Source organism: Lissotriton helveticus, chromosome 1_1 (assembly GCF_964261635.1).
Source record: "Lissotriton helveticus chromosome 1_1, aLisHel1.1, whole genome shotgun sequence".
NCBI classification, from domain to species: Eukaryota; Metazoa; Chordata; class Amphibia; order Caudata; family Salamandridae; genus Lissotriton; species Lissotriton helveticus.
In genome coordinates, this window is record NC_136057.1 from 1,972,886,226 (window position 1) to 1,973,030,404 (window position 144,179).

Here is a 144,179-nt window from a genome sequence, read left to right on the forward strand (position 1 = left end):
ACTGGGGACTCTTCCCCCCTCTCACCCCTCAGTCTGGACCTCTGTACCCTCCCAACTAGAGCGTCACTGCCAGACACCAGAACTGATGGAGGCCTGATTACAGACACTCCCAGCTCACCAGATACTAGGGGATCCCCCTTAACGGGCGGCCCATCAGGACAGCCTAGGCTCCCCGCCTGGTGTTCCCTTAAAGAACCATCCAGGCTCTGAGACTGTGTGTTGGGCACCTGAGGACACACATCCCCACACTCACTCCTTCTCCACTGAGACAGGAGGTGAGCCCCTACACCCCTCCCACTACACTGGGACCTAGCTGGGCTACGCTGAACCACTTCCACCACTCTGGGTTGGAAGATACCTGAGCCACTCCTCTTAGAATCACCCCCACATGCCTCTCCAGACCCTACAGAATCAACCAAAAGGTCTGCCTCCAATTTGAGGTCCCTGGGGTCAGAGATCTCACTCTCCAACAGGTGTTGCCATAGCTCTGGAAAACAGGGACTTACAATATGCTCTCCCACAATTGGAACACACAGTCCCCCACAGGGGTTAACCAAACTATCCTTCACCCTACCATCCAATGCCTCACACACGTACTCCACACCATTCTCCTGAGATTGGTAAGACAGTAGCTGACTGTCTCTGTCACACAACCCACACTCTTCTGGGCAGTCTTCACACTCACATACCAGGACTTCAACTTTAGGGGAACCCCTCTCCCTGCACCTCTCATCTAGAGTCAGTAGAGTGTCCCTCCCACCACTAGGATCATGAACCCCAGTACCAGTTACCCTATTCCTCTCAGGGGCATTACGCACTACTGGAGCTACCTCATGTCCTTGAACCTCCTGGTGTATGTTAACCCCCTCCAAGTCAGATGCCTCATCTCTGGGTGTGTATACTACTCCCTCAGCACTAGAAAATTCAATTTTGCTGCCATTATCTGAGCTGGACTCCACCTCCAACTCAGCAAAGCTCAATCTTTGAGCTACACACATTTCTTGTTGCTGGGCTGAGATGAGACACTCATGGCCTCAAGTCTCTCGAGCTCCAAATCAAGCTTCCTCATGATCAAGTCATGCTCAAAGTGCATTTTTTTTTCTTCCAGGGCTAATTTCCTAGTTTCTAGCTCCAGTTGTCCACTCAACTCGAGCTTGGCCAGCTCCATTTGATGCATCCTGTTTTCTTTCCTGTCTGCCAACTCTTCTGGGGACAGACCTCGGGCAGGAACACGACTACCCACTGGGGAGGGTGCACCCCTCTTCTCAGGACCCAGTGGTCCACCAAGCTGTTGCTCTGCATCCTCATATTCAATCAAATTTCCAGGTGTATTCCTTGCCTTGACCCAGGCCCTCAGCGCCTTTTGGAACTGCTCCCTTCTGGAGAGTCCGGTCACTGAAATTTTAAACTCTTTGCAGAAGCTCCTGAGATGTTTGTTGATGTAGCTTTCTAGTTTCTCTTCCTCCCAATCACAGTCAACGGATGCAATGGAGGCTGCCTTTTCCATTCTGACTGAACCAGGCATTACTTTGCAAAAATGGAGATCCCTGGCAAAAACAAGTATCAGAAGTACGTGGTTGCATTATGGTTTGCACTCACTACGTAGTGCTCACCAATTACTGTACATGTTTCACAAATGCAAATCCAGAATCCCTTCCGCTGACCACCAATGTTAGAATTGGGGGTCTCTAGTTGACAGTGGTAGGTACTTGTGACAAATAGGGACCCTCTCCTCTAGTCAGAATAAGGGGATTACACTCCTAAAATAACCCCTGCTCACCCCCTTGGTAGTTTGGCAGGAGCAGCAAGGCTTTATCTCAGAGGCGTTGTAAGTTAAGCATTTGTGACCACATACAGTAACCCAGTGACAACACTACAAATGGACACCACACAAGGTTTTATATAAAAAATAAGTATATTTTATATAGAGTTGCCACAAGACCAATAAACGACAAAAAGAGTCCACAGTACTATTAGATTTCAAGAGTTCTGGTTAAAAGGCTTAATTCAAGGTTCTGTGCGAGTTGGTAGCCCGGTCTGGCTACAGCATTGTTGAAATAACAGAGAGTCTAGCAAATCCAGCGGACCGCGTCGGTACGGGCCCACTCAAATGTCAACAGACTCAGTCACAGTACCTTTTATATGAGATGGCCGGCACGGATGTGCGAGCTGGTTCCGGTGTTTGTCGCGATGCAGAAAAGAAAGCATTGCAGGATGTGTTGTCCCTCGATGCGGTGCACGCAGTGGCCCGTTGACAGAGTCGGAAGATCCAAAGCGTGCGTTGCAGGGTGAGACGGTGCTTCAATGCTGTGCTTGCAGCTTGCAGTGCGGCGACAGGAGCTGGCATCGATCAGTCCGGACAGCGGTGTGAGCCCAACTCCGATGCGTTCACAGGACTTGAAGTCAGCAGCAGTGACCTCGTCGGTCAGACCAGTACGAGTCGGTGTAGCGAGGCGTTGCACGTCGCGGTGTCCACCAGTCACGGTGCAGCAACGGCTCGGTGACATCATCAGGACGGAGTCAGTGAGCTCAGAGCTTGGTTGTTCGATGCAGACGCTGCTTGATGCGGTGCCCACAGGTCACCGGGCCGGTTGTGAGAGTCGGTCACAGCTCCCTGCCCTGTAGCCACTGAAACAGCATTTCCAGCAGCAATTCACAAAGGCTGGTGAAGTCCACTGGTCCTGGGACTTCGGTCAGGGGGCAAGCTCTCTTCCAAGCCCTTGGAGATCCTTTCACAAGTTGAAAGTAAAGTCCACAAAGTTCTTTCTCCTCTCTTTGGCAGTCAGGCAACCACTGCAGGCCGATCCCCCAAGCAGCACTTCAGCTTGGGAATAGTCTCTCCTCAGTTTCTTCAGGTTCCTCTCCTCAGCAGAGTTTTTGTTTTGTAAGTCCAGAAGTGATCTAATTTCTTGGGATCAGGGTCCCAATACTTATACCCCAACATCCTTTGTTCTCTGAGGGGAGAGAGGCCTGTGCCCAGTCAAAACCAGTTCTGAAGCACTCCGTTTACCAGACTTCTCTTTTCCTTTCACAGCGCAGGGTAGGATCATCAGATGCCCCACAGGAGGTGGAGCCAGCATTGTGGAAGGCAAGTACAGCCCTGGAGCACTTTGTTGATAGTCTTCCTTCTCTTCTTTCAGTGTGCAGGGCAGGGCCATCAGAAGCACCACAGGGGGTGGAGCCAGCACTGTGGGAGGGCGGGCACAATCCTATTCAGGTCCCAGGTGCTACTCCTCCCTATCATCTAGATGCAGATCTCTCTATTCACCACTGGGCTGACTCTGTCTCCTGGAATCCCCCAGCACTGTCACTCAAACTCCAGACAAAGGAATACACAACCTCGCAGAGACAGGCTTGAAAGGTTAGGCAAGCAAATACCTACTTTCTAAAAGGGGTATTTGCAAACACAGAATGTTAAAACCCACTTTACTAAAAGATGTATTTTATCATTCAGAGTCCAGGCATACTAAACTCGAATTTCTACCATGTTCTCTGAGTTAGTTAGGATTATAAAATGTAATAATTCTAACAGCCCATTCTGGCCTATGCAGAACAGGTAGCCTTGCAATAGTGAAACACGAAAATGGCTGTAATTCACTATTAGGACATGCCACACACATCAGGGCTTGTTCTACCTTATACTTACAATGCACCCTGCCCTTGGGGCTACCATAGGGGTGTCTGATATGAAGAAAAGGGAAGGTTCAGGGACTGGCAAGTGGGTGCACTTGCCCAGCCAGCATGACAGTACCAGACTGCATGCAGGCTCTGCAATGGCAGACCTTAGACACATTTTATTAGGCTGCCTCTGTGGGTGGCACAACCAGTGCTGCAAGCCCACTAGCAGCATTTGGATTTACACGCTCTGGGCACTAGGGTCTGAAAAGTAAACCAAATAGTCAATCATGGAATCACCAATTCATACATCAATTTACAATCGGGAGAGCATATGCACTTAAGCACTCAATAGCAGTGGTAAAGTGCCCAGAGTCATAAAATTGCCAACAACAGGTCAGAAAAAATATAGGAGGGAGGCAAAAGGCTCAGGGATGACCCTGCAAAAAGGGCCAAGTCCAACAAATCGCCCTTGCGTCATGCAAGCGAGTGCAAGGGCAACGCAACATTAAAGTCAGATTTATCAAGCCATGCAAGGCCACCTTGAGCGCCCCTGCATAGCTTGAGGAATTTGGAAGAAAACACCGCAAGGCAAATCACTGTCTTGCATTACTCTGCCCAAGAGAGGCAATCCATGGGTTCCTAGGATTACCAGTATTGGTAGACCTGGAAATGCATCAAAAGGCTGCGCCTCCTAAGGGGATGGTGTAACGGGGAGAAATATCTTTATTTCTCCTTGTGTTTTCTTCTTTCTACGTGTGCTGAATTCTGCAGCACTCGTAAAAAGAGAAAAATGCCTCTCAGGATTGCTTTTGTGCAGGAAGGTATACCTTTGTGCACAAAATCAATTGTGCTTACAATGCAGGAAGCCAAAAGAACATCTTTCCAAGGAAAGGATAGGAATGCGTGACACGATGTTAAATACTGTGCATTTCTGCCATTTCTCTTTCATGCAGTACAGTGCAGCACAGTGGCTTGTTGTACTACGCTGCATGAAAGTATGATAAAGATGTTCCTGATGTCGCCACAAACTCCGAATGGCCTCAAACATTAGATGAGAGCTGTGCACTGCTTCACATGTGCAATATCTTGATTGTTTGAGAGGTAAATACATTTCCACTTGTCTTCCTTGCTTCCAGTAAGTATTAGTGTTAGATATGTCATCCTTAGGGTTGTCTTCCCCAAACCCTTTGCCTGCTTACCTCCATTTTTTGCCATATCTCTTTGCTGGCCTTAGGACTCTGAACAATTTACCATTGCTAACCAGTGCTAAAGTGCATGTGCTTTTTACATGGTAATGTTCGTGTATACACAATTGGCATATTTAGTTTACTTGTAAGTTCATTGTAGAGAAGTATAACATATACCCGAGGCTTGTAATCTAAATGCTAAAAGCTAGAATCCAGCTCCTGGTTGTTGTCGATGCCTCCTGGTCCTCATGGTTATAGAGTCAAGCTTCACCTCTTCACACCTGAATCACCCGACATCGGTGGGCATTCGCCTATTATGTCCCTGGTCACTGGCAAGTGACCCAGACTCTGTCCCCTCTGGTTTCAGGTTCTTTCACGGAACACTCGTGGAGTGTAGGCCAACAATCTTCAGTGAAAATGCTGCTCGGGGTCTGGGCTACAAGTAATCCAAAGCACAGCCTCAAGGATTGCCAAGAAGCATATATACTTGCAAATGTGCACGGTGTCCAGGGGTTCCATTTCCACAGTACTTACAAGGGCTGCGGGTCTCAGCCTTGCTGGGGACTCAGGTCAACCTCGGAGAAGTCTGGAAATCTACCTTGTGGGCTGCAATTACTTTGGAGTCCATCGGGAGCTTTGGAGATGCAGACCGGTCAGATGCGTTGTTGGTGCCTGCCAAGGGGGAGTAACTCCTTTACTCCAAGGGAGTTTATTCAGTCATCCAGTGTAGGGCAGATCGTCAAAGTTCCAGGATTCAGTATAAGAGTTTCGTCCAGGTGTAATCTAAAGTCCTGTAGTCAGGGGTTCATTTCTTATACCCAAGGAAGAGGTTGGACATACTCTGGGGACCCACCTATGGGAGGGTCTGGAAAGAGGGGTGACTACACCCATTTCCATTGTCCAGTTTCACGCCAGAGCAGGGGCTGCCCCTGCAACCGGTTTGAACTTGACCATGCACAGGGACACCAAATGTGCCCCCGGTGCAGACTTCAAAGAACTCACATAGTGCACCCACCCAGCCTCAATACACTAAAGCCTGTCTGGAAGGTGGTGACACCTCCCTGTGACAGGGAACCTATTGTCCAGGCCTCCCCTGCCAGGGTTTCATCCAGCAGCAGGAGACCAGACTTGTGTCTGCAGCATCCATTTTGTGATGCCAGGGCTCTTTTAAACTTGTACCTGGTATACCGGTTTGGACATGTCTCTCCCTCTAGAAGGGTGGAATTCTACCTGCACCACCAGAACTGGTGGGGGGTAGTATTACATAGTGTTCGACACCAAACACAACATGTTTCCTACGTTAGCATTTACTGCGAGGTTATAATGCACTTAAGAGTATTTGGTCTGGCTGTATCACTGAACTGAAGGCTGCAGAGGGGGCCCTGCTCATGCATGGGCACCCTCTCACACAAAACCCAGCACCCTGCCTTCAGGATTGATACGGTCTGCCATCGGGGTGACTGATAGGTTTATATGTGTAGTGATATAAGGTAGATATAGGGGACCTATATCTAAGTAAGGGGTGCTTACACCACTTACACAGGCTGCAGTAGCAGACCTGTGGTGTTATTTTGGAAGTTTTCCAGGGGTGGCATAATACATGCTTCAGCTCCTGGTAGGCCTCTGGGGTACCTATGCCCTTGGCACCTAAGGTACCATATACTACGGACTCATAAGGGTACCCCAGTAACCAAACTGGAGTGCACCTAGAGTACTTGGAATCATTTTAGAGAGGAAGCAGATAGTCTGGAGACCATCAAAACACCAGGAAAAAAGTGGGGGCAACCACATAGTCAGATTCCACCTTCCTACAGTAAAGTCGGATTAAAAATTACTATTTTAGAAATGGCACTTTTAGAAGGTGGGCATTTCTCTGCTCTCACTGCTCTCGGTGCCTGCAGCCTACCACCAATACACAGCTGAGGTAGGTAACAGCTACATGTTGTGCATTACCTCTAGACAGTCACAAACACAGGAAGGGTGGGAGTGACAGAGAACTCATCTGCATTAATCTACATTCTGATAGCTCTTCCTCCACAGTAAGAGAGAGGGGGAGCTGACACTCACACCTGATTAGGCAGTGTCTTGCTTCCCATACAAAGTGCTGATTACCCCCTACTGATAGTTTGGAGCCAGGGTTGGAAAGAAAGTATCTGTGTGCACTTCTAAGACCCGTGTTTGAAGTTACCTCCACTTCAAAGGCTCAACTGGGCATAAGTACTGAGGCTCTGACCCTACCAAGATAGTACAGTACTAGACCTGTGAAGAACTTTACCAGGAGTATCGACTGCTGTGCTACAAGCTTTGCCACTCTGCTTGACAGCTGCACTAGAAGAACTGATTTTCTGCATTGTTGTGCTGCTTTGCTGCCTGCTGATGCCTACCCTGCTGAGGATAAGAGGTGCACCCTTCTCACTTGAACCCAGAGTGACTCCTAGGGCTTGCTGGCCTGCCCCTGGTCTAAAGTCTTAGGGCCCTGAAAACATCCCTCACCCTGCAACAGCACGTGGACTCTGCCATCTGTGAGTGCTGCCTTGCCAAATGGTGCCACTCCAGTCCTTTAAAGTGAGCTTCTTTTGTGCAGAACTATCAAAATCAACTCGCTGATGACTGCGCCGATTGGAACCGACACAATGGTCTTCGATGCAGATGCAAGAGCTGATCTAGGACATCACTTCGATTGACTGAGCGGCTCGAGGATGATGGACAGTGTGGCTCAACGATGATGCACTCCCTGCGTCAAGTGGGTTGGTCGATGGAGTCTTCATCACCTACGTAGATATGAACCAACGCATCCAGCCCTCTGCGTCAAAATTTCCTCCATCTAACGTACTTTTTCATCTGTACCAATCTGTCCTCCATCACAGTTGGCCTGAACACCGGTCTAGGGTGATCTCAAGTAACCCCTAAGCGCTACTTGCTTCTAAGGACTGCATTTTGATGTATTCTTTAAAAATTCATAATTCCGGTTCTACTTATTGGATTTTTGTCATTTTGATTATGTTTTACACATAAAAATATAATCTATTTTTCTAACCCTGTGTGTAGTATTTTGGTGGTGTTTTAATTGTGTTACTATGTGTGTGTTGCACAAATACTTTACACATTGCCTCTTTAGACAAGCCTGACTGCTCTGTGGCAAGCTACCAGAGGGTGAGCACAGGTTATTTTTTAGTGTGTATCTAGCTGACTAGAGTGATGGTTCCTGCTTGTACAGGGTGCATACTCTTACAACCAGAACCCCCATTTCTAACAGTTCTTTTTTTATGCTAAGCCTGGTATCGCAATCGTAGTAGCTAAACTGAGCAGCGCAAAACCATTTAATTAGAAAAGGGCACTTTTCCAGTGAAAAACAACCTGAGTGCTGGATTGTAAATAACATGCAGCCCTTTAAATGCTATGTGGGAGGCTAGGCCTTGCAGCCCATCAATGCTTCGCTGATCTGAAGGCCATATGCTTCAGGATTGGTTGCTCATGGAGGGTGGAATGCATGGTGTGGTTCGGTACCAAGCCTTTGGTTCACCCCGGTGTGTATAACACCTCCAAAGATGAAAGAGCTGTTTAGCTGAGGTGGCCTTTTCTCCTGTCAACTTTTAAGGGACTGTGGATCCTGTGTTAGATATGTGAAACCACAACAATCTGATTATCTGGATGCAAAAATTGGGTAAATCTTGCAGCTGTCATTATACAACATGGGGACTTGGTTGCCCTATCTTAACGGGAAATCTGAAAAAGCATATAGGTATAGAGGGTGCACATATACTGATGGCTCAGACTAAGCCTGGGCAGAGTTTACAGAGTTCTGCTACGCATGACTCCGCTAGCGGCGGAGTGTGTTGGATAAATGCTGTTTGTGGTGATTTTCTGTGCCAGGTGGTTATCTGCATTGTGCACTCATCGCAAACAGCACCATGCACATCGCAAGCGGGTGCTGCTTCCTTTCTGGCACTCAGGTAGATTTTTACTCAAGCTTTCTCAACGCAAACATACAATTTCTCAACGCGAGCGGTCGCGAGCATACGCAACCACATGCAATGAGAAATCTGACCGCCTGCGTTGAGAAATTTCGCTGGGAGATAGATTTTCCATACCCGTACTCGCCAACTTGATGTGGACGATCGCGAACGAGGAAAAATCTTGCTGGGAGGTGGATTTTCCTCACTCGCAAACTTGACATTGACAAACACGAGCAAATGAAACTCAATGACCTCAGTGGTATTCAAAGTGCAGAAATCTCCTCAAACTCCGCAAGCGGAGCGGAGTTCACTGCCCAGACATAGCTCAGATCAATGTGTGGGAATCCCTTCCATAGTTAAATTTTAAAATATGACAACTTTGCAGTAGGGTTTGCTGATCCTTTACAGTTCTCAATGCAACCAGCCCCGAGTTCCACAGCTCCCGGCTGGGGCTCACCGATCGCTAACCTTAAATATATTCTTACAACCCCAGTGTGCAATAAACCACTTTTAAGTGGGGCACCGCTGTATTGTACATTATTTAACAAGCTGTAATGCCTCAAAATCCTCAGTTAAGATCTGAAATTAAACATCCATGCCCTATAAAGGAGCTTATGACATACATTTTTCTGTAGCACTGTATTAAACTATAACATGGGCACATGCAGAGGTATCCACTGGTGTATAATCTATTGCCAATAGAAGCTTCATTCTTTCTCACAGAGTTTTTGCAACACGCTTTGGAAATATGGCACAACCTACTTTGAAACATGCCTCTGCAATTCACATCAGGTGTGCTCAGCCTTTACCTTGTTTAACATGGAGTAATACTTGCATCCCAAACTTACTGATTTGTAAATATTGTACCCTATAACTTTCAATATACACAACCACACTTGCTATAAGGGCTAGTAGAATTTTCATGCTATGCATACAAATGTGTACACACAGTGACTCTATGCAGTATATGACTATGGTGTTATCAGTGATGTCATCAATGCTATCCTTTAACATGTCATGAGTTATTGAGTGGGACATATGGACAATTTAACGGATTGCCAAGCTATTACTTGTCAGCAATAGTCTGCCAACGATACACTATCCCTTGTATATGGCAAACATACAATGTGATCTCTGTGTAATGTCGCAAATAAAGACAAGTAAAAACAATTACCTCATGAGTGATGTAATATGCAATGTGAGAAGCAGTGCATGGTGGGGGTGGAAGTTATTGTTAGCTCAGTAAACAAAAACTTGTAAATTTCCCTTTAGAACTAAATACGTTCACTCTCACCACCTGGGTCAATATCTATGTTACACCCTTGACTTGGTTCTTACTCTTACGCCTCACATCAATTAGGTGGCAAAAGAAGGAAACTATCACTTCATATCACTTGAAGAAACCAAGTCACCGTCCATGTATTGGTTACCATCAGACTAAACTTTGCAAATGCCATCATAGCTGGTTTCTCCAAAACAACCATCAATCTTCCAAAAGCTGTGCTCCACCCTGTGACCAGAATCATTTAGTTTGCTAATAAATGTGACCATATCACAACTATACAGCCTTCTCATGCTTCCCATCATGTAGCCTTAACTTTAAGGCAATCCATGAAATATTGATTCAAGAGTTCTCAGAAGCTGTGATACCCATCTTCTTGAACTAAACAGATTCTGAAGTTCCAACATCAACAAACAATAATTCTCCGGAGATTAAACCTTATTCTGAAACTCATTTCCCCTAAAACCAACATTGCTTAGCAGTTTTAGGAAACACCTGATGACCGATCTCTTCAGGCAATTTTTAAACTAAATGATTTGCCCTACGGGCCCCTGCGTAAATATTATCTAAGTACTCAAACTCATTCTTTTGCCCCTTCTATCCAAACTGCTTTAATTCCCCTCACCTTATACAATGAGGCCCCTCTATCGAATAGCACAATCTATGTAAAATGCCCTATGGCCTAGCTAGTCATGTGTACTTTATTCCTTTTTAGTGTAAAATATACAGCTTCACTTGCAAAATCTATGTTCTTACTTTCTTGTACTAGTTGGACATTGGATAAAGTCCCATGCATATAGATTCCTTTTATTTTGCCAGTGACAGTACTTTCTTTCTTGACCATAAGCACAATCCTTCTATTATCCAATATAATTTATCTACCACTTCATATGTTAGTTAAATCCATTTCCTCCAATTGTTTTTATGTAAAATAATCAACTTTTATTTCATTAAAAATTAACATATTTAGTGTATAAAGAACATTATCAAGCTGCATTTTCAAGAAACGGATAAAGTACAAACTTTACTCCTCAGTCTACATCAGGCCGTTTGTATTGAGAACGTTTATGCAGTTTGAGAAATTTAGAAAGGGGTACTGTAGTAACTCTGTTCACCGAAGCAAATTGTATTCCTTTACTGAAATGAAATGAAATGAAATGAAAAGAGATTTTGTAGAGCTCAAACTGCCACTCCTGACGAAGTCTCCTGGCGTTATATGCAACAACAGATCAAGTGGATGACATAAGCCTAAATTAGCTTTTGGCAGCAAGCATCTGATAGACCAAATATCCACGTCTTTAACAGTTTTCTGAACTGCCCCTCGTGTTCCATAGCTCTAAGCTCCTTGGGCATACGGTTCCAGGCTTTTTCTCCCAAGACAGTTGCTGATCTTCCACCTCTATTGGCTAACCTGAATGCTGGAACACTGAGCAGATTAGCAGTGGTTGACCTTAGTGTCCTTACGGTGGTGTGAGGCCTAAATCTTGCTGAGAGATATCCTGGTCCTAGGTGACCATGGGCTCTAAAAGTTGTCAATAGGAGTTTGAACAAGACCCTCTTACAAACCGGAAGCCAGTGAAGGGTCATTAGTGCAGCTGAAGCCAACGCCCTGCGTGGTAGTCCTAATACCAGTCTTGCCACTGCATTCTGGACCACCTGCAGTCTCCTCAGGATACTTTTATTAGTTCCTGCAAGGAGGCTATTGCAGTAGTCCAGTCTCGATAATATGAGGGCTACTGCTACTGTCTTTTTAGGCGCCAGGGGAATAAAATTAAAAAACTTTCTCAAAGTTTTTATGAACCCAAAACAGGTTCCGGTCAATTTCAAAACATGGGGCTTGAAAGAAAGGGCAGAGTCAAACCAGACACCAATGTTTTTGGCCACTTCCACTGTTGATGGCGGTGCTGTGGTGTCGTCTGGCCACCAATCCTTTGGATGGAAGGGATTATCTTTACCAATTGGTAAGATTTCTGTCTTGTTGGTGTTGCAACAAAGATGGTTTTCCCTCATCCATTGCAACACAGTAGTCAGACAGATTTTAAAATTTCCCTCTGCATTAGTAGTGGTCTTGTCCAGGGAAAGGATCAATTGGGTGTTGTCAGCGTATGACGTAATCTCGATCCCATAATTAGAGATCAAAGAGACAAGAGGGGCCATATCTATATTAAACAGCAGAGGACTTAAGGAAGCCCCCTGCGGCACCCCTGTAGTAATGACTTGTTCTGATGACATAAATGGTCCCAGCGAGATCGATTGTGTTCTATTGGTCAAGAAAGATGTAATCCATGCCAAGGCCTGATCTGATATGCCACACGATCTTAATCTGGTAAGCAGGATTTTATGTGAAATAGAATAAAACACTGCTGGCAAGTCTAGAAGGATCAAGACTGCCCTCTTGCCCTCGTCCAAAATAAATTTGATGATAGCTGATATCTCAAGTAACGCCGATTCAGTAGAGTATTTTGGTCGGAAACCAGATTGGCGGGGATGAAGAGCCTGTATTGCCTCTAGGTAATTAGAAAGCTCCTTGTACACAATTTTCTCTGTAATTTTACCTAAAATGGGTAACAGAGATATGGGTCTATAGTTTACAAGATCTGAGGAGTCGACGTTTGGCTTCTTCTTCAAGGGGTTTTACTATGGCGAATTTCCATTCGACTGGGACTGTCCCCGTAGCTAGTGAGGAATTCACAATCTCATTAATCACCGGGTTAACGATGTCAATTATGTGATGTAGAAAGCGTCTGTGGACAGGGGATCCTGATGTACAGGCCAAGATTGCTTCCTTAGTCTGGGAGAGGGTGGCCTGTTCGAAAGCTTGGAGGCCTGCACTACCATCCCTGTTCGAGGTCCCCTGTATCTCAAAATACTCCAAATGGTCTTGGGTCACAAAGTTCTTTTGAATGGCCTTAATCTTTTCGTCGAAATAAATTGCGATGTCTTCACATAGCTTTTGGGAGGGAGGAATTTCAGCATGTACCCGCTTAGGGTCAGTAAATGATTTTACAATTGTAAAAATCTCTTTTTGGTGGTGTTTTGATTATAAAAGTAAGACTTTTGTGCTGACTTGATGGCTGCATGGTATCTTTTCCTGAAGTTTTTAAAAGTCAGGCAATTAGATTCCTCATAGCCCTTTCTCCATCTGCGTTCCAAGTGCTTGGATTGCAGATGAAGTTCTTCTAGTTCTGTCGAGAACCAGGGGTCCCTATGTGGTTTCCTTTTACTTAGTCCAGCTGGACGACCAGGTGGGAGCAATTCCTCCCCTATCGACGACATCCAGTCATGGAACCTTCTGGTATCCTCACCAGGAGCCCCAGTGAGAGTAGGAACCTTATCGTGTGCCACTATTTGCAGCAAGTTGTTTGTGAGCAGGCGCTACCACTCTTTCCTAGGGGGCCCTGCCACTAACTTTCCTTCTCTACGCCCCTTTCCCGGAATCGGAATATGTAGTGGAATAAAACTGTGGTCGGACCAAATCTGTGGGGATGGCTTTCCAATCTGGAGTGTATTTAAGTTAGTGCAGACTACATGCCCTGCCCTATGGGTTGTCCCCTGAACCATTTGCTCCATGCCCAATAGCTGAATCATCTCCACAAAGGGTGAAACCCCTGGGCTGTCACTGATTTCCAAGTGAAAATTAACGTCACAGAGGAGCGTGAAGTTGCCATACCTAAGCATGGCCTCAATGAGCACATCACCAAGGGAGTCCAAGAAGGCCTTGTTGTTCCCTGGAGGGCGATACACCAGTACCCATGAGACGGAGAAAGTGTGAATAATGGTGCAGCAGAAACCCATATGTTCAGCCCCGCTAATACCTGGGAGCGAGAAAACTTTCCAGGGTAAGGTCTTCTTATGTAAAATAGCTACCCCTCCCCCTCTCCCACTTTTTCTGTCCACTCTGCATATTGTAAAGTCTGGTGGTAGAGCAGGTGCAATATCCGGATTTGAGTCCTCTTTTAACCAGGATTCAGTTATACCCGAGTCGATTCGATTCAAATAACTTTATTTCGGTTCCACAAAGGAATCATAAAAGTATACATCAAAAAATATTAAAAAACCACAATACATTTTACATACTTCTGGTTTTCAATACATTAGAATCTTGGCATAAGGAACTGAATCAAATTTATCATAAAACCAACATAAATGCATGTTATCGGATTTTCAACCAGCAACATATTTTAGTATCGATTTCTAATAACAAGAGCTGATCTAATGAAATTAAGTACGGCATTACAGATGTTAGGGTTTGACAAAGATAGTAAATATTCATAACTCTCTTTATAATAACGTGATCCGAAGGATAATAGTAATGGTCTAATAAAAATGTTTCTTGGGACCTTATATAAAGCACAAAAAAGAATAAGGTGCAGGGTATTTTGCGAAACTTTATCATTACAGGGGCAAAATGGTAGTTTCTCGCACCACCCCCCTTGCTTTGGAAATGCAAAAAGGAAGTGTAGAGTGCTAATGCGAAACCTTGTCAAATAAAAAAAAAAAGAAAAAGTTATACCCAGGAAATCCAGGTCGTTATCCATAATCAGATCTCTGACCTCTAGGGCATGTAGGCCTAATGAACATGCGTTTATCAAACCTCCCTTGATAAACCTCTGATGGCCCTCTCCCTTAACTTCCTCAACTCTCTTCTCCTTAGCCCAAAAGAAAATCTGGGTCTTACATTTATAACATGACAATGGGCCCATGATTCTGTCCACATCCAGGAAATGTTCGCACTCATTTTAAAGAATCTAATAGGTGCCTAGCTGACTACCTCCTACCTGGTTCTAAACGGGCAGGGTGGCTGGCACTGAACGCGTCGCCCGCGTGGACGGGCGCAGACGGGCTTGCCTTTGGCCTTCGGCGCGCACACGTCCACTGCGCTTCCACGTCCATCCCTCCATTTATGACGAGTGGAGGTAGAGACTAGACCGTCTCTTACTCAAAGATGGCAGCTGAGACTGTCCCACCGGAAGTGGGTGAAGTATAGCGTCACGCTCCCTCCACTCAATCAGCAAACGCTGTGGTGGACCGGGGAGCATACGCTGGAGGCCCTAAGACGCTCGGTGAAGACCCGATAATACTGGTCTCCAATTGCCACCCTTGTGCCTAACGAAAGAAAGCAGGTACGGCACAGAGTACAATAATAAGTTATAAACCCCCCAAATCAGCCCCAAACAATTTTAAAGTTCAGCCACAGTGCAAAGGATAAAATAAAGCAAACAAGTACGTTTTAAAAGAGTTAAAAAGCGGTTATCTTGTGCTGGTAGCTGACTTTGTTGCTAAACGCGCGTCTGCTCAGACTCCGCCTTTATTTCAGAGACCAGGCCGTCTCTTATTCAAAGATGGCGGCCAAGACTGTCCCACCGGAAGTGGGTGAAATATAGCATCGCGCTCCCTCCACTCAATCAGCAAACGCTGTGGTGGACCGGGGAGCATACCCTGGAGGCCCTAAGACGCTCGGTGAAGACCCGAAAATACTGGTCTCCAATTGCCACCCTTGTGCCTAACAAAAGAAAGCAGGTACGGCACAGAGTACAATAGTAAGTAATAAACCCCCCAAATCAGCCCCAAACAATTTTAAAGTTCAGCCACAGTGCAAAGGATAAAATAAAGCAAACGAGTATGTTTTAAAAGCATTAAAAGCGGTTAGCTTGTGCTGGTAGCTGACCTTGTTGCTTGAAATAGACCCGTACATACAAGGATGTTCATAGCCTCAAGTACAAATTTCTGCTGATGGACATTCCATGACACATTATAAATACACATTCCTATTTTACCTCATACAATTCTACTCTCTAAATTCTCTTACATTACTACAATGAAAAGCCAATTACTACACATCCCACTTTCTACAAGAGACAAGACAACAAAAATAAACTTCACTAAAAGATAGGCTAAACCCACTTTACCTTCCATTGAATTTAGAATGCGAACAACCAAAAATGAAAGGAATAACTTATTTGCACACAAAATCATCCAGACCTTTAGATTTTCTGATAACTCTTCCACACTTACTGGTTTTGGTAATGGCGTCAACAGTGGCACCAACGTTAAGACCCATCGTCTTCCATCTCACACAATCCTTTGCCACCACTCACCACTTGTGTATTCAATTCACTTACTTCTTCAACCCCCCCATCACCAGCAAACTCCGCACTAACACATTTTTGAGCTAGTGACACCCAGATGTCGGGTTCCAGTGCTTGTAGCGGTTCTGGTGTTTGAGATACTTGAATATCTGGTTCCTGTTCTATTGATGCCATTAACCACCAATATTTACACAAACCCTTACCATTCTCATCCACACCATCTTCCTTCTTCAGACTATATTTGATTCTTCCTTGATTGGCAACAAAAAAAACAACTCCTGAAGAATGCTCCTATATTTTAACTCTACAGTATTTTTCATAACCCTTGCCACCTCCTTTGGTTCACTGAATTTACTGCTCCCCTTGACGACTTTCTTGTAAGACTTCACTCTGACCATCACACTTCTTCCAATTAGACATGCCTTGTGTTATGTTTTGCATCAAAATTACTTTTATTTTTTCTCTGTGATGTCAAGAAGCACTTCCTAAAATCATTCACATCATATTCAAATTTCTTCCTTCTCATCCATCCAGGGTTAACTCCAGAATGAGTTACTCAACCTTGCATTACACCAAAAGGACTTCCATCTACAATATCATGAGGAGTCACTATGTATGACCACATCATGTTTTTTCACTCAACTTCCCAGTTTATTTCTATATTACTTGCTATTTGTATAATCTCTTTGATTACTCTGTTCACTCTCTCCACTACCTCGTTACCCCAGGGACGATACAACACAGTGAATTTTTGTTCAACACATTCTGACTTTACAAAATACCTCATCCCCTCTGACTGCACACCATTGTCTGATAAAATAGACATCAGGAAGCCTTCTCTAATAAAAACTTCCTCCAGAAACCTAATGACAGTGCTAGTATCTACTTTACTGACAATTTCCAATTCCAGCCACCTTGAAAACATGTCTACTAAAACTAGTATGTGCTTGAATTTCCCATCATGAAATACTACAGGTCCCATAATGTCCATTGCAATTTCTTCCCATGGTAACCTAGACACCCTAATGAGTATAATAGGGGACTCAATGTCTTTTGAGATTTATCAGCATTGTCACAGTCCACGCACGCTCTAACAAACCTCTAAATATCTAAGTCTAGTCGGGCCACCAGTACAGTGCTATTATATTCCATGTTGTGTGATCAATCCCAGGGTGCCCCCCAATTAAAATGACTTTTTCATGAATACTTTTGTGTGGAATAATTTTTTCTCCCCTGCAAACAAAATTGACACCCACACGTAGTTCATCTCGTACTTTCCAAAACGCATGTAACTCCCCATCCGCATCTCATTCTCAGTTCACATAAGGGAGTATTTGCAGCTCCAGGAGAACCAGCAATTTTATGGAATGACTGGAAGGAGTATTTTCTCAATTATATTGCTAATGTGGAAGAGATTTGAGATGTTTTGACTGCTGATAGAACAAAAAGAATTCGCATGTACTGTCTAGGACCTGAAGGTATATGCATATACAATGAATTTAAAAAAAACTGACAGATCAGGTGGTGATCTCGATGTATTAAAAACTGCAATATTGGATCTTGATGATAATTTTTCACCTTCAGTGTGCATTGCTGTTACTAGACATCTTCTTTTCAAAGAAAACAAGAAAAACAGGCAAGCATCGAAGAATATGTGTCAGCCTTAATAAAAACAAGCAATTACATGCAAGTTTGGTTACCCGAATGAATAATTAGTGTGTGGCCCAATCGTCATGTACACCAAGAATAGGATTATTCAGGAAAAATTATCGGTTGAAAGGGAAGGCAGTCCTAAAAACATCATCGCTATGGTACGGAAAGCGGAACAATCAGAACGTTGTGCCAAGGCCACATTGTCAGAAGAAAAAAAAGAAAGCAAGCTATTAGGAATGATTTTTGATAGTTAATGTGGAATTGGACAGCAAAGTGGACGTTACAGCGATTACAAAGGAGATAAAAAAAGGGAGAAAACAGCAAAATTAGGAAAAATAGTGATATTGTGTGTTATCTTTGTGGTAGTGTTACGCATTCTGGTAAAGTATGACAGATGCCCAGCTATGCTTACAAAATATTTAGAATGTGGTACAATTGGGCATTACAGAAATATGTTTGTCAGGTGCAGAAAACCACTCCCTGGTTGCCAGTCACACTTAACTTTAACTTTTTTTTTTATCAGTATTCTTCGATGTATTTCAAATAATTACGAGTTTGTAATCACATAACACCAATTTATTTATTAGCTGTAATGTTCAATATTATTCTGTATCCTTCAAGTTTTATGATATTCAGCAGTTTACACTGTAATCAATCTGAGAATTCTGGCCAATCCATTTTGGGTCCTCTATGGCCCTTCGTCAGGGGCCTTCAGATTACAGAATCTCTTAAATAAGCAGCTGATATCGGTGTTTCCTCTCCAAATTGAATGAGCGATTGGGCATTACGCCAGAGAATGCAAAAAGAAGTTTAAGAAAGAAACACTACCAAGGCTGCATGTGTAAGAGATAGCAAGGAGGAAGACTCCTCAAATTCAAGTGAAAAGGACACAAATGTGAAGTGCAGTCCTAAAAAATTGGTCCTGAACATCACAGGAGAAGGTGCCAGTAAACATCTATGTTGGGTGTCATAGGAGGAATTGCATTACAGTGTGTGGAGGACTTAGGTTCTCTGCATACTATTATTGCCAAAACTATATGGAAAAAACATTTTATCAAGAAGATTGGGAATGAATTGGAGCCACCAGATATATCACCCGAAAATACCACGGGTGAAAGAATAAATTTCCTAGGGTTCAGACAATTGGTACTTAGATTCAAGAATAGACATGCTGTTTATATATAAGCCAAGGATGGGCCTTCTGTTCTTGGATAGAGGGACCAGAAAAGTCTAATACTGGATCCCAACAGCATAGAACAAGTACTAGCAGCATTTGAGTGTGAGGACACTAAGAAATGGGTTTTACAGGAGTTTCCTACAGTATTCACAGAAAAGCTTGGAAAGCTTATAGGGGTTACACACCAAATACAGCTCAAAGAGGATGCCACACCAAAAGAGCACAAAGCTAAAAATATACCCTTCATTATCAGAGATGAGGTAAAAAAAAGAATTGGACAAATTGTTAACATCATTGAACTCATAGGAGCTTCTGAATGGGTTTCTCAGTTGGTCATAGCCCAAAAATCCAATGGCAATGTGAGACTGTGTGTGGATTTGAGATGCTTGAACAATAATATTGTGGTAGATCAATTTCCTCTTCTCAGAATTGCCGAAATACTATCTCTGACAAGACAGGCTAAGTGGTTTTCTACATTGGACTTGTCCCAGGCATACCATTAGCTGGTTTTAGAACGCAGAAGTAGACATCTCACTACATTCTGCTCAACCTTTGGTTGCTACCAATAAAAAAACATGCTGCTTGCATTGGCATCAGCTGCTGCAGTGTTTCACAGGCTATGATATGATATCATACGATATGATAGGCATTTATATAGCGCGCTGTCACTCCAAGGAGCATCTTGGCGCTTAGATTCATATGCTAAAAGATGGTAGAATTTGTTGTTCTCCGTCATCAGGTAGAAATTTAAACAAGTGTTTTACAGACTGAGTCCGCCAGGCTATAAATCCATGTTTTAAGGGATTTCCTAAACTCCTGTTCAGAAGTGGTTGCACGAAGTTGATGGGGTAGTTTGTTCCACGCCCTAACCCCCATTACTGCCAAGGATTTTCCTCCTTTTGTTGCCAATCTGAATTTTTGGACAGTCATCAGATTGGCTGTTGTGGATCTAAGTGCTTGAGTAAGAAGGTATTGGTTGAAATTTTTATACAGGTACCGCGGGCCATGCTTGTGGAAGGCCCTAAAGGTGAACGTTAGGACCTTGAACAGGATGCGTTTCTGAATAGGAAGCCAATGGAGCGCATCCAACGCAGCAGAGGCCGAAGATTTTCTTGACCATCTGAGTACCAGTCTTGCTGCCGGGTGCTGGACCATCTGCAGTCTATGCAGGGCAGATTTATTTGCACCTGCATATAAGCTATTGCAATAATCCAGTCTGGATATGATCAGCGCCACTGCGACAGTGCGTCTGGCTGATAAGGGCAGGAGATCAAAAAATTTCCTAAGGCCCTTAATGACGTTAAAACATAAGCCAGCAACTTCCCTTGCCTGCTGCTTAAAAGAGAGGGTCCCATCAAATTTAATTCCTAGATTTCGCGCTGCCACAATGGTATTAGGGGGGGCTTCTGCCTCTTTTGGCCAACACGTACGAGGAGAAAAGAGATTGTTTTGACCAAACGGCAAGATTTCCGTGTTGGCAGTATTGCATTTAAGATGGTTGTTATTCATCCAGGCAAAGGCCGCCGTCAGACACTCTTTTAGATCCTGTTCAGCTTGGCACATGGCACATTTATGCTGTCATATTCCTGAGGTCACAGTTTTCCAGGATGACATTTTGATACTGGGAAAAGACAAAAAGCATCATGATTTCATCCTTAAACAAGTACTTGATATCCTCAGAGACAAAGGATTGTCTATGGACTATAGTAAATGCAAGTTTGCAGAAAAGGTTGTTACCTATTTAGGATATGAGTTTAGTCATAAAGGGAGAAGCCAAAAAAGAAACCGATAGAAGCAATTGTGAATGCTCTGGCTCCTAAGTCCAGGGATGTACTCAGATCATTCTCGGTTTAGTTGAGTTTATTCTATGTTTGTTGGACATTTTTCACAGACGAACTATGAAATGCAACTTCTGATAAAAAAATAAGATACATTTCTTTGGAATTAAACATGTCAAAATGCACATGTAAAATCCACATTTGCCAATACAAATAGGAAGCCTTAGAAAATGAATAATCCTTAAAGGGTTGCTCACAGCTCCATTGCCCAGCCTTTGTGTTAGGAAGAAGATTCTCCCTCTGTGTCCATCCATCCAAGTGCACAACTCCTGCAAAGCTCCTAGTAATCGCCAAAATGGTGTACACCAAGGCATGTTGTATTTCTTTATTGGAAATAGATCCATACCAACAAATATGTCCACAGCCTCAATTGCATCACAACTCACCAGATGCAATCCTACACTGTCTTCCTCTTGAAACTTCCTGCTCCTTTACAGACTTCCATCTAACAAGGCGACAGTCCCAGACACTCTTCTATACACAGTTTCAAACCTGATAACAATACACTCCAACCTATGAATTCTGGGTGACCTCAGCATTTGGTTTGACAAACCAAAAATGACCCAATGAAAAACAATAATCACTGGCCTAGATGCACTGAACCTGCATCAGATTGTCCACAAACCCACGCACATCGCTGGACATATCCTAGATGTCATTTTTGCTAATGCCAAACTAGTTATCTTTCAAACTATAACTCCAGTCACATGGTCAGACCACCAATTGCTTGCTTTCTAACATAAAACAACACTAAGCGACTCACCTAAAACCACCTTACATGCATCCAACTATTGGCCATTGAACACACTCAATTTGGAACACTTAGAAACACAACTAACATCCAGTGCGGATATGTAACCAATGAATTCTGTTCAAAAACTATGAGTGGCTACAGGAAACTTTGGTATCCTGATGCCACTCAAAACCACAGAACAAAAGAAAACAATCACCTTGGAGAAATACAGAGATAAAAGACATACAACTACAAATTAGAAAGCTGCAACATGCCTGACTCAAAACAAAAAACAAACAAGTCAAACTTCACCTACAGAAAATTAACATATTATACAAGTCAGCAAAGAAAATTTACTATTCGGGCAGAATTCAAAATGCTAAATTTGCAAATAAAGAACTCTATAAAATTTTGTAAATCAAATTGCCTGGAAGGAACTCATCCCATTACTCAAGATTTCACAAACAAACTGGCAAATCATTACACGGACGAAGCAAATGCGTTGGACTCATAGTGACAAAGCACCAGCACTAACCCTTTTAAAAAACACCAATTCAAGAATACTCTAACTCAGCCTCTCCATTCCTTCCAACACATTTCACACAATGAATTTATGGACCTGGTCAAAGCAAGCAGGCCAGCTGGCAGCCCTTCTGACATGTGTCCACTGCAAACATTCAAGACAATTTTTCTGACCCTCTGATGCCACTCCAGTAAGAAGAATCATCAAGGATTCCTTAAATACCGGAATATTTCCAGAAGAATTCAAAAAGTCATACATACGCCCTATACTGAAGAAAACAAACTTGGACCTGCTGAACCCTGACAACTACAGACCCATTAAAAATGGACCTTACCTGGGCAAACTGATAGAAAGAGCAAAGTTCACCCAGATGTCTCAATTCATTGAAGACAATGCCATTCTTTCAGGTTTTCAAACAGGAATCCGTCTGGGAAGAGGCCCAGAATCTGCCCTCCTTGCCATCTGGGATGACCGGAAGAACACAGTTGACCGCAACAGGGTTGCTTCGCTACTCCTCTTGGACCTCTCGGCTGCCTTTGACATGTTTGACCATGACACTGCGATACAAAGACTCTGCAAAGCCAGCCGAGGGGGGACTGTTTTAGAGTGGATCACATGCTACATTCGAACAGACCTAATGTCATCCATACCCCACCTTTCTCGTCCAAATCGTACTCCATAAAAGCTGGGGTCCCTCAAGGCTCTATCATCTCGCCCATGCTTTTCAACATCTACATGGAGTCATTACCAATCTGATCAATCAATTTCACCTCATTTTTTATAACTATGCAGATAACACACAAATACTCCTTCAACTGGAATGCCCCAAAGACATTGGAAACTCTCCACTTTTCAATTGTCTCAGAGCCATGGATTGATGTATGACTTGGAGCCATCTCAAATTGAATGCTTCCGACATGGAAATACTCACATGTGGCGTTTGAAAACATTATGACCCGCTTGCCACCTGGCCTGATGAACTGGGATCACCACCTAAAGTATCGGAGAAAGTAAGAAACCTTGGAATGACCATGGACTCTAAGCCATCAATCAATGCCCAAGTGGACAAACTAGCAAGAACAGGCTTTGTGACTATAAAAACTCTGCGATTAATCTTCCCCCATTTGGGATTTCCACACAAGGTCCAAGCTACCATCTCCCTTGTTCTGTCCAAGCTTGATTACGCCATTAGCCTCTATAACGGATTACCTTTAACGACTATAAAAAGATTACAATGGATTCAGAACTCAGCTGCCAGACTACTCTTGTATATCAAACCGCCAGACCACATCTCCCATGCCTTGAAAGCTCTGCATTGGTTACTGGTTGCCAGAAGATCCACTTTCAAGCTGCTTTGTATCACCCACAAAGCGATACATGGAATGGGATCGCTCTTCATCAGGAATAAAATCAGCAAACACATTCAACATAGGAAACTCCGCTCTAGAGTGGCACCTCACCTCAAAATCCCATGATACAAGAAAAAACCCATGGGTGGTACATCCTTCTCTGATCAAGCATCCACAATATGGAACTCTTTACCCCAACATAAGATCCACTGAAAACCACCTTATCTTCAGAGAACTGCTCAAGAATTGGCTCTTCTCCACATAAGCACCATACGTAAACAGAAATATACAGCATATCCCTCTGCATATAAGCATTTATTTGTAAAATAGATATGTACCTATATCTCTGTGTTGCTTTGTATAAACATGTAGAATAATTATGTTTTTTTAAATAAATAAAATACATTTTTAAGTACAATACTTAAAAAACAGAGTTTATCGAATGCTTCTTTAATCTACACATTCTTACTTCCCTTATGCATCTATATACCTTCCATGTTCTTAGGATCTATATATATATATATTACTTTGCTCCCCCCCCAAAAAAAGCATATTCAATGCACTACCCTATTTCTCACCCTATACCTCTATCAATATCTTTAATCTACATATACTTACTTCCTTTAAGCATCTATAAACTTTTCATGTACTTATTGATCTATATATTTATATGTATTACTTTATTCTAATTTAGCATATTCAATGCATTATCCTATTTCTCACCCTCTACCTCTCTCAAAATATCTTCTACCTCAACTCTCTGACTCATCTCAAATTTATTTCCACTACTCTTACTAATGCACTACCCTGTTTCTCACTCTATACCTCTATCACAATATCCTCTACATCCGCCTACTTTGGGCCCCCGACCAAAGCGCGGAGCGGCCGTGTGTGGGCTCCCCGCGTCGCATACCCTTACCCGGGGGTTACGGGTGAGACCGGGACCCCCACCGAGGCCCTAGAAAGCGGCAGGAGCTTAAAGTGCCCCATAATGCCTTGCAAGGTATGAGGAATGGATTGTTTTTGGCGTTTTGGTGGCCCCCAGAGGAGAGGGGTCACCCTTGAGTGTGAAAAGGTGCTGGGGGGGAGCTGCTGGAGCAGCACAGTCTCGCCCCCAGCACAAAGCTAAGTCCCACCCTAAGTTTCTTGAGGATTTAAAAAGAATAACCCCTCAACTCTCAGCGAAGATTGCATCACTGAACTATTTTGTCTGATGCCCGATGGAGCTACTTGGTTTAGCTATAGGGGAGATGGGCCTTGGATTTCCTCCTTGGTCGTCACCTACCCAGTCGGTCTTTAGGCAGACTTCTTTTCGTCTCTCCTTATTTGTCTCTTCCCTAGCCACTATCCTCTCTCCCCTGAATCTCTCCCCTTGCCTGCTACTCTGCCTACCCCCTGTCCATTGTGCCCTTTGACTAAGCACTCCTTCTCCCCTTGTTGGGGTAAGATCCAATATTTATACTCTGGAGTCTCAGCGAACCCGCTGAGTGAGTCCACTGTGCAAAGGGAGCCACTCACACTTGAGGTATGGTATGGCACCCCTTGCCAAAGCACTCCCTCTCCCCTTGTTGGGGAAGGATCCAGTTTGTAGGCCTTGGAGTCTGAGACCTCTCAGAGAGTCCACTGCGTAAAGGGAGCCTCTCGCAATAGAGATAGTGAAGGGATACCACTTCCCTTGGGATCACAGCTTACTGGAGTTTGGACGTTGCCTTGACTCGTCTACCGGTTTGTGTCCCCATCACCCTTCCCCTCTACTCCCCAGGCTATGTCTCTCACCCTCCCCTCCCCTCCTCTTTCCCACCTTCTTTATCTGTCTACTTCCCCTACTCCAACCCCCCCCTGAATCTCTCACCTTGCCTTCTTTTCCCCTTACGTATTTTGTGCTTATTGTTTTTCTCGACCTTACAAGTAACTATGTTGCCATGCTCTTAGAACTGTGTAACCTTTGTAACGATGTAACCTGTAACAATGATCTGATGCTCATGTAAAGCGCTCTGATACCTCCGGGTCTAGCCAGCGCTATATAAAACTTTTAAATAAATAAATGAAATAATAAATAAATAAATAAATACATCCACTCTCTCATTCATCTCAAACCCGTACCACTACTCTGATCCCTAAAATAGCCCTTTCTAGACACTCCCTTGCTCTACCCCTCTTTGCATCATCTGACACCTCTTTTACTATACTGATCCCAAAAACAAGCCTTTCTAAACTCTTCCCTCTGACTCTTCCCCTGCACATCCTTTTTTACTCATCCCAAGCCTCCTATTACTGCTATGACCTCCCCCCCAAAAATCTAAATCCTTCATTCTTCTATCCTTCCACTATCTTTTTCAATCAAAATAACAGACTAACATGGTCACTTCTCAAATTTCATATTTCACTATACTAATTCACCACTAATCCTTTATGGGTTCCAGAGTTGCGTTCTACTTGCCCAAAAAAGTGCTTCTACCCCTCATCAGGGGTAGCAAGCACAATATAAATTCAAACTTTTTTTCCTTCTTCCATCCCTCTGCTATCCTTCTCAATCCAAATAACTGACTAATATCCACCACTCAAATTACTTTCATATTTCACTATACTAATTCACCACTAATCCTTTATTGGTTCCGGAGTAGAGTGCTACTCGCCGAAAAAAGCGCTTCAACACCTCATCAGGGGTAACAAGCGCTATATAAATGCAAACCTTTTGTCCCTCTTCTATGCCTCCGCTATCCTTCTGAATTCAAATACCTGACTAACCTATCCACGACTCAAATTACTATCATATTTCACTATACTAATTTAACACTAATCCTTTATGAGTTCCAGAGTAGGGTGCTACTTGCGGAAAAGGCACTTCAACGCTTCGTATGGGGTAGTAAGCGCTATATAAATGCAATTACAATGCAATACAACACATTTCCAGGACACACTAAATAGTTAACACATTCCTATTTTACCTCGTACAATTCTACACTCTAAATTCCCGTACAGTGTAATCAGAAGTTATTGGGCCTCATTTGAATTAACTGGGTTGTTTCATCTAAAGAGCCGTCTGGCCTCTATACGATGTACTCTCAAAATTGAGACCAAGAACTTGTTTTAAAATCTAATTCCCAAAGTAGGGAGGCAGAGCAGTCCAAGTCTGACACAGGAAGATGTTGTGGGATATGCTTTCAGGACACAGAAATGCACAAAATAATACTCAATAAATCACTGTTTAGTAAGTACTTTTTTTAAAAAAAAGGAAAAGTGCTTTGATACCCACATAGCAAAATGCTACATACAAAATTACAAATATGAACAAGATTAGGGGCCCGATGTAGGTAAATCTCATTTACCGACTCTAGAATACCGAATTTTACAGATTCGGTATTCTAGATTCGGTAAATGAGATTTAGGTAAAAATTCGGTAATTTTTACCGAATCGGTATGATTCGGTAAATAATGCCAATTACCGAATCGGTAAATACAGATTCAGTAAAATTACCGAATTGTCAAGGGGGACAGAGTGTCACTTTGACACCCTGTTGTACCCCTGATTCTGGCTTGTGTGCCATGTGACACACAGACATGCCCTTAGGGCATGTCTGTGTGCCACATGGCACAGGTATGTGCATGTACACAGGAATTCGTTATTTACCACGAAATAGTATTTCATGGTAAATAACAAATTCTTAAGGGCCTGTGGCACTGTTTTCACTCCCACCTACTTCTAGATTTACCGATTCAGTAAATATACCGATTCGGTATTTTACTGAATCGGTAAATTTACCGAATCAGTAAATATTGGGCCCCCTACATATCGAAAACCAAATACCGGTCGGTAACGGCCGAAATTGGCCGTTACCGACCGGTATTTGGTGTCCTACATCGGGCCCTAGATGTGTAATCACAGATTTGAACCTCTCTTAAAAGGGGCTTAATTACCAATTTACCATCTCTAAAGAAAGGATACAGATGGCAAATAATAAACTGCATTTCTGCATCTGAAACATTGAAACAGTTTGTGTGACAACAGGTCCTAAATATCAAACCACAGTTCCCCTATATACACCTACAGCAAAATGTGTTATCATTTAACATTAAAAAATACACTAACAAGCTTTGTGAAGGCATTCCACAATCGAGAAAATCAGACCTTCAACAATGCATGATTCATACGAAAACCTTAAACTTATTGACTTTGTCTTCACTTTTGAACCATTTGTGTTTCAATCTATCTAAGCCAAACATATTGGCTGCGATATAAGTTTTTCACCTTTAAAACAGAAAGCCTATAACCATAACATAAACATTTGTATTTCTTCAGCAGTTGTCCATCAACCACTCTTGGGCAAACAACACAACCGATAAGCTTCCTAAAGACCTTCCAAACAGCCCCAGAGACTTACGGGTAAATGCCATACACTTTGTGAACACACGCTGATGTCTCCTAGTGCATTTAGGATATCAAAATATCTCCTTGCCCAGGAGGTTGGCAATTGTGTGCTGTGGCTGCAAGTGTCCCTCAATACATTTTTAAGGTACTTTATGTGTCCCTGTGTTCTCGGATGAGGTCAGAGAACATGTATGTTCCTGTTGGAAGCATGCCCTGACTCCAGTGGCTTGTTGTTCTTTGTTTCAGCCTGCAGGGCTTTTCTTTAATATGGACCACAGTAGCCAATCACTACAGAAGGCAATAACTACAGAAGACCATTTGCCAACCAACAACATAGAGGGGGTTGTTTTTTAGGCAACCAACAGTTCACACCGAGGATCAGGTTCAGATACCAGGGGAGGGGTCAATACCAACCGACGGACGAATATCATTACTCAGAGAACTACCCTCAATATCAGAACAGAAGGGGAAACCAATATCGGAGATATTGAGAATGAACAATAAAGCAGATCAAGACTCTGTTAATATGGGAGAATCAGAACAACAGGACGTGATTCTGATATTTAATTTATCTAAGGTTCCATTTGACAATTCCACCGTACGTCTTCTTTCTAAAGGGCTCTCTTTTGTCCTCAGTACTGGAATAGATAGTTTTGAGCTTAATCGTGATCTACAATCTTTCTTTCGAAAGATAAGACTTAAAAAATTCTTTGAAAATCACGATTCATAATCTATCAGGTTTAAGACCGGATTCTCTGTTTACACCCTCCCTAGATGAAGTTGGCCCCAAGGTGAGGGTCTTTGAGAAGCTGGTGTGCTCTAAAATCCATAACATGACCAAATTTGTTCCCAAAGTAACGTACAATCTTGAATATGAGGAATATATGGCCCTCAAGTCCCTGTCACAGAATAAAGAGATTACCTTTAAACCCTGTGACAAGGGAGGAGGGATAGTGGCTCTTAAAACACAGGACTATGTTTCACAAATTGAAGCCATGTTGAGTATTCCAGAACATTACCAACATGTGGCAACCTACCCCGAAAGGAGAATCAGAAGTGATATATTATGCTTCACTCAGAATGCCCTCAATAGAGGTACCATCTGCAAACAAGAGTTTGAATACTTAAATCCTCCATATACCAGTATTACTGTGTTATATGGGTTACCCAAAACCCATAAAAGCATTCTGTCGCCCCCATATAGGCCAATTGTCTCGACAATTGGTTCAATTACTGAACCTTTGTCGAAGTATGTGGACAAATTTTTGAAACCTCTTGTCCTGAGCTTGCCAGCCTATATTAGGGACACTGGCCATTTCATCAGTGTCATAGAAGGATTGACATTTAACCCTCAGTCGGACATACTCGTTACAATGGATATTGAGGCGCTTTATACCTTAGTCCCTCAAAGAGGTGTACTCGAAGCAGTTAAAACTGCTTTAGAGAGGACAAATAGTCACTCGGATCATCTATTTGTTTTGGAATGTTTGAGCACAGTGCTTCAAGAGAATTACTTTGAATTTAACAGATCCATCTATAAACAGGCGCAAGGAGTAAGTATGGGCGCAGCTTGCGCCCCGAATGTGGCCAATATATATATATGGGTGAGTTCGAGAACTATTTCATTTATAACAAAATCGCTCCCTTTTTTTAAAACATTTTTCATTGGCATCGCTATATTGACGATGTCTTTTTTATTTGGAGTGGACCTGAAGAGCAATTGGATGAATTCACTCTGTGGCTCTATCTATGTAATCTTTACCTTAAGTTTAGAACCAACAAAGGTAAGACCAAGATTGAATTCTTAGACATCTGGATTATGGCATCGGAGGGTCTAATTGAAGTGTCACTGTATGTTAAGCCCACGGCACGCAATACTCTCCTTAGATACAAGAGTTTTCACCCTCGATGCCAGAAAGATGGGATACCATTTAGTCAATTCCTGAGGCTGAGACGCAATTGTACGACCATGCGTAATTTTGAATTACATGCTGAAGAATTAAGAACGAAACTGCTTAAACGAGGATATCCACCTAGACTATTAAAAAACTCATATAAAAGGGCAAAATACTACAATAGGGATGCACTCTTGAATAACGAGACAAAGACGACTGAGCCCAAACTTGTCTGCGTGACACGCCATTCCAACTTCAATAACCAGATCCGACAAATTGTCTGTTCCCAGTGGCATATACTTAATTCGGGATCAGAGGGAATGGCTATTCCTAAACCTATTTTTGCATTTCGCAAAAATAAAAATCTAAGGAATCATTTAGTCCATTCCAAACTTACATCTGGGGCCCAAGCTCTTCAGAAATCTATCACAGGGTCTAACCCCGTACTTGGCACCCACAAATGTGGCCACTGCCACGCATGTGAGTCAGCAATTGTCTCTTCAGAGCTGATATGGGGTAAAAACAAATTCACTGCCAAAGAAATTACAAACTGTAGATCATCTAACGTGATCTATCTCATCTAATGCCCCTGCCACTTGGGGTATGTGGGCAAAACTAGTCGAGAATTTAGATTCCGACTTAGTGAGCATAGGTCGGCCATCAAAAACAGCAAGAGTGGAGCACCATTGGTAGCCCATTGGCAGGAAAAACAACATCTCCTCAGTGACCTTAGATGGAGAATTGTGGAAAAGGTACACAAACCCATTGACAATAATATCAATGGGTATAGGGCCAAAAGAGAGGTGTTTTGGATCTATACTTTACGAACGGCAGAATTAGGACTCAATGAATCCATTCCCTGGCATAATGCCTTGATATGAGGTTTTCTATATAAGTTAGGATCTGGATTTAGGTCCTTCTTTTACATTTAGCTGGAATTTTGCTCTGTTTGAAACCAGGTTATGGGAGTATGCTTTGACCCCCGGCCTTTCAGGCTCTATATGTATTCATATTTTTTCATTTCTTATATTCTTCTGTTTATTTTCGGCCTCCGTTTGTTGTTTATTTTATTGCTTATTCCTTTGTGCGTATTCTTTTGTTTTCTTGTAGAATTATAGATATTGATCTAAGGGTATGGTTTCCTCCCTTTAGACATTATTATCAGCCTCGACCCATTACGAGGCATTGTGCCGAGTACTTCTTCTATCTCTATCAAACCGATTCGCTTTTGACTTTGTTGTACGTCCTGAGGCCCTGCGCTTAGTCCGCTTTTTATCTCCAGGGTCACGCATGCCCAGTATGGTTGAATCGACACACCTCCAGGTGCAAACTATCGCTATCAGGCGGGCTAATTGATTATATAAGAGAACTTTTCTCTGTTTTGTTCTTAGCCTGCTTCAGTTCCATCGTTGGACCCACGCTGCGACATATTCGAAGGGAGGCGCTCTACCCCTATGCGGTAAGATTCCACTCTGTGAGTTAATTGTATCTCCCACGCTGCCAGGGCTCGCCTATCCAGCACCCCGGTTCCTTTTTTCCCCCCTCCCACCCTCCCGCTTTTGACAGTAGTCCGTTCACAACTCTTTGTTAGGTGTCTCTTGTTTAACCATCTACCCTTGTTTTTTATTTTTTTAGCTACGGGATTCTAACCGTCGGGGATTGCATAGGACTCTGGGCCCCCCGCCTATCACCGTTGGCTGAAGTATCGCCTCTATTCTGTTACTTTCTGCGGGATATATATTTTCTCGGTAGGTAGCTGAGTACGTTTAAATAGACTTTGAAGCACATCTTGAGGCGGGTAGTGTTTTTCTAATCGATAATCCCGTTTTTATTTAGATTCTGGATTTTTTCGGCCTGGAGACACATTAGGAGTTTGGGCATTAACACGAATATCGTAGGTCGAACCATCGCTTTGATCACTTCACATTGTTTAGGATCTATTTATTTACGGTAGGTCCTATATTACGATTGAGCCTGTTATTAGTGACAATATGAGAGATTTTGTTTATCTCTCTGGTGGAGGTCAATAGAAAGTGTAGCTAGGACATATAGAGGGAGCCCATCCTGATTGAAATGTGGGTGCTACGAATATGTGGGGATACTGGCAGTATTTCCCACTTTAAGAAATGTTAATTATCAAGCCTTGCTTTCTATGACTTATGAGGTAGAGACATTAGGCTGTTCAGTCGGTGTTCGTTTTGACTTAACCCCTCCTTTGTGTTTTCTAGAGTTTAATCCAATTCTCCTGTGAATAACATTTTCAGTACGTGTACTGCCAATTTCTTTCCCTGTTTGAAGATAGGGGTATGTGCTCCTTTGATAATTGGTCTTTTTCATCAGATGCATGGAAGTATGGTGCACGAGCTGAGGGTATTTTGTTACATGGTGACGGCTTTAAGTCTATCTTCACGTATCCTCTGTACTTTGTCGGTACTTATCTGGCTTTGTGGTTATTTAGCGATACCCTTTGGTACCTCTCTTGTCTTCTTTTCTCTTTGACACTTTTCTTTATCTTTTAATTTATTCTTTGGCAATATTTTTATTTAGGTGCATCTACTTCTTGGGTGGTAGTTTTCCAGCAGCATATATTATGTGTATTAGTTTTATCGATAGTTTGTCTAATTGTCCCCACATATACTCCTTAAAGATTCAATATAAAGATGTGAAGCTTCAGGCCTGATTTCAATTCATCACGCAATTTTATTTAATCAAAATTATTCTTCGAATCTGAACTCTCTGGTATACTTCTGATGTCTTGAGAAGATACTGAAGAAACTGTATATATTCATTTGCGCCCTGACGAAGGATTGGTGGATATCCGTCCTGTTCCGAAACGCGCGTCGGCGCTTTTTTCCTTTTTCCTTGTTTGTTTGGTCTTTTGTATATATATGAATGTCAATCATTTGTAATTATTCTGTGTTTTTTTGTATATATTGTCTAGTGGTATGATTGATGATGGTCTGGATGGGTGTGATTGGTGGATGTATTGAAGTTATGAGAGGGCGTTTTTCACATATGTTTTGAAATGTAAATAGAGTGTATATATATTGATGACTTTACTGCTTTTGGATTTATGAATGAACACTTCAGAAAATGAACATTTCAGAAAAAATAATAAATAGACATATGTTTTTCAAAAAAATACTCTCAGTGTGGGACAATGATGATGTTTTGAAAAAGATTCGAGTGATTACCTGATTATATATTTTGTCCTAGGGGAGGCACAGCGACACACTTCTTCTCGTTGAGTTGCGCTTCCAGCTCCTTGCGACACGCAGTTTCTCAGAAGGCCCAAAACAGCAGCAGGCACTTTCAAAGAACTCTGGGGAGGTGGGGGTTGAAGTCTGTTGTCCCTGAGACTTCAGCAGGAGGCAAGCTCTTTTCCAAGCCCTTGGAGATCCTTCACAAGTTGAGAGCAAGGTAAACACAGTTCCTTTCTCCTTCTTTTGGCAGTAAGGCAAACACTGCAAGCCAATTCCCCAAGCAGCACTTCAGCTTGGGAATAGTCTCTCCTCAGTTTCTTCAGGTTCCTCTCCTCAGTAAAGGTTTCTTCGTGTATTCCAAATCTAATTTCATGGGATCAGGGTCCCAATATTTATACCCCAAAATCCTTTGTTCTCTGATGGGAGAGGGGCCTTTTCCCAGTCTAAACCAGTTCTGAAGCACTCTGTTTATCAGACTTCTCCTTTCCTTTCACAGTGCAGGGCAGGCACATCAGACGGGAGGTGGAGCCAGCATTGTGGAAGGCAAGTACAGTCCTGGATTACTTTGTTTATAGGACTCCTTCTTTCAGTGTGCAGGGCAGAGACATCAGCCACTCCCCAGGAGGTGGAGCCTGCATTGTGGGAGGCAGGCACAGCCCTATTCAAGGTTCAGGTGCAACTCCTCCCTCCCATCTAGATGCAGATCTCTCTATTCACCACTGTGTGACTCAGCCTGTCTCTTGGAATAACCCAGCCCTTTCACTCACAAAACCAGACAAAGGAATACACAACCGAGCAGAGGCAGGTCTTAATGGTTAGACAAGCAAATACCTACTTTTTAAAAGTGGTGTTTGAAAACACAGAATGTTAAAACCAAGTTCACTAAAAGATGTATTTTATCATTCTGAGCTCAGGCATACTAAAATCGAATTTCTACCATGTTCTCTTAGACAGTTAGGATTATAAACATGTAATAATCTAACAGCCCATTCTGGCCTATGGAGAACAGGTAGCCTTACAATAGTGAAAAACGAAAATGGCTGTAATTCACTATTAGGACATGCCACACACATCAGGGCTCGTCCTACCTTATACTTACAATGCACCCTGCCCTTGGGCCTACCATAGGGGTGACTGATATGAAGAAAAGGGAAGGTTTCCGGACTGGCAAGTGGGTGCACTTGCCCAGTCAGCATGAAAGTACCAGACTGCACGCAGGCTCTGCAATGGCAGACCTTAGACACAGTTTACAAGGCTGCTTCCGTGGGTGGCACAACCAGTGCTGCAAGCCCACCAGCAGCATTTGGATTTACACGCCCTGGGCACACTCAGTGCACTAGACTAGGGTCTGACAAGTAAACCAAATAGCCAAACATGGAGCCACTGATTAATGCATCAACTTACAATAGGGAGCACTTGCACTGTGGCACTGGATAGCAGTGGCAAAGTGCCCAAAGCATCTAATACCAGCAAAAACACATGAGGCAACAGCAAAAATGGAAGGGAGACCCACGCCAATGGTGCCAGGTCTAACAGTGGTACATCATAGCTCGGGTGCTATGGTGTTTGTGGCTCTGTGGAAGCTGTGTGGTGGACAGTGGTCCGTGGGGGCTCCTGAGTGAATGCTCTACATAGTCGTGGCGGTGTCTTCGGTGGTTACTGGGGTCCAGGCGCAGAAGGTAGGCTGTCTGGCATTGCTGGGGTGGGCATAGGTTCGGCGTCAGGTGTCTGTTCATTGAAGTTGTTTTAGAGGGACTTTATCTTGAGATGGAAGTAGGATCCACGTTTGTTGCAGAGGTCCTGGGAATGTGTGACATCTGAGGCTTCACTTGCAGGTTTGGTGAATTCCTGAATGATGCTGAAGAGTTCCTTCGAGTTGCTGTAGTTGGCAAGGATTTTGTCCTGGGTGAAGGTCTTTTTGGTGGATCTGATGGGTTGGTTTTATTATCTCATGGCGTTCCTGTAGGTGGTCCGAGCTGGTCTCCAATGCAGACCATACCATGGTCTGCAGGGAGTATCCAGCACTGAAGACTCCTCTTTTTGGAAGCCAACAATTGTGCTGGGGATTTTCTTGAGACTGAGGGTGCCCCTGGCTCTGCAGCAAATGCGGCAGATTCTTTTTTCAAAGTCAGCAAGCTCACTTTTTATTATCTTGTGGCCTGATGGACCAATTCCTTTGGTGTTTTAGCATTTGGCACCTAGTAATGTCAGAATAGACACCACCAGGGCCTTCTGACCCTTTGGTCTTAGGCTGTTTGCTCCTCTTTCTCAGCGGTCTGGATGATGTAGTTTGAACTTGCCATCATGTACAGCCCTGGTGGTCTGCTGATCTACTGTTTTCCAGGCAGAGCACTGTGCTTGCTTGTATTCACCAGTCACACAGGCCTTTCACCACTTGAAGGGTTTCTTTCACAATAACAAGAGACTGTATTGTCATTCATAGTGCATTTGCCACAGGATCAGTGCAAAAGAAGTTCAGAGAACCCCTGCTTCAGGTTCTTCAACAAGCCACTCTCTACCAGTCTTGAGTGGGAGATAGAGAGCAAATGTGAACAACCCTTGAGAGAGCCCACAGTCCATGGTACAAACCATAAGTCTTCTGCCAGACTGGTCCCACATTGGTTCTTGTAGGCTCCATCTCAGCTTTGTAAACATCTGCAGAGACTTAAAAAGGGTGATGAAGATTACTATGATTGGTGAGGCACCCACCCACACCGGTGCTGCCACACCATCTTTCGATCACTTTGTGTCACTAGCAGGAATCAACCCACTTACCATCCCAACTCTGTCTTCTGCTTCGGGAAAGATACAAAATTACAACTCTCTCCAAAATGATGCCACATTCCCTCAGGGATTTCCCATTAGCCAGCTTTGGGATCACTACAGCCGTAGTGCTTAGCAAGCAATTGTAGGATGATTGCTATCTATCAATCAATCAATCAATCCTTTGTAAAGCACACTACATACCCGCGAGGGTCTCAAGGTGCTGGGGGGGGGGCACTACTGATTGAACAGCCAGGTCTTGAGTATCCTCCTGAAGGTCGGAAGGTCTTGGGTCTGTCGTAGGCTCAGTGGGAGGGTGCTCCATGTCTTGGCACGAGGTGGGAGAAGGATGTCCTGCCCGTGGTTGTTCTTTGAATCCGCGGGACGGTGGCAAGTGAGAGGTCGGCGGAGCGTAGCTGGCGGTTGGGGATGTAGAAGGAGAGCCGTCTGTTGAGGTAGGCTGGGCCAGTCTTGTGGAGTGCCTTGTGTGCGTGCGTGAGAAGCTTGAAGGATATCCTCCTGTTGACGGGGAGCCAGTGCAGGTTTCTTGGGTGGGGGGGATGTGGCTGTGGCGTGGTACGTCGAGGATCAGTCGTGCCAAGGTGTTTTGGATGCTTTGTAGTCGTTTGATGAGCTTGGTCAGGGCTCCCACGTAGAGGGCGTTTCCGTAGTCGAGTCTGCTGCTGACGAGGGCCTGGGTGACTGTCTTTCTTGTATCTGTCGGGAAACATCTTTAGATCTTGCGAAACATGCGAAGGGTGTTGAAGCAGGAGGAGGAGACGGCGTTGACTTGCGTGGTCATTGAGAGCGTTGAGTCGAGGATGATTCCCAGGTTGCGTCCGTGGTCGGTGGGTATTGGGCTGCCCCCAGTGCCATTGGCCACCAGGAGTCGTCCCAGGCTGAAGGGTTGGGGCCGAAGATGAGGACCTCCGTCTTGTCCAAGTTCAGCTTCAGATGGCTGGTCTTCATCCAGTTGGCGACAGCCTTCATTCCTTCATGAAGGTTGTCTTTGGCGGTGATGGGGTCCTTGGTGAAGGAGAGGATCAGCTGAGTGTCGTCTGCGTAGGAGATTATGTTGAGGTCGTGCTGTCGGGCTACGTGTGCGAGCGGGGCCATGTAAATGTTGAACAGCGTCGGGCTGAGGGAGGATCACTGAGGGCTATTTAGAGTCCACTCTCCCTCACTTCCTCCAAAAGGAGATGCTCAATTCTCTTGCTCTTTTTATTGTCAGTGGTCTTTGATCTGCCAGTTGGTGCAGCCGAGGTATCCAATCTCACAGCAAGGCTTATCAGAGCACAAATGTCATCAAGGGCTGGCTCACAGAAATATGTAAAATCATGACGTTTTCGTAGGAATCCAGATATTTCAAAACTGATGTCATAAATGGATTCTGGGACCAGCAATTTATAAGTAATGGAATAGTTCTGATAACATGCGAAACTGAAACTACATACAACAAAACATGACTTTATATGCAGGGCACTGTGAAAATATGTTGCACAATACCCAAATGTGTATGGTTCTTTTCCTTTTGGTCTTCAATTAAATCATACTGATCTTAGTCTGGGCCCCATCTGCCACAGTGCTATTTGTGCTCTGATGCCTGACTGGGTCAGACAATAATCTTCCTTGCTCAGTATGCATATGTGCAGATTAACAGATCGCATGCAACCTTCTCAAGCCTTTTACTACATCTGCATTGCAGATTAAATTAAAAGGTGGGCAGTTGATTTTTTTTTCACTCCACTGATCACACAACAACTTTGTTCTGACCTCGTCTCTCTCTCACAAGGGATCATTGTCTCCGCACTGATACTCTTAGGTTTTCTAAGGGTCAAGCCTGTCAAAAGTTTTGTTACCCATCCCTACTCTAGAAAATGCACCGAACGAGTATCTATATACCTCCGTTAAGAAGGCAACAGTATTCATAGAGATTACTTAGGGTTTTCCAGACTCAGGTCAGATCTAGTATGCTCACTAATCACTGCAAAGGGTATCTCACTTCTCTGTATGGCTCAATTACACTCAGGCATGGACACAAACTGTACTAGGCTCCGAAACTATCAAGTAGTCAGATGGAAAAGGATATGTTTATTTTTCACAGTCTAAAGGTGAGAGGTTTACAATGCTCTTCAACTCACTGTCAATGTCACTAAACCTAAAAGGGGCAGGTGCAGTAGCCATTCAGGACCTCAAATTCTTTCATTCAGCAGACAACTCTGGTTTGCTGTTGCCATCACCCTTTCAGGATACGTGGATTCCTTAGCTAAAAGAACAGTCCATTCAAACTCTTGCCTGCCTACACTGCTGAGGGTCATCCCTGGGTCCTGGCACCTGGTTTCTGTCTAGGAGACAAACATTTAAAATCCCTCTTTCAGCCATCAGGTTAAAGTTAACCACCATGCTACTGATGACAAGAGGGATACCTTTCTTCGGAATGATATTATGTACACTGCCGTGAGAAACTTCCTCTCAGAAAACTTCTTTGTTGGGAGGCTGGGCAGCAAAATGATCAGGGCCCAAAGGTCCAGCTGTCCCCTGCGAGAACAAAGTCAAGGCTCCGTGTGGGGTACGGGTAAGAACCACTGAGTCATCTGGGAATATCTCTGGGGACTTCTGGCACACTGCAATGTCCAGCAGCATGCCTGCCTGTCAATGTCCTGCCTCTACGCAGTTAAGCTGCAGCACATGTAAGGACCCTAATGATCCGACAGATCATCCTATAGGCACACAGTGTCTCGTTCCACTACTCTTGGCTCGGTGTCTAGCTGATCACATAGGATCAACATAAGTGGTTAGCTGACTAGGCATCACCTCAGCCTTTACCTTGGGGCCTGATAACTCAGTGTAAATGGTGCCCTTCTTCACAGTTCTCAAGCAGTTACCCATCCAACCCTGTGTCTCAGAGTCTACTACCAAACTATCACAATCATCTATGGATTCAGCCAACTATTATGTGAATTCCATAGGGTCAGTCTCTAGCCTATCCAAGGGAAACTATGGAACATACTGCCCTTTCTCATGCTTTGTAAAAGGTTACCACAATGCTTACCACTACTTCAGGGGCCATCTGTTTCCTATAGCCTCCACTGACACAACCCTCCCCTACAGTGCTTCTATCCCGAGGAGCCATCATTTAAGGAGCCAAGCACATGATAATTTAACACATGCTCTTAATCTGGGTCTACTTTGCCTTTCTAGTGAAAGTCGTCGGGGTCCCAACTGGATCTACTGACCTTCACTTGCCTCACTGAGCCACCTGAACTCATCGATCTGGCATCAGGCAAGGGTCAGAGTCTCTGTAAAAATACTCCTCAGTATCAGATGCCTTTATTTTCAAACTTGCACTGCTTTATTTCATACTTGCATGGACCTTTGCATGTTTGAATGCTTCACAGTCTACCAATACTGTTCCTCCCACCATCCAGTACAGTGCAGACCTTCCTCAGTCTCTGATGGAATTTTTCCTAATCTCTAAACCTATTTAGAGGATCCATCTTCATTGAACCCAAGCACCACACACAGTGTGTGTAGTGTTTGGGTTCTAAAAACAATGTAGCCACTGGCAACTAAAATGGAAATAACATGTGGTTAATTCCCCCCTCCTCGACTCATTTTACTGAAACCACTTACATGGTATGGACAGGTAACTATATCCCCGTCAAGGACATACAGTTCAGGATGCTCACTATAGTCTCCTTATGTGTGGGTTTCTGTGCCATATAGTGAACGCATTACTTGCTATTAGTGAGCCCTGAAGAACAGTGATCCTACAACGCGGTCTTCACACCAATAGCCACATCACCATAATAACTTGATTCAGATTAGGTTTTCAGAGAGGTTGGGTCTTTTAAGCGGTAAACATCACTTACAACGAAACTTTTACAACGCACTACCATTACAACGCGGTCATTACAACGCAAACTATTACAACGCATTGCGCTGGGGGGCGCTCTAGGATAGGGAATAGGTTAATTTACTATCCAATAACCTTCCCTAGTGTCCACGGGGACTGGAGTTGGAATAGTAAATTAAACTATTCACTATCCAACACCCAAAAGCGCTATGCGTTGTAATGGTATGCGATGTAAAAACCGCATTGTAAAGGCAGGCGTTGTAATAGGGTGCATTGTAACGTCATACATCCCTTTTAAACAGATGGTGTAAATTATTGGATAGTATTATATTGTGTTTTAGTAACGTTGGTGGCCGGACATTGCTTCTCACGGTTTGCTTTTGTGCATTCCTTATAATATCTTTGTTAAATAGATTGGAGCATGGTGAGGTTTCTCACTTCTACCCAATGCCTATATGCGAGTCACGTTAGGTGTGTTATTTGGGAGACTTTGGTGTGGTGTACTCTTAACTAGGATTATATTAAGTTAGCATGTACTTACACATGGGTTTTTCGTTTTCAATAGGTACAATAATTGTATCTTCACCTTTGGAAGTTAGTGACTAACATACGTCACTTGGGTAAGATACTTCGAGGCAGATTTACAAGGCCCTTGCACCACTTTTGCGTCACTTTTAACATTGGAAAAGTGAGACAAAAGTGGCGCAAGGGGCTTGTAAATCTGCCCCTTCGTGTGTACTGGCAACAGAGGCTAGTGATACTCTAAGACATCAGTGACAGACATTGTCTTTTCTTATAGATTTTATTTGAAGGTTAGTCTCTAAGGACCACCGGCCATTATTGAACTAGGGGTAAGAGATTGAATGAGCTACACAATTATTGTGGTCTACTTGGTATCTGCATGTAATCACCTCGGATTAGCATGAGCTAGTCTGTACACCGTAACCAATAAGGGGAATGTTTTCACTGAGACATCACACACTCGATGTGAGCATGTTGTCGGGAATCCGATACCCAATAAATTGTCTATATTTTAAACCCTTCTGTTCCTTATTTAGGGGCATATTATCAAGAACGGCGTTAAAATTATTGCAGCTGTAGCGGCAGGAAACTGCCGATAAAACGCCGATATGGGGCTTGATAATATGCCGTTGTGAATTCCCATAGAAGCCCAGGTTCACACCAGAACATGGGCTTCTGTGGGAATTCATAAGGGCATATTATCAAGCCCATTATCGCCACTTTAGCGACAGTTTCCTGCCGCTAAAGCGGCAATAATTTTAACACCGTTCTTGATAATATGCCCCTTAGTGTGCTGTCACATTACACAATGGCTTGCTAGCATAATGTTGTGTAATTTCACTCCGATTTTACTGCGATATCTGGGGTGCACACCACATTTGAATATTCTGATTCTTGACCCTTTCTTTTAATTGGGCTGAGAATTTGTTATGCTCACTTGGGGATTAATAATTGTTTTGCACCCTGACTATGACTCGAATTTGTGATATGTGGCATGTGTTTTCTGTTTGTAGCCCTGGAAAAGTCAGTGGTAAATATTAACCACAACAAAACATGTGCTGGTTATTTTTACGAACTGCTATTTCCATGTTTGCATCTGCCAAGACTGAATAAAAAGAAGAGTAAAGTACTGAATACTGCGGACGACTATTATATTTAACTTTTACCTGATTTATCAGTGCACAAATGTTTATGAGTTTAAACACCCTTCCTCCCTGTGCTTCAAACAACTTTAAAAGGAGACAGACAGCAGAAAGCAAAATAGAGCGTAGTTCGCATTTGTAAAAGTGTAGGCTTTTTACCAAAGTGGCAATTTTGCGAATGTGTAGCGACTTGCAAAATCGCTATATCCTGGGGGCTCAGCCTATTGAGTTTAATATAAATTTCTCACATGCGGAACAAGGTGACAGCCTCTGGGGTATACATTTATTCTGTTTTCACTGGGTGCCCAACATCCATTATTTACCCCACACCAGAGGGCTCCAAAGGATTTTCTTCCCCAAAGCCATACCAACAAGTCTCAGAGACCTCAGTGTGGGTATCCTACCCTTCCTGGGCATCCACTGATTGCTCCTAGGCTTACGGTATCACAATTTATCTATGTGCAGGCAGACTGGTGGGTCTATCCTCAACTCTAGGCAGCCCCCAAGAAAGCATCAAGGCTGCGTGAGTGCCCCTGCCCCAGAGGGGCACCCACAGAAAAGAAACACATTTTCCTCATGTGCCATAGTTCCCAGGGCTGTCCCAAGCAAAGTTCTTTGGTTTGCCCTGTGGCGGTTTCTTTAACAAGCTTGCTGTAGCCAATAATAACTAAGGGTGGGCAGTGGACTCCGCTCAGCCAGTAGAGTTTACAGAGGTTTGCCCACTCCGCTCTTCGTGTAGAGCGCGGAGTTCTGAAAAACTCCACAGAGTAGAGTTTTCCCTCACACGCGGTCTGCCAATGTTGGGTTGGCAAGCGTGAATGAGGAAAAAAATACGCTAGACCACCTCCCAGCAAGATTTCTCAATGCGGGCGGTCACGGCAGGCCGCTACTGCTCATGTTAACAAACGTGCTGATTGTGTTGAAGAAATTGCCACTTGAGTAGAACATCTACTCGAGCAGCAGAGTGAAGCTGCACCCTCTTGCACTGCTTGTGGTACTGATTCTACAGCACAGGACAGACTCCCAGTGCTAGAATCAGCATGAGCAGCACGAATTTCCACACTCCGCTGCTTGTGGAACTCCACGGAGCGTGGCAGAGTTTATCAGCATTTCGCAGAGTTTGTATAGAGGGACTCTGTAAATTGCACCCCAGCCTAATATTAACTAAACTGCAGGTACCCTTCCCCCTCCTGGGACAGCGTCACTGAAGGGCTAGAGCAGCAGTATCAGTGGCCACATGGTCGAGTGATCCCCCCACACCTTGGCACACTGCCTACTGATGCCAATAGAAGGATGATCTGGAACTCCACACTCCGTTACTCTTGTGAATGGGTTGCAGAAGCAAATTATATCTTTGGCCCAAGTAGCCTCACTTGTCACAGTGCCATTCCACAATCCCGGGGAACCCGGGGGAAGCCATTATCCTTTTAGACTCCCCTCCGGTCTCAAGGGCATTTGCCCAGTTCCCCCAACCTCTAAATGGTAAAGCGTTGAAATAATGCAGGCTTGCATCCATGGTCCTTCTGTGGGACCAGGCACAAAAGTCCTCCCAGGTGGAAACCAACTATCATGGTGGGGATTTTTATGAGGCTCTGGATGCCACAGATGAGCTTTTCATTTTATTCAGCCTTGTTGGTGTCCTGAATTTGGTTCTTCCTAGTATCAGGCTCGGAAATCCTCTATAGCAGACCACTGGAGTTATTTGCACTCCTGAGCCACCAAGGCCTTTTGTCATTTTAAGCATGAGGATTTACAACAAGACTCTACAATGTCTTATACAAAGTCCATGGCAACCCATTCTTCAGAATCCTTTGCAATTTGACCCGTCACTGGCCCTAAGCAGAAGTCAGGGTTATTGTGTCGAGGGAGAAAAAAAGTTAATTGTACTTGCCGAGAGTCTCCAGCCTCTTGGCAAGGGTTGAACAGCCAGGCCGGTCCTGCTTACCTTCATGAAGCTTCTACAGGGGCTTCAAAAGAGAAATGTACTTTGTTAAGACTTGTGAGAAGCTCAACCAAGATTGTGGTGTCACATAATCCCACCAAAGGTTTTGTGTCACTAGCGAAAATCAGCCCTCTGTCTGTCCCATCAAAGTGAGAATATTAGAGAAAGATAGCAGCCCTCCCTCCTAGCCATGGTTCATTCTTTTGGTCTGCGCTTCCCTCCCAAGCACTTGAAAGAGACCGGTGCCGGAAAGCATAGACTGAAGTCTGGACATTCCCATTGTTGAACCCAGGGCCGGACTAGTACTTTCGGGCACCGGCCAATCCCCCAGTAGGTTGGATGGGGTGGGAGACAGTTTTCCGACAGGGGGCCGGTTTTGTGGCTGGGGGGCCGATTTTCAGTCCAACCGTGAGTAACATGAGTAGAGTCACTTCAGAGAGAAGTCACTGTCTGACTGATTGTCTCTCCGAGTCTGACAGACTGACAGTCTGCGTGTCAGACTCAGACAGACAGAAAGTCAGACTTCCAATACTACTACTCCGACCGAGTCCACTTTCTGCAGCTGCAGGGAAGACACAGCCTTATTGACCTGTGCGGTGTGCAACCGAACTTCTCAGGAGGAGGCTCCTGTGCGCAGCGCGCAGCGTGCAGAATGATGCACCGTCTCCTCCTCCGCTGCGTCTGCGTGCATCTCTAAGGTGTGGCTGACATTACGAATGACAGCAGTCTGAGGCACTGTGAGCGCACTTGACCGGAGCTAAATTGCGGGCGGCCATAAGTTAATTATTCCTAGGCTAGCCCACCGACGTAGCCCCTCCTGTCTGCCACCAACAGCAGGTGAGTTTTTCCGGCACCAATTAATGGTGGCACACTCTGGGACAGTTGGCAGGCGTCGCGCCTTGAGTCGCGCCTCGGACAGTGGTGGTCTGGATTCAATTTCATTGATAGCTGCCTGTGTTGTTGTGAGTGACTTGTGAGGAGGGCGGAGGCAGTGCGGAGCGAGGTGGCATCTTCTAAGAGCTGTAGGGGAAGGATGAATACATTTCTGGAGACTATTGCCCACATGCATCATTGAGAATTGCATTCGCAAACGGTGCGAATCGCAATTTTTGGCCGTTTGCGAACGCAATTCTCAAGTTTTGGATGCATCATGCTTTTCGCAATTTTAGGAATCGCAACCATGTTGCGATTTCTAAAATTGTGTTTGCATTTAACAAATCAAAATTTGAGATTTCTTAAATGCAATGCATGATAATTTTTAAATTGCAAATTCGCAAATTGGAAGGGGTAAATTAGCATGAAGTTGAACTTCATGCTAATTTACCGAAAACTTTCAAACATGCCCAAGTTACATATTTGAAAGTTTTAATTTACACACACACATGTCCTTGGGGCATGTGTGTGTGTAAATTGCATTTAAAGTTAAATTTCAGGGGTGCAGGGAGGGGTTCTTTGAACCCCCCATGCACCCTTGAAATTGCATTCACATTTTGCGAATTCGCAAATTGAAAATCGCAAAATGTGAACGCTTTCCCATTCATTCCTATGGGCCTTTTGGCCCATAGGAATCAATGGGAAGGTTTTCCTTAATTGCGATTCGCAAATTGTGAATCGCAATTAAGGAAAAATAAGGAATCGCAAAAAAAGTTGCGATTTTTTCATGCATTGCCGTTTGCGATTTCTAAATTGCGATTCCTTAATTTTCGCAATTTAGGAATCGCAAACGGCAACAATGATGCATGTGGCCGTATAAGACGTGACTAACACCAGTGGACAATTACAGATAAAAATGGCATTGCTGAGAAAAATTCTGGTCCCCTCATCCAGCTATGTTTCTCTTCACTAAACATGCAAAATGTAGACCATGAACGTGACCTACGTATGATACCTGCATTACATATCTATGGTAAAAGCCAACATGAGTACAATTCGGATTGTGGAAATTAAGCGTAATTAAAATGACCGTCACCTATGCAGCTATTTGTCTGCTATTTACTTCGATAGGCTACGCTCGGATTTATATTCGACAATGAAATGTTCCCAAATATTTGAGGGCTTTAATTCTGTAAGTATGGAAACCAAGAGGAGCCCTATGTCTGTGCGGTCTCTGTATGCAGTGCAGTGTACCATGTTAAAACAGATGAGGCTAGGACAGGGAAGGGGTGCACCTGGGACAGTTCAGTAATTGCGCTATTCAGGGGGACCTTGGCCAAGGGGCCATCAGACTGAGGCCTAATCTGATGGTACATGCAAAAAAAAACCCAGAGCAAACAGTATTTGGGGCATGTGGAATCATTGTAAATGATTCCAAGGAAAAAAGTGATATAGCTTGAATGTATGTAAGGGTGAGGCAGGGTCTTTGTGTTACTTAACTGCATAATTGGTTGAAAGAGGACAGACAGCAGCTTCTGTGCGCATGCATTAAAGAGTTTAGGCAAGATCTGCTTTGTTTTGCATCGTAACACACCCATAACAACTTTCTCTGCAGCTGATGGTGTAATTGGAAACTGTGGCACACAGGCAAACGGAACATTTACGTTTCTCCCAGGGTAGTATCAAGTCAAGGAAGTGAGAAGTTCACAGCAGGGACCATAATTTAGTGAAAGAAACCCTGGCTGCTCTCATCATTCCTTGTGCCTGCACTGTACAGGATTGAACCCAGACAGAGCTGCATCAGCTCGCCACACTCAAGATGTCAATATATCGTGTTGCTGGATAGTGGGAACACCACACCAGTACAAAGCACCATACCTATGATGTTATCATTTCCAATAAACTTGTACACTAAGCAGCTGGGTCTTCGAAAACTGCACTACCAGAACTAGTCACAATATTAATGCAGTATATTGCCCACCTCAAGTGGTCTGCTGCCCGTAGACCACGGAAAAAACTGAAGAACTAGGTAGATGAGAGGCAACATAAAAGTACAAAACAACATGTAAACATTCAATGAGACAACATATTTTTTAGTGCCGTTATTGGTCTTTTGGCCCCAGATACGCTGGCTGTAGAACGCGTTCCGGACACGGCTCCACCGCTACGTCGCATCGCATACATCTGTTGTGTACTTTTTGAGAATCCTTCTCCAACACGAGAGCTTCTCACCGTTCTAAAAATTGCTTATGAAGAATTTTTCTATCACTACATACGTCTCTTGCCCTGAAGAAGCCCATGTTTGGGTTAAATGCGTCGGCTTGTCTCATTGTTTGCATACTTTGCACAACTGGAAATAAAAGACCAATATCGGCACTAAAAAATATGTTGTCTCATTGAATGTTTACATGTTGTTTTGTACTTATATGTTGCCTTTCATATACGTAGTTCTTGAATTCCAATAAACTGTTGACTAGAAGGTAGCCCACTGTACGACCTGATTAATGAGTCGTTATCACACTGTTGTTAACAGGCACAGGGCTCTCTGTCTGCAAAGGCACGGCTGGGTGCTCACTGTCAACACAGATTTGGGTGGTAGTAAATATGTCAGAAGCCTAAGCAAGCCCAGGACAAGCATTGGCATAGCCAATAGGTTTTGCCTTTGGGGCCTTCTAAGGGGCAGATTTATGTTAACTGGCGCATCCCCAGGGATGCGCCAGTTAACATGTGCCACAGTGCGACACTGCTCCCCCACCCATGGTGCGCCGCATTTATGATGCGGCGCACCATGGTGCAAGGCAGTGAGGATGCGTGACGCATCTCTCGGCGTACGGGCGGCGCATTGCAGGAGTCATGTCGCAAGTGCGACATGACTCCTGCAATGCACAGGAGCGTCCTATTCAATGCATGTTGCGTCACCCTTACCCCTGCTTCAAGCAGGCGTAAGGAATTGACGTAGAAAGTGACTGAGTGAAATCTCATAGATATCACTCAGCCACTTTTAGGAGGCGTTCCTGCGCAGGAACGCCCCCCCCCTGCGCAAGAACGCCTCCTTATGGCACAGGGCTTTCCAACGTGACGCATCTCTTAGATGCGTCACGTTGTAAATAGGGCGCATTGTTTGCGCCGCCGTTGCATCACATTTAGTGACGCAATTGCGGCGCAAGGAGGCGCAAGGGCATCATAAATCTGCCCCAATGTGTTTGGCTAGAGCTATTGGCTTTGCCAATGTGTTTGATGTTGTAGAGCAACTAGTTGGAGCCAAAGACACAGAAAACTGATAGGGTATACAAATATAAGCTGGCTTTAACTAAATTGTACTTTAAATGTTGCCTTTTGAAACAAAAATAGGACAAAAAGCTAAAATAAACAATGGAAAAGAAACGAGAGACAAGCAAGAACTAAACTCTGAGCAATAACCACTGGGTTGCAGAATAAAACCACCTAGAGGAAAGCCTACTTCCAAATATTGTATGAACGTCTGGACTCCATCTGGTAGTATGTGGCGAAAGAGTAGATACTGCAGCTCTCGCAGAGCAGCATCCTCGGTGAGGATACAGTTATTTTCGGTGCTGGAAAATGAAAGGATTTCAGACTTGTGCTGCAATGTGAACAATGAAAATAGGCATTTGTGTCTGAAAGAAAGGTGCATCTGGGTTACTTGAGGGCACTGGGAAATAATAATGACATAATTAAACAAAAAAACAACATCAACTGCTGCAACCAGAAGCTGGCTGAATAAAACGTGCACACATAGGCTAAATTGCATGCCTCGGTTTTTAACCCTTACTGTCTGCAGGTTATTTGTATGCACCAAAAACCTGTGTCACTGCCAGCAGGCTTGTTATCAGTTGGCAATTGTCTCTCGATTTTAGTGTCGGGTAGGCAATGACAGAGTGGGGCCTTTCATTGCTTTAAATCACAGTCAGTGGGATGGGCGCAGCTTATTCAGTCACCATAGCAATAAAAGGACAAAGACCCATAAGAGCAGTGCAGGGGCCATTACGAGGACCTTCTTCAAGTAGAAACAGTGCTGTGAGGAAATACTTGTGGCATGCAGCGCTTTATAAAAAAATTAAGAGACCCGTAATCCACCAGTTTTGCAAGCCCCACTCTTTCAAGCATGTTGTGGTGGGGGGGTGTGATGGAGCGAGATAGAAAACAAAATTTTGTTTAAACTCGCAAAGTCACATTTCCATAACATGAATAAAATTATTAATGATTTGTGATATGTCGTGCTAATACAACCTAGATTAAACTTTACACGTGGGGGGACTAACATGTGTGCTCATAAACGTGCATAAATGTTGCATCTTTTTGTTCGTGCAAAATAATAAAATAATTTATTGTTTTCGTTTTTGTCATTACTAACTGCTGCATATTTAAAATAAGCATGTGCTTGTTTTGCTTTTTCTCGTCTGTGTGATGTCATTTCTACTATTCTAGGTGCATATGGGTCTCATAGAAAAACGGTGACTGGTAAATATAAACGCTGCTTTATTTGTTTGCAATGGCTAGGTAACATTTTGATTAATCGGGTGGGTTAATTATTTAGTAAACCATGGGGTGGATACAGAATATACTTTATTTCTTACATTAATACTTTTCTTGTGTTTGTTTTATACTAGAAATCATAAGTTGCCTGCTTTTGAGGCCTAGCTATTTGAGCCGCAAAATAAAAGCTGATCTATAATTCTGCAGAAAGTCACGAGACGCCCATTCTGAATTAAAACGTTTATTGAAGCTGCATTCACAAAGCAAAAACTGATGAGCTGACATCATTCTGTCGGACATGGCCAAGGTCGAAAGTGAACTTTTTGTCAGTCCTTAACTTGGCATCCGCGGAAGTTGCTCTGAAAAGCTATGGAAGCTGTGAGGTTGACTTAAAACAAAGTTGCAATCGCAGGAAGCCTCTGGCTTCACGTGGAAGAGACAATGGTCTTTGTAAGACATGATTTTGTGGAACTTTTTAAGAATCGGGTGACATGTCACTTGTCACTCTCAGCCAATGGGACGTCGAGTATTTCTGAAAACTTTCCTTTGCTAGTTTAGTTAGCGTAGAAAGGTATAAAAAGTCATGCCCTTAGGGTTGGGCTGGCTGCTGCTTTCTGACTTTCCGATGAGGGTGATGTGCTGCTGGACTTTGCGTGGAGCACGTAAGAATCCTCAAAGAACTTTACTTTAATTTCTATCTATTTAGCTCAGTTAGGGAAATAGGTTTTAGAAATGCTAAACTTTATATAATTTCTTTAAATTTGATTAAATTGCTTAAATTGTATTTTTCCATATTTCTTACTATCATGCTTGCTTTATTGCAAATAAAATTTCATTTATAAACCTTACAACTTATATACCATAATCTAGAAAATAAAATCTTACTTTTGACAAACAAGCTGGTCTTGGTTATTCAGAAGTGTAGGTTACCTTTAGCTAGATCACGTCGCCTATGGTGGTCGTTTAAATGGTTGGGTTTTATTCTAATGACAATATTCTTTCTGCAAATGTATAAATATGTTTATAGTTTGTAAATAATGTGTATATAGATTTATTTGACCACCTGATTCAGTAGGCCCAAAAATATATCAGGTTCATAAATGGGTCCATGTATAGTTTAGAATTTTGTTTATAGGTTATGAAATTGGGTAGCGTAGTTTATGATATATTTTCTATAGCCCGCTGGATCAATTATCTGGTAGCAGAAATTGATGGTTGCTAAGCGGTAACCAAGGTAACATGTTGGTTGCTAAGGATTGCGTCATGGTATGAAAATAGGATCAATGTTTTAACACTCGTTAAGTTCGTTTTTCGTGCCTATCTGTAAGCTATACCGGTATAGATTGTGTGGCGAGAAATTAGTCACGCAAGCCATCTGTTCGTTTGTAGTGATATCGCCGAGTATCACAAGAGGTATCGCCGTGTACCATAGTGTTGTCGCCGAGCAGCACAGTTTTAGGGCTAGGTCTGAATCTTGTATAGTGAGGATTTTCTAAGAAATCAAAGCAGCATGAGAATAGGGACAAAGCGCCTTCCATAAAACTCACTGTGATGAGAGTATTAGTTATATCCAAGCTTGAGTGAAGGGTAAAATTAGCGTCGGTGCATGATTATCTATAAACAGGTTAGAGTCCTGTACGGGTACATGTTTCATATCTATAAACAGGTGAGAGCCCTGTACGGATAACGTCGTTATTTTGCTAACGGTGCATGATTTCTATAAACAGGTGAGAGTCCTGTACGGATTTCGTGTGTGTTTGAAATTAGGGGAATTTTCCGTGTAAAAGTGCGAGTTTGAGTTGTATTTTATGTTCAAGTGGAACTCTTAGAACTTTCACTTCGCGGTGGGTTCAGAGCAAAGCGAGTTCATAATTATACTTGCTTGAAGGGTGGGGTAAGGTTACTCTACTGACAATTGAATATTATCCTTAGTGTGAATAGCGCCGTCTATTCCGAAGTGTGGATACTTGAATGTATGTAAACTATCCTAATTAGTGAAACGAACAGATGTTGTCTTTATAAGTCATTGTTAAGAATTAATTTACACTGAAAAGTGTTCTTAAAATGGCGCTGTGAAAAGATTTTGTGAAGGAGGGGTAAGCGCCAGAAGTGAGAAGCGAAAAAACCGCAGCTGCTGTGTACGTCACAGAGCCGCGCTGGGATTGGGTGACCTACGTCACAAGCTGTATTCTGATTGGCTCCTGAGTCTCTGACGGCCTGTGAGCTGATTGGTCCTTAGGAAAATCTCCAAAATTATTGGTCGAGCTGAAAAGTGACGCAGCTCAACTGCCATTGGCTTGTTGGTGTGTTTCGCGCACGGATTGGTTGTTTTGCGAAACATCCCGGAAATATTTTACGAACGATTTTGTGAATTAAATTTTACTTTTGAAAATGAGTTATCATTTTAAACATGTTGAGAAAAAGACAACATTATTTCAGAAATTTAAGAATTTATTTTCACCTGACAAGAAAATCGAAACGCGAGGTGGTAAACTACTTCATAAGTATAAAACACCTGCAGCGTACATGGAAGGTGAATACGGATATCATACTGTCTTATGGTTCGACAGTTGGAAACGTTATACTAAAAACGATGGTGTTTTGGCTTGGCCTGATGATGGTTCATTTAATGTAAGAGTTTTAAGAAACTTACGAGAGAAAATGAATGCTCTTGTTCCAAAACCGAGACCAACTCAATTTGAAGCTTTAGTTGAGTGGGAAGATGAGATGTATCAGTTACAAAGAGAAGCTAGTGGAATTAAAAGACCTTCTAAAAATCCATCATGGAAAAGAGAAACTCATGAAGATAGATTACGAATGTGGAGACAGGGAAACATGAGTGAAGGATTGTATTTAATTCATGAAATGGTAATGGGTTCTCCTACAGGAAAATCTATGGAAAGTGAATCTGAGGATGCAATTATGGAAGAAATATATACAACTGCTAAAAATAAACAGCCTAATCAGCCTTTGAGACCTCCTAGATCATGGTCTACTCCGGTGGTTTCTACTGAAACTTCACCGAGTGCACCTCCAATTAATGAAGCTCCTAAACTTTATCCAAATAATTGTGAAATCACTGAAACTCCTAGAAGATCAGAATTTGAGAATGCTCGAAATGAAGGTAGACATTTTTCAATGACTCCAAGAGCAAGGGAACCTCCAAAAGATTATGCAAGAGAGACAAGAAATGTTGATGAGGTCGATTATAATGAATACTTAAGGTCTAAAGAAGAATTAATCAAAAGAATGACAAAAGGCATGGAAGCTGTCACAGTTCCAGTAACAATAGGTCCTGTTCAGCCTGTATTTGAACAAAGAAATACAAACAAAACTGGATTAACTATTCCTTTAAATACAGAAATTCAAAAGCCTGCTGAAAAATTTTATTCAGATTTGACAGAATTAAACACTTCTAGATCGAGAATGCCTGATTTAACTTTTAATGAGGATTTATCTCCAAAAACACCAATGGGTGCTATGTCAGATGTAGGAAGTCCTGAAGTCAGGGTAACTACACCAAAGCTTGATGTGGCCAAATTAAAAGCAAATATTGAAGAATTAATAATTGGAACAATTGGCCCAGATAGTTTAAATTACTATCGGGATGATGAACTACTATTCATTTGCAAAAGTATTCAGTGGAAAACGAAAAATAAATATGATCAATTAGAGGATCTAGCTGCAGAACTTGAAATTGATGTGAGTAAACAAAAGAATTTTGCAAAACATTACAGATTAGATTTCTCAGAAAGCGACATTGAGAGTTTGAACTCAATGGGAAGAATAGTTCACATTAAAGATTTAATTGTCTATATCAAAAAGCTAGGAGAACTGAACAAATGGAGAGTGAAATGGACTAAAAGGAAGGAAGATGAAAGATTAGAAAGAATGTCAAAACAATTTCCAATGAGAGAAGTTGCAGGTGGAGGATATGTTCATGTCCCATGGTCGAGACAAGACATTCTGTTATTCACAAATGACTTTCCGAAATTAAGAGAGAAACCTGTTGAGTGGTACAGGCAAGTCGATAGATTTATCAAAGTGTCAAAAGTTCTGTGGATTGATTTGGATGGATTTTTTGACATTGTTGTTCCATCTGATCTTTGGACAGAATGTAAAATATCTATTAGTTGGCCAAAAACAGAACCTGAGCGAATTAAAGAAACAGGTGCCCCAAATCCACTTGTAATGGATTTTTATGAGAAAGTAATTGTTTGGATGAAAAACAAAATTCCACCCAAAGAAGTTGATTGGGTTAAAATAGAAAGAACAGAGCAGGAAACAAAAGAATCAGTTCATTCTTTTTATGAAAGACTACTGTTAATCTTTAAACAATACAGTGGTTATGAAAAATTAGATGAGAAAGACATGAGTCATTTTATCTATAGATTTGTTTATGGACTAAAACCTGAAATTGGAGAAATGATCAGAACTAGTATTGTCGGATGGCAAGCACTATCTATTGATGATATTCTGAGAAAAGCAAAATATTGTAGCGATGAATTAGAAGTAAAACAGAAGAAGCTGAAGGAGAAAGCCATGTGGGCACAGGTAAAAGTGGCTGAGCAACAGATTGCCAGCATGGGAAATAAGAACACTAATTTTGTTCAAACTGGAAATACGAACCAGATACAAGGAAAGTTTAAAGGTAATAATTTCCAAAAGAAATTTAGCCCAAAGATAGAAGAGCTGAAACAAAGATTACCTTGTTTTAATTGTGGCGAAATTGGACATTGGAGGGACGAGTGTCCTCATCCTCCTAGAAACTTAAAGAATCCCTTATTGAATCCACAGATGCAGAATGGTGTTAACGTGCAGCAACAGCTACAGATGCAACAGGGGTTAAATGAATTTAATATTCAGCGACAGTTACAACAACAGCAACAACAACAGGTGAATAATCGTCAGGACCAGTTGCCACAACCACCTTTTCCGAATTGTGGGGGAGTTCAAAAATATAATCCAAACGTGGGATTTCAGGGATGTGAACAGGTAATAAAACCACAAAAACAGCAAAAGCAGCAAAGGGTTCAAATGCAAAATGCTTCACAACAATTTTTATTAACAGAAAGCCAAGACAGTGATTCTGATGATTATTGCTGACGGTGCCCGAGAGAGGAGGAAGAGTGTGTTGTTGGAGCCACTCTTGAGGTTGACCAGTCTGGTCCTTATGTAAACGGGAAAGTTAATGATGTAGACATCACTTTTCTAGTGGACACTGGTGCTACCCGTTCTACTGTTAGATCAGTGGAAATTGAAAACCTACCTCTCTCTGGGGATACCATCCAAGTTGTCGGAGTAAGTAATCAGCAAATTAAAACAGACTTAACTGATCCAGTACCAGTTGAAATTGGAAATTACAGAGACAAACACAGATTTGTGGTTTGTAATAATAGTCCAGTAAATCTATTAGGTAGAGACATCCTATGTAAAATGAATTGCAGAATATATTGTTCTCCTGAAGGAGTTGAATTACAAACAATGGAGGAAGATGGTTTGTACAGAATGACAATGATGATGATGGAAGCAGAAGAAACAAAATTGTTTCCTGCATTTGAAGAAAAAGATTTACCTGAAGAGCTAAAAGAAACAGTGAAATCTGAAATATGGGATTTTACTGGGAATGAGATGGGTCTGATGAAAAACGTAGATCCTGTTAAAATTGCATTGAAACAGGGAATAGAATTTCCAAACACTCCACAGTATAAAATGAAAACAGAGACAATTGAAGGTATTACACCTGTAATTGAAAAATTAATCAAGCAAGGTGTATTGAAAGAAATGAAGAGTAGCTCTTGTAATTCACCAATTATGGGAGTTAAAAAGGCTAACGGAACATTTAGGATCGTACAAGATCTGAGAAAGGTTAATCAAATTGTTATTCCATGTTGTCCTGTGGTTCCAAATCCAGCAGTAATTCTATTTCAGATTCCATATGATGCTGAATGGTACACAGTCATTGACCTTTGCAATGCATTCTTTACTGTTCCTCTACACCCAGACAGTTATGAAATCTTTGCTTTCAGATTCCAAGGTAAGACCCTTGGATGGACAAGAATCCCTCAGGGCTATACAGAAAGTCCTTCAATCTTTAACGAACTGTTAAAAAGATCATTAGAAGATTTAGACTTACCAGGTAGGTCTACGTTGGTGCAGTATATTGATGATTTGTTAATTGCTGCAAAGACAAGAGAAAATTGTGTAACAGACACAATAATTCTGTTAAATCGCCTTGCAGAAGAAGGACATAAAGTGTCCCCAGCAAAACTACAGTTTTGCAAACAAGAAGTAAAATATCTTGGTCACAGAATTGCAAAAGGAAAAAGACAAGTAACAATAGAGAGAATAAAAATGATTCAAGCAATGTTACCACCAAGAACACAAAGACAGGTCAGAATGTTCCTGGGAATGGTAGGTTACTGTCGACAATGGATAAGTGGATTTTCAGTAATTGCGAAACCACTACAAAGACTGACCAAATCAGATGTAAAAGATCCAATTATTCTCAATGATGTTGAAATGGAATCTTTTGAAAACTTGAAAAAGAGCTTATGCCAAGCTCCTGCTTTGGGTATGCCAAATTATGAGAAAGATTTTGAACTGTATTGCAGTGAGAGAGAAGGATGTGCATTATCTGTGTTAATTCAGAGACATGGAAACCTAAAGAAACCTATTGCATATTTCTCTGCAGTTCTTGATCCAATTGCAAAAGCATTACCAGGTTGTTTAAAAGCAGTTGCAGCTACAAGTATCAGTCTTGAACAAAGTGAAGGAATCATTATGGGATTTCCTGTGAAAGTTTTTGTGCCTCATTCAGTTGAAATATTACTGACAAGAGGTAAGACTCAACATTTAACAAGTAGCAGATTGACAAAGTATGAGAAAATCATACTAGGAGCAGATAATGTTTCAATTTCAAGATGTTTGAATCTGAATCCTTCTACATTACTGCCTGATTCTGAAATTGTTGATGACATCGAGACAGAACATGAATGTTTAGATGTCATGGAATTCTGCACAAAACCAAGAAAGGACATCAAAGACAGACCTTTGCCTGAATCGGATTTTGTCTACTTTGTAGATGGCTCATGCTTAAGATCCGAAGGTGGTGTCTTGAAAGCTTCATACTCAGTTTGTACAGTCGAAGATGTTGAAGAGGCATCATGTCTTGAAGGAGTTCGTTCAGCACAAGTGGCTGAATTGATTGCTTTAATTCGTGCATGTGAAATATCAAAAGATATAAGAGTTACCATCATTACTGATAGTCAGTATGGATACGGAGTTGTGCATGATTATGGACAACTCTGGTCACAGAGAGGATACATGACATCAACAGGATCACCAATTAAAAATGCAGTTTTCATTAGAAGATTAATTGAAGCAATACAATTGCCAAAAGAAATTGCCATAGTCAAGTGTGCAGCACACACTAGAGGGACTGATTATATTTCCAAAGGAAATGCCTTCGCAGATGAAACAGCAAAGTACTGCGCAAGGAAAAATTATTCTTACAATCGGAATAGAAGTACAGAAACTGATTCAAATTCATTAATGCTAACAACTATTGTAGAAACATGGAATGAGATTAGAGATTTACAAAACGAAGCAGATGATGAAGAAAAAGACCAGTGGTTAAGATCAGATTGTAGACAACGTGATGAAGATGGAGTGTGGGTTTACAAAGATGGCAGAGTAGTTTTACCAAATTGCATGATTTCTGACATGGCCAGATTATATCATGGTCCTGCACATTTAGGAAGAGATTCTATGGTCAGACTGTTTAAAGAAACATGGTTCAATACCAAATTTAGAACCATTGCAGAATCTTTTTGTCAAAGGTGTTTGTCATGCCAACAAATGAATCCAAATAGAAAATCAGTGGTGGGGACAGGAATAATTGGTCGAGAGGGTGGTCCCTTTACCAGGTTGCAAATAGATTTCATTGAAATGCCCTTACACAACTGTTTGAAATATGTACTTGTAATTGTATGCTTGTTCTCAAGGTGGGTAGAGGCTTTTCCTACAAGACATTGTGATTCAATTACAGTAGCAAAACTAATGCTCAGAGAAATCATCCCAAGGTACGGTTTTCCAGTTACTATTGAGAGTGATGGAGGAAGTCATTTTGATAACAAACTATTGAAGTTAATTTGCGAAGCTATGAGCATTGAGCAGAAAATACACTGTGCATACAGACCAGAGGCATCAGGTGTAGTTGAACAAATAAATGGAACTATCAAAAACAGAATTGGGAAAATGTGTCTAGAGACAGGAGTGAAGTGGACTGATGCTCTTCCACTTGTTTTGATGTCAATAAGAAGTACACCAGATAAAAAGACAGGTTTGAGTCCTCATGAAATTTTGATGGGAAGAGTTATGAGGCAAGCTTTTGTACCTGTAGGTAAACTGTTGAGCATAAATGACAGTGCAATTTTGGATTACTGTAAAAGGTTATCTGATATGGTAACTTCTGTGTCTAATCAGGTGGGAACTGAAGCACAATCAAATGACAAAGTTTTGACACATGATCTGAGACCTGGAGACTGGGTCAGAACGAAAGTACATCGGAGGAGGAATTGTCTATCTCCTAGATGGCAGAAACCTAGGCAGGTAATCTTGATCACTACTAATGCTGTAAAGTGCAGAGGATTGAAGCGTTGGATTCATCCAAGTCATACTATTCCAATACCAACTCCTGAGAATTCTGATGTTGAAAGTGATACCACAGATGACTCTGATTCTGAAGCAGAAGACAGAACAGAAGGTGGAGTAATTCCAGATTCTGAAGATCGACAAGAAAGTCGACATCTGGAAACTGTGCCAGTGAATGGAAATCTGACAAGAAAAGACTTAGAAATAATTGAAATAGATTCTGAAGGTGAAGAGAATCTGTTAAAAGGAAAGATAACTGAGGATTCGGTTGTCTATATTGAAGACAAAGAAGCTGAACCAAAAGAAGTTTCAGACCAGGAGAGTATCGAAAGGCAGAGAACAAGCTCTGAAGTAAGGAACAAAAATCCGAAATCTGGGAAGCTAGAGGTAATTGAGGAAGAGGAGGAGAACGAATTACCGAGTACCAGTGATGGAAGACAAAGTGAAGTTCCTGAAGGAGTGAAATTGCCGTATAGAGAAGTTCCTGAGTCAATTGAAATTTCAGACTACGAAACTGAGGAAAGTGACGTGGAAGGTGGAAGTGAAAGCAGAAAGAAAAGGACTTGGAAATCTGAATCGAATAATTCTGAACCAAAGAAAAAGTACGTGAGAAAAGCAGACTACTGGCCTGGTGGAAGATTGAGAGTCAGATTGATTAAAAAGCCAATAGAACAAGTTGAAGAAATCAGTAGTCAAAAGAGTCCTGGAAAAGAGGTTGGAGTTGGAAGGAAAATAGAAGTGATATCAAGAAAAGGGAAGAGAATAATTAGACCAAACCAGAAATACAAGTCTCCTGAGTGGACTTACTTAGTAATTCCACCTGTTATAGACATATATGATAGTAGTGAAGAAGAAAACGAAATCCAAGAAATTAGTGACAATGATTGAAGTACAAATTTATTAAATTGGCATAAGGCTGAAGAAATCCTGTTAGTTGACACAAAGTCGAAGAAAACTGTCTAATAGGAGAAAACTTATGTATGACATAAGGTCGAAGAAATGTTGTTAGGGTTATAAAAAGAAAAACATTTTAAAAGGGGGGTGTATATAAATTTTAAAATTTATTTTTATTTTTAATTTTATTTTTGAGGCTAAAACTAACCTAAAAATGCCTTACATTAAGGAGAGCACTTCAAAATGCTCTGTTTTTAAAAGATGCTGTAAGATGACTCTGGTGTGTCTGCTCATTTTAGTTCTGCTCTGGTTGGTACTAGCTGTGATTATACCTTTAGAAATGAATAGAGAATTACACAAAGTTAACTTAACAAGCAAAGCTCTGGTTAGCCAAACTAAACATAGTGCATCTGCAAAAGTAATTGATCATCAGCCTAACATTCATCAAGATAAATCAATAGGTGATTTTTCAAGCAATACTTTCACAAAGCTTTTGAGTGAATATGTAAAGGTAATGGATGCAAAGGATTGTTATGTGTGCGTTAAGTTACCCGCTTCTGTTTCTGAGGGAGTAACATATAATATGCTTCCTCTCACTTATGCTGTTACATGTAGTGTATTAATTAGTTTATTTTATCAAACTGGTCGTTTAGAATATTACTATTCAAATTATGATGAGATTTTTGCTAATGTTAAAATTGATAATGCTTTAAATAAGCATAAGAAAGCTAAACAATTAAGAGAATATTTCCTTGTTACTAACGAACTCACTTATGAGTATGCTTACAAGAATAATCTAACATGTAAATTAAGTGCTGAAGGGAAGAAATTTCTGAATATGGTTGAGGAGAGAAGAGCAATTTATAAGAGAAATGAATTAGTCAAGCAGACTAAGTCATCATTCTGGCAAAAAGAGGATGAGAAACTAAATGGCAAAATGCTTGAAAATATTGCAATTCACATAGACAAACCTGTTAGTGGAAAGCTTTGCATTAGAAGAGATAACACACTTTTTGATAATTATTTTGTAGGTGCAAGCAACTGTGAAGATACTTATCAGATTATGGGAGGTTGGGGATTTAAAGGTGGAAAAGATCCTATCTTTCCTGGAATTTATTTTGTTTGTGGTGACAAAGCCTACTACAACCTTCCAGACCATTGGTATGGAACTTGTTATGTGGGAATTGTTTTTCCTAAAGTGTTTCATGTTGACAGAGATTCAGAAGGATTATTTAAAATTCATAATTATGTAAATAGAGCTAAAAGAGAAACTTTTACTGAAGTTCTGGGAGATATTTTTCAAGCTGTAATACCTTTTGTTGGTATAACCCTAAATGCAGGGAGAATCAGAAAATTGTCCACTATAGTTGATAGATTATCAACTGACACTGCTGATGGGTTTCAATTAGTGAATGTTGAAGTTATTGCAATTAGATCCATGGTAATTCAAGACCGTCTTGCTTTAGACATACTCTTAGCAAAAGAGGGAGGAGTCTGTGGCATTTTACATGTCCAACATTGCTGTACATATATACCGGATGAAAGTAAAAATATTGAAATGTATATTAAGAATATTACACAAATGCATTCTGAAATAATTCCTTTGGAAGAAGAAGATTTTACTGGGAAACTTTCAAATAGGTTTCAAGCAATTAAAAACTGGTTTCATAATATCGGAAGTTCAATTCTTGGCAAGATTCTGGCACCTTTGATTATAATTATATTTATTTTTATTTTGACTAAAGTAGGTTGTCTGTTGCATAAAAGAAAGAAGCATTTAAGAGAAAAGAAGAGAATTTATAAACTCAGAAAAGAAGAGGAAAGGGAGATTGAGTTGCAGGAGTTACATAGAGAGCGTCATGTTAATTGCAAGGATTATGCTGAAACAGACTTTTAGGTTTACTAATACAATGAATTTGAATCGATTTCTTATAAATTAAATTTACCAAAATTTTGAGTGGTGGTGTGGTGATTTGTTAATCACCAGATGAGGGAGTTGATGGAGCGAGATAGAAAACAAAATTTTGTTTAAACTCGCAAAGTCACATTTCCATAACATGAATAAAATTATTAATGATTTGTGATATGTCGTGCTAATACAACCTAGATTAAACTTTACACGTGGGGGGACTAACATGTGTGCTCATAAACGTGCATAAATGTTGCATCTTTTTGTTCGTGCAAAATAATAAAATAATTTATTGTTTTCGTTTTTGTCATTACTAACTGCTGCATATTTAAAATAAGCATGTGCTTGTTTTGCTTTTTCTCGTCTGTGTGATGTCATTTCTACTATTCTAGGTGCATATGGGTCTCATAGAAAAACGGTGACTGGTAAATATAAACGCTGCTTTATTTGTTTGCAATGGCTAGGTAACATTTTGATTAATCGGGTGGGTTAATTATTTAGTAAACCATGGGGTGGATACAGAATATACTTTATTTCTTACATTAATACTTTTCTTGTGTTTGTTTTATACTAGAAATCATAAGTTGCCTGCTTTTGAGGCCTAGCTATTTGAGCCGCAAAATAAAAGCTGATCTATAATTCTGCAGAAAGTCACGAGACGCCCATTCTGAATTAAAACGTTTATTGAAGCTGCATTCACAAAGCAAAAACTGATGAGCTGACATCATTCTGTCGGACATGGCCAAGGTCGAAAGTGAACTTTTTGTCAGTCCTTAACTTGGCATCCGCGGAAGTTGCTCTGAAAAGCTATGGAAGCTGTGAGGTTGACTTAAAACAAAGTTGCAATCGCAGGAAGCCTCTGGCTTCACGTGGAAGAGACAATGGTCTTTGTAAGACATGATTTTGTGGAACTTTTTAAGAATCGGGTGACATGTCACTTGTCACTCTCAGCCAATGGGACGTCGAGTATTTCTGAAAACTTTCCTTTGCTAGTTTAGTTAGCGTAGAAAGGTATAAAAAGTCATGCCCTTAGGGTTGGGCTGGCTGCTGCTTTCTGACTTTCCGATGAGGGTGATGTGCTGCTGGACTTTGCGTGGAGCACGTAAGAATCCTCAAAGAACTTTACTTTAATTTCTATCTATTTAGCTCAGTTAGGGAAATAGGTTTTAGAAATGCTAAACTTTATATAATTTCTTTAAATTTGATTAAATTGCTTAAATTGTATTTTTCCATATTTCTTACTATCATGCTTGCTTTATTGCAAATAAAATTTCATTTATAAACCTTACAACTTATATACCATAATCTAGAAAATAAAATCTTACTTTTGACAAACAAGCTGGTCTTGGTTATTCAGAAGTGTAGGTTACCTTTAGCTAGATCACGTCGCCTATGGTGGTCGTTTAAATGGTTGGGTTTTATTCTAATGACAATATTCTTTCTGCAAATGTATAAATATGTTTATAGTTTGTAAATAATGTGTATATAGATTTATTTGACCACCTGATTCAGTAGGCCCAAAAATATATCAGGTTCATAAATGGGTCCATGTATAGTTTAGAATTTTGTTTATAGGTTATGAAATTGGGTAGCGTAGTTTATGATATATTTTCTATAGCCCGCTGGATCAGGTGTAAGGAAACGGCAACACAATCTCTGTGTACTAAAAGCACGCTGTACAAAGAGTCCTTAAAAGACACCCAGATGAGCAGAGCAAGTGCTTCGCTGCCCTCTAGATAGGCAACACTATCACTTAGGCTAGGCTAGTATTACAAATGGTCTGTGTCAAATTGATACCTATATTGCGCTCCTTAATGCCTATCCCAAATATGGTCACACATCTTACTTTCAGTACACAAATACTACACTAGGACCTCTGGATGTGGCTGAAGAAACAAAACAGCAAGACCCTCACTGGTATGAAGTATGAAGAGAAACCGTATTGCTGCGGCTGCCATTGAAAATCCATTATCCATGAAAATAAGACATTAAGTAAGTAAAGGAAAAGACAGAGAGAGCAGTGTTGGGGGGCGCATTCCGACGAGAGAGCGGAAGAGAAGGCTAGAAAAGAAAGAGTGTAAGAATAGGTGCGCGAGAGAGGTGAGAAAGTATAAAGAGTAGGGGAATGAGTGAAGGAGGTGCAGAGAAGGGAAGAGAGGGAGGGTGAGAGAAAGAGGATAAGAGAGAAATGTGAATGCGGGACAGGGCACAAGAGAAAATACAAAGAAGTGGATCGAGCGGGAAGGGTTATGAAAGAAAAGACAGAGAAATAAGCAGTTAGAATATCGATAAATGGGTCAGAGGGAGAAACCAGAAAAAGGCAAGGACAAAAGGGTCAGAGACAAAGAGAAGGGACAGAGAGTGAAACAAAAAGCGAAAATCAAGGTGGAAGAGAGATGAAAGGAAGAAGAAAAGACAAATGCAGACAGAAAAGGGAACAGTGTGAGAGCAGAAAAAGAAAGGCAACAAAGTTAGACTGCCTTGGCGGCCTGTACAAATTTCGAGCCAGGTGTTTGCCAAGGTCGCCACTGGAGTGGACAAAATTTGAGTGTAAAAACCTCGCCCTGCAGCGGCAGAGAGAGGCGGAGGGGTGCACCCGCGAGTGGTGCACCCGCGCTGGAGAGAGCAGTCTGCTCTTTTTCCAAGCACATACTCATGCTTGGGGCGCACCACTGTGCAGCCGCGCAAGGCGTATGCGGCCACAGGCACGAGTATGTGCTTGGAAAAAGAGGTGCACAACGGCTAAAGGTCTCCTAAGCATAGGCGAGACCTAAAAAAAGGAGCGCAGAGTAGGATGCTCGCACATCGGGAAACCATGGAGTCTGCAGCCTGGCATCTAATCGAGCCCAGTTTTCTGCTGAGCTCGGCTGCCCAGCTATCCCTCAGTGCCAGGGATCCAGGAGCTATATTCGGTACAAAGATGGCTACATTCGTAAGTACAGTCAAGGGGAAATTCTGTACTACATTAATGGGCATATACTGCCGTACCATAATGACATGTTGTTCACTACGTTGATACCCATTTTGTTATAATACAATAAGTTCTATATTATCTAGTTCAACTATTCCCTTATTCTGTAGTGAAAGAATATTGCATTATGTGAAACAACGATGGCGCTTTGGTGTAGTGAGGGTAAAATTATAAGTAAATTAGTGGTATGTTCTGTAGTGAAATGATGGGAATCTCTCTCTCTCTCTTTCTCTCCTTCTCACTCTCCTTCTCTCTCTCTCTCCTTCTCTCTCCTTCTCTCTTTCCTTCTCTCTTTCCTTCTCTCTCTCATCCTCTCTCTCCTTCTCTCTCTCTCTCCTTCTCTCCCTCATTCTCTCTCTCTCTCTCTCGCTCTCTCTCTCCTCTCTCTCTCTCTCCTTCTCTCTCTCTTCTCTCTCTTTCTCTCCTTCTCTCTCGCTCCTTCTCTCTCTCTTCTTCTCTCTCTCTCCTCTCACTCTAACTCTCTCCTTCTCTTTTTCCCTCTCTCCTCCATCTCTCCTCTCTCCCTCTCTCTCCTTCATCTCTCCCTTTTCTCTTTCTCTATCCCTCTCTCACTCTCCCACTTTCTCTCTCTGTCTCTTTCTCTCTCGCGCCACCTCTCTTTTGCCATCCTTCCCCCTCCCTCCCACTCTTTCTTTCTCTCACCCCCTCTCTCTCCCTTTCTCTCTCTCCCTCTCTTGCTCCCTCCCTCCCCCTCTCTCTCTATATTTCTCTATCCCTCTCTCTCTCTCGCTCCCTTACACGCTCTCTATTTATCCCTCTCAATCTCTCTCTCTACACCTATCTCTCTCTTGCTCTCTCACTCTCTCCCCCGCTCTCTCCCTCCCTCTATCCCCCCTCCCTCTCTTTCCCCATATAGAGGAGTTGGCCTAACGGCTAGGGAGCTCGACCTCGGACCTGGGGATCTGGGTTCGAGTCTCGGTAACGACGCCAAAACCTCCTGTGATTCTGGGCAAATCACTTAATCTCCCCGTGCCTAAAATGAGTGTGTGTCCGTCCTCACGTAACGTAACTGGTGCTATGTAAAGCGCTCTGATACCTGATTCGGTTCGGGTCTAGTTTGCGCTATATAAAATTCTGCAAAAAAAAAATATATATATATCTCTTGGTTCCTCTCTCACTCTCTATCCCTTTCTCTCTATCGTTTTCTCTCTCTCTCTCTCCCTCTCTCTATCCCTCCCTCTCTCTTTTCTATCCCTGTATTTCTCTTCCCCTCTCTCTCGCTCACTCTCCCTCTCACCCCCACTCTCTCTCTCTCGCCCCTCTTTCGCTCTCTCCCCCTCCCTCTCTCTCCCCCCTCTCTCACCCCCTTTCTCTCTATATTTCCTCTCTCTCTCTCTCTCTGCCTCTATCTCCCCTTCCCTCTCGCTCTCTCTTGTCCTGCTCTCTTTCACTCCCTCTCTCTCTTTCCATCCCTCTCCCCATCTTTCTCTCATTCCTCTCCTTCCTCTATCTCTCATTCTCTTCCTCTTTTTCTCCCTCTTCTTCTCCCTTTCTCTTCTTCTGTCTCCCTCTCTCTCTCCTTCTTCCTTCCCCCTCTCTCTCCTCCCCACGTAAAATCATATCCAGACCTATTGCTGCAGTCAGTGTTTGTTCATGCTCCCAGCGTTTCTATACAATATTTTTTGTCATTGAATGTATTATGCAGACGTCTTGATTTGTTTTTTATGAGTGTTCAGACCTCTTGGCGGATCCGCCTGGGGGTTGGGGTAGAGGGGGCAGGGAGCCTCATCACTATTCAGAGCACGTGTACCTGGAACAACTGATCTTGGACAAACTGCTTAAATTCAGAGGAATAATTGTCATCATTATTAAGAGTTACACTGCATGGGTGTGATGTTTCCATAATTTCTGGCCTCTGTGCCCTAGGTGCTAGTTATCAGATGCTTATGTGTGACATTTCCACAGTTTCTGCCCTCAGTGCCTAGGTGCTTATGAGTGACATTTCCCCGGTTTCGGGCCTTGGCGGTCTGTGTGACATCACATCTCAGTGCTTAATATGTGTCAACGTGAGTGACAATTTATTAAAAATACAACAAAGAATATCAGAATGTAGTTTTTATGCTGTACAGTTATGACTTTGAAACAGTATTAACAAAAAAAGCCTAAAACACATAGCATTTTTTGTTGAAAAGACAAGAGTGCTCTCTGAAAGAATGTCTATGGGTATATATGACAGGGTGGGTAACCTGATGTTCTTTAAGGTAATCATCTACTATTTACTGTGCTTTGAAAGTTGACACAATTTGAATATGTAATAAAAAATATACTGTAAAATTCACCATTTTGGTCTATAGTTTTTCAAAAATTTCTTGGGGGGAGAACCCCCCCAAAGACCCCTAGTAGCTGTCAGGCTCACTCTCTGCGCTCGCTCGCTACGTGCGGAACGGGGACTGGTCTGGCAAAATTTGCCAGGGCTGCTTTCAGTTCCCAGTCCGGCCCTAGTTGAACCTTGGCAGTTTCCAACACCTATCTCAACAATTCTGGACAGGGTGATGGCTTGCAAGATTCCAACACACTTCCCTTCCTCTGGCAGGAGATGCTTAATCCTCCTGGAATGGTCTTTCTGTTCTCAGGGTTCTTTGAACTGCAATCTGGTTCAGCATAATAATGAAGGTACATAGCAAACCAGCTCAAAAACAAATCTCATTAATGGCTGACTCACAGAAATATGCTGCATTATGAAGTGTGTGACGGAATCCAGATATATAAAAAATTTGCTTCAGCATCAGATTCCAGGCCCAACGATTTGTGGGCAAGGCAGCAACACAGACTTTTGTGTCATATTCGAATCTGGAGCTATGTTAAGAAAGCAAATGTACATATATACTGCTGAGGGATAAAATCCGATTTCCTCTATGTCAGTGGTATTGGACATATATATATATATATGTTGTGTTAGCATGATGTATCTACATACTCTTTCATATGAGTATGCATTAAGTCTAACTTATATCTGTTTTAGCTAGTAGGTAGGGGTATATGCTGCTCGTGTGTTCTGTTTACTTCGAGTAGGCAGAGAACCATACAGACGCAATCTTCCTCTGTAATGTTAGACACGAGCAGCAATCACGTGTTACCTTCCAGTGGTTGTCAGGCCCGGGCCCAGTTGAGTTACTGAAAGCTGCTGAATGCACGCTATTCTTTCCCTGCCCTGGGACCCAAGGTCACATCTGGCTTTGGGTGCGATAAGCGCTTGCCTAAAGGCACCGTGCCTGTACTCCCGGGCACCGAGACGAAAGGGAGTCACCACTCCTGACCTCCCCAAAAATAACTAAGCAGAGCTTTGAACTAATCATGTGTGGCATATATGGTCCTTCCTCGAGGACCAAGAGCCAAGTAGTGTTTTTCCATTTATGATGACTTCACGTACCTTACTGAAAGGATGAGAGAAGCTCCTCTATAGAGTATTATTGCATAATAAACAATTGAACTTTCTTCACTGCCAACTGACTTGTTATTTGGTAATTGGTATCGGGGCTATTGGTAAGTATAGCTCCTTATGTTATTTTTCTATTACGTCACTGCACAGTGAAATCATTCACATTACACCTGTTACACTGGGATCACGCAGTACATTGTGGCCTTCAATTAGACCATATATGTTCTAATCTTGGTCTCAACTGCCATAGTGTTACCCATGCACAGATGTCAGGCTTAGTCAGACACAGAGGTCCTTGCATAACTTACACATGTGCAGCTGTAAATGGCCATGTGTTGATATGCAAATGGCTTAGACCCTCTTACCTCAGTTCACCTAAGTTTATAAAAGATGGGTACTTAAGATTACAACTCAAAATCATTTTGCATGGAGCATTAGTATGGGGGACTCCATTTAGGGTCTGAAACGACACTGCAGAGTTCCAAAAACTAGTGGTCCAAAATCAAAAACAAAAAAAAATGGGGATTTTAACATTTAAAGAACATGACTCCCTGCTTGCAATTTTAGGAAGTTCAATAATTTTAGAGGAGATTCATCATGTAGCCCTAGTTTCACCATCCCAGTGGCCTTGATTGACGATTTGCTTCTGTTGCAATGATGTCTCTAGACTTTTAGTGGGTTAAGGGCAATTCTTTTGCTGTAATCTCAAATTAGAGTACTGCACATAGAAAGTGTAGTGTATATTCTATTAATAGGAGTACATCTGAGAGTTTTCCAGAAATACTACTTTACCTGTGTAACAACGTTATTGTTGAACTGACTTTGCTGACTCAGCGTTCCATGTATATACTCCACAACAGTGTAATTAAAAATACAAATGCAATGTCCTTGAAAGTGGGAATACTCTCAATTTAACCACTGCTTTGTCACTATCATTTTATTTCTGAATCTTTAGATGCTTGTTGTGGCTTTGTTCGATAGTAGCTTGATTCTACTTCATTATCTACTTTAAACATTTTAAAGATTGCTTTCACCCATAGAAGGTGTCTACCAAAAAGGCGCTCCATCACATTATATCCAGCCATGTTTTAAACTTAGAACTTTAATTTGACTGACAAGCTTCCAGAAACTCGAGAAAATGTAATACTGAACAATTGTAGCATTATGGTGACTGAGAGAATGTATTTATTGCACTAGAAAAAAAATACCGCTGAAATCCATTCCTGTAAAAAACCAAATCACGCGGTTTTATCCCAAAAGCATTCCACAAAGAGCAAGTGCTTGGAGATTCACGTTGATGGTTAGAGAACCCGACTTTTGACGCCAATTCCTCCAATCAGATCCGTGGAACTAGCGCTAGCTTCTCATACTAATCTCCAGTGGAAAGGAACATCTGAATAAAGTCTGAATATTTCCATGAATTAATTATTACAGATCTACAATAAAGTAAATACCATTACAAGCCAGATGACAGAAATGCACAACACGGTGTCTATGTTGTCATCGGTGACCTTTAAAAACGATTAAATAGAAAAGAAGTCATTAATTCCGTAAGACTGCCTGTTCAACGATGAAATATTTTCCTTTAAATGTTAAAGTGTCAATACAAAGACAATCACGTGAAACATGTTTCTTGCCACAGAGACAAAAAAATAGTTTACAGATGAGTACATGATTGGCTATGAAGAACTGCGTTCCTGCCCATGAAATATTCAAGACAACCTCAATTAACACTGAGTGGGCGTAAATCCTAAAGTGCGAAATGCTCGTGGCTGTTGAGGTGTAAAGCTATTCAGATTTATGAAAGAACGAGCAATGCATAGCAAAGTTGCTGGCACCATCTAAAGAAAAATATGGTATGCCAATTCAAATTGAGGAAAACCCATTCAGCTCCTCATTTAAATTTAATTGGCACAATTCTTTTTTGAAAGAAAAAGCAATCAAATCTCTGGTAAAAGCAAGTAAAATTTAGGAACAGGGAGCAACTGTGTGATCTATGCAATAAGGCGACTCCGCAGGTTAAACACTCAGGGGCAAATGTACAAGCCCCTTGAGCCACGTTTGCGAAACTTTTAAAATGGGAAAAATGACGCAAAAGTGGCGCTCGGGGCTTGTAAATCTGACCCTCAGGGGCTTATTTACATGCTCCTTGCACCGCCGGTGCGTCACTTTTAATATGGGAAAAAGTGACGCACAGGCGGCGCAAGGGGCTTGAAAATAATCCCCTCACTGCTGTGAAATTTGATCCCCTGCAGGGACAGAGGTTATGATCTTGGCAGGAAGACTCACTCTCTGGTTCTCTTGCCATTAAAACCATTTATCACAAATTAGATGGATAATATGAAATATGACTTGTATGATCATGTACCGTTTGTTGAGATCCCATTCATTTCTCTCCTCATATTTTGTGAGTGAGTGCAATGTTTGCAGTATTGGGACCGAAAGCTGTCTTACTTCTGGCATAATGATTAGAATGTTAAACTGTATGTACATAGGGATAAGGCATGCTATCTACCAAATTACTCCACATACAATATGAGTGTGTTTTCATGTCTCTTTTTATGGACATTCTGTTCAGTACAGCAGATGCCCCTCTTTCCTCGGTCAACAGCATTTCCCTTTTCCCTTGTTTGCATGTCATAGTGGGTGAGTCGATGTCACTCCATGAGTTTGTCAGTCACAATGAGTTCGCAATGCGCCAGTGTGCATCCCGCCATGTTGCATGTTTATGGGGCTTGAAGCCCTTTTTCACCAGCCTACCCCCTTTCATTATTATGCGTTATGTATGACTTTGCTCTTGTGGTAAGGTTTGCAGCTCCTCCACTTTACAGATGCTTGCAAAAGTAAGAGGGTGGGCCGGTACTACTCCCCACCAGCCAGCATATAGACAAAATATGAGAATTGACTCTATTGTCTGACCCTTAGTCTTCCTTCGCCACCCTGCACCACTTAGGCAGATAATCTAGAGGTAAACGGGGAAACTCTTTCAAGGCGCTCCACGCTTCCTAGCATGCAACATTTAGCCAGACAATGTAGGGGTACTTGACCTTCATCCCCCTCCTTTCAGCATGTTGCCAAAGAATGTAGGAATGCTGGGGGTGAACACCCATGGGTTGAGCTCCATTTTTCAAAATCTATCTCAGAGCCCATTACCAATTAATGTATGATATGCAGGAGTGAGAGCCCTATTCATTGGTTGAGAAGAAGTACATAGGTTTCTCCAGCCCAAGATCAGAGCTTCATTTAATAAAATCAAATGAAATCAATGTTTCAGCAAACAACGGGTACAAGAAGAGAGCATGTTTCCAATTATCTTCATATAAAAGACTATGTGATGCTTCACATGCAGAGGTCCAATCTAAATGCATATATGTAAGTCAGTTCTTGTGCTAATAGGCCAAGTGCTTAAATAAAGCAACTAGTGTAACACAATGAGTTAATGGCCTGTCATCTCTGAAATGTATTATTTCATATTTGAAATGAAGCACTGGATATGTCAGTCGCGGGTGCTGTAACACACTCTCATGGAAATCAATGGAGGCAAAACATAATAGTACCTCTCATAAAGAATAAAGAAAAACATTTTTTTTTTACATTATTTTGTATTGTTAAGATTACAAACAACAAAATAAACTTTGCGACAAATAATAGATAACATGTATTACAAAAGGCTTCCATAACATTCAAAGCACTTGCTACTGCAAAGTGGGAAAAAATGAAGAGTCAAGACAGCCACACGCATGTAGGTGAAACCCACTAAAACATCGACCAATAACAAACAAGGCACGGGCCAATATAAAAAAATCAACTTATATGTGAATATTTTTGTTCTTTTGGCCCTCATTTTGAAGAGGGATTATTTGAAAAGAGTGCCAAGCGCAGATCTTCTAGGCGCGTGAAGGTATGGAGAAAAGGTCTCTTATTCTCATGGGTAACTAAGATGCCAGATTAGCAGGAGATCTAGCAGTGCTCCAGAAAATAATTCAGCAAGGACAGAAAAATGGAGACCAGAAGTAAACTCCCTACAGTCAGGCCAAGGAGCATTCGAAGAGCAAGAAGAAAGAACTGAAACTGAAGATTGCAAAAGTCCACGAGGTCCAGTGAGTGAGCCATGGAGCAGAAGCCATTGCGACTCAACTGTACCAACGCTGGATGCTCTTTTTTTATAGTAAAAAACAAGAAGTGACATAATACGTGGTAAGGTTCAGTTATCTAGGTTTGGGGTGCAGAAGTAAACTTAGGGCCAGATGTATCAAAGGGTTTTACCCATTCTCTGTCTATGGGAAAATGTGTTCATACATATGGCCCATAATTTATGATTTAATTAAAAACAAGCAAAATAAACACGTTCGGATATTTCAATTAAAATGCATGAGTAGCAAAATGCATAACTGCGTATCCCTATCCAAGATACTGCCCATTGAGAATACTATTGTTTTTTTTTTTGTATAAGAAATTTTTATTAAGTTTTAACAAAAGTACAAAGGGAATCATACAGTAATGTAAGTGAAAATGAGAAGTTAAAACATGAGGCAATAGAATAAATGAAAAATCCAAAAGAACAAAGAAGGGGAAGAAGGAAAAGAAAAGAAAAAAAGAAGAGAAGAGAGAAAGAGAAAGAGAAAGAGAAGAGAGAGGAGAAGGGAAGAGGAAAAGAGACAGAGAGTAAAGATGAAAGGGGAGAAAGAGAAGCTAAGAGTAAAGAGGGAACATACAGGTAGAGAGTAAGTCAGGAACTCACGTGGGATGAGAAGAAGAGAGATAAGTAACAAAGGGGAGCCATAAGGGATCAGATTTAATTTTTAAAGGGACAGAAGAAGAAGAGGCAGCAGAAATCCTATGCTCGTCACAAACGGAATTCCACCAAGTTATAACAGAAAGTTTGGAGTTATATTTCCAACAGGATAAAATTACTTTGAATGCAATAGCTATGAACAGATCAAGTAATCTAGCATTAGATGAGACCAAATCTATATCATCTGACAAGGAACCTAGAAATACATTTGTTAACGTGAATGAAGTAGAACATTGAAACACACGCATGCAGATAACCCAAATAGATTTCCAAAATGAAAGGACAGATGAGCATTCAAACAGTTGATGTTTGAGTGTACCTGTTTCGGAAGAACAGGACCAGCATAAAGATGACGAGGAGGGTGAAAACTTGGAAATACTTACAGGTGTAAAAACAACTCTATGACAAATAAAAAAAAGGGATTGAGTAATGCGTGCAGCAATAGAAACTTTAAACAATTTGGACCATGAACAATCCCAAACATCAATTGATATCGAGATATTTAAATCAGCTTCCCAAGCAATCTCAACAAAGGACTTGGGGCGGGCAGAAACAGTAGGTACTAATAATTTATATACAAGGGCCCCTTTTGGTTGGTGTAGAGAGAACAAAGGGTAGAGTGGGGACAAAGGGGAGAAGGAGGGAAGAACATCGGGGGGTGAAAGGAGTGCTAAGTGAGAGTGAATAGCATTAGTTATAATGGTTTATTCCTGTATACATGAAATGGACAGTTGGTAAGTAATCTGTAACTCATGAAAAGGAAGAATGGAGTTATTGGAAAAAAAATTATGCACAAAAGAAATCCCCTTTTCTTTCCAGTATTTGTAATAGAAAGACTTGCCCTTATATTTGAGAAACTTATTATACCACACAATGGACGATAAGAAACATTGAAGAGGAGAGATGTCTTTGGAGAATGTGTCATGCAACAGCGACTGAGAATATTTCAGTACCGGGTGTTTGGACAAAAAGGAGCAATTGGACATAAAGACAATATGCTGAAATGAAAAGTCTTTCAACAAGGAGCGTTCAAACACCACCCATCTAGGTATTGGAGACAGCAAATAATCATATGCTAAAGAGAAGGATTGTTTTATCAGAAAGGCAGAGTGATATAATTTAAAGTTTGGGAAACGGACACCTCCTTCATTTTTAGGGCAGATGAGTGTTTGCAAAGCAATGCGGGGGTGCTTATTATTCCACAAAAATTTAGAACATATAGAGTTTAAACGAGCTAAATAAGAGTAAGGGATTTTTATGGGGAGCATGGATACAGTATACAAAATATGTGGTGTAACCATCATTTTAATAGTGTCCAGTCTACCCCACCAGGACAAAAATAAGGGAGACCAGCTTTGAAGAAGGGATTTGAGTTTCTGGACAAGGGAATCAAAAGTGAACTTAAGTGTGTCGGCAAGAGAAGTGGAAACCCAAATACCAAGGTATTTTGTTTTGGAGGGGCACCAAGCAAAGTCTGTGGAGTCAAACATGTATTGGTAACACAAGGAATTTAGGGGAAGGACTTCTGTTTTGGATAGATTAAGTTTGTCCCCTGAAATGGAGGAATATAAAAGAACTTCATCCAAGAAAGGAGGTAACGAGGAGACCGGGTTAGCCATGTAAACTAGGATATCATCTGCATATGCAGAGATTTTAGTTTCAACAGAAGCCAGTTTGAAGCCATGAACATGGGGGTTGTTTCGAATACGTTCCAAAAAGGGCTCAAGACACAAAATAAATAATAATGGGGAAAGAGGACAACCCTGTCTCGTACCCCTAGACAAAGAGAAAAATCTAGAAAACTGGTTGTTAACAAAAATACTAGCACATGGGGAGGAGTAAAGAAGTTTAACTAAGGAAATAAAGGAGGGACGAAAGCCAAACCATTGCAAGGATCAAAACATAAATTGCCAGTTAATCCGATCAAAGGCTTTCTCTGCATCTAAGGAGAGGGCTGCAAGGGGAGATTGAAAGGATTTACTGTGGGAAATAATGTTAGCAAACATACGGGCATTATCAGAGGCCAATCTACCTTTTACAAAGCCAACCTGATCAGTTTTAATCAAGAGAGGGATGAGGACATCTAGACGAGAGGCAGGAATTTTAGCGGAAATTTTACAATCATAATTAATCAGGGAAATTGGGCGATAATTTTTACATTGGGAGTGATCCTTGTCAGGTTTGGGAATTATGATAATTAGGGCTTCCAAAAAGGAGCCGGAGGCTTTAGCAGAGGAAATGAATGAATTAAAGAGTTGTAGTAATTTAGGCGCAAATATGGTAGGGAATGCAGAATAAAACTCTATAGGCAGACCATCAGGGCCCGGGGCTTTAGATTTTTTAAGGGAAGAGATGGCTTGAAGAACGTCTTGAAGGGAAATGACTTTCTCAAGTTGGTCAAATTCATCGGGAAGTGAGGGGGAGAGGGGAGACCTTCGAAGAAGGATGCCAGGTTAGAGTCCGATGGGTAAGTGTCATCTGTATAAAGATACTGATAATAATTGTGAAAAACCTCTGCAATGTCCTCATCCGAGGAAACTAATTTATTAGTTTGTTCATTAAGAATAGGACCAATCGTTTTATGTTCAGATTTAATTTTGGGATAGTTTGCCAGCATTTTACCCGCTTTGTTTTGGCCCCCATGATATTTAGATTTTATTTTTAAGAGGGTGTTAAAAGCTTCAACTGTAGCAATTTTATTTAACTCAGACTTAGCTTTAATTAAACTCTGAAGTGCATCCTTAGATTTTGAGGAAAAATACGAGTGTTCAAGAGTTTTAAGATTCTGGAGTTGGTCATCATATTTGAGACGATTAGCTTTCTTCTTTTTTGCATCATACGAAATAGTAAACGCTCAAAGAGCAGCTTTGAAAGCATCCCAATTATTAGGGCTAGAAGTGTCAGAAGGGTCATTAAGAACAAAAAACTCATTGATAAAAACCGTAACTTCCTTAACATAGGTAGCATCAGACAATAGAAAAGTATTGAATTTCCATCGACTGAATTTGGAGGAGGTTAGGGAAAGGTCAATGGCCGCATGAACAGGGGCATGGTCAGATAGAAAAATGGACCCAATTTTGGACTTATGAATTGAGGGAAGGAGGGATTTACTCACCAAAATATAGTCTATCCTAGAGCGGGTATGGTGAACGTTCGCGAAAAAGGTATATTCAAGGGTATCAGGATTCCATATTTTCCACACATCATAAAGGGGACGCGAGGCAATGGCAGGTTGGAAACATCTATGAGTCTTATCAGGTTGAAATTTGTGAGATGAGAGCCTATCCGAGAATGGGTCTAACCATTGGTTAAAGTCACCAGCTATTACATCATTTGGGCAGTCCATAGTAGATAGAAGAATTTTGATATTGTTCCAAAATTTGGGATCTGGCCGAACTGGACCATGTATGTTTAATAGAACCAAAGTTGTATTTTGGATCACAACCTTTGCCATTACCCAGCGTCCCTCGTCATCATTTTGAGAAGATAAAATTTGAGTTGACAAACCCTTATGGAATAAAATTGCAACACCCCCTTTCTTGTTAACCGCAGGAGAGTAAACCACTTGACCCACCCAATGCCTTTTTAACTTAGAAGATTCAACATCCGTACAATGAGTCTCTTGGAGAAAAACAACTTGAGAATTAATTTTAGATAAATGAGACAATACCTTTTGACGCTTGACAGGATGACCAATACCTCGAACATTCCACGTCACAAAATTACACATGATGGAAGGTAAGGATGGGGCAATATATGTGGGGAAACACACTGCAGGAAAACATCTACAAGAAAGGACACCGCAAAGAAAAACGATACACTGATATAAAATATCCAACATATGTATAGGACGTAGATTCAATATGACTAAAATCACTGTGATTGACAACAAAAACCAAAGAAGCCTTAATACAAGAAACAGAGACTGTCCAGGGAGAAAGAAACGGAAGAGTGCCCAAGTCAGAGGGAGAATTAAGAAGAAGAGACAGCATGAAAGAAGGGAAAGAAAAAAGAAAGGAGGAACAGGAAAGAAACAAGAAGACAGATCAAGGCAAAAAAGCCAGGTCTGAGAGAACAGGAGTAGCCAATACATTGGGGGTAGGAAACGCCAAAGAGGACACGGGTCCCATTGAGCAGAAGAAAAGCAAGAACGGGCATAAAAAGAGAGAAACCATGAAACCTCAAGGGAGAGGATGATACATGACAAGAACCATGGCAGAGCCAGAGCAAACAGTTAATCACAACAAATTCAGGCCTGCAAAAGAGAAATCAAACATTAGTGTCCATATCAGAAGAGGAAACAGATTGTAGATAAGCATGGAGCTTCTGGGGATCATCAAATGAGCGAGTGCGTCCATTATGCGTGATCTTGCAGAAACATGGATGGAGAATACCATACTGTATATTCAGCTGTCGCATTTGAGGACGAAGATTCAAACATTCTTTTCGTCGGGCATTGGTTGCGTTGGAAAGGTCATGTGAAACAAAAATATTATGCCCCGACTATACAAGACGACGCTTAAGCCTGGCCGATTTGAGCACAGTCATTAGTTCAGTAAATTCAAGAAATAGTACAATAATACCAAGAGGCTTAGAAGCATTTGAAGTGAGGCGCCCTAGACGGTGAGCTCGTTGGATGTTAAGAGGATGAGACGCAGGTTGGAGGTCCAGAAGTTCATGCAGGAATTTACAAACAAACGACACCATGTCTGATCCCTCAACATTTTCCGGAACACCATATAAGTGCAGGTTATTTCTTTGACTGCGATTTTCAAGGTCCTCTGTGTGGAGCTGGAGCATCTTAATCTCTTTTTCCAATTGGGGAATTTTAGAGGAAGCATCCTGTACATCACTGACAAGCTGTTCAAGGTTTAGGACTTTACCCTCCATAACGACCCATCTCTCTTCAATTTGTTTAACCCCTTCCATGCTCATGACGAGCTCAGCTCGTCATGCAGTACACTGCTCGTGTGCTCATGACGAGCTTAGCTCGTCATGAACAATGGGATTTAAGGGAGACCAGCACCCAGCGGGAATTGCTGTAGCATTCAAAGTGTTAAGTCTCTCATTAGTAGCAGACATGAAAGGCTGTAGACCCAGTACCTCCTCAAGAATGGAATCCAAAATGGGATTAGGAGACGTATGGATAGGAGAGGGGGGGTCCTTTTTGGGTCTCTTTGGTTTTGTGCCTGTGGGGGTAGATTTGATGCCATTCGCGTCATGAGACATTGCGACGGCTGGATAGCGTTGGAAAAGTCAAAGAAATAGTATGACTGCTGAAGAGAATGGCGGGAAATTCTCCAAGAATACAGGTAAAAAGTCAGGGCAGCCCAAAGTTGAATGACACACCCGCAAAAAAGCAAAAGAGGAGTGGTAACTGCAACGCACACCTACATGGAATCCTCAGAATCCACAGTAAGGTTGGAAAAAAATAAAAAAAAAAAATAAAAAATAAAAAATATCCGCACCTGACGGCTAAAATGCTCTCAAATCCGTGATTTTGCCATACTCCAAGGTAAACATGAGAAGAAAAAGAAGGTGAATAGTAGTTCAGGAAAATAAAACACATTCATTGCCGTAGATGACGCAGAAAGTAATGCCTGTGAAAACCAGCACTCAAAATGGCCGCTATAACCAAGAAAACGAGTGATTAGAGGAGAAAAGTCACTGAAACCACTACTAGGAGAATAAGTGCTGTGCCATACCTTATAGTGGAAAACATGAAGGCATGCAGCGTAATGCAGGCATGTGGAAAAGGATTGTCATAATAGCAGGCACCTTCTGGGAATCAGGTGAGAGGACGCGGGCTCGGCGGCTCAAAATGGCGGCCGCCCGCGTCCTGATGATGAAGAGAAAGTCCGCTGGGTGTTTGAGACAAAAAACGGCAGTAATGTCGCCGAAACAGCATTCCGGTGCTTCAGGGCATAGTCCGCCACGGATACCTCGTCAATTCAGGCAGCCGTCGGCGAAACAGAGGCGAAGGTGATGCATAAAAGCCCGTAGCTCAGCGTAGCTCACAGGAGAGCCGTCCGACTTCAGCGGCGCGTAAGCCACGCCCCCCTGAGAATACTATTGTGTCCTTTCTAAACACAAGTGGCCGGCATCAGGAAAGCGATTGCTATGCATGGTCTTATTCACTGTGGCGCAGACGAGCAGTGGACATCACCACAGCAGGGTCCCCATGACAACGGTAAGGGATTCCCCTTACAGAGAGAAAATTTGCAAGCAGAGGATCAACATCTGTACAGCACACACCCCAGCAGCATTTTCACTGTAAGCAAAAAGGTGTCATGTCTTTAGTGCAAGTGATGTCAGGCATGCTTTCTCCTCATCTCCGAACACTGTTTCATTGACCAACCACACAGCCTCAACAGTAGTAAAATAGGACACATATGTATGGAAGCCATCAAAGAACACACTTTTGGTATACTCAAGTTATGCTTCAAAAGTCCTGACCATTCAAAAGGGGTGAGGTAGTGCTACCAGAAGTAGTGTGCAAGATGATAGTAGGCTGTTGCAGATTCCTTACCATCACCATTAAGCTTGAGTTACATGTAGACCTTACCCTTGAGCCACCTCCCACTCCAAATTCCTGGGATGGCACAAAGAACAGTGCTCAAGGCTAGTAGGTGCATAATCAACCACTGGCATTGTTTGTCACATGACTTGCTACATCCTAGTGGCTGCTCATTGTCAAATCACCGATGAACGGTGAATTATGACAATGTCTACATATACTATCCTGAGGCACCACTATATTGCCATGATGACCAAGTCGGCAAGTAGCAGTGCATTAAGCTTAATCCCCCACTCATGTATTTGTTTATACATTACGTAATATTACTAAATACATCATTCACACACAATAATCAAAGTTGGATTACATACACACATCTTAATTTGCACATGCATTTACTTCTAAATGTGTTTACATTTTTTCAAGTTCATTTTCATTACAACAATAGGGATACTTGTAATTCCCTTTACATTTACTTTAATATCATTGTGTTCTGCCTATGTACCAGAGCTGTCTGCCTTTGCTATGTAGGTGAAGAACTCAATTGTTGGGGCAAAGTTCTAAGCCAAATGCAACAAACATGAAATGACATATAGATACGGAAAGAGGGCCATTCATAAGCCAGCCATTGCCCGTATCACAATCTTACTCCATTCTGCAACTCTTATATATATAGGCTGAAAATGACAGCGGATCATGAAGAGAAGCACCCCTAATTTTCCCAAGAAGAACTGGAGAGCTGGTCCCAAAAATATTAGGTGTTACGGGGAAACAAACACCCAGCTGGGTATTCAGGGCAATTACAAATCTGGCAAGAACTCGCCAATTATAGGTGTGTGAAATTTGCATAATTTGCTTTTGCATAAATATGAAGATTTGATGAAAAGTGTGCAAAGTGTGAAATCACTCAAAATCAGCCATTTAGCACTATATTTTAAGGCAAAATCCATCCTTGCACCAATTTTTGACTCAAAAATGCATTTCAAGCTAACAATAGTGCCCCCCCCCACACACACACACAGAAATGCAATGAATAATGGGCACTCATGAAATGCAGTTTGAGCTAAGAATTGTGCAAAAACACTTAATTGAAATAAACAACAGCTATTCACATTCTGTTTGTATAATTTTGCTACAAAAGGAAGCGTAATTATGTGATATGGCATAATGGTCTAATCTGGAGAATTTCACTTTGCAAACATAATTTTAAATTCCTGAAATTATGTAAATTACGTCACATAATTAAAAATTTGCTGGGGCATAATTGCTATGCACTGCAGTTTGGAGACTGTTCACACAAGAAGAGCCAGGAATTGCCTCAAGTTCTAGGCGGACATCCAGATCTGGGCACAGCGAGAGACAAGGGTTGTTGCCTGTACTTTATGTTGACCTGTAATATGTGTTGCTGAGTAAATATTGTTTTGGTATATACATTTCCGTTTTTTTTTTAAATACTTGTTTGACCTCATATTACAGTATAGTCGAAAATGCATCGATGATGCTGATGTCACTCTGGTCATATGGCTGTATTTAAAAGATGAATGTCCTCATATTATCAAATGTACACACCCTTAATGATTTTCACATCATGTAGGATGTAGACCAGAAACGGTTTCAAACACACAGCTCAGCCATACTCACATAGTTACACACACAGTGGTCAATATAAAATAATGCACAAACAATGTACACTTAGAATTAACCACCATTATATTGTCACATAGCCCAGATGGGCATTGTCATTTTCCCTATGTTAGCATGAGCATGTTCCTGGCTGCCCGCTGCTTTGCGCACGTTACTACACAAGTTTATTTTTGTTTGTGCTACATTGCAATTTTCACATAAAAACTTACTGTTGTTTTTACACTTTGCTCATTCCTGTGATTTAGTCTGAATATTGTGAACAAGGTCGAACAACAATGACCCTTGTTATTCTGTTCTGGTCAGGCTCTAGCACCTAGACAAAACATGCAAATGCAGCTGTTGTTTGAGAAGACATACTTTGGTCATATGAGGGGACATGAATAGGTGGCACACACTTGGAGACGGATCTTTCCAGGGAGAAGAGTATGACAGCACCTGTGATGCAGATCTACCATCTATAGATTGAGGCACAGGGTCTGCTGATAACACCCAGAGATCATCTAATATATAATCATCGTACTTCTATTCAAGGGGAGGGAGGTTAGGCTATAGGTTATTCATTATGGCAGCTCCTTTTATGATTCATGGACTACTTGCTATGCTCACCGTATTTGGGTTATGCATTTTTCTACTGATTGTGGTTGGTATACTGCATACTCAAATATTTTAGTTAAAATAAGTATTTTAAACTTTTTCTTGTCTTTGTCTCATCTTATGGCAGATGAGTACAAGAGCATGGGCAAAGGGTGTGTCTTGCAACCGCGATTCCAGAGAGAGTCAGGAGTGAGACACTATAGCTATTCGGTCCTGGCCTAATGGGTACCAAGGTGCTGGGGTAACTCAGTCCCTGTCTGCTATGGTTCCATATTCCCATGCATAGTTCAGTGATTTCGCAGAGTCCCTGCAACAATATTTCCAGAAAATTGCCATGCATGCTCCACCCATCAGTCACCATCTCTTGAAATTTGTTCATATGTTTGGTCTTGGTTGCCACCGCAAGTGAAAAAAGGGTGACACTGCTTGTTTAATTCAAGTGATCCCAAAAGATAGGGTGGTGTTTTGCCATGTGGGTCATAGGAAAAATATAATGTTTGAGGGTGAAGTAACATAAGATTGAGCTGCATATCGGTCAACTATATACAACCAAAGTTAAAAGTGGCAAGTGGATGTAACAGCCTTGCATGGCAAAGGGGTGTGGTGTGCTTAAAAATGTCAATGTCTGTCACATTCATGTTGCTATGATGAAAATAGTGCTTCACTGTACACAAAGTAGGTAAATGTACAATAATAATTAATTTCTTTGATCAGTATTCCTTTTTAATGCTCAGTGAAGACAAACCTGGGGGTGTGGTGTGGTGGGGGGTGAAACATGCAAAGACATAGAAGGACTTTGACCCTAGGCAGCCACTTTAAAACATCAGATCCATCACTGAGGAGGAGGAAAAATCCACTAGCAGGGAGAGTATTCCAGCCAGAGTGTCACCTGCTCCCCAAAAGCTCTGGGTAGAGGCTCTGAAGTCCAGCAAGGGGTTAGCACAGTTAGCCATCACATACCAGGAGAGGTTGAATCATGGGGCACCTTCTAGCCCAGAAGATGAAACATTAGTGGTGTCCCAGGAGCAAACCCTCCGTCAGGGCCTGAGTTCACCTCTTTCATAAGACAAGAAGCCTCTGCACAAACAGGGCTCTAGCTTTCACCCTGATAACCCTTCTCTTCCTCCAAGTGTCAGCCCAGATGATCAGCAACCTAGGGTACATTTCAGCCTCCCAAGCTCTTACAGGGTTCCCCAATCACAACCCCGGAGTATATTAACATTCATGGTTGGCAGAGGTATGCCATCGAGAAAAGGCAGGAACCACCACTCTAGTCAGGGTAATCTAGATACACACAAACATATAACCTCTTCTCATCTTCTCGTAGCTTAGCACAGATCAGCAAGGCTTATTTAAAGAGGCAATGTGAAAAGTATTTGTGTAACACACACTCACACACACACACACACAATGAATACACAGCAGAAAGACTCTCATAGGTTTAGAAAAATAGAGAATATTTATGTGAGCAAAATGAGACCAAAATGAGAAAAATCTAATCAGTAGATATGATTTTTTTATTTTAAAGTCAAAAATAATGCTTGGAAGTCACTAGTGTCAAAAGGTTACATGAGGTTGCAAGGGACAGGTTTAAATGCAAAGTTCAGGCTGACCATGATGAAGGGCAGGCCACTTACAGGAACCACGCAGGGCCCACTGAGAAAGTATCTTGGATGGAGCAGAGCGTAGAAGTTGAGAGCACAATGCATCCATCTTTTTCAAGCAATTGGATAGCTGCATCGTCGTTGACCTTCACTGAGGTGAAGGCATTGTGTCTCCGACGAGCTACTGTAGAACCATTATAGTTGAACAGCCTCCGTGTCAGCGTCAAAGGCCGATGTGTTGGTTCCGACCAGCGCTATGGTAACGATGCATCGGTTTTGTAACAGCTGCAAAACCCACTTCTAAGGCCCTGAATTTGGAGAGGGCCCCTCAGACAAGGGTAGGTGTCACAGAAGGCACAGTTCAGCATCACCAGTACAATTGCAGAAAGTCTTTTGTACCCCTAAAACTTCAGAAAAAAGGAGGCAAGCCAGCAAGTTTTGGAGACACCTGGAGGGAAGACAAAAGCCTGAGAAGAAATCCCCTTTGGATAAATGTCACACACCAAGCATCAATTTGCCACAGACACTCTTTACACACCAGTGAGATGAACAGAAAGGAAATGTAAACATACAAAATTTTAAAATACAAATGTATTCAGAAAATCATTAAAAACATTTAAGGCACAGTGTATAATATAGTCATTAGGTCATTGTGGTCTTTCCCTATCACAGATACAATTCTAATCATTAAAAAACAATAGCTATTTTATCCAGACAAAGACATTTTCCATTAATAAAACATAAACAAAGACATCATAAAAAAAAGTACACAAATTGGGAATACAATAAGGAAGAAATGGTTCCTACTTGTGGAAAATAGCTACAATAGTCAAGCAGGGATCACTTGTAATTTATATTCAAATCTTCATTCAGACTAATTGTCTCCTCAGACTTAAAGTAGTTTTCCCTCTTAAAAGCATCAACGCGTTTCGGTGGGCAAAAAATCAACCATTCACCTTCTTCAGGATAATATAATTCATTCCCAACTTGCAAATGGCCATGTCTGAACTGGGGTGGCACAGTGGGCTAAAGAACGGTGATGGATTAAACTCAGATCTGTTGACTGGGTTTGAGTGTTTGATTGGTTCAGATGCTCCGTCCATCACCAACCCCTTTTGTACCGCTTTGTTCGCCATAAGTTGGCAGGGTATGCTCAGATGTGAGTCCCTTGCTCATGTTGCCACTGCATTCAAACAAGCATGGCTGAAGATGCCTGAAATGCAAGAAACCGGTCCTAGGAAGCTTGTTTCCGGTTCAGGGAAGGCATGGTTTGGCAGTTCGGGCTGAACTGTTCCCATGAAGCACATGGTCAGACTGATTTGCATATGGCCATGTCTGAACTGGGGTGGCAGAGTGGGCTAAAGAACGGTGATGGATTAAACCCAGAGCTGTTGACTGGGTGTGAGTGTTTGATTGGTTCAGATGCTCCGTCCATCACCACCCCCTTTTGTACCGCTTTGTTCGCCATAAGTTGGCAGGGTATGCTTAGACGTGAGTCCCTTGCTCACTTTGCCACTGGATTCAAGCAAGCCTGGCTGAAGGCAGCTGAAATGCCAGAAACCGGTCCTAGGAAGCTTGTTTCCGGACCAGGGAAGGCATGACTTGGCAGTTCGGGCTGGACTGTTCCCATGAGGCACAGGGTCAGACTGATTTGCATATGGCCATGTCAGAACTGGGGTGGCAGAGTGGGCTAAAGAACGGTGATGGATTAAACCCAGATCTGTTCACTGGGCGTCCATCACCACCCCCTTTTGTACCGCATTAAAAAACAATAGCAATATTATCCAGACAAAGACATTTTTCATTAATAAAACATACACAAAGACATCATTAAAAAAGTACACAAATTGGAAATACAATAAGGAAGAAATGGTTCCTATTTGTGGAAAATAGCTACAATAGTCAAGCAGGGATCACTTGTAATTTATATTCAAATCTTCATTCAGACTAATTGTCTCCTCAGACTTAAGTTAGTTTCCCCACTTAAAAGCATCGACGCGTTTCGGTGGGCAAATAATCTACCATTCACCTTCTTCAGGAAAATATAATTCATTCCCAATTACCCCTATAAAATCTGAAAAAAATAAGGACAATTAAAAAAAGGATTTTAATCCAACCACATAAACACTAACACATCACAGTTTTTACAAATAGATATATAACCTCATTGTTCAATTAATTTAAATCACTGGTGGCGCTCACAATTACAATTAAATGGCAAAACACAATCCTACTATCCCAACATTCATACAGCAAACATATTGAATAGATAGGGCAAAAACCTCCATATAGAAAATTTCACAAACCCAGGTAATTATAATGTCATGCTCGTTCAGGAATTAAGACACGCATTGTAAAAATTCCTAGGTACATTTCCCCAATCGCAAAAGTGCCAGGCCACAATGGACTTCAACCATGGTCAATGACAGAAATCCTAGATACAACAACCTCTGTCACTTCCACATTATATAAAAAATATCAGAGGGTCTGAGAAAGAAGAGGAACGCCAAATATAAACTAACAAAGAAATAAACCCCGTTCCTAGTGTTTATTTTAAGGTCACTCCTAAACCAAACCCACAAAGTGGTCAGGTAAGGGTGCCCATCAGTCACCACACGAAACTGCCCTTCATCATTTGGGTTTCCTTAAAGACCACCATTGAAGGTGCCACTTGTATTTCAAGGGGAGTGCCTGGATCAAAAGATGGCTCTCACCCGATCAGACAGAACTACCGTGGTCTTACTTCTTACTTAAGAGGATGTTACAGTATTCAAGGGGGGACTGATGCTGCAGTGCCAAAAAATTAAGTGTGAAAGAATAAGAAAAAGTGTGTATTAAAATTGGATGAGGGGGTACTGGAAAATAATTTTATTCTGGTGCTACCCACTCTACCAATGTTTAAAAAGTAGTCAGTGACAACCAAAGAATTTTTCTGGATTGTCTAGATGTACTGTGAGGTCAACATGTTTCAGCAATTAGCGACACATTGTGTCATTGCTTTCATCAGGACCATTTATACCGATAGCTACTGCAAACCAAGTGATAAAGTAACAAAAACTGTGCTCAAAAACCATATTTTGTAAAACTGATACAGAGATCACCTGAATCCACTAGGTGTCCGCATCATTTTCTTCACCTTTCCAAGTCAGGAGAAGTTTCTAGGAATGGTGAAAACATGGGAATTAGAATAGATATTCTGTCAGTGAATAAAGCGTTCACACACTTATGATGGTATGCTAGGTCCAAACTCGATAATCCTAGTCATGAGTGTTAAAAACAAATACACCTATTGCAACCTATTATTGCATGTTGGTATCTCATCAATGGATAAATTGAAAATGCCAAAGGAGAAAAAACATCTTACCCAGCTTGGAAGATGTACAGACCTCACCCCACCTGGCCACGGCTCAGGGACAAAAGGGGGAAGCACCGCTCTACAGAAGAGGGAGGCAAAGACATAGCTAGCTGAAAATGCGACTCCTTCGTGATTGTTTAAACGCACATTAATCAGTACCACTCGTTTACAAATAATGCTTTATTTGACCTTAAACAAAATGTGACTGACAATAAAGATGCTCGGGCTTATGTTTGTTCAAGGCAGAATGTCCGCCATGCCAAAGGCGCAGAGCCCAGCATGAATATGCCCACAGGTTTGTACCTGACAATCACAATGCTCTGGCTTATGTTTGTTTGAGGCAGAATGTCTGCCACGCCAAAGGCGCAGAGCCCAGCATAAATATGACCATAGCGCAGTACAAACGCGGCATCTGTCTTACCGCCTAGCGATTAATTTATCAAAGTAATCATGCGCTCTCTCAGTAAGCGCCCTACCTTTCCATCAGTACTTCTGTAATCGGCGTCCGAGCCGATCGGGGAGGTGCAGAGACCGGCATCGGCTGTGGTATATGACACTGCGCGTCATTCGCCGATTCCCGGTCACGTGATCCCGGAGCTGTTAAAACAGAGTATCTGATTGGTCGAAGGAACAGCCAATCAGAACACCAGGAATACGATGTCACCAGCTGAAGGACTTTTCAAATATACGGAGCACCAATAGTGCTCGATTATGAAAAATTTCAAACTGTTTTTTTTTTAAAATATTGAAAGAAAAAAGACTTTAGACTTTAGCACGTAATCATAGTGCATAATTTTACAGGACCACCAAGTTTACATCGCTCGCTATTATAATTGGTACGTGCATATTGCGAACCAAAGATCTTTATGCGCACATTAACAAGGGAGGAAATAGGAGGAAGCATCCTCTTTAGCAAATAACCAGTTCATGTAGACGTGGTTCATTCCTCTGTTATGCCATTTAAGATGGAGTTTGGGGACTACCATATAAATTACAATCACATGCCATGGCATTTGATTGTAATTTAAACATTGGTAGAGTGGGTAGCACCAGAATAAAATTATTTCCAGTACCCCCTCATCCAATTTTAATACACACTTTTTCTTATTCTTTCACACTTAATTTTTTTGCACTGCAACATCAGTCCCCCCCTTGAATACTGTAACATCCTCTTAAGTGAGAAGTAAGACCACGGTAGTTCTGTCTGATCGGGTGAGAGCCATCTTTTGATCCAGGCACTCCCCTTGAAAGACAAGTGGCACCTTCAATGGTGGTCTTTAAGGAAACCCAAATGATGAAGGGCGGTTTTGTGTGGTGACTGATGGGCATCCTTACCTGACCACTTTGTGGGTTTGGTGTAGGGGTGACCTTAGAATAAACACTAGGAATGGGGTTTTAGTTCTTTGTTAGTTTATGTTTGGCGTTCCTCTTCTTTCTCAGACCCTCTGATATTTTTTGTAGTTTATTGTATGCATGGGACATATTGGAGCTTGGTCTTTAAAATCCCTCTTGACCCTGATAAAGTTATTGTTATAGTTTACTTCCACATTATAACCACACATTCAGACAGGATCTCAACAAAGTACCTGTCAATCCTAGGGCTAGAAAGACCTCCAAAGATCGAAATAACTTGAAGACAGAGTAGTAAATATCTGCTTCCAGGATAAACATAAGAGAACAGAATCCCAATTAATAACAATATAACAAACCTCTGTTATGCTGTTATGCTGGCTATTGTCGCATCGTTTTTCTTATGGAAGGTCGCACAATATTTTGCGTGCTGGTAACTTTAGATTCTATTAAAAACTAAAACTAGAGAAAAGACTTATTTCAATATTCACAGAACATTTTTTTTGGCAGGCTAAAGAAAGAGATGACTAACTAAAGACTTGCATTAATTACAGCCATAAGGTTTGCCCGCACAGAAATTATGTGTATGCGGCAAGCAAGATAGGGTGTCCTTCCTCCAGATGGCCTCCTAGTTGAATGAAGAGCAGCCACCCCCACCCACTCTATAAACGCTATTAAACCTAGCGTTTTCACTGCACCGCATAGCTTATTGTCGAGCAGCGACAAGAATTAGTTGTAATTAAATCTCGCCCATTTAAACAAACCAGAGTCCGCCCTCCACATCTAGCCCATTACCGCTAATACTGCCCCACTAATGAGTCATGACTCAATAGCCCATATGTTTACATGCTTACTATATAACTGTTTAAAATCCAATATAGTGCCTCATGGCACACTAGCATGCAAAAAATACGCGGTCCAAATCAGTCCCGCATCTGTCTAGATGCAAAAATGTCTCAGAGATTCCCCCAAATGCGAAAAGCTGTGCTGCCAGCGGTCTAGAAAAAAAGATATTGACATTAACACTCCCAACAGAGAAAAAACGAAAAATACACTAACTCCAGTAAGGGACCCCCACGTCACATACCTGTATCTGTCGTATTTGAGGTCACGGGGCGTACGCCTCTGCAAATATTCGTCAAAAAGGCAAGACAATCCCTGCCACCTAATCCCGGCATTTTATTACCCCCAAATCACGGTAGGTGAACCGGAAGGACAACCTCAATTTCCGGTCACACAAAGGATCAGAAACAACTAGAACATCGTTTAGCATATACCTTCCACCATTATACGAGTAAAGATAAACCGGTTTAGTCTATATAAAACATGGGATGCCATTTTTCTAAAACATGAGATGCCTTTTTATGTGGAGAACCTAATAATTAATTCTATATAATGAAGCACAACTTTGCAAAACATTTTTTTTTTAAATAAACACAAGCGCAAAAACGCTTACGTTTTATTCCATACAATTAAAATGTCACAAGTAGCCCTGAGCACCATGCCATGGCCCTGAGATAGCTCTGAGCAATCGGCCATAATAGAACAGACATATGTGCTACGAATGGCAAAACAAAAAAGAAAAGTCCCCCCTAATAAGGACCTTACTATTATAGGTCAGGAATACAGATATAATTCCCAAATCGGACACATTCTCAGGAAGACCTGATATAACATACACCATGCAAAACATAGTTCATAAAGTGATGATACCCCAAAGCTAGTCAGTGTGGTGTATAGCCATTCCCTACATAGTAGACCACGTATATACACATAGCATTACAGAGGCATACCTGGAGGGAAGGCAGAGTCCAGTTCTCCTTGAGTAGAGCCAGGGAGCAGCAGCTTGCAGGACAACAAGTAGAACATATCCTTCCAGAAAAGAAGTTCAGTTGAGTCCTTTAAGCAGCACAGCAGTCTTTTTGACAGAGATTCATTTCAAGATCCTGAAGTGTTTGATTTTAAGGGGTCAGAGATCCAGTGCTTATATCCAAACGTCCCTTTGACATGGGGGTGACTTCAATGCAGTTCTCAGAAGTTCACAACAATCCCTTTCAATCGTGACCTGCCTGCTATGCTATCTGTGTGTGAGGGTGGGGGAGGGGCAGTCTATTCAAGTGAAGTGTTAGCCCATCCCTACCATACTGACCAGGCAAGGCCATCAGAATGCATATGTATGTAGATGGGTACTTAGACACACCTATATTTCCTGTTTTGTGGCTGTCTAGAGGGAATGCATACAGTGTATTTGTCACCCACCCCAGGGGCCCAGGCACCCAGCTTCAGAATGTCAGGCACACAGAGCAGTAAGTGGAGACAAATGTCCACTTTCTAAAAGTGAGGGTAGAGGGTGCACAGCAGGAGTTTGAATTAAATGTGTGTAAAGGCTTGAACAGTGAGGTGCACTCTTTGGAGGCGTTTTTCCGTCCAAACGCCTATGAATTAGTAGAAACAGTCGTGTGCGCATAGATATGCGGGTACATCCCAGAGAGGCACACAAGGAGTGGATCAAATGATTGATTCCTTTGTTTTAAACATAATTGTTTATTTTCATTATGATGTAAAGTTCTTTCGTGATATTGTCGTCATATCAACAAAGATTTTTTTTCAGCAAAATCCACATATAATCATTAAGTGAAGACTCTGATGCATTTCGGGCGGGCTGCCCTTTGTCAAGGAGCGCTGAAAGAAGAGGAAACAAGCCTGAGTGGAATGTAAATGAGGGAAGGTGCTAAAGCATGCATTGTACGGGAGTGAACGTGGGCTCTGGTCCGTGGGTGATGTGGCATTCCGGAATGGGTGGTGAGTCGGGGTGACGAGGTTAGTAGCGGTCTAGTGGATCAAAAAAAACGTGATGAATTAAACGAACAAGTGGTATAGTGAATGGGTCACGGGTCGGGGTGATGAGATTAACTAAGATCGTAACGTGGTGTAAAGATAGTAAAGTTCGAGTTAATACCCAAACATAACCGGCTTAAAACGAGCGAGTGATTTTTAGAGTGAAAAATATAGGCAAGTGCTCAAATTACGTGTCTACAAGACAAACTTACTTCATGGTGGAGGCGTCGGTAGGCGAAGGTTTGGTAGCTGAGTGGATGGGTGTAGGATGGGTGTAGAATGAGGGGACCGGTGGCATTTTCTAAAACAGTAAAGTTAAATCCTACTTCACCAGTTTGGAGGATTTATCATTAACATTTCAAACATTTCAAACATGAAAAAGCTACTCCTCTCTGATCAGGAATTACAAGAGAGGAGTAGGCCTCACAGTAGCGAAAAACAAAATAGGCAGTTTGTCCCTACTAGGGCATGCAAACCATAAAGGTACATGTGCTACTTTTTCTTTACATAGCACCGTGCCATCAGGGTTATTTAGGGCCTCCCGCAGGTGTGACATATATATATTAAAAGGGCAGTTTGAGGCTTGGGAAATAGTTTTAATTACCAAGTTAAAGTAGCAGTAAACTACACATACTGGCATTGCAGTGGCAGGCCTGAGATGGGTTTGAAAGGCTACCTCTGTGTGTGACAAATGCAAAAAGAACAACTGATGGACAGAATGCAGAACAATATTGTACATTCACCCCAATATAGAGATCTGGGCCTAAATCCATCTTTTTTTGCTCACCATGCCATTCCAGTTTGGACCAAGCCATATGCAAATCAGTCTTGACCCTGCACCCAATGGGAACAGTTCAGCCCGAACTGCCAGGCCAGGTCCTCCCTGGACTGGACATAAGCATCGTAGGACCGGTTTCGGGCTTTGCGCCCACATCTGCCGGGATAGCTTGACTCCAGTAGCAAAGAGAGCACGGGACCCATGTCTAGGCATACCTGTCCCACTCGGGGTGACAAATTCAAAAAGAACAACTGATGGACAGAATACGGAACACTCTGTGGGTGGCACAAGCTGGGCCGACTAGTGACATTTGAAGTACAGGCCCTGGGTGGATGGTATATCCCTTTACAAGGGACCAGTGCAAAAATATGTAAATTAGGTATACACAAATGTCCTCATGTTTAGGAGAGAAACGTGCACTTTAGCCGTGGCTAGCAGTGGTAAAGTGCTCAGAGTAATAAGGCCAACAAAAAGAATCAGGATAACGTGGACATAAATGCCAAAAAGTCCAGGGGAACCTACCCCAAGGATGCCAGGTTTAACAAAATCTCAAAGTATGTTACCAGGATGCCACAAATCAGCTAACTTATAGCCAGCAGACCCGCTTGTTGAATGCCCAAGAGGTGTTGATAGAATTGAAGGCACACCAAGAGGCACATGTTGACCAGCATCTTGAACTTTGCAGTGTCCTGACCAATGTACTGCAACAGTACTTCTCAGCTCGTGACCCACCTCTCTCCACCTGCTGTGTTTGTGTTTCCCATTAAATCTACCCCTTCTATTGACAGACTTATCAGTTAGTCCAGTCACACAGGACGTTCTAGTCCTACCCTTGAAGCACAGCTTTCTGAATGAGAGAAGGAGTTGATGGTGGCACCAAATATGAGACAGGAAATGGTAAGGACCATTTGCCCCAGACCATAGCATCGTATCTGGCACATGATCTTGTTTGGGGAACAGATTTTACATTACTGTAGGAGTTTGGCTGCTCATTTCTCCATTAAATATTTGCATTTTATGATGTTTGTGGTATGTTCCTTATTGAACTGTGTTAAATGACTTGCTTCCCAATGCTTCCAATGTCTGCTTTTTCTGTTGCCCAACCCTCTAAGTTGACTATTCCTTTCTGGACTTAGAAGTTTGTGTTGGTCTTTTTGCCACATGTCAAGGAATTCCCCTTTAAAGAACGCAGTTTTAATTTGCACGTCTTTGTTATTTTATATAAAAACAGCCCAATTTCACATTTAGCTTGGATAGGTTGCTATGCTTTCCTGAGTGTGTGGGGATATCTGTCAATGTAGTCAGTGTGTTGCTATTTGGGAAGAGAACAATTGAAATGGTCACGGAAAATACAATAAAATTGTTCTCACACAACCATCTTCTATTGCAAGACACACATGAAATAACAGACTGATGATAGGTAAGATTGATATATCTTAAAAAATATATGTACAAAAACACTTAAAAACGCTAAAGGTTTGGGATAGGTGGATATGAAAGTTGTGTGATTTTGTGCAAGGATTCGTCTGTAAAGGGTTTGGTGAAATGAAGTTGGTGGTTGATGTCCATGCTCATGGAGGGGTCATCTGAGTGCCAGGCTATGCAATAAAGGGCACACTAGAGGTTGAGTATATGGTAGTAGAATAGGAGAAATTAGATTTTTGGAAGTGCATGCTGGCTGTTGGTAGGGTTTGTGAGAGAGGTGAGCTAATATGTTTTCCCCTCACCAGGGTATTATCTTCCCTCGGTAAATGAAGAGAAGAGTTTCACCTGCATTACAAGGTGGAGTAGGGGAGTCAACTGTAGTACCTCTAGGTCGGTATGTGAATTGGGGAGAGTTATCCACGGACAGTGCAAGTATCTGTGCATTAGTAGCTTTTTTCTGGAGACTAACAATTCATAGGAGTGGTCTTGGTGGAGGGCAGCTGGCTGGCCAAAATTTATTTTTTAAAGATGTTCTGCAGGTTGGGACCAATAATTGCCTTATCCTCCTCCTATAAATATGAACATATCCATTAGAGACTCTATATACTCCTAAACCAGACAGATTACACATTATTTGTGATAATAAAATGACAATTTATCATTTATAAAGAATATGTTTCAATCTTCAGTTTTGTTAGTAGTACTTTATGTATGGCCCAAAAATAATGTAAAAGAAAATGTTGAAAATGTTACCTGTGCTTTCCAGAAATGCTTCCTTTCTGCACAGACCATTACTGCAAGCGGCTGAATACGGTTCCTGACACTGATGGACCCATGTCCTAGGTTTGTTATAGTTAGGACCTACTTTCCATAGGAAATCCACAACATTCTATTTGGAATAACTTTGGCGTCGGTGGGCGAATCTTCGTGAATTTCTCCAAGGAAATGGCCTGCTTGCATCCGCTCCTTCCCTGAAAGGTTGGGGTTGATTCGTCAAGTGGGGGCCGAGAAAAAAGGGGAGTCCCAAAACATGTTTTCCCCATGCAATTTTACATAGGGACCTTTAGCCAGGGCCACAGCCCGAATGGCTGAACGGAATTACACCAAATTTGGCAGAGAGGTAGAGTTCTGTTCGCAGATGTGCTTTTTGTTAAATGGTGTAAATCCGTTCAGTAGTTTCTGAGACAATTACAAGTAAAATCATAGCGATATCTAGAGACAGATTTCTACACGCGGACAGAGATCCGTTCAATTACGAGCGCGAGCTGCATGTTGATTGGCTGTGAACTGTCTGTCAACACTCGAAACCAGGAAGTGTTGGTGGCCATCTTGTGCCTCGGTAGAACCGAGTCACAAGAAAACAGTAAAGCAAAGTTGAGAAATAAGGGAAGGGGGCAGGCTAGAAACATTCTGACCCTTTACTTTTGCTCAGGGGTTTGTACATGGATGTTTAGGCTCTTTTTAAAAAAAAAAGAAAAATCTCAGCGTTTGCGTATGGAAATACGTACAATTACGAACAGGAGCTGCATGCTGATTGGTTGTCAATACTCCAAACCAGAAAATGTTGGCAGCCATCTTGTTTGTTGGGAGAGCCGAAGGGAAAGGGGGCAGGGTAGAAACATTCTGACCCCATAGTCTTGGTCAGGGGGTGGTACATGGATATTTAGGCTCAATTTTTATTTAAAAAAAATTAAAAATGGCGGGGTACTCGTGCAGTACTTGTACGCGGTGGAAAAGGTGAAAAAAAACTAGAAGTCCGTACTATATATCAGTCTCGTGTACTGCTTTTTGCCAAATAAAGAAGAACTTGCCTAGATTTTGGGATTCGAGTTGCCTTTTGTTTCTGGGGCTCCGGAATTGCAGTTGTGCTTTGCTTGGCATATATATTACCTACTGGCGGTCGCCAGTAGGTATATATAGTTAGGATTTTTTCTCTATGGGTTTTTTGAAAATTCTATGTCTAATAACTTTGGCGTTTGTGGACGGAATTGGCTGAAACTTTCAGGAAAATGGAACATTTTGTTTCTGAGCAGCCCTTGAAAATTTGGGGGGGGTTCGTCAAGGGGGGGCTGAGAAAAAAGGGGGGTCCCAAAACGTGTTTTTAACATTGAGTTTTCCATAGGGCGGTTGGCCTCACTTTTAGCCCGAACGGGTGAATGGATTTGCACGAAACTTGGCAAAATTGTAGGGACTGGTAGCCCGATGTGCCTTTTGTAGGTCTCAATATATGTGCTACAGTGGATTTTGAGAAATTAACGTTTAAAAAAAGATATATATCTGTAACAGCGGACCGGGCAGCGCTCCAGGACGCGTACTTTTCGCGCAACGGAGCTTTGTGAAGCGAAGCTGATTGGTTCTCCGGCGTCTGTCAACATTCCAAACAGTCCGTAGCGGCCGCCATCTTGTCTCTCGGTAGGATCGAGAGACAAGAGGAGGCCAAAGCGAAGGGGCAAATGACCATAAGGGGGAATAGTAGATCCTCGCTGACCCCCTACGTTTGATGTGGAGGTTTTAAAAGGGCTCCGCGGGGCAAAAAAAAAATAAAATAATAATAATCGAACGGCTGAATGGATTTGCACGAAACTTGGCAAAATATTAGGGACTGGTAGCCCGATGTGCCTTTGCTAGGTCTCAATATATGTGCTCCAGTGGATTTTGAGAAATTAACGTTCAAAAAAAGATATATATCTGTAACAGCGCTCCGCTTCGCGTACGTTTCGCGTTACGGAGCTTTGCGAAGCTGATTGGTTCTCCGGCGTCTGTCAACATTCCAAACAGTCCGTAGCGGCCGCCATCTTGTCTCTCGGTAGGATTGAGAGACAAGAGGAGGCCAAAGCGAAGGGGGAAATGACCATAAGGGGGCATAGTAGATCCTTCCTGACCTCTTAGGTTTGATGTACCATTTTGTCAAGTTTGGTGTAATTCCGTTCAGCCATTCAGGCTGTAGACGTATGTAAATGTCCTATGGAAAATTGCATGGGGAAAACACATTTGAAAGTGTTGAAATTTAGAACCAATTAAAATGTTACTTTGGTTTTGTATTTGTGTGTGATGAAAGTTAATTGGTTATGTATATATGTCAAATGAGAGGAAACCACAGCCATTTTGTGATACTATTGTCTGAGGTACATTTGTGAGGAATTTTTGGTGGTGAATTTCTGGTGTTTGATTTACACAGTAGTAACACTTCTGCTACTTTTAAAAAGGTGAGTTGTTAATTTGTAAGGGGAAGTATGTTGTACACTTGAAGATAATTTGAAAAATGTTTTCTGTTATTTATTTGCAGTCCTTCTGTTATACTAAATACTTGATAAAGTTAGTTTTATATTATGTATTACTAAAAACGATAAATGAAAGTGATTATTTTTTTCTGCAATTTACAGCAAGCAATTTCAAAATAAAATGGCTCACAATGAAGAGACCGTGGCAATTTCTTTTGAATTGTCCACTACATTGATTGAAATTGAGAGCACCAATAATGAAATATTGTCACAAGGAGGACATGACTTGTATGATTCCATTAGATTGATTGAAATGGACAGCACCAAGAATGAAATATTGTCACAAGGAGATGACTTGAATGATTCCACTACATTGATTGAAATTGAGAGCACCAATAATGAAATATTGTCACAAGGAGGAGATGACTTGTATGATTCCATTAGATTGATTGAAATGGACAGCACCAATAATGAAATATTGTCACAAGGAGGAGATGACTTGAATGATTCCACTACATTGATTGAAATTGAGAGCACCAATAATGAAATATTGTCACGAGGAGATGACTTGAATGATTCCACTACATTGATTGAAATTGACAGCACCAATAATGAAATATTGTCACAAGGAGGAGATGACTTGAATGATTTTTTTGATCAATCTCTTGATGGCGAATTTATCGAGTGTTTGGAGACCATAGAGTTACAAGAATCATCATTGGAGACTTTTAATGAGGACATTGCTGATGAGGACATGTTACTAGTTCTTTCAAATTTAGAAAATTCTGAAGAATAAATTTATATTTAGAAATCAAAAATTGTTTGAGACATTATTCATTTTTATTTTTAATTTATGAGGTTGTAGCGAAGTGATTGTAGTATAAAATGAGACTTATAGTATAGAGTGCAACATTTTTATGTTACATGGTAAGTTTACTCATATTTACTTCCCTTCTGCCACTATATTATCTCCAATGTGTATTTGACATCTCTTCTTCATCTCCGGCCTCCTTTCTCTCACTGTGTGTCTCCGATGCATCTTATCGCTGCTATTTTGTGTAATTACAGAAGAGAGTAAAATAAAATAGTTCGGAACGTGAAAAGGGGGCAAAGTAGAGTACTCCTCACCCCCTAGGCCTTTTTAGGCGGTCCCAAAAGGATCAGTTTCTGCTTTCCTGAGAGATTATGGTATGAGTTCCATATACCACAATAACTTGCATTACAACATGCAAGATATCTATCTCCTATTACCAACTTTTGGAGATATTCGCGCTAAGCGCGAATATCTCCAAAAAGTAACACCTGCCCTGAGCAGTTCTTAGCCATGTTATCCAATGGGAGGTGGATAACATGGCTAAGAGCATTAGCTCGGTAATGCATGAATATCGCTGAGTTTTTAGCGATATTCATGCATTGCGGCCGTTTATTATCGCATTTGCGATAAACCTTGATAATAGCAAGGTTTATCTTCGATAATTTCTGACGATGCTTAGTGGTAAAAAATTGGTTGGTAAGCATCGTTAGCGATAAATATCGCTTAACTTTGGTAATATGCCCCAACGTCTGTTAACGTTCGATTCGAAGGAAATGAGGAAGTGTTGAAAAACATTGTCTGCGCCATCTTGCCTTTTTTGAAATGCCACACTTTTGTCGTGCACGGCAGCCATTTTAGATGTCTTGACCAGACCCACTCTCTGCACGCTGTCGATTCGTAGCATGGCTCCTCACCCACGCAAGCATCTTCCCTAGGCACTGGTCACCACCGCTCTCTGTCTTATGCATGGGCAATAAACCTCCCCCCATCTGCGCTGCTCTTCCCTGAGAATCACACTCTGTGCCCGCCCGACACCTCCCTTTCGCCCTATTCACTACCGCACCCTCTGACACTCCTCTTTCTCTGTGTCCGATTGTCCAGGCTATCAGCTAGCCCTGCAGATGTAGTTTATGGCCCCAGCTGTAAAGAATCACCCCTCTTCAAAGGAGTTATAGTAGATCAAGGCCCACACCCGATGAGATCCGTCACACCACACGTGTTCCTACTATCTGAAAACCATCCTGTATTGTGATTGGGGAGGGGACCGAGCCTGAAGCGGAAGATTCCAGGAATGACTCTTTGTACATCAAAGTTTTTACAATTATGTGTCACATTAAAAATATATAGCACTCCAACAAAGTAGTAGGAATATAAAACTTTAATAACATATAAATATATACAAGAAAACAAAAACAGTAAAAACATTTAAACAACGAAGAGACCGTGGCAATTTCTTTTGAATTATCCAATAGATTTATTGAAATTGACAGCACCAATAATGAAATATTCTTGTCAGTAGCGGTCTGTTGTGCGAATAGTTCCAAGGCAGCAGAACGCGCTGAAATCTAGATGGCACGAAAGTGATGTCTAGTAAGTTGCCGCCCAGCAAAAAACGGCGTGGGGCGCCGCGGGGGTGAGTGAGTCCAGTAGGCACCACAGCTATTCTTACCGGCATTGCAGAATTACTGCTGGGGACAATGCCTGTGCTGTAGCAGGGTCACAGCAGAAACAAAAAGGATTCTGTTGAAGATGTTGTTGGTTTTCAATTTGAAAACAGTTCTGGTGTCAACTGCTATGCTAATGTAGTGGTTAATGTTTTGTTTTCTCTAGAAAATGTAAAAGAGGGGGAGGCAGTCCAAAGTTCCGTTAAAAGGGCAAAGGAAAGGATCGGTGGTTTGAACTATCAGTCAAAAAGGGGAGGGGGTGCAATAATTTTTCCTACCGGGTCACACTGTGCTTTCACCGGAAGTGAGGTCTGCAGGATTCTAGTAATTCAAAGTGAGGCTGGCGCCAGCATGGGAGCGCCGACGTCCCGCGGATACAGTTTCGTCACTCCACGGGCGATCATGGCAGTCATTCCCCATCGGGGGTCGGAGACTCCCGCGGCTCCTCTAGAATCTTCAAGGTCGTGGAGGACTATGGTGGTGGAGTCAACCAGTGACCGGGCCATTTCTTTATGCTGGGCCCGCTCTTGCCAGGTCGACCGCCATTTTGAGAGTTCGGCAGCTACCGGCGATCGCGGGGTCACATGAGCGGACGGGCTCCACCCTGCCGGGCGAGACGTTGCAGCATGGCCACAGTGGAAGAACCCTTTTCCGGGCGCCTGGAGCGCTGAGGGTGCAGCTGGGAAGCCTCCACCTGGGGAGGCGGGAGAGGCCTGTTCGCACCGTCTCTCCCTCCCAGTGCACCCCACGGCGTCTCGCTTGAGATTTGTTATGGCCGGACCAGGCGATGAGGACGAGGGGGGGGGGGGGTCGGAGGCATGTGCAAGACATCCCCCCCCAGTGTTGTCGCAGCCATTATAAAAGAAAGAAGTGTCCCGTCCGTCTTCGGGCCGGGCTTCCGGTGGATGTCGGCCGGACGCCCCTGGCTCTGGGCCCATGAACGGGTTTCTTGGTTTATCGGCTGCAGCCGGATCCCGTCGGCCTCGGCCCCCCGACCGTTGGTGGCCGGACCGGAAGAGCATGTGGCGGGACTACCTGCAACTCTCAAGGGCCACCGCGGCCGGACTGGGAGAGAGAGGGGAGGGTCGAGGAGACATTCCCCCCCCCTGCAACTGTTCAGCGTTGTAAAGGCAATCCCCTGGTCGGGTCCCGCTGGCCTCGGCCTCTCCTCCGGCTACACCCTACGTTAGGATCTCCTGGCCGAGGCGTGGCAGCAGGACCTGCCTTATATGGGCTGCTCCCGGCTGGGCGTAGCCGGAACCCTGCCCCACCTTGGAAGTTTCCAGAGTGGGGGCGGATGTTCTACTGACTTGCATTTTCCCTAGTCTATCGATTTTTTTGGCGTGGCAGGCGGTGGGACAGCGAGGGGTGATTTGGTTTCTCTTACTGTTTTTCTGGTCTCTCACCACTGGCATATTTTAACGTTTTCTTGTTTCTAGGACATTAATAGGTTTTATCATTACGTTATGTTATCGTTTCTTTGTTCGTTGTTTAATAAAAGTTCATGTTCATCAGTGGCCTACTGATTTTCGTTTTCCTATTTTTTTCTTTCCAGGTTGTTTCATGGTAAAGTTTCTGTTAACAGGATACAGTGATCACTTCGTTATTATTGCATATGTCCTTTTCACTAGGGGTGCTCTCTGGTCGGGCCAGATGACGTATCTCTAGTAAATGGTCCGGGTGAAAAAGGTGCATCAATCAGTGGGGAGTAGATAGGCATGACAGATTACAACGGGGGAGAAAGGTCCGCATTACGTACCCTTTCACTACTTGCAAAGATTTTCCTACGTTTATTTGCAAACAGGGAATACCTCCAAAAAGAACTAATTCCCAAACAGTCAATGTTCGGACAATCAATCAATCAATGAGGAATGAAATAGGTACGACGTGTTAAAGGCTTGCGTTACCTACCCTTCACTATCTGCAAAGGGAGAGAGAATATTCCTATTCTTCCTCGTTTGCAGGTAGAGAAGATCCTTAAGAGAATTAACTTCGAACAATTCAATGCTCGATTGAAACAATCAACAAGGGGTACTGTGAACACAAATGAACGCCGCTTATGTACATACGCATTGCTATTTTCAACAGGTTGTTCCTAATGTTTCTATTTTAGCGAGGTCAAAAAGAGATCCCATTAGTGGCCTACTGATTTTGCTCGATTCCTTTAGTTTTTTTACACGATTTTTCGCTATCTGCAAAGACTAAACAGAGTATTGCGACTCTGTGCTTGTTTGTAAATAGAGAATGAACCAAAGAGAACAATCAATCAAATGGAGAGAGAAGCAGGCACGACGGATTACAAAGGGGGCAAAGGGCTGCGTTAATTACCCTTCACTATCTGCAAAGAGAGAGTACTCCTAATAGAAATGAGGGGTGGGGGGCAGCATTCAAAGCAGATTAGTGTGCATAAACACGAAAATGTTTTTACTTACCACGTACTTGACATTCGACAGCTTATGATATTTGCTATTAAAAAACCATTGAAATTCACTGAAAAAACCATAGGTTATAGACCATATATAGTTAGGAATTAGCATTTACAAAACCTTGAAAATTCACTGAAAAAACCATAGGTTATACACCATATATAGTTAGGAATTAGCATTTAAAAAACCTTATTTTACTCACACAAAACCATTGAAATTCCATATATAGTTAGTTGCACTAACTATATATCGCGCACCCGCAATCCACTGCTGATCATGTCACATATTACATCATTCATGACATGGTCAGTGACATCACTGATGACATCACTGATGACATCTCAAATGACATCACTGATGAGATCACTGATGACATCATCCAGTGACTGTGTGTTTCTGTAAAGTTTAAATATGTTTTACATATTGAAGAATGAGTAGATGTATAAGTGTCTGGACGAAGGATTTAGTAGGTGTATGACTGAATGTATGAGTGAGTGATTAAATGTGTCTCACTGAGTGCATGGGTTAGTGACTAAACTGTCTTAATTTGTGCATCATTATGTCTGTTGTTCTGTAAACTGCTGCATGTGTTGATCAGTAGCTATATGATTAACTATATGGGTTATTGATTGATTGTCCAAGTATTTGTATAGGAGACTGAGTGTGTGTGTGGCTGGCTGGGAGGTGTGTGACTCTGTGCAGATCAATGTGTACTTGTATCAATGATTGTATAAGAAAGTAAGTATGTGTTAGTATATGTTTGAAAATGTAAGGTGCTCTATGTTTAACTGTATAGACAAGAAAATGGAAGTGTGATTGATTCTTTACAGGACTGACTAGGTGTGTGAGTAACTCCATGGATGAGTGGCAGAGTGTAAGTGTCTGTATAGGTGTATGAGTGCATATGATAGTGTTGTAAAGATGAGTGATTGTATGTATGAATGATTGTATGGGTGAATGAGTGAATGTGTGTGTAGACGTAGGAATCAGTGAGTACGTATGTAGTAACTAGTATTGGTGTGTCAATGGTTTCAAAAATTATACTCTGTATTTAACACTGGGTGAAACAGAGGTTATATTAAAACGTGAGGAGATGCATTGTATTGTCACATGAATGATATCATCAGTGATGTGGTCATTGATGTCAAATGAGATGTCATCAGTGATGTCATCAGTGATGTCACTGACCATGTCATGAATGATGTAATATGTGACATGATCAGCAGTGGATTGCGGGTGCGCGATATATAGTTAGTGCAACTAACTATATATGGAATTTCAATGGTTTTGTGTGAGTAAAATAAGGTTTTTTAAATGCTAATTCCTAACTATATATGGTGTATAACCTATGGTTTTTTCAGTGAATTTTCAAGGTTTTGTAAATGCTAATTCCTAACTATATATGGTCTATAACCTATGGTTTTTTCAGTGAATATATATATATATATATATATATATATATATATATATATATATATATATATATATATATATATATATTCTTGGACAGGTTTGTTGCAAGATGGTGTTTGTAACTGCAGTCCTCATTAAACAGGGGTACAGGGGTAAAGGAAGGAGCCACAAACGGGGACATGTAGAGAGGTTCTTTATTAGTTAGCAGATACAGCGTTATGCATTTCGGCGTGAGCCTTCCTCAGACGCTTCTGCCCAACTGAAAGTTCGTGCGCCCAGCTGATATAAGTCTCTGCAGCACTCCTGATTGCTTGAGTGCACGCCTCCCCCAAACCATGTGATCGTCAATTGCAGCATAGAACCACTCGCACTGCAACTCCCAGCATGCTCCAAACCTGGGTTGTGTGACGAGGGGAAACCGAGGTAAAATCCTTGTGTTTTAGGCATGTGCAGGGCTGGGCAAACTAAATCAGTCAATGAAAACTTACGAGCCTCTCAAGTCCCCGCAAAACGCTTCAACCTGTAGCTTGCAGGTCCGCCATGTCGTGGGCTGGTAACAGTGTACCAACACCATCCGTGAAGTCACAGATTGCCTATGAGCAACGTCCCATGCTTTTCCTGCTTTGCCGTCGGTGGGCTGCCTGATGCCAATACCTTGACGAGAACCGAACTGATTGCGCAGACACCAGATGACAGGCAGCCAGCTTGCGAAACGTGAGCTCCTTAACGTGTCCCTGGTCGACACGAAAAACATCCAAAACAACCTCCAGTATAGCCAAAGGAAGGAGCCACAAACGGGGACATGTAGAGAGGTTCTTTATTAGTTAGCAGATACAGCGTGATGCATTTCGGCGTGAGCCTTCCTCAGACGCCTCTGCCCAACTGAAAGTTCGTGCGCCCAGCTGATATAAGTCTCTGCAGCACTCCTGATTGCTTGAGTGCACGCCTCCCCCAAACCATGTGATCGTCAATTGCAGCATAGAACCACTCGCACTGCAACTCCCAGCATGCTCCAAACCTGGGTTGTGTGACGAGGGGAAACCGAGGTAAAATCCTTGTGTTTTAGGCATGTGCAAGGCTGGGCAAACTAAATCAGTCAATGAAAACTTACGAGCCTCTCAAGTCCCCGCAAAACGCTTCAACCTGTAGCTTGCAGGTCCGCCAGGTCGTGGGCTGGTAACAGTGTACCAACACCATCCGTGAAGTCACAGACTGCCTATGAGCAACGTCCCATGCTTTTCCTGCTTTGCCGTCGGTGGGCTGCCTGATGCCAATACCTTGACGAGAACCGAACTGCTTGCCCAGACACCAGATGACAGGCAGCCAGCTTGCGAAACGTGAGCTCCTTAACGTGTCCCTGGTCGACACGAAAAACATCCAAAACAACCTCCAGTATAGCCAAAGGAAGGAGCCACAAACGGGGACATGTAGAGAGGTTCTTTATTAGTTAGAAGATACAGCGAGATGCATTTCGGCGTGAGCCTTCCTCAGACGCCTCTGCCCAACTGAAAGTTTGTGCGCCCACCTGATATAAGTCTCTGCAGCACTCCTGATTGCTTGAGTGCACGCCTCCCCCAAACCATGTTATCGTCAATTGCAGCATAGAACCACTCGCACTGCAACTCCCAGCATGCTCCAAACCTGGGTTGTGTGATGAGGGGAAACCGAGGTAAAATCCTTGTGTTTTAGGCATGTGCAGGGCTGGGCAAACTAAATCAGTCAATGAAAACTTACGAGCCTCTCAAGTCCCCGCAAAATGCTTCAACCTGTAGCTTGCAGGTCCGCCAGGTCGTGGGCTGGTAACAGTGTACCAACACCATCCGTGAAGTCACAGACTGCATATATATATGTATATATAAATATATATATATATATATATATATATATATATATATATATATATATATATATATATATATATATATATATATATATATATACATTCATATATATATATATATATACTATAAATACTATTGCTCTCAATCATATATTACCTACTGGCGGTCGCCAGTAGGTAGTTATAGTTAGGATCGTTTTCCATAGGAAATCCGCAACATTCTATTGGGAATAACTTTGGCGCCGAATGAGGGATCTGCCTGTAATTTTCCCTAACTTTGCCTCGCTGCGCTCCGCTCCTTCCCTGAAAGTTTTGGGGGGATCCGTCAAGCGGGGGCCGAGATAAAAGGGGGGTCCCAAAACGTATTTTCCCCATGTTAATTTCCATTGGGCGGTTGGACTCACTTTTAGCCCGAACGGCTGAATGGATTTCCACCAAACTTGGCAAAATTGTAGGGACTGGTACCCCGATGTGCCTTTGCTATGTCTCAAGATATATGCTCCAGTGGTTTTTACGAAAATTAACTTTGAAAAAATATATATTGGGCTACATTGGGCTATATATATGTTAGAGCCCAAGTGTAGCCCAATGTAGCCCAATGTAGCCCAATGTAGCCCAAAGATGGCCACCAGAGACAAAAAAAACAAATGTAGCCCAAATATCAGCCAGATGTAGCCCAACTATAGCCCAATGACAGAATGTCTCAGAGTGTTCTAAAGAACAACTAGAGCGCTAACAGTCTTACTTATGACAAAAGTATGGCACACCTGAAGTCATCTTGATTGGAATAAAGTGTTAACACTTAAAACATTTAATTTGCAAAGGAACAAAATGAGGGGGTTCATTTTGCCATATAAATTATGATTAGTGCTGAAGAAAGAAAAATTAGGGCACATTTTGAGTGACTTCTCAAATCCTCTTATATTTCCTTAAAAAAATTCTGATATGCAGTCTCCCAAGATGGCCACCAGAGACAAAAGAGCCCAAATGTAGCCCAAATATCAGCCAGATGTAGCCCGGCTATAGCCCAATGACAGAATGTCCCAGAGTGTTCTAAAGAACAACTAGAACGCAAACAGTCTTACTTATGACAAAAGTATGGCACACCTGAAGTCATCTTGATTGGAATAAAGTGGTAACACTTAATACATTTAATTTGAAAAGGAACAAAATGAGGGGTTCATTTGAGATGTCATCAGTGATGTCATGAGTGATGTCACTGACCATGTCATGATTGATGTAATATGTGACGTCATCAGCAGTGCATTGCACGCGCAAGTTATAGTGAGTCCAACTAACTATAACGTGGGAATTCCAATGGTTTTATGCGAGTACAATTTCCACCTAACTATAACTGGTGTGAAACCTATGGTTTTTTCAGTGAATATATATATATATATATATATATATATATATATATATATATATATATATATATGATTGAGAGTAATAGTATTTTTTTTACATTAATGTACCAAAGAAGATTTGAGAAATTGAGTTATTGGTTGATGGGGGTGTGAGCCTTTCTCCATCAACAACCGCAATCTGTTTCAGGATGAAACACAATACATCACTAAATAAACCTGTGCTTAAACCTTTGGCAGCTTGGTACAAAGCAGTCAGGAGCAACTTAGAGGCAATCTGTAAAGTATTTAGGGAGCACTTGAACAATAATAAAGTGAAAACACAACACAATAAACAATCTCATACTAATTTAGTATTATTGACTGTACGTTCATGAATTGTTTGACACCAAAAATGACAAGAATCCAACAAGTAAAACCAGCATTATGCAATTTTAAAGATCTAGGTAAAATTAGTGCATAGAAGCACCAAGCGCCAACTGTGGTTATCTGGTCACGCCAGAGCAGTGACACAATCACAAATTCAGGCTGACTGCAATTAAGCACTGGCCAATTACAGTGATCAGGTTAGGCCCACTGAGGATTGTACCTCTTGTCCTAGATGTAGTGCATTGCGCGGCACAGTGGTGGTTCCAATGAGCAATGTGAGGTCTGCATCAAGTTGCACCGTGCTGCTTTGGTGCCGATGGAGAGCTTCAAGGGCTGTGCTTCAACATCCTGTGCCAATTTGTGTCACCTTGCATCAGTTCCGGTGAAGAGCTGTGAGGGCTGCATCACATTGAGTAGCGTTGCACTGCGCTGGTTTTTGTGCAGACCCAGCCGGGCCAGCAGAGCACCTATATCACCACTTCCAAGAGCTCAAGATTGAGAAGGCACCACTTTGGGACTCACAGTAGGCAGAGTCCAGGTGAAGGGTTCAAGGGAGTTGGAGCACTTGGGGTCACTCTTTTCTTACTTTCAAGATTTAGGTCCAGTCCTCCTTCCCCAGACAGCAGGTCATCAGCAGAGCAGTCCTTCTTGCAGACAGAGTACCAGAGCAGTCCTTCTATCAGCGGGGCAGCAGAGCAGCTGGGCAGTCCTTCTTGCAGCAGAGCACAATCATGTATGGAAAACCATTGATAAGGAGGAATTAATATATTGCTTTTATTTTATCTTAGGGAACATTTAATTACTCTAAATTTAGTTTTAAGTCCTACAAAAATATATTGCCTGAATTAATTTAATCAAAAAACAATGTCCCAATAGGTTAGAGTAAACAGTCAATTAAATATGCATGCACATGGCATTGCTCGCAAGGAAAAAGGAGAACACTCTTTGAATTACGACAAGATAGTCAATCATCTTATTTTATGATGCAAGTTCATGGTCAGTAGTATACAGTTATAAGCAGCACTGCATAAACTCAATTTGGTGACAACCACATAAAACTTGGTGCTCTACAAAAGTGACTATAGTGGAGGTGGCTACGCAAGTGAGAGAGTGAACAGCATGGACTGTGAATAAGGTGAAAATAAACTACAGTGGGTTGTTCAGATCATGTGACAAAGTGATATCACCGATTAAAGATTTCTTTCCATTATTTGAACCACATTAGAAAAGTACGCCTATTAATGAGCTGTAAAGTCGACGGCGTTTTGATCCACGTTAGTAAGGATCGTCATCAGGACTTGGTTGTCTGACTTGGGGCGTGCTGGAAGGGAAAAAGAATGTATCAGGGATGGGGTAACGGTGGTCGGGGGTGGAAGATGGGTGAGATTTGCGGAGTATTTACCTGGAACGGGACTTGATTTAGGGCGATCAGACGCGATCGTCAGAAAATGAATTTCAAGCCTGCAAGGGGGCACTGTAATTAAAAACGGGGACAGTGGTTCAGTATTACTGGAATTTTTTTTAAAGAGACAACTAAGAGTTAAAGGAGGGCACAGAAATGCTTACAGGCAAGGGAGCGCTGGGCGGCCATCTGAAATACGCCGAAAGCCAACACGAGTCCTGTAGAGAGGGAGACAGGAACGGGGCGATCAATTGAGAGAATGGACGCAAGGCGTGTTTTCAATGTAACGGGGCCGGTGGCAGCGGGCTCCGACTGAATTTACCTTAAAGATCTTCGTGCCGGGCAGGACTGAATCCTGAGGTCTGGTGAACGCTGGCGTTCGTAAGGAATGGTGTTTTACTTCCGCATGTGGGCGGAGACTAGGCGGGGTCTAGGCGAATGACGGGGCGCGGGGCGTGGCTAGGGTGACAACGTGAGTACTGGGTCGGGAATTGACAAGGGAAACCATGACGCTTGTTTGGTCAATATCGTGGAGGTATGTAATCCCGACATAGTTCAGACAGGCACATTAATTACATCGCAAAAAGCACCTAGGAAATCAAGCATGCTTATGCAGTAAACAATTCTATGCACATTCTACATTATTCACCCATGGCAGTTACGCGGTGTATGTTACGGTGATCGCGGGAATGCACAGGGTAAGGAGCATGTAGGGGTCAATTTAAAGAGGAACAGTCATGATGATTAATGCAAGTGGTACATTATGACAAGGTACACACGTTTTGATGTATAAGAATTGTAGTAAGTTAGGAATTTATATGGATAGGTATGAGGCAATCTGTGGACAGTAGTTGTAATCAGTTTCATAGGCAATGTCACATCTCATACTGCTTAGAGTCGAGTAAAAATGCACTCTACAGCACCAATGAGCAATTGAGAAGAGTTTAAAAAGGGGGGGCGGGATACAGGGTTGGAAAGGATGGTTCATTGCTTCAGGTGGTAACAGTGCCGTTCCATTCATCAATTGTGTTGAGGCCATTGTTGACCGAATCGCAGATGGTCATCCATTTGCACTCAGCTGTGTTGAGAATGGCTTTGATATCCCCTCCACGGAATGGCAGGGTGGGTTTCTCTACCACTTGCCAAAGAATGTCTGTATCTAGGTGTCCCAGTTCTAGATAGTGTGCCACTAAAGGTGCTGTCAGTGTTTTGCAGTTGATCCTGCTTTTATGCTGGATGATGCGTTGTTTAATCATCTGTGTCGTCTGGCCTATGTAGAAAAGTTTGCAAGGGCATTTAATCGCATAGATGACATTTTGCGATCTGCAGTTCGTGTGATTTTTCAGTTTATGCGAGCGGCCATTGTATTTGAATTCTTTTGTGTTGACGGTCAAACTGCAAACGCTACAATTTTGGCATTTGTAATGTCCCACGACCGGGTCAAGGCCCCAGGCTGCTGTTATGGTGTTTCTTTTCTCAGTGGTTTGTGGCCACGTGATGGCATGCACTAGGTGACTGGCCAGATTGTCACCGCGTTGGTATGAGAATAGCGGGGCCTCGTGAAAATGTTCATGTGAGCGAAGGAGGGACCAGTTCTTTTTAATGATTGTGCAGACCTTGTTGCTGTGGGGACTAAATTTGGAAACAATTGGAATCCTAGTCATGGACTTCTTGGGTTGAATGGTAAAGAGGAGGTCTCGGTGGCAATACCAGGCTCTTTTTTTGGATCTAGTCACCAGACGTCTGGGGTAGCCGCGATGTATGCGTTTTTTGGAAAGGATATCTGCTTCTTTGAAAAAATCTTTCTGCCATTTGCAGTTGTGGTGGATCCGCAGGAACTGGCCGTACGGAAGTCCATCGCGTAGGCCTCGTGGATGGTAGCTAGAGTAGAGTAGTAGGGTATTCTTCTCCGAGGGCTTTCTGTATAGAGTGGTGCCCAGTAGTCCTTCTTCAGCATGGATGGTTACGTCCAGGAATGGAAGGTAGTTGTTTTTACATTCACTCGTGAATTTCAGGTGTTCTTGGGAGCAAATAAGCCAAGTGATGAAGGGATCTAAGGTTTCAGCAGTGCCATTCCATAGTAGCAGCACGTCGTCTATATACCTTCGCCATAGGTTGATTTGTTGGAAGAATGGGTTGGCGGGTGTTAAAATCAGGGTTCTCTCCAGATTGTATACAAACAAGATGGCAAAGTTTGGGGCAAAGCAAGCGCCCATGGAGACACCCTTGATTTGTAGGTAGAATGTGTCCCGGTATAGAAAATAGTTGTTCTGAAGTGCTATTCGGAGAAGTTTCATGATAAAGTCTGTTGGGATGCGAGTGGGTTGGGGTCTGAATAGCAGAAGAGTCTGAATTACTTGTAGGCCTTCGTCATGAGGTATGTTTGTATAGAGGGACTCTATATCCAGTCCTGCCATAACTTGAGTGGTGGTATCGAAAGGTAGGTCCTCTATTGTATTGATGAGATCCATTGTGTCACGGATGTAAGTATCCGTTTCAGGGACAAATTATTTAATTACAGAATCTATTTATTTGCCCAGGGGTTCCAATATGGACCCGCAGCCTGAGACAATTGGTCTGCCCGGTGGATTTTGATTGTTTTTATGAATCTTGGGCAAGACGTATAGTACCGGTGTACGAGGGCTGGGGTTGTTTAAAAATTCAAACTCCTTCTTGGTGATAATGTCTCTGTCTTTTGCTTCATTGGTGATAGTGAGTATTTTGACACGGATATCTTTCAGAGGATCCTTCAGGAGGGGGCGATAGTGTTGTCGATTCGCTAATTTTCTTTGGATTTCCAGATCATATTTGATGGTGCTCATAACCACTATTCGCCACCCTTGTCGGCCGGCTTTATAATGATGTGATTGGTGATAGTGAGTATTTTGACACGGATATCTTCCAAAGGATCCTTCAGGAGGGGGCGATAGTGTTGTCGATTCGCTAATTGTCTTTGGATTTCCAGATCATATTTGATGGTGCTCATAACCACTATTCCGCCACCCTTGTCGGCCGGCTTTATAATGATGTCATCATTATTTTCCAGAGTCTTCAAGGCCTGTCTTTCTGACATGAGTAAATTGTAAGGGATGAATTGGGGTTGATTTTTAAGGTCCATTACATCTTTTAGCACCAGACGTTCAAATGCCAAGATTTCAGGTGGCATAGTATACGAAGGGGGGTTGAAGGTAGAGGGAGGGCGAAAGGGAGACAAAGTGGTGGAGTTGCAATCTGGTTTATCCGAAAAGAAATGTCTCAGTCTTATCCTCCTAAAGAATTTCAGTAGGCTGGACTGGAGATCAAGGAAGTTCGTTTGTTCAGTCGGTACAAAGGTTAGACCTCGGGTGAGGAGGGCAGTCTCATCATGGTTGAAGATGTGATCAGAAAGGTTAAAGATTGGTATTTGTAGATCCATAGATAGATGCACACACTTTTCCCAGTCTTGACTTGATTGTGCCATTTAATTGTTCTACCACTCACTCCAGAAGCCTTGGGGCGGTATGCACAGTGTAGCTTTTGCTCAATTTTAAATGCTTCACAAATTATTTGAAATATTTAATTATTAAAATGAGACCCTCGGTCTGATTCAATCGTTACTGGAACACTGAATCTAGGAATGAGTTCTCTCAAAAGGAGTTTGGCCACAGTCAAACTGTCATTTCTTCTGGTTGGAAATGCCTCCACCCACTTGGAAGATATGCACACAATGACAAGTACATATTTGAACCCACGACAAGCAGACAACTAAATGAAATCGATCTGGAGTCTTATGAAAGGACATTCAGCTTTCCCAATTTTCCCAGGACGAACTACAGTTTTTCTGCCTGGGTTCGTTTGTTGACAAATTAAGCATCTCTGGCAAAGACTCTCTGCTATATTTCTGAACCTTGCGTTAAATCAATCTTGTCTGAAAAGTCAAATCATTGCATCTCTGCCTATGTGTGTGTCTCCATGATACACTCTACCCATGGGTGCAAGCATACAGTCTGGTAATACAGGCCTCCCATCTAAATAAATTAATACACCATCATCATTTCTTCTCTGACAACCTATGTTCTCCCATTCCTCTTTCTCTTTTGGTTCTGCTTCATTTTGTAAATCTCGTACTCCCTCCCAGGTTCCTATGCCCCCAAGTAGCATAAGTTGGCAGCTGATTCCACATGCATCAATTTTCTTGTTCACTGCTGTTAGATCTGGGGGTCTCTAGTTGGCAATGGTTATCACAGTTGTCCAAATAGGGACCCTTACTTCTAAGTCAGGATAAGGGGATTACACTCCTTAATACCCCTGCTCACTCCGTTGGTAGCTTGGCACGAGCAGACAGGCTTATCTCAGAGGCAGTGTGTTAAGCATTTGTGAATATATACAGTAATACAGTGAAAACACTACCGATGGACCCAACACAGGTTTTATAAAAATAAGTATTTATATAGACTTAAACACAAGACCACAAACGACAAAATCCACAATACTACACTTAAGGTTACTGAAAAGATGGTTAAATTCTCAAGTTGTTGGTAAATGCGACAAAGTTCTCAACAAAGTTCCTGGATGCGTAACGCAAACTGAACAAAAGGCTCGCAAAAGGGGAGATGCGTCAGTTCCGTGACCCGGGGGAACGGTTGTGTCCTTCTTCAATGCTTGCGCAGAGTAGGGGACTTGTTGTGAGCCTTACCGGCGCGGAGGTGATGTGTAGATTCTCGGCTGCGGGCCCGTTGCGGTGCGCAAGATGGCACCTTGATGCAATGCGACGATCCGGTTGCGATGCGAGAAGATGGCGCCCTTGATGCGGCGATGCGATGACGATGCGATTACGCCCTGAGGTGAAGTCTTTTGTCCCTGAGACTTCAGCAGGAGGCAAGCACAGTTCAAGCCCTTGGACAATATTCTGTAGATAAAAGTCCTTACAAAGTTCCTTCTCCTTGGCAATGAAGCAACCAGTGCAGGCCAACCTAGCAAAACCTAGCAAACAGCACACTGGCAGAGGGGCAGTCCAAACTCCTGCAGCTTCCTTGGTTCTTCTCCTTGGCAGAAAGGTTTCTTGTTCCAGAAGTGATCTAATTTTTTGGGATCAGGGTCCCAATATTTATACCCAAAAATCATTTGTTCTCTGAAGGCAGAGAGGCCTCTGCCTAGTCAAAACCAGTTCCTGAGCACTTTGTTTACATGACTCTCTTCTTCTTTTCACTGTGCAGGGCAGAGACATCGGCCGCCCCACAGGAGGTGGAGCCAGCACAGGGGAGGGAAGATACTGCTCTGGAGCACTCTGTTGACATGATTCCTCCTCTCCTTTCACAGTGCAGGGCAGAGACATCAGACAAGCCACAGGGGGTGGAGCCAGCATTGTAGAGGGGAGGCCCAGCACTATTCAGGTCCCAGGTGAAACTCCTCCCTCCCATCTAGATGCAGATCTCTCTATTCACCACTGGGCTGCCCCAGCCTGTCTCCTGGAATTCCCCAGCCCTGTCACACACAAACCCAGACAAGGTATACACAACCCAGCAGAGGCAGGCTCAAATGGTTAGGCAAGCAAATACCTGCTTTCTAAAAGTGGTATTTGCAAACACAGAATATTAAAATAAACTTTACTAAAAGATGTACTTTATTATTCTGAGTTCAGGCGTACTAAATTTGAATTTCTACCATGTTCTCTGAGTCAGTTATGATTATAAGAATATAATAATCTAACTGCCCATTCTAGCCTATGAGAACAGGTAGCCTTCAATAGTGAAAAACTAAAATGGCTGTAATTCACTATTAGAACATGTTACACACATCAGAGCATGTCCTACCTTATATTTACAATGCACCCTGCCCTTGGGCCTACCAAAGGGGTGTCTAATATGAACCAAAGGGAAGTGGGTGCACTTGGCCAAGTCGGCATGGCAGTGCTGGACTGCACACAGGCCTTGCAATAGCAGGCCTGAGACACACTTTACAAGCTGCTTCTGTGGGTGGCACAACCTGTGCTGCAAGCCCACCAGCAGCATTTGATTTACAAGCCCTGGGCACACATGGTGCACTGTACTAGGGGTTGACAGATAAATCAAATAACCCAATCAGTATATCAATTTAACATAGGGAGGACTTGCACTGTGGCACTGATTACCAGTGGCACAGTGCCCAAAGCACAAATCCAGCAAAAACATATCAAAACAGAGGAGGCAATCCGTCAAAAATGGAAGGGAGACTCATGAGGAAATAAAATTGGCAATTGTGCCCCATCGTTTCCCTATTCCGCCTGTCTGCCATGTTGATTCAGACAGCACCCATTTTTGCGTGTGTCATCTATTTTGTCTCCAAACCCACGAGCAAGACACCCTGCACCTGGCCCCTCCGTTCATTGACCACACATTCTTGTGGCTCGGCCAATTCCGAGAACCAACAAAATAGTTCCTGTCTTAAGAGACAGTTTCTGTTCTTGACTCTAAGCCAGAAATAACCCCGGTTGAGAAAGGGCCTTCAACTGAAAGAGCATTTTGACACTAAGGAAGGACACTCAACTGAAGGGAGCACATTTCAACACACTGCATGCACTCTCACGAGACACAAGAAACGCCCATACCTTGACACATTTGGTTGGAAATTGCCGTTTGTCACTTCCTTATTCTTCTTCTTCTTCTTCTTTTTGCCTACTGCCTGAACTATATAAATAACCTGCTGTATGAATAAAACATTAGACCACTCCTGAACCCACTTGGTGAAGGAGCTCTCTCTTAACTCGAGTTATTGAATAAATCACTCTTTACTCGAATACCACGGACTCCTCTCTTTACTTAAGCTAGAATATTTAATATAGAAATTCTAAGAAAAGGTAATATTAAAGATTTACCACATTTCTGGCACCTGAACAGTGACGTTCCCTCTCCCCCACGCGCCGGCGATGCCGGATCCGGTACTGCCTCCTCCTGACCTTCGACGGACTTCAGGGTACACAGACGCGGGGAATTCCTGCTAACTCCCTCAAGACAAAGGGGGGGGAACGACTGTGGCCCGTCATCCACATGAGGCGGGGAGGAAGATTGCGGAACATCCAGACCCAGAGCCCAACCCGTGAAGAAGACGAGTCCGAGGTCTTGTGAGCCCCGTCTTAAAAGCTGCGCGCATTTCAAGATCAACAGGCCTTCTAGTTTGCTTCTCGGTGAGTACTGCTGAAAGTATAAAGACGGACCCACAATTTTTGTGGGTACGGTAAAGATATATGTTTGTTGCTTCCCATTTCTGTTTTTTATAGAAAGTCTGCCATCATGCCTATTTTTTCGAAAATACGTAAGATGGGAACTAGAAAAAGTATTCTCGAGAAGGAGATTCCCCTCCCTCCTCGGGATACTCCAGGACATTTCATGTATACAAAACATGGCATTGGTGCAATTGTTTATTGTGATTTATGGGTAGATTACACCAAAGATTTCGAATATAAATATAGGTGGCCCGAGACAGGGACTTTTGACATGGAATGTGTACTGAAACTAGAAAAACAGTTATGGAAAAGAAAGGTCCGACAGTCACAAAGCGACGCGGTCGAACTATGGAGAAAAGAGGCCCATAGGAGACAGGAGAAAGCATTAAACAAAGTCAAAAAGAGTAAGAGAATGTCAGAACAGGTCCGGAATGAACGATTACAAGAAATAGGACAAGAACTAGAAAATGAAAGGAAAAATAGGGAACAACTAGCCGTTTCCACCAGTCTCTACCCTGTATTACCCAATACTTCCTCGCAGATGGAGACCGTCCCACCTAAGACACAACCCACTGCTCCATTTCCAGAGGATTCTTTCACCACTTTCCTCTTGGACACCCCGCCTCCATATGACACCCCAATAGTTCAGGCACCTCCACAACAGCCCTTGAATACCGAACAAGTCCAACCACGGTCTGGAAACAACGAAGGTGCAGAGGGACTAGCCACAGGGGACACGATTCCCGAGTGTCCCTATGACCCAGCCCCAAGTACCACTGGGGAGGCAGGCCGAATAACAAAAATACTTCACGACTCATGGATAGAGATCAAGGGTTTACCTGCTATAGGCCCACTCCTTGAGGCAGCTTCTGAGTTTCTCCGTACTGGGGAAGACTCTAAGGCTGTTAACAGATTAACCAAAAGAAGACTTTACGCTATTAAGGTACACATGTATAGGTTCCTTATTTGTTGTTTTATTAAACACTTACAAGTGGGAGGAAAAGATGTACCCACGTCATTTTATGAGTTATTGGACTCAACCTCTGACCATACCGATGTAGGTTTGGTAAATGACGCACTTGATAGGTTCACCCGTAAGGTGACACGTACTTGGCAAAATGTACAGGCCGAGGAGGAAGGGAACAAAGGTGAGGAAAACATAACACCACCAGTTGTACAGGCTCTACCAGTAAGACGCTCCATTTCCACGTCACGACCCCCACCCCTTCCATTCCTCCAGGGCCATCCAGAGCGGTCGTCTCCAGATGACCTGTTTCAAGCCACGGTAGTAGCATTAGACGACTGGCTAGACCAGGAACCTCCGCTTACATCGGAGGAGAAGGGAATAGCCAGAACTGCGACCCTATGGGTCTCTCAATATAAGATATATGACAGTGATCTCATAGCCCAACTCTTTTTAGCATTACCACGCCCACATCAAAGATTAGCGAGTCTCTACATGGTACATCATCTCATCACTCTCAATGACACTTTTTTAAAACATGATCCAAGACTAGAAGATTTTCTGTCTGACTGTGCTGATAACATATTCCTCCACAATGGCTCAGTTTTTCTCAACAGATTCATAGATTTTTGACAGGAATACCAGAAAGCGGTTGAATATAGATTTTTCACTGATACTTGTGGATCGGTTAATAGACTTCCTCAAACACGCCACTTCCCCATGAGGGAGGTTCACCCCAGAGCTGACGCAGATGGCGCGTTACAACGCGTTTTCATTTATGTACCCTTGACAAAACTTGAAATACGAAGGATGAAAGAGATGGTTCCCCCTCACTCAAAAGATCCTGCTGGATTTTTTAAGGAATTAGGAGATGTATTAATGATGGGAACATATACTCTTTCTGATATCACAGCAATTCTGAAATTATTGTTGCCCTCGGGTATATATGACAAACTACGAGAAAAAGATTAGGAGGTGGCAGGCGAACACATTAGATGGACTGAACTTCAGAATGACGAAAATACTAGGGTAGCAGGTCAAGGTATAGGAGCCAAACTCAAGGCACTTCCCGGCACTATTTTGAAGGTGTTACCACAGTTATTGACAGTGAAAAAGGAGGACTGGGATGCCATTTCCTCCTGCAAACAGAAACATGGTGAAGACATAGGCAATTATTATACAAGACTTTAAAAATGTTTTGTGGTAAATAGCGGTCTTACGCCAACAAGCGAAGCTTACCCGCATCTGTTTGTTTCCAAATTAGTAGACAACGCCTTGTCAGCTATAAAGGAAAGAGTACTGAAGGTAGAAAGTACTTGGCAAGCCCATACACCGCCACAGGTGTTACAAATGCTACAATACCATCAAAACCGCATTAAGGATGAAGATGAGAATGATAAGAAGAGCATGAAAGACACAAAGATGAAAGCATTAGTAGCCCAGACTGCACTGCAGCACCACCAGACACCAGGTAGCCAGGCACACGCGAAGAGTACTCGCAATTATTGCAAAAAGTCGGGACACTTCGTTAAAGACTGTCCTGTCCTAAAACACAATTTGGCCACTGGTAAGACACAGCCCCGTCCATACAAGCCAAAACCGAATGCCCCACAAGGCACTACAGCACCTCCAGTTCCACCGACAACACAAATGACCCAAATGTACATTGGAGACGATGGCTATACTGAATACTACCCAGATTTTTCATGATGTTGCCCAGGGATAGAAGATGACAAACTGCCCCTAATCCCCATCCCAGTAGATCAGAAAGGTCCATTTGTAGAGGTCCGACTTCTTGGGGAGGATAGAACGTTTCTACTAGACACTGGGGCCAGTAACACAACAATAAGCCATCAAGAGGTCCCAGAGGCTCCTCTCTCGGGTTCAAAAAGTATTTCTCTGGGTTTCTCCGGACAGCCTGTGACAAACGTCACATCAAAACCACTGCCCTTACAGGTTGGTCCCCTCACGACAACCACAGATCTTATATTGACAAAATCATGTCCAGAAAATTTACTTGGTATCAAGACATTGAAGGAATTAGGAGCTGTTATTGTTTGCTCACCTAAAGATGTTAGATTATTCTTACGAGATTTTAAAGGTCACTACACCAGTAGAGAATTAGACGAACGTTTGAAATATTTGCCACACACCCTTTGGGCCACTGATTCCACCACAGTAGGGTGTATGGAAATAACACCTCACAAGGTTACACTGAAGGAGGGAGCCCAACTGCCACGCATAAGATTATACAAAATTCCACCTCAAGCTGAACAAGCGTTAATGTTAATTATTCAGGATCTAATACAGTCAGGTGTGGTTAAAGAAACGATTTCTAATACTTGTAATTCCCCAGTTTTAGCAGTTCATAAAAAAGTGGAACTGGGAACACCCCCTGTCTATAGACTAGTGGTGGATTTGAGAGAACTTAGTAAATGTGTCATTCCCCAACACCCCGTGGTCCCAGACATCTCCACGTTACTCACAGCCATAGATGCAGAAGCAACACACTTTACTGTAATTGACTTAAAAAACGCATTTTTCAGTATACCCATTCACCCAGACAGCCAATACCTTTTCGGCTTCTCCCTACAAGGACGAAGCTTCCAATTTACAAGAGCTCCCCAAGGTTTCACCGAAAGCCCAAGTGTATATAGCCAAGCGTTAAAAAGACAATTGGATTCTATTGAAATGCCCCCTGACACTGCATTGTTACAGTATGTTGATGACATCCTCATTACGGCCAGATCTGACCCAGCCTGTGCTGAAGCATCATTGCTGGTACTAAAATTCTTAACTGAGAATGGCCATAAAGTTTCCCCTGGTAAGCTCCAATTCTGTTTGCAGCAAGTGGCGTACTTAGGGCACTTGCTGTCAAAGGAGGGTAGGCAGCTTACACAGGAACGCATCCAACTTATACAACAAATGCCACAGCCAACAACACAGAAACAAGTCCGAGCTTTTATTGGCTTTACCTCATATTGTAGACAGTGGATCCCACAATTTGCCCTCATTGCAAAACCATTAGTGCAGCTGACAACACTTGAAGCTGGCGCTACCCTAAAATTACCCTGGACGGATGAACACACACAAGCTTTTCAGTCTCTTAAAAAGGCTATGTGTCAAGCCCCAGTGTTGGCAACACCTGATTACACCAAAGATTTTACCTTGTTTGTAACAGAAAGCTCAGGTACAGCCTGTCGGTCCTGACCCAACTTCAGGCGGACAGGCATAGACCATGTGGTTATTTTTCCAGTACATTGGATCCAGTGGCACAAGCCTTACCTGCTTGTCTAAAGTCAGTGGCAGCTACTGCACAGGCTATTAGACAAAGCGATACTATTGTATTGGGACATCACCTGATAGTCCAGGTCCCACACGCTGTGGAACTTCTCCTAAACAGAACGCAAACACAACATCTAACAATAGCCAGACTCACAGGATACGAGATGACACTTTTCCAGCCACACATTGAGATCCGACGATGCAACATTTTAAACCCAGCAACACTATTGCCACTTACCTCCCCTGCTGAACAACTTCACGATTGTATTGATACAATTGATTTAGGGACCAAACCCAGACCAGATTTACAAGATACACCCCTTTCTGAGGCAGAGATGACACTCTTTGTTGATGGGTCTTGCATGAGACTCCCCACTGGAGAATTGGCAGCAGTCTATGCCGTCAAAAATGGTATAAGCACTTTGGAAGCACATAAAATAGAGATACTGTCAGCACAAGCAGCCGAACTAGTAGCACTAACACGAGCATGTCACTTAGCAAAAGGAAAATCAGTTAACATCTACACTGACTCACAATACGCTTTCGGGGTTGTACACCATTTCTGCACAATTTGGAGGGAGAGGGGATTTCTCACATCACATGGGTCCAAAATACAACATGCTGCTCTCATTGCTGCCCTTTTAGAGGCTAGCCAATTACCAACCAAAATAGCGGTGCTGAAATATAAGGCACACACAAAAGGAGCAGATGAAATATCAAAAGGAAATGATTTCGCAGACAATGCAGCCAAAATGGTGGCGAACACAGAATTAAATACACTACACCGCCAATACGCAATACAAGACCCCTTTTCTGACATCCAGGATGTCCAAAGTCACACCACACCACAAGAACTGCTAGAATGGAAGGAAAAAGGAGGGGTCCTTACAGACCAGGGTTGGATGGATGACACCTGAGAGAGCAGTATGGCTACTGGATGCTATGGTTCAGGTTATAGTAAACACCATACATGGACCAGCGCATCTGGGAGAAAAAGCAATGTTAGATAGCATACAGAACATATGGCATAACAAACATTTGAGAACTGCAGCCAAACAAAAAGTAAAAACATGCATGATTTGTAACCAATTCAACCCAGGTAAAGGCACAAAGGTGGAGCAGGGTGGATTCCAACCCCCTGACCATCCATTTGAAGCTCTCCAGATGGACTATATTCAGATGGAGAGATGTAGAGGTTACAAGTATGTACTGGTGGTGGTGTGCGCGTTAACAAGGTGGACTGAAGCTTACCCCGTCCCTGACTATACCGCCACGACGAATGCTAAGGTTCTAGTAAGAGAGTACTTCCACCGTTATGGATTGCCTAGAGTCATATATTCAGACAATGGCCAACCTTTCTCGTCCGAGCTGATGAAACATGTCTCCCTTCTATTAGGATATACTTGGAAATTTCATTGCGTGAGACACCCCCAGGCAGCAGGATTGGTAGTAAGACACAACCAAACCCTCAAAACTAAGTTAGCCAAAATTACAGCAGAAAAGGGCGTAGATTGGATGACTGCCTTACCAGTAGCCCTGTTCTATATGCGAATGGTACCACACTCCCGAATAGGATTAGCACCATTCGAGATGGTTTTTGGCAGGCCACCAAACATGTGGGGAATCCCTAGACCAAAGTCTATTACTGATGTAGATAGCAGAATATTAACTGATTACCTGGCTTCCTTGATGTCTGCACTCCGCTCTTGTCATTCACAGGTGGCTGCAGCCTTCCCAGACAAAACCAACCCTGAAGAACACCCCATCCGACTCGGAGATTGGGTCTCAGTCCAGAACTTCGACAGAACAAATCCCCTCCAGCCCAGGTCGAAGGAGCCGAAGTTGGTCCTTTTAACTACACGAACTGCCGTCAAGATCAAAGGCAGAAAAGGCTGGTTACACGCCAGTCATTGTAAAAAATACTTTGGAGAAATAGACTCTGTTTGCCAGAGATGTCGCCAAACCCAGTGACACTGTAACTGAACAGTCCTCATTGCCCTTGGAACAGACCCCACAACAGGAATATAAATCAAAGCTTAGGTCCGCCACCAGGATTCTGGCTGATTAAGCCCACGGACACAGGTCTCGTGGTGAAGCGGTCAGAACATGGGGGCAGACACCTTGACTATGTGGGAAAAAGAGAAAATGAGGCGCCTAAAGAAGAATGTTAAGAAGTTGCATAGCGGCCCTATCATATGTTTGATCATACTATTTTTCCTGATGACAATCATGACGTGTCTCTGTTGGGCCCTCCACATTGCTTTCCCGCCAGCACCACATTCCTCTCCTGCACCTAACAACACTCAAGAACACACGCACCTCGACTTGCCCCCTCATGAGCAAGCCCATAGGCTAGCTCTCTGAAACAATACCTTTATACAGATGCTACACTATACGCATCAGGTCAGCAATATCACAGATTGCTGGATATGTGGCCCCTTCCACCACATCAAAAGGAGGGAGGGATGCCTCTCTTCCCTTTCCCGTTTTCTTATAATGGAACTTGCGAGGCCTGGTTCGCCCTAATAACAGCCGACAGGACTGCTTGTACCACCTGCCCTGATGGAAATAGGTCATGCAAGAATGGGTGGCCTTGGGGGGACTTAAATAAGGTCCTTAATGCTGTCTGTTACCCGAATGAGGATGGAGATCCTCAGGTGACAGGTACGGTCCTAGAAAGCGAAGAGTACAAACAGGGGAACGTGAGCATGTCCTACAGGATATTAAATACCAAACCTAAAAAGAATGCTGGACCCCCTTCTATCTCTGTCTCAACAGTAAAAGGGCACCTGTGCGTCCGGAAAAATGGCTCGGTCCCATTAGGACACAGTGACTGCCATACCACTGTGAGTTTGGAAGACAAGGGAAAATCATAATTTCTAGCATCCCGCCATACTTAATTCATCTGCGGGCAAACAGCCTATGTGAGGCTGCCCTTGAACTGGAGGGGAACGTGCTATATAGCATTTCTGCTACCCCCTGTCTTTGTGGCCCCATCCACTTACTACCGCGACCTCCTAGTGCCCCATGTTAGACATAAAAGAATGATCGATATCTCCGGGATTGATCACACGGAAACTACATTAGACCAATATACAGACTTCAACAAAGGATTCTTTTTCTTTATCTGCCCTGAACAGCAAGCTCATACCCAAGTTGACAAGGACCTTGGAGGCTGTTGTAAATCAGACGGCGTCTGCCCTGGGGAACTTGACTCAGGAAAAGTCTGCCATAAGATTGGTTGGCCTCCAAAACCGCCTTGTCCTTGACGTCATCCTGGCTGACAGAGGCGGAGCCTGTAGAATTATCGGCTCTAGCTGCTGTGTTTACATCCCAGATAACTCTCCGTCTGTATATACGGCTATAACAAAATTACACAAGATAGCCGCCAGCCTATATCAAGAACCTGGAACTTGGACATTGTCTGACTGGTTTTGGACAATAATATCATCCTGGGGATGGAAACTACTGTCAGCAGCAGGCATAATATTCCTGGTAATAACTGGATGCTGCCTTTGCATCCAATGTGGCCCTGCCCTGTGCAGGCTATGCGCTACGAGCTGCATTCCTAAACCACATAACCAGCAGAAAGAAAACGAAACAATTATGCTACAGGAATGCATAGTCAATCTCATGCAAATTGAGATATAGATACAGGTACACTCTGGGGAAGGAGGGAATGAGGAAATAAAATAGGCAATTGTGCCCCATCGTTTCCCTATTCCGCCTGTCTGCCATTTTGATTCAGACAGCACCCATTTTTGCGTGTGTCATCCATTTTGTCTCCAAACCCACGAGCAAGACACCCTGCACCTGGCCCCTCCGTTCATTGACCACACATTCTTGTGGCTCGGCCAATTCCGAGAACCAACGAGATAGTTCCTGTCTTAAGAGACAGTGCCTGTTCTTGACTCTAAGCCAGAAATAACCCCCGGTTGAGAAAGGGCCTTCAACTGAAAGAGCATTTCGACACTAAGGAAGGACCCTCAACTGAAGGGAGCACATTTCGACACACTGCATGCACTCTCACGAGACACAAGAAACGCCCATACCTTGACACATTTGGTTGGAAATTGCCGTTTGTCACTTCCTTATTCTTCTTCTTCTTCTTCTTTTTGCCTACTGCCTGAACTGTATAAATAACCTGCTGTATGAATAAAACATTAGACCACTCCTGAACCCGCTTTGTGAAGGAGCTCTCCCTTAACTCGAGTTATTGAATAAATCCCTCTTTACTCGAATACCACGGACTCCTCTCTTTACTTAAGCTAGAGTATTTAATAATATATAAATTCTAAGAAAAGGTAATATTAAAGATTTAACACACTCACACCAATGATGTCAGGTCTAACAACTGCTATTTTGTATTTAGCACAATGTTGGGCCACTTGGTAAGCATAACGATTACCAGCTGTCACTTTGTCGGTTCCAGATAGGTGAGCAGCACACTTGACCACGGCCACTTTTGGCAATTGAATTGCTTCAATTAATTGTTTTACAAAATGTAGATTTTTAATAGGGGTTCCTGAAGAAGTAATGAAATCCCTTTGCATCCAAAGCTGGCGAAAGTCGTGCACAACCCCGTAACCATATTGACTATCAGTGTAAATGGTTACTTTCCAATTGCTCCCAATTTTGCAAGCTTTAATTAAAGCTACCAATTCATCTTTTTGTGAAGACTTGACTCCTGGTAAATATGATGCTTCGGCTATTCCATCCAATGTGCACACAGCATAAACAGCACTCAATCCTCCTTCCTCATGTTGCATGCACAAACCATCTACAAACAGCTCATGTTCTGCATCTTTTAAAGGATCTTTCTGTATATCTGCGCGTTGTTTGGTACTCATCTCAGTAAGATCAAGGCAAGCATGCTCAACCTCATCTTGTACTTCCTCGAAAGGTGTATCAGGCAACAGAGTTGCGGGGTTTAAGACAGTACATCTGACTATTAGCAGAATCACAACTGCATGTGGGACATACACTGTTACAGGGTGTCCCATTATAATAGATTCACTTTCTTCCAAACTCATGCAAGTTGCAGCTACAGATTTTAGGTACCCTGGTAAAGCAGATGCCACTGGGTCCAAAGTGGCAGAGAAATATGCCACAGGACATCGCATCAAGCCATGTCTCTGCGTTAGGACAGAGAGAGCACAATTGTCTCTTGCATCCGAGAATAATACTAATTCTTTAGAATAATCTGGCAAACCTAATGCAGGTGCTTCGCACAGACAGTTGCATAATTTCACAAAGGCTGTCATGCTTTCATCATCTCATTCTACTGGATCTCTTTCTCTTTTCTTTGTCATTTGTATCAATGGTTTATCAAGCACTGCAAATCCCACAATCCACTGCATTCAATATCCTACAACTCCGAGAAACATCCTGATTTCTTTCTGAGTCTGAGGTAATTTAATATTTCTGATTATTTTGATTCTTTCTGAAGTCACTCTTCTGACCCCTGTTTCTATTTGGTGTCCCACATATTTGACTGAAGTGGTACAGCACTGTAGTTTCTCAGGTGACACTTTATGTCCACCTTCAGCCAGGAGATTCAACAATGCAATTGAACCAATGACACAGTCGTCTCGGGTCTTGGAGGCGACTAGTAAGTCTTCAATTTACTGCACCAAGGCAGATTGTCTGGGCAACACCAAAGATTCAAGACATTTTTTCAAAATCTGATTAAAGATCAATGGATTTTCTGTGTACCCTTGTGGAACATGATTCCAAACATAAACATGCTCATCAAATTTAAATGAAAATAAAAACTGACTGTCTGGATGCAATGGAATTGAGAAAAAGGCATGACATAAATCAATTACAGAGAACCATCCTGCACTCCATGGTATCTGATATAGAATTACAGCTGGATTTGGTACTATTGGGCAACATAGTACAACTTTTTTAATTATTTTATGCAAATCTTGAACCACCCTATAGTTTCTTTATGCCAATTATAGGTGAAGTACAGGGACTACTCATGATTTATTTTAACATGCCCTGTTCGACCAGTCGTTCAATTGCAGACTGCAACACCTGCTTTTATGGGCTCATTTTGTATTGTTGGTTATTAGGATAGACTGCACCTTCTTTTACAGTTACTTTTACTGGGTCTACATTTGCCATTAATCCTACTTCTTTTCTGGAAAAATCCCATACATCAGAATTTACGGTATTTTGGATCTCTTCCACTAATTCATTAGGGGTCTTCTTTTTAACTGTGTCATTTACTAATGTTCCCTGTCTGGCTAACATGATTTGATATACTTCGTCTTCATCAGGAGTTGAATTGCAACACTGTGTGCAAAAATTGAGTTGTGTGCAAAATATTGTGCAAATCTTTTTTCACAACAAATCTCTTCCTAGCAAGTTTACAGAACTCGAGTCACACACAACAAATTTGTGCATTTCTCAGAAGTTGCCAATACATACCTCCATTGGTTCAGTAATTGGGATCCTAATCTGCTTATTAGAAACACCCATTACTTGGATCGCTTCTCCTGAGAGGGGTAGGTTTGGGATGTCTGTTGTTCTCTCAGTAGAACGGGTAACAGCAGTGTCGAATAAAAAGGTAATATCATTTCCCTCAACTTTACCCTCTATGTATGGCCCTGACTGGTCTACCGGCAAGGATGCCCCAAGTACGCATTCTTCTTCCCCACTCTCAGGCACCGTCATAACGTCTCATCTTCAAAAAAAGTATCCTGTAAAAGAAACTGTTGGGTTACAGAATTTTCCTTACCACTTCCGTCCCGGAATCCGGTGTCCACACTATACTTGGCTTGACTCAAAAAATCTGGCATTGGGGCAGGTGGCAATTGATTCTGTATTACCTGTTGCATTGTCCTCATTAACTCCTCATTCTGCGTCTCTGGATTTAAGTTTGGATTTTGGACATTACTATTCTGTAAAAATGTACACTTGTTTTTCCAATGCCCTAATTTTCCGCACCCGTGAGAGGGAAACTTTTTCTTTGCCTCTTCTTTGCTCATTCGCCATCTTGGTTTTCCCCCACTACCTTCACATTGTCCTTCTCCTTTTCCTTGATTACTTGCCTGATTACTGAGCTGGAGTTCTTGTTGTTCTGCTAATTTTACTTGATGTGTCGTATCCATGTGATGTATACTGTGATACTAAACTAGAAATGTGTTCATGTGATACACTTTCTGCACAGAGCACATTACATTTCATGTTTTTTTGTAAACTTTATTTTAGTCCGAGACGTACCTTTTTAAAACCATTAATAAGATTTTTAAGTATTAGAAAGTGCTAACCTGCGCCACGCTATCGACTTCTCTTAAACAACAAATTTATTTGTTTAAAGATTTGTAGGTATATTTCCTCTGCAGTTCGGCTTCGTAACATTGTAAAAAAATGATTCCTGTGTTTTGATTTTGTCAAAGATGAATTTTATTTTGTATATTTATGTAATTCAAATGTTTCTTATTGTTCTTTTTTGGCTAAATTAGTCGAATAAAGATCTTTGACTGACTGACTACTTGAGCCCACATTACCTTTTCTTCCAATTTCTTTCGTTTGTTGTAATTTTCATCCCCACAGTAATTTGCATAATTGAGGATCTCATCAATGGGTTTTGCCTGTCAACATAACTTATGCTCTTTATTCATTTGTGATATATCGTATCGGACCTCAACCCAGACGCAAAACGATATACAAAATGTGCCATGTCTTTATTATCAATGTTTTCCAACCCACTGTACTGTTTGAATACCTGTAAAAGGCATTCATAATATGAATGTACAGATTCATCCTTTTCTTGGGTTGTTCTATCTATTTTAATCCAGTCGGTTTCTTTTGGGGGACCTTTCCCTTTAAATAAGTTATTACTTGGTGATATTTTTTCATTAGATCATGTGATGGGGCTCCTGTTTTTGCATCTCGTGGGTATTCATTATTAGGCCAATTGACTGAAATGTTACTTTCTGTCCACAAGTCACCAGGAACAACTATGTCAAACAAACCATCTAAATCCTTTAGTAACACTTTTGAAACCTTCACAAACCTCTCAACTTGCCTATACCATTCTACTGGTTTTTCTCTAAGCTTTGGGAAATCATTTGTAAATGACAAAATATCCTGTCGAGAGCTGGAGACATGTACATAACCTCCTCCAGAAACTTCTCTCATTGGACACATCCTTTTCTGTTTCTTTCATTACGTACTCAGATGTCATTCGATGTACCTGTGCTTCTTCCTTTTTCTTTGTCCACCTGGTTTTCCATCTATCTAAGTCTCCTCACTTTTGTAGCAATGTCAATAATTCTTTTATTTGTAATTTTCTTCCTGATACATTCATGTTTTCTAAATCTTTGTCAGAAAATTCTGCTCTATATGGTTTTTGCAATACTTAAGATTTACCTACGTCAATTCCCATTTTGATTGCCAAATTAATTAATTTTTCGTGACATTTTTTGTATTTAGAGTGATGCTTCTGCATATGAATAGCAATTCCTCTTCGCTGAAAGAATTTAATCTCTCTAGCCCTACATTCTCTGCTATCATTTCTTCAAATTCTACCCTTAATTTAAAGACATCTAATACCTTTGTAGGTAATTTGGGCTTTTCTATGTCTCGTGTCCATCTTTCTATTTCTTCAGGGGTTACTACAGTAGCATTCCTCGTTCCTGTGAATGTTTCAATCCGAAGCTCTCTTGAGCACCCAGGGGTAACTTTTCTGAATGGCTCTCTTCTTGGCTCTCTTATAGGCAAATGCATTAATGAACTCACTGACTCACACTCACTTGCCTGGTCATCAATTATCATATTCTCTTTTCTGGTTTGCGTGATTGGAGTAGTCAGAATAGGAGTTTTAGGACCAATTTGCTTATCCCCGTATAAGGGAACTACAGGACCCATAGTCACTAGGATCGTTAATGCTTCAGGGCTTGTATTCAATTGAGTTATTTTCTGAATTAACTCACTTCTGGTTTTATTTATTGCTTCTCTTTCTTTTTCTTGTAACACCGTCTCTATTGCATGTTCATGTATAATCTGCGGAACCAAGGGAGTTTTCAGAAACGGGGCACTACGGGTAATTCTATTTGTTTCTTCCTGGTAAGGTGGAGGATTTTTCAATAAAAAGTCTTCAAGATAATCATCCTCAGAATCTCCAATACCAGTTATTAAGTGTTTCGTCTTCTCTGTAGATTTATTTCCTGTCATTTCTTCTGTGGTCTGTACAGGTTATAACCTTTCTACTACCATGGCCTGTCTCCATTGCTTCATCTGCTTGTCTCTAGTTTCTCAGGAGAATTTAGGATAACATGTACTTCCGTTTCTGTCACATCGTGGTCTGTCTTTTTCAACAGCCTCAGTCTCCCACTCTTCTAAAGCTTCGTAATGAGTTAATCTAGGCCTTGGTTCTAATTCATTCATGCGAGTTCATAAATTGTGCAATATTCTACCATTAAATGTTCCATACTCTGGGAATGCTAATATTCCATCATCTTTTGTATATTCTATCCAATTTTCTAACCGTTCATAAGTGTGGTAGCCTCTTTCTATCATCATATATGATGCAGGGGTATTCGGGGGAGGAATAATAATTCCTTCTCTAGTTTTAATAGGTTTATCCTTTTTAAAATAATTCTTAATTTTCTGCATAAATGACATCTTTCTTTTCTCTCCGTACATGGTTCTTGGTTTTCTTCTAATGTACTGCTCGTGGGCAAAACCTATAAATCTTCAATCTGGCCGGGACCCTATTATTGTTGGATTAGGGTTCCACATATAATCTCTACTATTTATTAATACTGTAAATCCTATTTTGGCAAATAATCAATTGTTTATTTCACTTTTATATGCTTTTCCTATACCAGCACTTCTCTTAGTCTAATGACCAATCAACATTTGATTTACAGAAACACTTTGACCAATGCTTGCGCAGCTTTTCTGTAATGTGAGTTTTGCTCTCTGCACTCACCCCTCCTTTACAATTTTTCCTCAGCTACACGCCAACTGTTTTTACCAATCCCAGCGCGGCTCTCAGTGACGTCAGAACAGCATCCGCTACTGACCCCTCATTTGCAAGTTAATGCAACAACTCAATTTCTTTTCAATTTTACTTACGCATTTCATTAATTAACAACATAAAATCATTCTCTACTGTGCCCGATTGACTAAATTCAAAGAAAAGTCAATTTCTTTCACGGCGAGTAAAACCTTTCTGTTTATCTTTCACACACAACGAGTAAAACCTCTTCAGCTTACCCTTCACTCAAGCATCGAAGCACCTGCTACTACTTTAGACTTACCCTTTCTAGGTGATATAAGACCAAAATTTCACCAGTGAACTCCTTTGCTATCAATCACTCTCACACAAAGAAATAATCCCCAATTAGTGCTTCAAGTTTTACCTAACTTTGCACACATATTTCTTCAAGGCAAGTAACCTTACTGCATTTTGAGCTTCCATTTACCACCCGCTATTCAATATCCCCGGGGAATTCTGGACAATTAATAACAATACAAACGGGTTTTGGTTAATACATACAACAATATTCAAATATGCGACTAACTACCTATCATAACTAAAACCTAACCATAGCTCTGATACCAAGAACTTACTGATGGCGCGAGATTACCAGTTTGGTTTACTTATATTACAACATACTCACCTGGGCCCATAACCATACACACAATAAGCCGGTAATCTTAATTTTGCCACTACAGATCATGAGTTATTTACCTTATATCAACTTATGCCTGTACACCGTAACTTCCAAATTTCTTGTCACTGCAAATTTAAGTTAATTTGGGGATTGGATCAGGAAGTTAGAATAATAGGTATAACTAAACAATTTACTTTTATTTTCATGGAATGACCACAGACGCAGGAACGTTTTAAAACCTTTATCTATGCAATATTTTGTGAGTCAAATACCAATACATACTAATCAACAGTTTCTCAAAAATACGAATAATGATCAAAGCAAAAATCTTTAGAGACTTAGTTATATTTCTAGACATTGGTACCTGGGAAGGGTGAAAAGAAAAGACAGTACATGGACATGTCACACAGATTGATATTTACCTAGAATGGTGCGAGGACCAACCCCGGCAATGGCCTGGAAAGAAAAGGCTCCCAACTAGACAGGAGCCAACAGGTCAGGACAGGTGCAGAACTGGACAGGTAACCTCTTCTAGGTGAAATGCCAGCATTACACCACTCTCTGGTGCTGCTCTCAGACCCCACTGGATCGTTTCTTCTCCTCCAGCAAATCTCCTGATTCTTCTGTCAGAGTGCTCGACCAGCCCTCTGCTCTTGATTCTCCTTCAGCATACGTTGGGTCAGTGACAGGTCTGTGACAAGTCGGACAATCTAACTGACTGAGCCTACCTTAGTTATACCGATTTGCAGGGTATGTACTACCCCCAATGTTTCAATATTCGTGTATTCCCTCCATTTGATTGGACAGTGGGACGAGGAGAGGTAATCACACCATACTAGTATGAAATAATTTTCGTTTGACTTAACTGTTCAATGTTCCCTCCCCTTACTTGGTTTCCCATGCTATATTATTCCCACCCGCATTTCATTGAATAATAAGCAATGTATTCAAAATTGACACTTCTTCTTTCCTTCTTCGGGTCAAAAGGTGCAGTTCTCAAGCGCATCTTTAGTTTGACAGTCCTTTGGCTGCAGTTCAATGTAATCTCCACGAAGTTCGTAATGTTCAATGCGCCTGCGTTCCCCAAGACGAAATGGTGCTTTCAGTCACCCTCCAGGCCCAAATATGAACTGATAATAAAGTAAAGGAAGAACACGTTAGAATAAGAAAATAAATGAATTCACTGTATACCACTTATTCCTACTCTATCCCCATTACTTTATTTTATCTATTGCATTAGCAGTTAAGCAAAACACACGTGGTTTAGTTCAAGCAAAAGCATATGCATTAGCATGTGAGATTTGAAGCGGCCATTTTTGGTAATACTGCGCAGCTGCAAAGAATTTCCACCAAAAGCAAAAGATGTCACACTTCGTAGATGCAGTTGACGCATGCGCATAAGAGTTCCCGCGTTTTCAGCAGCCATTTTAATACATACAAATTATTTGTTAGTAAAGCACATAGGTAAGCTTCCCCTAGATACAAAAATTACGTATTGTGCCTTATTAGTATTCACAAATCATGTTGGTTAACTTATTACTCATTTCAAGAGGATTGAATCCAAACAAGTTTCTTTACGCATGAAACCTTGCTCCATCACCCCCAAAATCTTGGAGAATTATCCTTCAACAGTCTCCCCTTCTCTGCTCCTTTCTTCAGGTTCCACCACAGTGCGTACCTCCACCCCCAATTCATTGACAGTTTGCCAACTCCCACCACTTGGCTGACATTTATACTCCTCTGAGGATATATGGGGGCAGCCCATATGTTCCCTGTAATGATCGACAACAAAAGTTATATCTTCAGTGAAACGCCTCTTTCACTTGAGAGGAGCTGACTGCATTCTGGGGGCTGGAGCTATAGTTACAGACCTAGAAATTACGCAGTCAAAGGGGAGGTGGGAAGAACCTGGGGCATCGATTTGATTTAATGTTTGGTATAGTAAAGTGTTTGATTGATGTGAGCTGAATGCTGTTTGCCTATCCATTTTGAGTTTTCCATAACGGAGCAATAAAGTAGAAAATGTACAAGTGGTAAATTTACAGTTGTAATTTATGTCATAATAATCTCCGCCTCCTCTTATAGGGGTGTGGAGACTCGTAAATCCTACTACTGTATCGAGATTTGAACCGAGATTTGCTGAATACTATCCAGGCAAAGATCTTTGCCCATTTGTAGGTGGCAATCTGACAATGTATAGATTTCTGCACGTAGACTTTCCTTTGTAGATTGGCCTCATATGTATATTTAGCATAATTCAGATAGATTTAATGCATAAAAATAAAAATGTATAACTCTCTAAAAATACCTCATAAAGGTACATAGAAACATATGGTTGGTTATGTAATTAAAATAAATCAATGAAAATAGAGGGCCACTTAAAATACAAATGAAGGAATATTACTGTCATGTAATTCCACAATGTGCTGCTTGCTAGACACTTTGTAGTAGAAAACACTGGGTGCTACATCGGTGTATTTAGAACAAAAGTAAATTACAAAAGCTTGAATAATTGTCTGTTGTAGGTTTATGTGACCTCCGCTCTGTTTTTGAAGTACTGAGTATGGGACACAATATAACGTCCATTTACATGCGGATGGTCCGTATTATCCGACTTTTAAGATATCTGGTGCTTGGTACCACTCTCTTGGAGACTTCCTGGGTAATAGTGAAGCATTTAAGTTTCATAAGCTACCATTAAAGAGGTGTCCACAATTCACAATTTTCCCAATGCATTTTATTGCACTCATATTTCTCTCAAATTATATTATTTAATACAAATATAATAGATTTGCAAGATGTTCATAACTTACAAAGGGTTTTCAAATGTTGAGCTCTGTCGTTAACTGCGGGGGTGAGAAAGGCAGGGTGAAATGTGATGCAAATTGATACGTTTTCCACACTGCCTATTGTAAGAAGCAAAAAGCCGATAGCAACAGTACTTGAAAGTAGCGGGAAGACTTATGTCAAGGCATTATAAAACCGCAGTGCGTCGGAGTTGCAGAAGTACATTCGGTGCTGTATATTTTCATTCCCCGAATTCAATAGCAGGGGAAAGGTGATCGTGTCCCTACAGTACATTAAGACGCCATTCTTTCTTCCAATATCATTTAGACTGCGATATATGTTAAATAAGAGTCGGCCCGTTCACCATACAATCCTCTGCATAATTCATACATGAACCCGGCCTATTGTTGCCTAAGAATCAAAGTGATGGCCATTCAGGCACCAGATTTGAAGGCAGCTTTTGAATGAATGACGGAAATCAAAAGATTGCATAGGCAGTTTCTCCTTGCCAGCTCGATTATGAAAAGAATGTTATGATTCAGAAAGATTAATTGACTACATTTTCCCCATGTGCGTTAGGGTAATTTACTTTCCATGTGTATAATTGCTGCAGGAAACTGCTCGCACCACATTTTATTCTAGTGATTTCAAAGGGACATACAAATCCACATTTTCTCTCGTATGACCCAGTACTTTAGCAAGAGAGAAGGAAACAGGCATCTATCTACATTCCTAACAGAGACAGAACAGGAATCAGTTTCCTCTGCCTGCTTCATAAATTACATGCTTGCTAGGCATGGCTTCGTGTAGGAAGACTCTGCCAATTTACACCAGTTTCTAAATATGTCAGTTCACTGCTATGATGTAGCAATAGTTTATAACAAAACTCAATATCCACTGTTGCTACGTCATAAAGGCATTCCAGGCCTTGTTGAAAGGCCTCTTTGAGAGCCGGAAGCACTGCTGCAGGTGGGTAAAAGAAGGCGGGGGAGGTGGTGGGGTTGATTAAGAATGGCAGTTAATGTTTTTTTTACATTTGGGTCAGGTTTAAAGGCCATGTTATGCATGACTCCCCCATTGCTCCTTCTCGTCCGGCTTTGACTGAAAACAGGAAGCACTGCTACAGGAGGGGAAAGGGATCGTCTGTGCACCTGATAAATATACCAATTTGCTGCCATTTTGTAGAACAAGATATATATTTATGGGACAGGATGGTGAAGACTAATTGCCCTGACTCTGACACAAACACGTGATGTGTCACTCAAAACCACCCTTGCAAAATTTCTTCCTACATCAAAACTAGTAAACTTATGGAGGTTCTTCTGTTACTAAATACATTCCAGCAAACTGCTCCCATGATAGGTGTTTTTTTTTTCTTTTTCTTTTTTTATCCTCATTGGCCTTCTCGCCGCCCATTACTCCACAAAGCCACCCATGGGCTTTTTTTATTATATCCTATATTGGCTGTATGGGAAAAAGGCTTGTGAAGCGATATTTCGAATTAGAACTCTCCTCCGGGCATGGCCACTTTTGTATGTGGAACAGAGCAGAGAGTCTTCCTCCAGAGCGCAACCACCTTATCCTCAGGTCTTACCCGGCCTGGGAAGACTCTACCAGCGAGATAAGTGAAGGCTTAATCATTGGATTTATATTTTTGGCCAAAAAAATTCAAACACAAAACCCCCTCCCTCAGCAAAATGGTGACCAAAATCTGTACCTTTTTTTGGTCTGGTCCGAAATATCTAATTTGGCAATAAATCTCATGGCTCGTAGCCAATCCAGCTCTGTCAGAGGTGCCGGAGAAACCCATAATTTACATATTTCTCTCCGGGCCAGCAATATAGCATAAAACATAAGTTTAGCGTTATCATCTGTACCCTTACCTTGCAGATCGAGTCCCGCAGTTATGACTAATTCAGGGCTTACCTCTATCTGCTGGCCTAGGGCTTTTGATAGACAGCTACTCACGGTCTCACAGAATTCTCTTATCTTCGGACAAAGCCAAAACATGTGTAGATCGTCTTCATTAGGACTCTTGCACTTTGGGCAAACCACCACACCACCAGAATGGAATTTAGAAAGTCTTCAGGAAAACGAGTACGCCCTGTGAATCGTAAAAAAATGATTCCTTAAATTTGCAGGTTTAACTATTTTATATAGCATAGACATTGTTACTTGCCATTGGTCTTCTGTCGAGATCTCTGGCAAGCAGTCGCCCCACATGGTCTCAGGCAGCATAAAGGGGCCGTCTTCCATCTCGAGTATCAGCCAATACCAGAGGGCAACTTCTTTTTTAAATAAACAGTCTGAAAAAAGCTTCTCTTCAAATTCAATGTGTACGCCAATTAAATTCCTCATTTCAGTTGCCCAACTCTGGATCTGCAAATATTTAAACCTAGAAAAGCTCCGGCCCCATTCCTGTTCACAAAGTCCCCAAGAGATCAACTTGCCATCTGGAAATAACTCTTGAGGTCCAGCCTCTCTTAATGGTATAGCCAGGGCATCCTTTGACCAGTGAGGAGACCCTGGTGCGCCCCAAATCAGAGCCATATAACTGTAGTATGGAATTTTTAATAGTCTCCTGATTCTAAACCAGAGCTCTGCCAAGTCTCTTAGAACCTTTACCCTAACCTTTTTTTAAAATTTCCAATCCGCAAACTTATACAAAAAGCCATGCTCATTATAGTTACTCTTTCTAAGCATTGCACAAAACATTTTCCCATTCCCTGAAAAAGTTGGGGTACCCAACAGCATTCTACAATTTTTTAACAGGAAGGCCCATGAATAAATTTGAAAGTCAGGGGCCGCCAGTCCACTCTTAACAGGTTTTCTCCTAAGCTTCTTCCAGGAGAGGCGAGGCCCTTTTGAAGCCCATAAAAAAGAGATAATCTCACTCTGTAACTTTGCAAACCATTCTTTCTTAAATGACAACGGAATTGTTTCAAACAAAAAGATATCTTCGGTAAAATCGTCATCTTTACCAAGTTCGTACGACCAAACAGTGACAGCGGTAGGTGTGCCCACCCTCGAAGAGTGGCAGTTATCTCCTTTTTTGTTTTTAAAAAGTTGACCCTAGTAAGATCCCCAATGTCATGCGTTATCCTCACCCCCAAATATCTCATCTCAGACTTACAGGCTATTCCCTCGACATTTAAGTTCCAGGCCATGATCTCCGTTTTGTCTTCATTTATGGCATAGCCTGAAATAGCCCCGAACTCCTTGGTCAGTTCTAAAAGACCTTCCATTGATTGCTGTAATTTGGGGGTGTAAATGATTATATCATCAGCATATAACCCGATCTTTTTGGACCAACCCTCCAATTCGAATGGAGGAATCTTCTCTGCAGCTCTTATCTTACAAGCTAGGGGCTCTATATATAAATCAAATAAGAGTGGTGACAGAGGACACCCTTGTCTAGTCCCTCGCATGATTGTAACAGGCTGAGTTATTATCCCATTAACTAACACTCGAGACGTAGGGGAGTGATATAACGATAAAAGAGAGCTAGTGAAGTTCTGGCCTAATTTGAGATGTTTTATCAAGGCCTGTAAAAATCCCCAGCTTACACGATCAAACTCCTTGGCGGCATCCAATGCGATAACCGCCAAGGGAAGATCGTAAGCCGAGGCCATATCTATTGCACCAATAGGTGAAAAAGTTAACTCTTTCAAATATCTACCCTTTATAAAGCCCTTCTGGTCTTCATGAACTAACTTTGGAATAACAATATTCAACCTATCAGCCATAATTTTTGCAGTTTATAATCGCAGTTTAATAACGATATAGGCCTGTAAGAGTCAATATACTTTGGTGACTTCCCTGGCTTCGGTATTAGTATAATGTTTGCATCATTCCAAGAAGAAGGCAGCGAAGCCTTACCCAAAAAGATTTGATTGAATAACTGGCAGGTGATTGGTGCAAAGATATCTATAATTGATTTGTAAACTTCATCCGGAAGGCCATCCGGTCCCGGTGCCTTACCCCTTTTTCCCCCTTTAATGGCCCCTTCCACGTCTGATTGAGATATTTCATGATTTAGTACCTCCTGAAGGTCATCAGATAGCTGCTCCACAAACTCTAACCAACCCTTTAACGCTAGCTCTTCTGGCCTAAGATCTTCATTGTACACTTTCACAAAAATAATCATGAAAGGCCGCCGCTATTCCTTTGCTGTCTGTAATCGTCAAGCCTGACTCCACCATTCTTATTTCCTTGATCAGATTTCGAACTTGATCCTTTTTCGCTTTCCAGGCTAACAGTTTACTGCACCCCTCACCATACTCAAAATGTGCGAGTTGACTAGCGTCCCATTTCTCCTTAACCCTTTGAGTCAAAACTCCCACCAAATCTGATTTTAACTCCGTTAACTCATGCAGTATCCTTTCATCCACCTCCGGTCCGCCATGGTTTACGATATCGGTCTCACGCTGACAAATTTTCTTCTCCAATTCTGAGACCTTACTATGATATGATCTCCTTTTCTTTGCTCCCATAGCGCCTAACCTCCCTCTCAAAAAAGCCTTACATGTATTCCACACAATCTCAATCCTAGCTGATCCCATATTTTTATCAAAAAAGACTTCGGTGTCTTCACTCAAAGCTTTTAGTGCTTCCTGATCATAGAGAACCGTACGATCTAGCCTCCAGGTTGAACCCGATAAACCGTCCTCTAATTCCATCGACAATGTGATGGCTGAGTGATCAGAAAGATGCACGCCAACATGGCCCACCTGAGTCACACGATCCCTGAGTCTAGAGTCAAGCAAAAAGAAATCAATACGAGATTTGTGGTTGTATTTTTTATTATAAAATGTATATCCTAATTGCTGGCCAGACCTCAATCTCCAAATATCACATAAACTTTGCTGGGCGATCATTGTCTCAACTCTTTTCGACATTTTAGAGTTTACCAAAGCTCTACTCTTTTTCGAACGATCTAACTTATGGTCCAACACCATGTTAAAGTCACCTGCCATAATTATTTTACCAGGAAAGCTTAGTAGTTCCCTGGCCAGCTCATCTAAAGGACCCACATTGTCCTGGTTCGGACCATAGTAACAAATAATAGTAAACATTTCCCCTGCCATCTTCAGTTTCACAATCAGCCATCTACCTCTAACATCAGCCTCTTTACCCTCCACTGAAATATTAAACCCCTGCCTGCTTAGAACTGCAACACCTTTCGTAACCGCCGTCTGAGGGGTAAAAAATGAATGAGCAATCCAACACTGAGCCAAAAAGAGTTCCTTACTTTCAGCCCCGGATAAATGGGTCTCCTGCAATATTATAATTTGAGCCAAAGAATTCTTCAAGTACCTCAAAATTAACTCTCTCCTAGGTTTCACACGCAATGCATTTACATTCCAAGATAAGAATCTCAGCTCCATTAAGTTAACCCCACTCATAACAACCTAAGCCAACAACTTCATAAAACCTGACGTCAAAACAGCTTCTGAGGAATTTTTCAATTTTTCTTCCCTTACCCTTACCCATCCCCAGTACCCCTTCCCCCCTCCCACAAAAAGACCCCCCTACCCCGGAAAACCCAACCAAACTACCCATGACCAAGGCCATTTGGGTGCCTGCAGTGGACGGTGTGCATAAACACTAAAATAGACGTAAATAGTAATATTTAACACAATAAGTAATACTTAACAAAACTTAACAAATCAGTACCTAATCTGATTACAAGCTCTCCGGTTGACATTGCTCCAAAAAGCTGTCCACCAACTCCACAAATCGAAAAGAATACATCTTATTTTGCCACATAACTTTTAGGAAAGCCGGAAACTTCAATTGAACCGTAGCACCCAATTTTCTAAGAGGCTCGATCCGCTTACCTAACTCCCATTGCCTATTAGCAGTCACCGGTGACAAGTCCGATCTTACCTCTACTCTAGCACTGTCTACCATAATGTTTTTTTTTTTAGAGCAGCAGCGAGAATTTTTTCTTTCAGAGTATACGTCAAAAAGTTAATCAAGATTCTCCTAGACTTAGAACAGTTCGGGTTCAACCTAAAAGGACCCTTTGAATATCCCAAAAAATCACATCCTCAGCTTCCTCCAGTTGTAATTCAGTCTTGAGTAACTGTACTACATACTTATTGATGTCAGAACCTTCCTTACCCTCTGGTAGCTTAAAAATCTTCAAATTATTCCTCCTTTACATATTTTCCAACCTTTCTACCCTCTCTTCATGCTCCCTGTCTTTATTCTTAATAGCCTCAAGCTCCTTATGATTATCCATAACTTTCTCCCGAATATCTTTAACTTCAGTCTCTAAAACGACTGTGCGGGAACTCAGCTCGTTAATTTTAGCCTCTAACAAACTGCAGGAAGCTCTAATGCTTTCCTGGTTCAATTTAGAAACCTCAAAGCCCTTGATAGGTATTGATGTAAGTGTGAGTGATGTCAGGGGATTCTGCTGGCCCATTAATCAGGATTTACTTAAATGATCCCTTCTATATTCTTGTATCCTAAACTGTTCTATTTGAAGTAGTCACACGCTTCCTGTGAAAACCAATATTGGCATTTACCTTGCTGCATTTGCTCACCAAAACCTAAAGCAAATTTTGATGACCTGCTTTTTTTTTTTTAAATATGTTTATTGAATTTACAGCGGTTAAAGCAGTACAAGTCAACATCCCCCCTCCCCCTGGTCTGACTAAAATTACAAATACTGTAAGAGCAACAGTGCGACAATCCCCTCTCAAGTGAGTACACAGCCATTTAGCCATCAACCCTTAGATGGGCAGGAGGCGATCGTACCGTATCCGCAGGCGTGCACGCCAATGGTTAACACAACCCCTCTTCCCCAGAGGGAGCCCCCCCAGAATATCGCCAACGCAGTCTCTGCCCTGTTCGCCAGTGCATCAATCTCCTTCACACAGTCATTGTCTAGAGTCCCTGGTCGTCCTCTGTGGTAGGAATATCGCTCTTGCTAGTGAGGTATGTTTGGTATAACCCCCAGAAGTTTTTCGGACGACTAGTAGGAGGCAACAGCTCGCTGTAGTTCTCAGACTGTGTACAGCAGTATAACATATCCTGTGCACAGCGCTTGGGTGTAGGTGCCGGGCCTCTCATCCAGCAGCAGGCCAACACCCTCTTAGCCATGAGCAGTCCCATGTCCACTAATCGCCGTGTGGCCCTGGGGGGCTTCTTGGTATATCCCAGGAGCGCCAGCGCAGGGTCGGGCGTAAGTTCTATTTCTGCTATTCCGATTATCTCTGTAAAGACCTTGTCCCGGAATTCCCATATGTCCGGGCATTGCCATGCCAGGTGCAAGAAATCTGCGTCCGGGGCATGGCATCTCTAGCAGTCCGCAGTGTCACGTAGGCCGTATCGGCGCAGCCATGCCGGTGTGTAATATACCCTGTTAAGGAACTTGAAGTGGACTAGTAGGTGTCTGCCATTAAGAGATAACTTCCTAGTGTTAGTGCAGCAATATCGCCACATGTCATCGTCGATAACTATCTGTAGATCAGTTTGCCATGCCAGACGTGCCTTTGTATATGTGTGTTCCCTGTGCGCCTGTGAAATCTTATATAGGTTGGACAGCAGTTTCTGTGGAGTCTCAGCCTTAATGACATACGTGAGCTCCGGCACCTCAGGCGGCTCAGCCATATCCTCACCTAACAAATCTTTAAGCGCGCGTCGCACCCTGTGAAACTGGAAACGAGTCAGCAGTGTCGCATCCGCCTCATTAGTTGGCACTTGGTCCCACGTTTTGGCTTTCCCATCCTGGAACAGATCTCCAGCCACTTTAATGTCAATATTGTGTAATGCAAGGACGACTCCTTTCTCTTTGATAGGAGACAGCCATCGGACCCAATCTATCGGCATTATTGGGGTGTATATCAGGGCGCCCCCCGCAGTTGTAGAAGGTTGTGCCATGCATGGTTGGTTGCAGCGATTGAGTCCAGTATGTCGGTTCTGCGATCCACCGGCCGGAAGATCGTGGACGGGAGCAAGAGAGGGCTAGCAAAGAGCGTTTCCATTCGGACATTTGGAATATTGCCAACACCGTGGAGCCAGGTGTGCAGGTGCGCAGCCTGCGCAACTCTATAATAAAGTTCTAAGTCTGGGGCACTGAGCCCCCCCATGCTGTAAGGTAGTGTGAGTAGTGTCCACCTGGCCCGGGGTTGCTTCCCTGCCCAAACCAGTTTGATCATGAGTTGGGTTAGTTGCTTGAAAAAGGATTTGGGAAGCACTATCTGGAGGGTCATAAATAGGAACAGGAATCTGGGCAGCACTACCATCTTCATTATGGATATTCGTCCCAGTAGGGAGAGTGGGAGCCTACACCAAGCTTCGACGTCGTCCTCTAGCCTACTGAAGGCCGTGCCATAGTTTGCTCTAAATAATAGCTCGGCATCTGTATGAAGTTGTATTCCTAAGTACCTGACTGTATCGGTAGTCCATTGCAGTAGATATTCCATCTCGATGTTCTGTGTGATAGGGTTTAAGGGGAATGCTAGCGACTTCGACCAGTTTACTTTTAGGCCCGATAAGGCACCAAAGCGAACCACCTCTAAGCACAGAAGTTAGATTGTTTTCAGGGTCTCGAACGTACAGCAAAGTGTCGTCGGCGTACATTATCTTGTACACTATCTTGTATGTAGGGAAGCCTATGCCTTCATTGCCATGGTACTCTCGGAGTGCGCAGGCCAATGGTACGGCAACCAAGGCGTATAGTAGGGGTGAAAGCGGGCACCCCAGTCTGGTGGCTCTACTGATGGGGAAGTCGTCAGTCACCAAGTTATCCAGTCGGAGCCTAGCCCGCGGGCAGTTGTACAGCGTCCCTGTCATCTGGAGGAATGGTAGCCCCAGGCCCATCCGCTGCAACACCAAGCGCATAAATGGCCATTCCAGTGAGTCAAAAGCTTTTTCCATATCTAGGAATACAGCTAGTGCTTTCCTATCCTGCCGTACGTGTTGCAACGTGCCAGGGACCGTGCGGATGTTATATATCAGGTTCCTGCTGGGAATGAAACCGGCCTGTTCGGGGGCCACTAGTCGAGGCACCAGAAGCGCCAGTCGGTTAGCTAGTACTTTAGCAAACAGTTTAGTGTCTACATTCAGTAGGGAAAGAGGCCTATACGAGCTGCACTTGTCTCGTGGCTTGCCTGGCTTTGGTATTGTGACCAGTATTGCCTCCCTCGTGGATTGTGACATACTGCCCTACACACAAATATCATCAAAGAGCGTAGAGAGGTGCGGGAGTAGTTTGTCTTGAAAGGCCTTGTAGAACCCTACGGTGAGGCCATCTGCCCCTGGTGCACTACCAGATCGCATACCTGCCAGTGCTTCTATGACTTCATCCTTCTCTATCTGGAGCATCAGGAATTCCCTGTGTGTATTAGTCAGAGTGGGTATATTAATGTGGTCGAGGTAGTCAGTGATGTCTTCCTCAAGATCTCCACATTTGGGCTTGTATAGTTCAGCATAGAAGGCCTTAAAGACTCGTGCTATGTCTGCTTCCTCCGTCAGCACCTCCCCGTCTTCCGATTTTATCTCAGAGATTTGTTGCCGCCCCCTTTCCCTGCTAATAACCCTGGCTAGGACTGAGCTGGGCCTCTCACCTTCCCCATACGTTCTCGCTGTTGCGTACTTTCCCATATGCATCACTTCTCTGTCTGCTTCCTCATGATACTCCGCAAGGATCTCTGCACCTACCATACTGTCCGTCTGTCTGTTCTGTCTATCCTCTAGGGCAGCTAGCCGCCGATCAAGGTCAGTCAGTCTCTGCCTAATGGATTTGAGCACTCCTGAGTGTTTGGACATTGCTATGCCTCTGATATAGACTTTAAATGTTTCCCAGACTACCTGGAAGCTGTCTACCGAACCCACGTTGGTCTCAAAGAACACGTCTATAGCTTCCGCTTGCTCTCCTTTAAATACTGGGTCTAGGAGAGAGTAGGGAGGAAATCTCCATGTGAAGGGCGGGATGGCTTTGCCTGGAAGGTCCAGCACCAAAAGCACTGGTGAGTTATCTGACAGGGTTCTGGGAAGAACCCTGCAGTCCCTAATTCGCCCTAACATGAAGGCTGATGCCAGCCAGTAATCTATTCTGGTAAGGATGTCATGGTATGCGGAGTAGTGGGTATACCCCCCTCGCTCTGGGTGTCTGAACCGCCACACTTCTTCAATACTCATGCTTGTGTTGATGCTACTCAACGGTAGGGCTGCCATTGAGGGGCGGTGGCGAGGGCCAGCCGATCTGTCCAGAGCGGGGTCTAGGACCAGGTTGAAGTCCCCACCCCATAGAATACGGTCAGTGTCGTATTGCCAGACTATGGTCGCTAGGGTTTGATAAAAGTCGGGGGAGTTATAGTTGGGGCCATAGGAGTTGATTACCACCACGTGTATGTTGGGTCCTGTTCATCTGGAGATGACAAATCTACCCTCTGTGTCTGCACGCAGCGAGTGTAAGGAGAGGCCAGAATTCGGGTTTACCCAGGTGAGCACTCCTCTGGCATGCGATGTGAAGCCAGCCGCCGTTATATTATCCTTTAGCCCTCTGCAGTGCAGCATTTTGCTGGTCATGGGGAGGTGGGTCTCCTGCAGCAGAGCAACATCTATGTGTTGGCGCTGTAAATCGCTGATGACCTTCCTAACTTTACGGTGGTCATTCAGACCTCGCACATTCCAAGTAAGGGCTCTGAGTTTGGGTGTGTGCGTAGTGTTGCTTGCATTGGCCATGTCAGTCATTAAGGTAAGGTAAGTACGTATTAAGAGTGATTGTCTTTTTTGCGCCCAAAGTCTGTAGTATGCCTAGAGTCAGATACCATACCCCCCTCATTCCTCAAACTACCCCTGCCCAAGAACTCCGCATCCCCCCTCCCACAGCAGACCAGCCCCAACAAGGCCTTGCATGTATGTCCCCCTCCCCCCTTTCCCCAACTGAGTCCTCAACTGTCGAATCCCCTTTCGGGCATTCAAGGTGCATTATGTGTGGGGGCCAAGGTTGCCGGGCAGCAATCTAGTGTGTTGGTTTTAACGCCTGCCGACAACCCCACTCCAAGTTACCGCTGCACTAAGCAATTACATCAGCTTACACGCATTTACCAACATTGAATGTCAAGTATCGCACTCGCGCCCGAGGGACGCCATTCAGCCATTGTCTCTCACCCACTGCGCGTCCCCAGCGTCTGCCTGGGCAAACTTAGCAAATAACAGCCCCACTAGGCACTTCACTACCAGACTCACAGTACAGTTGGATCTCACCAATAAACAGGTCCTTCAGGGTATCAGGGCTACGTCGGGTGTGCCCCGCCGGCCCTTCACCTCCGGGGCGTGGCGGCAGTTAGTTTCAATAGCCCCGTCGAAGTAGGCCCAGTCTATGCAGTCGTTGTGGTCTTGCAGAGACCGATATCTCCACATGCCAGCTGTAGGGTAGCCCTATTCTTGATAATCTAGCTGGCTTTGTCGGTCCTCGCAGTCAACCTGGCTGATGGAGTCTGTGCGTTGCGCCTTGGACCAACCCTTTAACGCCTGATGGAGTGTTTTAGGGTCCGTAAAGAAATGGGAATGCCCCTGCCGGTTAACTCGCAGTTTTGCCAGATAAAGCATGGCGTAATCCAGTCCAAGTTCCCGAAGTTGTCTCTGATATGGGGCAAAGTGTTTGCGTGCCTCCTGTACCCTCGCAGTGAAGTCAGGATATAGGGAGATTTCCGAGCCCTCAAACTGCAAAATCTTCTTGTCTCTGGCCACCCGGAGCGCAACGTCTCTGTCCCTATAATTGTGGAGCTTGGCGATGATAGGAAGCGGCGGGGCCCCTGGGCGAGGTCATGGGCCAAGCGAACGATGCGCGCGTTCCACTATGAACAATGGCGAAAAAAAATTCTCACCCAACAATGTGACGAGGAACTTCTCCACAAATGTTTCCATGACGCCAGTTTCTGTCGTCTCTGGAACCCCCGTGATGCGTATGTTAGAGCGTCTCGAGCGCGCCTCCAAATCATCTGTCTTCTCTTGATGTGTTTGCATGAGTTTCCCTATTTTCTTGTGATCGGAGTCCAGTTCCGTTTGCGCCTCCTCGACCTCAGTGAGGCGCCGTTCGTACATATCCAGGCGCTCCGCATGTTTGTCTACGCGCTCCGCCATGCGGTCCATCCGGTAGGTGAGTGATTCTAATTTGGAGCCGATTGACGCCATGGTGTCTTGTAGTCCTTTTTCCATGGCCAGTAGCATGTTTTTAATGTCCAAGTGGTCAGCATTCCCCATTCCGCCCGCTGAATTAGTTTTATCTGCCTCCTGGGTGTCCGTGGTTTTAGTGCGCTGCTACTCAAATGGGAGTTTGCTTTGGGTCTTATCGCTCTCAGCAGCCAACAAGGCTTAGCAGTGTGTGGGGAGGGGGGGTCGGATGTAGTGTGCCTCCCCCTGCTGCTGTCTGGGGCTTACCGCTCCACGCGTCTGGGTCACAGCCTCCACCGGCCCCAGGCGCCCCTCAGGGCCGCACGTCGCAGCACGCCGTCCGGCCGTCGGATTACTCGAGGCCACGGCTTGCGGCCTCCCTCGCCACAGGATTCCTCTCCGCCGCCGGACTCCGTAGCAGCGCCTGCGAGCGCAGATCAGGATACCGCAGGCAGCCGGGGTGCAGCGGGCGGCAGAGACCGCACTTTCGAGTCCAGGTGCAAACTAATGCAGGATATTGCAGGATTGTAAGGCAGCGATGCGGAGCTAAGGGTTACGCATCCGCCATTGTCGCCGGCAAGCTCCGCCCCTTTGATGACCTACTTATGGGTTTATCTGCACCTCCACAACCTTTTGCTTCCGACTAAGGCGGAGAATCAGCCCGAAATGGGACAGATACAGCCATATAATATTCTGGCATGGTATTCTAATTACTGTGAACATATGTGTATGTGGGTTTATTTGTCCTTTGAGGCCTTATATCATAAATTAATGATCTACTTTATTGTCTTGTTAAATCAGCCACTGGAGGTTGCGAGAACGGTGGCAGGTTAGGGCGATGTCTCCTTCAGTGATCTTGCTGTCTTTGCTTGATAGATTTTACTTAGTGGTTCTGCATTATTTTCCTCTAAATTGATGCCAGACACTTGCCATTTTGCTGGGTCTGTCACCTGTCTGAGAGGCTGTTCAACATCTACATGGCCCACTTCTTGCCTTTATCAGCAAAACAAACAATCAGAAGAGAGGCATATAGAGATTCTGTAGAAAGACAGATCGTCTTCATACAGTTTTCAAATACGTTTCGTTTGTCATTTACAGCCCCAATTTGGAAGGGAAGATACAAAAAAGGGATGAAGTGTTAGAGCCATGTAGAGTACTTTACTTGTTGAGTGTGAGGCAAATAATTGTGTTTAGCCTTCCTGTCCTACTTTTATTTCCCTGAAAGGAAGGTTTTGGGATTACCTCATAGGAAAAGTATTATTCTTGTGAAAGGTCTTTGCATTCAGAATCTCTGTCTTGTGTCTGTTCCATCGTGTAACCTGGCCAGAGTCAGTAGGAGACATTTTTGAGGTTGAAGCGCCACTTTTTTTTAATGAGTTGTCATATGGCTTGCAGAACAATTTTAATTTTCAATATTAAAAGAAATCAACAGCAATTCTGTTCTGATAGTAAGTTTGTGTTGCCTTGTTGCCCTTAGCTATTGCT